Source organism: Argiope bruennichi, chromosome X2, assembly GCF_947563725.1.
Source record: "Argiope bruennichi chromosome X2, qqArgBrue1.1, whole genome shotgun sequence".
In the NCBI taxonomy this organism is placed as follows: Eukaryota; Metazoa; Arthropoda; class Arachnida; order Araneae; family Araneidae; genus Argiope; species Argiope bruennichi.
The window spans coordinates 33,405,142-33,549,320 of record NC_079163.1 but is presented as its reverse complement, the minus strand read 5'-3'; the positions used below and the strand labels follow the sequence as shown (position 1 = coordinate 33,549,320).

General features: G+C 27.7%; 1 protein-coding gene across 3 annotated transcripts; it reads right to left on the bottom strand.

Moving 5' to 3' along the window:
• Nucleotides 1-32,977: 32,977 nt before the first annotated feature.
• Nucleotides 32,978-109,179, bottom strand: LOC129960467 (inhibitory POU protein-like). 3 transcript variants are annotated; one of them, XM_056073924.1, is made up of 4 exons: nucleotides 108,900-109,030; nucleotides 74,615-74,677; nucleotides 51,746-51,872; nucleotides 32,978-34,810 (listed from the first exon to the last, which is right to left on the bottom strand). In XM_056073924.1, exons 2-4 carry the CDS (start codon nucleotides 74,653-74,655, stop codon nucleotides 33,929-33,931), a joined length of 1,050 nt encoding a protein of 349 aa, XP_055929899.1. In that variant the 5' UTR covers nucleotides 74,656-74,677; nucleotides 108,900-109,030; the 3' UTR covers nucleotides 32,978-33,928. The 3 variants fall into 3 exon arrangements, with proteins under 3 accessions (XP_055929899.1, XP_055929898.1, XP_055929900.1); XM_056073923.1 differs by lacking the exon at nucleotides 51,746-51,872 and having other exon boundaries at nucleotides 108,900-109,179; XM_056073925.1 differs by lacking the exons at nucleotides 51,746-51,872; nucleotides 74,615-74,677 and having other exon boundaries at nucleotides 108,900-109,179.
• Nucleotides 109,180-144,179: the final 35,000 nt, after the last annotated feature.

Below are 144,179 nucleotides of genomic sequence, written 5' to 3'. Positions count from 1 at the left end.
TTCTTTAAACGTTATATTAAGTCAAAATCTTAGTTTTGGCAATTATTGATTTATTTGATATCTGATAAATATAATATATAATGATATATGGGTAATGCTCAAGACAAATTTAATTTTGGGACCAACTGAGAGCTTGATAGGAGTAAAAAAGGGAACTGACGACGCGATGTGGTGTAATTCATGCATTTATATCACGATGCTTAGATAGGTAACAATATATTTATAGTATCGTGAGAATTGCTTCCCTCGTAATATTTCAGTTGTTTTTGTTTTTTCTTTGCTATTTTCCGTTTTTTCCTGTCATAATCAAGCAACTGTAGCACTGTTAAGAATTGGATATTTTAGCTTTGTCAGAGGCATAATGTCTCTTCACAAAAAGACATTTCGAAAATGCTCGCTCTGTCTTTCATTTCTCTTATTACTTTATATTCCCAATTTAAAGCTGCATAGTGTTTTGTGCATATCTTGTGTGATGGAATGCAGATTATTATAACCCGTGCAGGAAGCAACAGGACGCATGTTTTCAGGAACATTTCTTTAATAATCACATTCACACTTAACAAACACAAAGACAAGACAAGTCATTCACGCTTGCAGCTTAACAGTACATCATATCATCTCATTCTCATTACAATCGCAATGCACTATGGGGTGGCCTAATCAGGCATCGTGATCTAATATCCAAAAGAGAAGATAAGAGTAATGCAACTGCTACACTTGTAAAATTTAGATCATTAAAACAAAATTAAAAATATACAAAACACTGTGTATTATTTCAATGTTTGTTATTGCCCTATTTGCTTAAAAATTTATGTTATAAAAATTCGCAACAAAGTCCCTGCGTGATTTCTTTCATAAAATATATGAAAATTTTAATTAATGGGTCTTTTATATGCTATGAATATGTTGTTCATATGCGAATATATATTTTTTGAGCAATAAATTAATTGATATGTGAATCAGAAACATTTTTTTTTCATTTTGATAAATTTCTTGTTTTTTAATTAATTTTAAAGATTTGATGAATGAAAATAAAAATATCATTAAATAACTCAATTTTCTTATTTAAAAAACTGTCTTTTAGATATTTTCAAATGAAAGATAAAATGATAGCTTTTTTTCTAAATTGTTGTGAATGATTTATAGCAATTATAATATATATTTATCCTGGTTATAATAATTACAGTACGGGGGTCAAAAACTATCCAGAATAATTTATTTAAAATACATATATATTTTATATATCGTCTGAAAACTTTTATTAAACATTTTTACGACTTTCTATAAACATCTGACAACAGTCAGGGATTTATTTCCTTTTTACACTAGAAAATAAATTTGTTCTTAGTGAAAGATGAATTTTAATTTTGTCGATTTTCCAAAATGGTGAGCGTTTATTGGATAAAGAATATTAACTCAAATTTGTAATTGCAAAGCAATTCTTGTGACTCTTATCAGAACCAAGAGAGTTTGATTAGAATAAAATATGCAAAAAAGGTAGAAGGTCTGGCATAGATGAAACACGCTCAGGGAAACCATACGCTTTCTCTAATCATCAAAACTTCGATCGAATCAGAAAATCTGACAGCCATTTAGCAATTAAAGATATAATTGAAGAAGCTCCTATATAAAAAATGACGAAAATGAACAAAAGTGTGAAGGAATAACTCATAGGCTTTGAATCAACATGTGTTTTTTCGCAGGTGTAGTTATCATTACTGATTTTCTTGCAAAAATCCTCAAATACAGATCGATAAGCTTCGTATTCACCTGATATGGCACACTGTGACTTTTTCTTATTTCCAAAAGTGAAATTGTTCCTTCGTGTCTATTATTTGAGTCTATTAGTTCAATAAAAGAAAATTCCATACGAATTCTGAAGGGGTTTCACAGAAACGAATTTAATTTTGCTGCTTGGCAAAATATTGACAAAAGCACAATGTAATGTGAGGAGATTACTTCAAAGGGAATGTAATAAATTTTGTCAAATAAATTGATGCCTTTTTAAGTTATGATATCCCTCCAGTGATATATTTTTCTTTTATGTTTTACATTACCATTCGACCACAGTAGTATTTATATGGTTTATAGTAACACATAGAAATCTCGCTGAAATCGGCATTTACATTAAATTTGCAATTTATTCAAAAGCTACTTAAGTTTTATTTATTGACGAGTTTATGTTGTTTGATTAAGAAACTTTGGGAAAAAAGTTTCGTTTCTAGTAATGCAGCATTCCATATTTTTGAAAGCTTATTAATTTTGAAATTAATCTCATTCTTAGAGCAGAAATACATTTTTTTTATTAAGTTTTCATGACAAATTCAACAACTTTTACTCTATAAAATATTTTTTGAGACAAATGAAAAAAAGTTATCTATAAGTGATGGAGATATCTATACATTTAACTGTCATAATTGCGACAAAATCATTCATTTAAGAAATTAATTTTAGAAAATTTTTGTGGATATGGTTTAGAGTGAAGTAAATAAAGTAACTAAAATTGTTTTATAGTTCAACCAAATATAGTTGCAATCAAACCGTCTATAAACATGAAGTTTCTCTCAAAATATTTTTAAAATATACTGTTGCAACTAAAACATTTTACAATAATATTTTTTTCAAAAATTGAACATACACTGTACATAAGAAATTGTCTTTCTTCTGAATAAATATTTGTATTACCTTGTTTATTTTTTCTTGAATTGTTATTAAACCTGGTAAGTAAAAAATAACTATACATAAATGTTCTGAAAGCGATTGAGATAAATTTAATTTTTTTTTTGTTTATATTTCCTAGATTTTTTTTGAAAAAAAAACAAAACTGGATGAAAGTTCCTTAAAATCTTTAAAAGAAGTTAAAGAAACCTTAATTAGGAGCAATATTGTTTACTGTTAAGATAACTACACTATTTCAACTGCATAATTGTGTTTTTTCAATTTGCATAATTGTATTTTTTAAGAGCATCTAGGCGACTTTTGCGAGCATTTGGTTCGTCGAGAATATTGATTGCATTTATATTCAGTTAAATCTTTTTGTCACAACTTTTTGATCATGAATTACTTCACAATAATTTGTAAGCATTAAATTGTGACACACATTAAAGCAAAGTCATTTTAATAGATTTACACTTGTTGTGTTTATTGTATACATGAACCTTCTTAATATTCTTCCTTCCGTCTAGTCTCTTGACATCACTGTGCAATTAAAAACTTAATTGCTTGGATAATTTATTTCAAAATTCACATTGTTTTATCATAATGAAATTTCACTTTTTAGTTGCTCATGTAAACTATAATTGGATAATCTTCTTTCACTAGCTTTCGACAGCAAATATCGAGCAATTAAATATGATGTTGAATATTATGTTAAAGTGTTTATTTTTTTAAAAAAATGTGAAATTCAGGAAAAAACTCTAACATAAACTTATTTAGTACATTGGTAAAAAGACAGTTTTGAATTCTTAAATGGTGTAAAATGCACTTTTATGCAGTAATATTTTAACAAGCACTAGTAAAAAAGTGCCAAAATCCCCCTTAATTTTTTATCCGTTTCTCCTCGGTCCTCCCCCAAACCTCCTCATCCGCATCCTCCAAAGTATATTTGCCCAAATCTGGTAGCTATGGGACAAGCGATGGTCCCCTATTGGGAGTCAGCACAGAAACAAGCGCGTGCACATATTTTCCCTTATTATTGGAAGAGAAATGGCGAAAGTTTTATAGGAATTATTGGATAAAAATGTGCTTGTTTGAATTTACATTGCATTTTCAGGACGAAAAAATTATTGTTTACGTGTTGATCTTCAGAATACAAAATAATTTCCTTTACTTCAAAAACAATCTTGTTAGTTATGTGTAATTCAACTCATAAAAACATGACATATAGAAAGTAATTTATTTTCAAACAAAAATATTTGATCTTTCTCAAATTATTTACTTTTTTTCTGGTTTGTTTAATTAATTTAACTTCGATAATTTCGGCATTAGTTAGAATTACGTATGTGGGAGCTACATCTAATATTTTTTTTTATTTGTTTAATTAACGATTTTTTTTCTTTTACTTCAAATTTACTTTTATTTCTGTAGAAAGGCTTCTTTTTAAATCCTGATATTTATTTTATGCATTGTGTGCTATTTTAAATACAATATATTTGTTTCTGTCTTATGCTGTTTACATTGTAAATTTATTTGAGAATAATCTATTTTTAAATAATTAACAAAATCATTAACCACATATTTAGGAATTTAAATAGTTAATTTTTGAATATGAATCATCTTAGATACATTGTTAATATTTTTTATAATATAAAATTATACTAAAAATAATTTAATCTTATATTTTGCCTAGTTTTTAACAAATTTAATTTTAATTTTGCCCAGTTAAATTTACATTTTTTAGTTGTTATAGAATTTTATTATCAATTTAAGTGTTTAAATATTATTAAAATACGTTTTTATTGTTTCTTTTAGATGTCAAATGACATTTTTAACTTTCTATGTATTTTAATTTTTGAAGAATATTTTTACTCTCGTTAAATCTGTCTCTTTTTATCATTTCCTATTATTCTCTCCTTAAACCATTTGTTAGGATTTTTCATCTATCTTATGGATTAACATTAGTTTTATAATAACTTTTTCACTCTTAGGAAATCATTTTCTTTTTTTCGAAATCTAATCTGATTCTATTTTTTATATATTTATTATATTTTTTAGATATTTTAATGTCTGATTTGAAGTTTCATCAATCAATGATTCATTCAGTTTTATCAATCAGTTCTTAGATTGAAACTTTTTTTTCTTTTTTCAAATATTAGAAACCCTAGGCAATACAGCATTTATTTGAATATGATACGAAATATTTTGGTATTAAATGGTATTAGGCATGTTTTTTTCGATGTTTTTTCGCTTGTTTTTGTATAATTTCGATGTTTTTTTCATTTTAGTTTCATAATTTTTTTTTAAGAATTCATCAAACATTTAAATTTTACCCCTAACAGGCTTCAGATAAAAACATTTAATGATACTAGTTTGTTATAAAATTAATTTATAAACATGATTATATTTATTTAAAATTTTAATCAGTTAAGATAAAACAAAGTTAAATATAATGTAAGCGAATAAAATTATAATATTTTTAAAAAAAGCTTTATTACACAAACCAAATTTCCTAAGGGCTAATAGCAATTTAATTAGGGATAATCACCCATTCATGATTGCTTTAAATTTTAATTTATATTTTTTATTTTGATATTTATTATTTTAAATAATAATAAAATACATCAGATGGCAGTTTAGCCAATGAAAAATTGAATGAACACATTTTTAGAAATTTCTTATTTAATAGATTTTTTTTATAAAAATAACATTTTTTAGCATATCAAATCTCTGAAATTTATTTCAGAATATATATTCTCAATGCGCTATTATTTATCAATTCCTATCAACAAACACGCTTTTAACTTTCATCTTTGTTTTTCATTTGATATTAATATTTTATTTTTATATTTGCTTGTAAAAATAAATTTATACTAAGAAACTCAACATGGATTATAAAACAGCACTGAATAGAATTGACCAGAATTACAATCTGGTAGAATGTATATCTGGTAGAATGTATTCAAAGTCAAATCAAAGCAACAGCATAAGAGATGAGTTCACCCTATAATTTATATCTTCACTACAACTACAAAACTAAAAATTTGTAAAATAATTAAGAATTACTCTAAATACTTTATATTATTAACATTCTCAATTCTTCCAGCATTTTACTTTTTCCAAACATCGGTTAAAGTGAACCTATCCTATAACTTAACTTCTGACTATTGCCAGATACAAAGTCAAAATTGCAGTATATATTAAAATATACCAATGTATTTCATTTAAAATATACAAAAAAAAAAACGCCATGCAAAAATGATCTAATATTTTTAAATATCCCCTAGAGTTAAAAAAACAAAAAACAAACAAAAAAAAGCATCAAAAGCAAATGATTAGAATGGCTACATTTCTAGTAAAGAAATGCATTCAACTTTAAAACAAAACAACAATGTAATAAAGGTGTTATCATAATAAGCCTAACCAATTTCTTACAATTCTATCTTCTTTAGAAACTTCTATGTATCTAATACAATCTTTAAGTTATAACACTTTAATGGCTACATTTTCGCTGCTTAGCACGTCATCGATTCTTTCAGCACCGCACTTTTTTTTTTCGCACTCTATTCAAGGTCTCATCGATACCTTTATTTCCGAGCCTACTCTAGATGCTAATCTGCAGTTCATTTCGAGTGTAAAGAAAATAAAAGGCACCGCATCGGGGAGAAGCTTACCTAGGACCGGCGAAGGCACTTTCCGGGACAGCCGACGGCGCGGCGGAGAAATCGGCCAAAGACGTTTCCCGCGAGCCGTACAGCTCCGAAATGAAAGGACCGCCCTACACTTCAGGTGATAGACCACGCCATTCCTCGCTAAATAATTCATAAGGACCTTTAGACAGCTAATGCGAAAGGCATTCTTCTATTATTTAACAATGCGTAATAATTTATAACTGGTTTTAAATATAAGATGCCGGTTCTGCATTATATATAGATGACTAGGAGGAAAACGGCGCGGACAAGAACTGCTATTCTCTTTTCTCCCTCTTTGATGGAAAGGAAGGTTTGGGGGGGGGGAGGCTGAATTTCACTTCGTCGTATAATATTCATTTGGTAAGAGTTTTGGAATTCCTCATTACTTGTTTTCAGTCGGCTGCTGACGGATCTTATCTCGTTTATTTTTATGTTCGCTAATATTATTCAGCTCGCCTTTCTCTCTTTCTCATTGCCCTCTTTTATGCTTTCTTTTTTTCTGCTTTCTTTCTCCCCCCCTTTTTTTTATCTTTCTATAAGAAGAGGAGAATCAAAAGGTCCTCTTTAATAAATAAATCACAGTCATTTCATTTAGCTTGGCCTTCCGTTTTTTTAAATATTTTTTTCGCTTTTATTTGTGTACGTCAATTATTGAGTTCTGGTGCCGTGAAGTAGTCTGCATGGGGATGTCTTTTGAGGAGTTGGATTGCAACCATGATTGTTTACTTAAATATCGTGTAATAAAGCAAATTGAAAATAAATTGGGGGTTTAATCAGCTGAATTACCTGTAAAATCAACTCCATATTTTAATATTTAAATTACCTAGAAAAATCGATGAATAACTTTAATATTTGAATTACCTAGAAAAATCGACGAATAACTTTAGTATTTGAATTACCTAGAAAAATCGACGAATAACTTTAGTATCTGAATTACCTAGAAAAATCGAAGAATAACTTTAGTATTTGAATTACCTAGAAAAATCGACGAATAACTTTAATTATTTGAATTAAGCGGAGAAACAATGCTGAATTTGAATCGGTTGAATTGTCTTGAAAATCAAATGATTCACTTACAGATTGCTTATAAGATAAACTTGCCTGACCTATTCATTCTAATACTATATGTGCCTTTCAAATAAGTCAGTGGAAAATTGTATCGCTTATAAAGAAAATATAAATAAATTTGGCTTTAACTTTCTTTTTTTTTATTAACAGAAAGTGAAACGTAGATATTTTGTTTAATTAATGCATTATTTTTGAGATGGTTTTAAAGTCTAGGATCTTGCACCATAAACATTTACTTATAAAGAAAACTTTATTAAATTTACACAGTGCATTAAAAAATAAATCAGAAAAATTTATATTTCGGATCAAATAGCACTTTGTCAAGGTCAAAAATCTGTGTTCGTTAATTTTGGAAAATATACTGAAAGTTTACTGCATATACTATGAAATTACCTAAAAATAGATAGAGTTCACTCTGTTTTTTTAAGTTACCTAAAAAAATAGATGCAGGTAGCGTTCATTCTGTCTTTTTAAACTAAAAACAGATGCAGATAGCGTTCACTGTATATTCTTAAGTGATGATGAAACTAGAAATTTCAATATACGCAAAGAAATATTAAAGGAAGAGCTAAAGTATTTTCTTAAATGCCTAGCAAATGCTTTTCACAATTTTCACATAAAAATTTCGTTTTTTTTCTTGTGTCGGATATGCTTAAAAGTTAAGAAATAAATGCTTACATTAATTTTTATTCTTTATAAGCCCTAAAACTAATTTATAATGATTGGTCGAAAATGCTATTTTTACTTTTTTTTCCCATTTTTCAACTCATTAAAAATTGGTTCCATACTATCAGTACTTATTCTGATCACTTGTAATGTATGCACTTTAAAAGCAGAATTTTCATAATTTAGCTACTCCTCTTCTCCACCCTCATTCTCAAGAAAAAGCTATGAACTTATTCATAAAGTTAGAAATGATTTTATTTTGTAATTTGATGTAAAATACGATTAATTATTTATTCTATATAATTAATAATTCAAAGTTATATAATAATTATTAACTTTAAGTACATAAAATGTATTTTTTTAGATAAACTAGAAAATTATCTTCCTGCGTAGGGTTATCTCAGTAAAATAAGATGTTTGATTGTAAGTTAATGCATTAAGAATTGACATTTTTAATTATTTAAATTTATTCAATGTGGAAGCTTCTAAAAAGAGATATTAGTTTTTTGGATTATAGAAACTTCAGAATCAACCATTCATATTCATGTACGTATGTACAATGTTGGGTATTCGAAAATAGAATGTGAATGCAGTTTCTTAAAATTTCGTTTTGATTTAATTGAAATGATTAATAAAACTTCTAACCACTTAAATGCTTTGACCGTTGGTTTTATGTGCAATGGATTATCTTAGTTTAAAATTCGCTAAAATTAAGTAACATATTTAAGAAAATTAAGAGAAATCTATATGAATCTCAAGTTAAATTATTCTTAGCTGAATGAAAACGGCTATCCATTTCAAAACCAGAAAATGACGTATAGCAGGGAAAGCAATTGCATAGTTATGATGAGCAAATGTATGTGCCATTTTCATCCGAAAAAATAAGGTCATTAATGTTTCAGAGACCTAATGGACGTTGAAAATTACGAGGAATCTATCAGAATCTAAAGATGAATAAAATAAAAGTTGAATGAAAACGACAGCCCGTTTCCAAAGCAAAAAGAACAATTTAATTAGACAATAAAAAAATAAAACAGTTAAGTGATTAAGATGACCAAAGGTATGTGTAATTCCATATGAAAAGCACATTAAGTATTATGAGATTTGTGGGAATTCAAAAATTCCTCATTAAAAAAATATCAATTCTGCACTTCAGATGTTAAAGAAGACGATATAAGTATTTTAAAAATCTGTCCATGTTCTCCTGACGAAGTAATAGTCGGTACAACAAGCGTATCGCAATCAATATCTTTGCGTCTCAGCAAACGTAATAACATCAAGATTGCAGTAAATATTGCAGTTCTAATACGAAAATTGCAATAAATATTTCCATCAACCAATTGCAGCGAATATTCTTGTCAAGTACGGCAAATATTTGAAAATAAATGCTTGAAAGAAGAAATGTGCCACTTTTTAATAACTAGAATTCAAAGCATCATTTTGTTTTCTGATTCTATATGGTCGAAGATTTATATTACATATTTGAAACAAAAAACACTTAATTATTTTAACTCAAAATTGCAAGGAAAAGATCAGGTAGTTACAAAACATTGAGATCAAGTTAAAGTATTCAAACATAAACATATTCTTTGGCAGTTGAAAAATGGAGACGTAGCTCACATTTCGATATTCAACATGAACAAATCAAATTTAGGAAAATTGCATCGTATCTAAAATGGTCGGAAAAAATATCATACCTTATAACTGAATTTAAAACAAGGTTAAAACTTTTAGAGGCCCGGAAGACATATTTCTGTGTTTTCTTCGATCCAATGATATTTAGATTTGACGATTATATTCAGTGAATTTGGGATGTTTGAATTTTACGAGTATTTGCAATTCAAGTTGGAAAACATTCTCAAATTGACATATGCAATTATTTCTATTTTGAGGAGTATTTATTGGTGTAAGAATAATTATTTGGATTTATGAAAGGAATTAAGTATCGTGTCAGATCTAAAATTAATGATATCCACCTTGGCATAGTTTTGAAAATTATCTCAGCCAATGAGGTGCTTGCCGAAGTAGGAGAGGTGGTCAGTAACAGAATAGAGAAGTCAAATGTCTGGAAAAAAGAATTAACCTTACCGGTTTTTTTTTCCTTTTTTTGTGTGATGTATGGAAATTAATACGTTTACATAAAAAATAATGTTTTCAATTTAAATTTCGTTTCTTTGACACGTGTTAGTCTATCTGCGTCTACTACAATCTCTTTAGTTACTCGAATTTAACACCATATTTTCTTTGGTAGATAAGTAAATTCTAACGAGCAATACATTCTTAAATAACAACGAATCCCCATAAATAAACACTTTAAAATGCATTACCATGAATATTATTAATTCACAATAAAAACTTAGCATAATAATAAAGAGATGTTTTCATACTGAATTCTGTAAATCCTCATTTGAACTGACTGAGATTTAAATTTAAATATAATCTTAAAATCGTGCACCTTTCATTACACTGGAAAATATTACCCTTTTATATGCGTCCTATTAGAAACGAAAATGAGAATTTTCTGTTGAGTCAAGGCTTTGGTTTCTCTGAACTGAGTGTTGGCTCTTTTCCAACTTTTTGTGAACTTGGATGAGATGATTAGCCAATAAGGGACCAGATTGGGGTTTCAATCTTACATTGAGGTGGAGAAAATAATAATTATTTTCATTCTTAGTAGCATCTGCTAATTCTGATTATAGGTGAATAGTTAAAATACATGCAAAAGACTCAAGTTTACTTATTTTTTTGTGAGTGATAACTTTTTGTGAGTATAAACTTTTGTGAGTGATTGAATTCGCATAAAAAAGAATTTCATGGGAAGAATTTTAATACAAATTAACAATTAAAGAATGACTAATATATTAAGTGAAAGGAATGATAGGTTAAGACTCTGCTGTCGATTGCTCTTTTAAACATTAAATCGTATTAAGTTGTTGGTTATCATTTATTACTAAATAAAAATATTAATAAGCAACTTGTAATTACTAGGTAATAATTATTTCCTGCTATGCGTCGATTGTTGCCTAGTTTCCTTTGAATGTGCAACATATTTTACAGAAGTTAGTAGCGAATTGAAAGTAAAAAAGGAAAAAAAGAAAGACATGGTTTATTATACGTCAGATAATTTTCATATAAACTGATTTCTGATTCCTTCATATGTCTTTTTGTTATAAATGGTCTACATTCGTCACCGTTTTTTTTCGTATAAGAATCAATTTGCAAAGTACCGAATAGTAGAATTGCCCTATGTGCAGAACACCAGAATTTCACATATGGAACCTAAAGTATACTCTCATCTTTCGCAAACATTATAGGTACCGTTATTAGTAACTGAGAAAAAAATTATTTATAAAATGTTAAGATAATGAATTCCCTCTGACTATGAAAGAATTCAAGTAATACCTGCTTGCATTATTTTTTATTGTTGCTTGGAAGTTATTTTTCATTTCTAAAGGAAATGGTTCAAATAAAGTTGATCATATTTCATGGCCCATAACCATCATGGATTAGCGGAATCTTTGTCAAAATAAATAAATAAAAGACATCCTTTTCGAAAGAGTTGATTTAGGATCTTGTTGTAAAAGGATAAAGGGTTCGAGACTCAATCCTATAGAAGGCCTGATGAACTGACTTCATATCTTCTCTTTGGGGTGTAATAGAAGCTTTGTGAGTAAGAGGCCGAATCGGGTGTCTTCCTCGTCGTTTGAACAAGGTTCAATATTATGAGGTTCGTCTCACTTTACCTCGCAGACAGTTTCAAACTGGCACGTAATTAAAAGGGTGAATAAATTTTTAAACAGTAACGTAACATCCCCTTTCTGAAAACCATTTGATTCCTAATGATTTCCGATAGAACATCTGATATTGCCTCAAAATTAGGAAATTCTCTCTCAATCTCCCGTGGCATAACGTAAAAAAAAAAGAAAGATTAATTGATTAAAATAATTGAACTTTTCAACCATCATTTGAAATATATGATAACAGTATGCAAAGCAATGATGAATTATAAATAAGAGCTGAACATCTGCAGAACAATCTACAATCATTGCATTATCCCTGTTATGCCCTTCTCTTTATTTAGTTCAAAACTGCGAATTCATTCAAAAATAATCTTAAAACAGAATCAAATATGGAAGTTAATATAGCACATAAAATTGAAAATCAATCATCTGCGTTGTTTGTTGGTTCAGATTTGGTAAATTGTTTAGATCTTTTAAAAAATAGTTTTTAACACATGATAATTCTGGTAATTATTGCAACCTAATTTAATTTCCAATCATGAAACTAAATTAAAAAAATAAATTATTCTCTTTTAGAATCGATATCTCAAAAAACACTTCAATTCGATGCCCGCGACAAACTTGTTCTATCCTTGGCGAATACCTCCCTCTCTAGACCGCTCCACTATCCAAACCTCTTTAATTTCCATCTTCTGAAGGCGCGCTAACAGAGACCTGCAAGCGCAGCTGCTAAGTGCCAAGATTCGATAAACCGCGATTGAGCGCGAAGAGCAAGTAGCTAAGGGGCACTAAATGACGAGATAGAGGTCTGGTTACGTAACAACTTGATGAAGACCATTAGAGTCCCCTCTACATCCGTAGCGTCGTTAGCGAAGGACCTTGATTGAATTAGCCATGTGTTATAATTGCTTTGATTCCAGCCTCCGTCAATACGTTCCCAATGTCTTTTCGGTCTGATTGACAGAATAGTCTGAGAGCTCTTTTCCGATCAGATCTAGACAAGGATTTAAGAAGAAGGAAAAAAAAAAAAAAAAAAAAAGGGAAATGGCAAAATTTAATTTTAGTAAATCGTATTTAAAGAAGATTTGAAAGTAGAAGTGCTTTTTCAAACTTAAAAATAATTAAATAATTTAACAGTATGTTATTATATTTGTGTTTTAAGGAATTTAATTAATAGATTTGGAAGAAACTGATATAGCAGAATATTAAATAAATTGTATTGAAAAAAAATATGAAAGTTGGAATTATTTTTATAAAATTATTGATAAATGATTAATTATCTGATATATTAATTTACTAATGCATTAAGAGATTTAGAAATACTCCGTCTTTCCATTTAAATGACTCCCTGAGTCACTGTAATAAATTTTGGCGAGAAATTTAATAATTAAACGAAGATGTCTTTTAAAACATGAAATATGACATCAACTATAAAGATTATTTGAAAATGTTTGAAATAAAAGTTTCCAAATTGTTAAAATGACTTACTGACACGCATTTTCTCAATTTAAAATCGATGTACATCACTTTAAAAAGTTATATATTTCTCTTTATTGAAGAATGAAGAGAGGAAGTAGGTACTTTTCGTTTCAATAATGGCTAATGTATCAATATTTAAATAAATGAATACTCACAACTATCAAATTCACAAAATCTACACTTGATCCTAGATTGCTGTGACGGTATGATATATCTGCTTCATTTATTTTTGGACATGTCCATCTTAAGCAAGTATAGATGGATTTATAGGATTTATCTTTGGCAAGTATAGATGTAAGCTCAATCATCGGGTAAGGATATCCACAGATTCAAAAGAACGAAATTGTTTTGATCCAGCAATAATATTATTGTTTTGTATGCACAATCTTTAAATAAAACGAAGCTCCGCTCCACATTATAGTTTGTGTTCAAGATTTTCTGAAACGATATTTTATCAAGTAACATGTCCTCAGTTACTGCTTCCATCATATACAGTCTCTGAAACCTCAAACTGTGTTATTTTTGACCTCGGGAGAATCAGAAATGCCTGATAGAACACTATCACAAGAATACTATATGGCCTTAAAGACAACATTTTGTGACACATCTTAAATAAATCCATATACACACTTCTCTCAGTTATGGAAGTTCTACTGTTTCAAACAGCAGCTTTCAATGATTACCATCATGTGGAACATGTTTTATTTTAACCGTAATCGCAAATAAGGTATGCAATTTAGAAGTAAAATTCTCCCTTGTGACCTTCACTAAAATTTTTCCCAGCTTTTTATTAAGTTACGCACACAGTTTCACACTTTTCTGCTGCGATTGTAGGGAGCTCTGAGTAAGGAAATTTTAAAAATTGACACACTGGATATAAAAAGCAATATTTCATTGCTGATCTCTACACATATAAAACTAAATAATAATACTGTAAAATACAAAAGGTAAAAGGTATTCAAACTTATAATTTTCCAAATTTGCAACTTTACAAAATTTGCAAATAATAGAAGTGTCTATGCGAATAAAAAAATGGTGAAATTGCCTTACGTACTTTCATTTATCATCACAGTGTTGCAAATAATCGATAATGAACTGCTTATTAAATATTTATGCTTATAAAGTAATATTAACAACATAAATGTCTCTTAATGTCTTTGACTTTGTGATGTTTTATTTCAGCAATTAGCAAGAATTTCGACAAAATTATCTGCAAAGTACCAATTTTCCTTATAAATTATAATTGCTCTTATAAAACAGCTGGTTGATGAAAATGAAACGGGGCCCCTCTTTCTGTAATATTGGAACAAAACCTCGTGAAAGTATCGAATTTACAACGCTGTAGGTCACAAAATGACCTCATAGCCTTGCACCTGTTGGTATCCACAGTGGATTGGCTTTTTGAGCTGTTACAGGTCTGAGGGCCAATAAACAATCGCATGTCGCACGCAATGGTGACTAGTAACTTCTGTTCATTCCCAAGCCCTTGTATTTATACATAGAAAACATAGAAAAAATCACCGAGAAGCTGAGTAATTATCAATGATTTTTTTCTTGTTTCCTGTGGTACCAACGTATATTTTCGCTCGCTGATTGTTGGTAGCCTTTATTTAAGTATGTATTATTATAGGTTATATCTCGCAATCGTTTCATACCTACAGAATATGTAAGATGTTGAGATTTTAGTCATTGCATTAAGTTGAAGATTTTATATATTTATATATATGTTAACAAAATGTTGCAAGGTTCGGAAAAAGTTTTAGAACGTATTGTATCTGAACATTTTTCAATGCTGATTAGAAATATTTGCTAAGTTTTTTTTTTTTTTTTGCTATTTAGTTGCGTTGTTAAGACAGTTTAATTGTGACATCATGACAATTATAAAGATTTCAAATTTTTTTAACTATAAAGTGCTTGAAAGATACAATTATTTTACATTTAAATATTTTCACTTAAATCAGAAATGAGAAAAAATTACGCTTTAAAATTCTAGAATACCAAATGATGAAAAATAATAATTTTTGCATCTTCGAATTAAAAATTACAGCCTTGAAAGTAATTAATATTATTAATAAAATATTATATTTGCATAAGATTACTTGGCCAGAAAAATACATCTGTATTTTGTAGGAGATGTACTATTATGTATCATTTAGATAAAATGACACTATTTGGCTCATTTGAAACAAGAATTAAATAAGCACTGAGTGTACTTACCTTACAAGAGGGCACTTTTATTTTCTTTCACTTGTAGTTTGTAAGCACTTTTCATATTTATACTGCATTAGTATGTAGCTGTGCGGCTTTATATCAACTAATCGAAAATATTAATGAATATGCATAAAGAAATTAGCATTAGTCAAAACAAGAATTTTATGAAATTTTTTAATTAACAATTTTTTTATTTACTTTCACATTTCGAATCTTAGCTCGCAATATTGCCTGATGACTTCTGTTTCTTTCTAGATACTTATGTTTCTAAACAATGTTTTATATAAAATATTTGATTAATAATTTAGTATCATTGAAAAATAAATTAAAAAATGTTATGAGTTTGCTATTTACTATAGATAAAGAATTGATTCACGATAGCAAGTATTGAAGGGATAAAATCGATAATAGCCATTGATATTCAAGTATCTAAAAGGCATCCAAATTGTTTTTGTATTGGTAAGGTATAAAGATAAGCAATTTCTTTTTATTATATGATTACATAAAAAATCTGAATAATGTCATTTGGTAATGAATTTTTATTTTAATTTTTGAACTTACTCCGTTAGTAATTTCCTAATTTCAAGTTAAGAGATGATGACAGATAACTATTTTGTAAATTGTGAAGAAAGTTTCTGAGAACTTAATTGCACAGATTTTTTTTTGGTTCTTATTCTTATTATCTTATCTAATTTATCAAGTAAGAACTATGAATCTATGATGAATATAATTTTTCTTTTTTAATAACCATTGCTGGAAACATAGAAAAAGATGCTCAAATTTCAATTTTTGGTTGTACATATGTCTTAAAAAATCTTTTTTCAATTGCTTATAAATATTATCTGTTTCATAACGATGGATTAACTGTTCCACCAAGCTCATTTATGTTGTATTTAATGTATTTTTGCTATTACTTTTCGGACTTGCATGTACTACTTCAGATTTGGACCCAAATAAACTGTTACCAAAAAAGATTGGTGGGTGGTAAATGTTACCTACATAAATAGTTATATTTTATGGGAATTTAACAATAATTGACTTTCAGTTTTGGAAATGTCTGAAACATAATTTTAAAAGAAAGAAGAAAACTAAAAAATTAACAGCTAAGTGAGAGTTGCATTGGTTTATTCTTTGCAACCTTGCATTTATTTCTAAACGTTTCATAATTTTTTTTTCATAAATAATTTTTAGGAGAGTTTCAATCTTTGCACTGATAGTTTCTCTAGCTTTTGAGTGAAAAAGTTAAAAAGTATTTGATTGTTTGTATAGTATAAATTTAATGAAAAGTCAAAATTTGTCATTGAATGCCAACTACCCATTTTTACTTTTCATGTTTTTCTTTTTTTCCTTCTCAAGGACTAAGGATTTCAATTAAGGATATCTGGGACTAAGGACTAATAATTTTCGGATATAGTATGTAATCTTTTCATCAATAATCAAATATATGGAAGGAGGAATTTTTAGATATGAAATTAATTATACAGACCTCCAATTTCATTAAAGAAGAATTCGTGAAATATTTAGTTTTTAGGTTATTAGTAATTTAAAAACTTGCTTTAACTCAAATTATTGTGTTTTAAGGGTTAAGATTGTCAGCAATATTCTTAAGCTAAACATTTCTAGATTTTTATTTTATAATTGATTATTTTGTAATTGATTTATTTTATGATTGATTTTATTTTATAATTGATTTTTATTTTATAATTGATTATTTGTTTCGCTACTGATAGGTCTTAATTTAGAGAAATTCTGAGAGAAATGCTTGCATCATCTTATAAGTTCAAAGCTCCTAATCTAAATCTCGATTTAAAAATAATACCGTACAAAAAATGAGAGTTGACTTGAAAAAAAAATCGATATTCGTCACCTGATTTCGTCACCCCAATCAGCCATTACCCTTCCACTCCTTCTATCTCTTGGGAATTGAAAATTTCGGGGATTTATTACTTAAAATCCTAGAACCCTTCTACTAAGTACCTCTTAGAGATTTTCATTTTGTTCCATCCCTTTGTTGCTATTTTATTTCTCGTCCTGCGTTGGTCCGAAAGTGTTAAAATAGGAGAATTATCTCACCATATTTTTCAAAGGGGGATGAAATCTTGTCAACTCGGAGCTTGGCGGAAAGGGTTCCTTTTTTTTCCTGTGGAGAGGGCGCCTTGCTTGCCGATGGGCAAGGCTTATGACAATCGGCTTGGATCCCTAATCTTGTAACCAGCATCGTAGCTAGTTTAATGCAAGGTGCAGGGGAAGAGTCTGCCAGAGTACATAAAGGAGAAAAATCGATTTTCGTTGGTGGAGTGCTGTGCTCGTGCTATTTGCTCATCTGCTCGGAACAAAAAGGGGGAAAGGGTGGTTGCAAATGCATCTCTCTTCTGGAAGTGTCCGAAGGCTTCTGTTAGTACTTACCGAAACGAAGAATAAAAAATTTGCCTGGAATGGGAAAGACAACAGAACGATATGATACTGAAATTGCTATTAGTCAAAGGAATATGCTGTCTATTTATATCATATGTAGGCAATACAACATTTATAAATTGAAGATTTTTATTGTGTTTTGATATGGTAGATTGTGTTTTAGAACAATATTCATTAAGAAAAGCTTATGGTACTTTGATTACTTCCATTGTGTTGCTGTTATATTTTCAATAATGATATAATTTCATTCAAATAACTACATATTTTTCACCAGTTTAAATTTGAGCTATCTTTTAGGGTATTGCATTAATTTTAATGCATAAAGGTTTACTGAAGTATTTTTTGTAATCTTTATTTTAATTAAAAGTTGGTTTAAACAGGAACTATGCATTTGTATATTAGCTTCTTGGTATAATTTGGAAACAATACAGCAAACAATTCTGGCTAAAGGAAAAAAAATTAATTCCAAATATAGTTGATTCATATAACATTTTTTATGATTACATAGTGTTATCAAAAAGCAAATAAGATATAATTTTACAGTGAATAGGAATCATTCATATCGTTTATGCTCTCATATGAATGCCTATCAATTAAAATTATTTTTAACGATACAGTTAATTATATCTGTTAAACTGATTAACAGCTGAAAGAAGGAGAATGCATTTTTTTTAAATATCTATTTACATTATGATACCTGTGCAATTTCAATAACCGTCTGAAATGTTAATTCGATATTTTTACACAGTTAATAAGTAAAGATTATTATTAATAAGCTTAATAAATTTAGAAATATATAACTTAACAAAACAATATTAACTATTTAATGTATTTTTGTAATTTATCTCACTTTAATGAAATTAATTGTTTTAAATGAGTTGCCCTATTTCCTATTTATTTCAATAATTGCTTAATGATTGAATCACTGATATTATTTTGAAATTTCAAAATATTTATGTTCAAGCAATTAAACCTTTGAAAGTTAATTTAATCTCAAATAAGTTTTGGTCCGAGAATATAAAGAATATCATTCTGTGATTATTGTTATAAAGCTTCCGTGATTTTAAATCGGCTTCATAATATTTTCCAAATTTCTACAAATGTGTCCTTGAACAGCGAAATGCACTATAGAAGACCTCCGGTATGTGATTTTTTGCTTTGAACATGTGATTGTTCAAAGCACACATGATCATTAAAAATCTCTTAATTTTTAATAGCCTACCGAAAACGGCCTAATACTATAAATCACACGGTTAATGTTAGTAAGTCAGCGAATTTCCTCACGTTTGATATTCATTTCGAGAAATTTTTGAGCTAAAGAACCAATTTGATAACGTTTTTTTCACTCATGGCTCTTCATTTTCGCCTAAGCATAAACATTGCCTGAGCATTCCCAGAACATTTTGGAAAGAAAAATTGTTTCAACTTACGCAATTGAAATAAATTGTAAAAAGTTTACAGTAAGTATTTTGACTGTTTTCCTTTATATTATGCATTTAAGTTTGCTTTCATTACAATAATGAAAATGTTAAATAAATGCTTGATTGCCAGTTTCAATTTAGCGATTATAGTTAATAGTGTAAATTATTAGTACTAAATTTTTCGAAGATATAATTAAAAGAAATGGAAGAAGAAATAATTATTTAACTTTTGTAACTTTGAACAACAACAGGGCTTTCTAAAACTTGTTATCCCAAACTTTTTTCGCCAGAGAATGATATTTCGAAAAATGGGGGGAAGTAATGGGGGAAATAATTAAAATGAGCCTAAATTAATTGTTAATAACAAATGTAAGAAAAAATTTCACAGATATTCTTGATATATTTAGAGAAATTATTCACGTGATGTTACCATTATGAGATTGAAAATATGATGAAAATTTATCAATTAACTTTCTTTTTTTACTCGATTCTGAAAACTCATTATTTTTTTTTCATAGTACAGGAACCAATTTGTGTTAAGAAAAAAAAAGTTTTTTAAAAAAAATACATGATTTAAAATATAGTAGATTTTGAGCATAGTTTAGGAAACTTTGATCTAAAATTTGGTTTGAGATCATAAGAGTAGTTTTAGTAATCCTAATAAAAGACAAATGTCCAAAGAATGATTTTCAAAATGTTGTATTCCTGCCCTTCGTCTTAAAAATCGAAGTTTACATTTTTCCAAGTCTGCAATTTGTTTCAATCTGAATAATTTCTTATAATTTTGAGAGCTAATTTTATTCGCTAATACAATAATGGAAATATATATACTTTAAAATTTTTATGATTACTCATCAAAAATGAAATTTGGTTCTTCAATGCGCTTTGTTTTTCACTTATTTTGTTTTCACTTAGTTCCATATATGTTCCGCTCTTTAAGACAGAAGACTTTTCATAATATTTAAATGATAATATTAGAAAAAAATATATTTTGTTATATTAGTTGCTTTGAAAATAGTAAAAGCCTTTAGTATAAGCTATTAAATATCAAAAAATATTTAATTCTACGTACTTTTTTTACTGAGTATTTTAAATAAATATTATTTCTGTCACTATAACTTTCTACATAATATGGCAAGCAATCTATTCCATCTATTTTAGGGTTTATTAGTTATGAAAAAAATTGTCTCATAAACTATGTACATACGACTTAGAATAGGATTTTTGAATAATTAATGTGTTGCCTATCTATAAAATTCTATTTTTGATACATACAAAGTATCATATGATTTTGAATAATTCATGTGTTGATTATCTATAAAGTTCTATTTTTGATAGTATCAAAATAGCACGGATTTCTTTTTTCCTTGAAAGTAATAATACTACACCAAAACAGGCAATTAAAATTTGAAAAAAACTTGTCCGTGTACTTGATTCTATATTTTGTAACACTGATAGAAAAAATAATGATTTTGCTGTCTTAATAATTAATTGTTCGCTGAATAAATTGCTTAAATCCGACCTGAAAGAAGAAGCGAGGGGAAAAAATACTCTTTCTGATCATTGAATCTTTTTTTCCCGTTAGATTGAGACTATTTTTGGCTGGATTTTGATATGGTGTTTGACAACTCTTCGCGAAATCTGCTGCAGCTTCTTCTGAGAATCAGATAAAGGTGGTTGTCAGGTAATTTGGCGGTGGTGTAGCGAGGACGAATGACGATATCAATAGCAATGTTATTAGGAGAAGGGGAAATTTCTGATGGATTAACAGAGATTACACTGAGTAAATAGAAGAGTTGATGCACAAATGAACAGGAAAGTACTTATCTAAATAAAGATTAGCGTGTTATATACAGTTTCTATGAAACACAGCTGTTGCAATGAGTTTTTGCCTAATAAATTAAATGGAAAATATTTCTTTCTCAAATATACTGCTAAAGCTAAGAATTCCACTATATAAACGGGAGTATTTAATTTGAAGGCAATTTTTCCTTTAAAAATAATTTAATGAAATTAAATATGGTACAAAAATTATTATTGCCTTTCATTTAAAATTCTCTCTGAAGTTCTTAATTATCAGGATAGGAAATGCAATTTCAAATTCATAATTAGATGTAGAATAATTAAATCACCATTAAATGTCTGATTAATATTTTTATAGAACATTTCAGTGTTTATTCAATTTTTGTGAACATTTCAAATTGATTAATGTTAAAAACGAAATGAATCTTGCTTAGTGAATTAATATAACTCTTAGCTCCCTTTTAATAGTCAAAAGATACACTTCCTATCACATCTCTTGCCTAAACATGCAATAGTTCAAGAAATTTTCTTTCTGATACGTGAAGAAATTATTTTAGCTTAGCTTTATTTTAAAGATGAGTTTTAAAAAAGTTCATCTTTAATCACCTTCCCTAGTTAACTGTTCCGATTAAGTTAACCGATGACGAGTACACTCGTCAAACAGAGAGTATATGTAATATGAAATGATGCTGTAATGAAATGACTTTTATTTTTTTATTTCACTAATCACATTTATTTATTTTCTTAAATGAACATACATTTTTTGCATACGAACAAAAAGAAGCATAAAAAATTAATTTATTATTTTAATTTACTGTTGAGAATGGTATTGAGCAAAGCATGGTACAACACATAATAAACTTTTCTTTGTTCCTTTGATTTCGACTTGGCCTCAAAATAGTTGAAATATCTTGCAATTTACGAATATATTTCAGTTTTTACTAAAATGGTAATTCAAACTGCAAATTGTGGCTTATTATTCCTAACGAATAGACTCGTCAAAACGAAAAATGATGTAATTTTTACTTGACGAGTATACTCGTCAAAAAAAAAAAAAAAAAAAAAAAAAAACCTTGTTAAACGAGTTTTCCTTGAAGAAAAATTTGAATTAGAAAAGGCTATAAACCACAATAATATTCTATCGGCCGTTTCAAAGACTTCTATGTAATCTGTCATTTCAAGTTTTTATCAAACCCCAGTTCATAAAATAATGTTTATATTTATTATACCTCAGGTATAAATAAACTTCACATAAATAATTCTGTAGCGTACATATTTTCTTTATAAAGTGGACTTTACAACAATATATATATATATATATATATAAACAAAGAAGGGTTATAAATATATTCGTGAATAATTTGCTAAACTCGATGTCTTTTCCTTTCGAGATTTAAAAAGAAAAAAGATATAACACTTTCGAGATTTAAAAAGGATTTTACCAATGAGATTTTTATGGCATACGACCTGGCTCTAATCCCATCGGGAAGCGCCTCAGATATGAGGATGAATATCTTCCGGTATGGTAGTCGGTTCACTCTGCCCTGGTGGGTACAGCAATCATGAATGTCGGTTACCTCTTATCGATGACGAAACATACTTCCCACGGAAGAGCTGTACCGTAATCGGTGATGGCTCTTAGGACTCTAACCATAGTTCCAGTAAGTGTTACTGTCGTGGAGGTAAAGTTGTTTAGATTTTCCCATGTGCCTCAAGGTGGGTCGGAGTAGTCAGTTTATGATTACAACTGGTACTGTTCTTGTCCTACAATAAAATCTGTTTTTAATCAATAGTACATATGATTTATGGGTAGATGGTCTTTATTCGAAAAATATCGATAAAAAGATAAAGAAAAATCGTTTCAGAAGACAATGTGAGATTTTTAATCTTAAATACAAGCAATTATGTCCAACAGACAAAGAAGTAACATATCTGTTTTTAACCGATATAGTATATTTCAACTCATAACCATCATCGCAAGATTACTAGATAGGGAATCAGTACTGGCCTCGATTCAGACGATCTATAATATTCAACCCCCAGTCCCCCTGACAGAGGACGAGCACTCTTGTTAACAAAGCTCAATGGAATTAACGCGGCATTTCAAGTAAAGGCGGGGAAGTGTACCTAATCTCTTTTTGCAGGATCATTCAGGTCAATAACTGGTCCCCAACGATGGGATTATCCAAGTCCCATTTGGGTTAGAGTCACGGGAGAAAACGTCAAGAGGGTACAAAAGGGCGGGGGGAGACGTTCGGGGATGGGGTCTCCCAAACCTCTACGATTACAACAGGGCGGTTGCGTAAACATTCCCTACACCCCATCAAACCCCCACCTATGTAGTAGTGGTGATTTTATTAAAGGCCAGGGTCCCAAGAGTCGATCATTATTTAATGGTGGTTCCAGTCTTTTCACTGCTATCTATAGGAGGTAACAATGAATGATCCCTCTTGACGCTTGGGACCAAGCGTTGATCAACAAACCGTGATCAAGTAGATAGGTATCAGTGATTCGACAACATATGCCGACTTTGTAGTGTTACCATTCATTAAGTTCGTGCCGGGCTGGACAATATCACAATGATGCCGCGGTGGTAATATACTCCGCCCTTTCGGTTTGGTATAGCCAAACACATTATGTCAGGTACTTGTAGAGCTCGACATTTGGGTTGGGCTGAATGAAAAAGTAAGTTTTACGAATAAGAATAAGTTACAGCAATTCACTTTTTTTGAGTAAAAATTGTTTCTGAAATGTAAATTATTGTGTTAACTCGAAATTTTTGCTATTAAAAATTATTCTGTGTGGAATTTTTTATGGTAAAATAAATTGTAAAATTTAAAGCATGAATGCTTCTTTACAGTATAAAATTATGAAAGCGCAGTTGTCTTAAGTATAATTTGTCTTTTGATTTTTTTTTCACATACAGTTGAACCAAAGAAGATAATAAATTTCTCTTCCTGCATTCACTTAAAAATCTCTTCGTAAAAATATATTTTTAAATTATAAAGACTTTAATTCAATGTGATAGATGGATTTATTTACTTTAAAAACTGAAAGCCGAAGCTCAGACAACAGAATTAAGCACTTGAAGAGTTAAAAAGTAAAATATTCAATTCTTAAAAAAGATTAAGCTTATTTCTCAATATTTATGAACTTTCTCGACATTCTACTTCTCTTTCTCTTATTTTCTTGGAAATTTATTTCTTTATTTGAATATTTCATTTGCAATTACTTTTCAGTTTGAATATGAAGAAAATTTTTGTTTCTTACTCAATAAAGTCAAATAATTAGGAATTCCATAAAAAGTATTTACTTTGCGAGAAAATAAAAATTCATCTTGCGAGGCTGTTAAGCTTTTATTAGATCAAAGCTCTATCAACATTATATATATATTATAGAGAAAAGGGGGAATAATCGATAGGGGATACATTAAAATAAAAATCTCTGCACCGTAAAATTATTCGTTCCATTTTTCACCGAGTTTGGTGACATCTCATCAATGCCCTCAAATTCTCACTGTCCCATGAGCTCCTAACTTTCAGAAAATCTCTCTTTAATATAGTGAAAACACGTTAAAAACGAATTCGTAGCAATGAAACAAATCCTCCTTCAATGTGACTTGTAGGCAATAATTGCTATACGATTACTAAATGTTTTACTTTTGGTCAAAGTATGAACTATTATGTATGAATTTTGAAAATTTAATTTTTTACAAGATGCAATATTTTTCTGTGATAACTAGGAAAATAGTTATGTTATTTAACAATCTTTTTAAAATGAAGTAAAAGAGAAAAAGCGATAAAAAGTGATACAAACCATTTTTTTTTCCTATTTTTGTGAACAAACTTTTTTTTATGACAACAAAATAAAATATATATCTATAATAAAAATATTAAATGGCGAAAACTTATCATTTAAGAGGATATTCATACTGTTACACCAATATACCGTTTTGAATACATTTTATAAATAAGTATGATTTTTAAGATTCGATAACTCGATTTTTTGTTTTTTCAAAAATTTAGTGATATAGTAATAATACAAAAAGTAGTTTCAGGGAGATCCTATACAAATCACTGTATGTTGTATCAAGATACAACAATGGGACGTTATTATCATGTTACATTCACTCCTTTGAATCGCGTTTGTAAGTAGAGATACTCTATAATATTTGAAAATTATCATGATAAAACAATCCTTTGTAAACTTATAAATATTATAAAAATAATAACATTTTTGTCGAGAAATCTAATATAAAGAATTATTAACATGTAATTAACTACGATATGAAAAATTTGCAGTGCTTTAATATGAAGACTTTTTTTCTTAATATCGCTATGGAACCAGATACTGCTTTCAATAATAAGACATGAAACACAAACAAGACATTTTAAAATCATAATTGCTAGAAGGAAAAAAATCACCATTGTGTACTTGAGAGCAAATTCATTGTAATCTTTGAATTTTTCAGTTCACTATTTTAATAAAAGTTTCTTAATCTTTAAATGAAAGAGTTTACTTTTTTATCGTTTTTTTTTAACTTTTTATTTCATGATAAAACTTATTAAACAACAACTCTAAGTGGCATCTTTTCGATTATTGCAAGGTATAAGGTATTTTTTGATTCATACATCACATTAATATTTAGTTTTTTGCATAAAATATAATTCATTCTTTTTTTCTCGTTAATATAAATATAACGGATAAAATTTCAGAATTTCTTTTTGCAGAAACTCGCTTTCTTTTCATTTCTATTCCAACTTTCTTTCTTTCTTTTTTTTTTATAAAAAGAGAGTTTCAATCTGCTATATTTTTTCCTTGAATAAGAAATCTGTATTTGCATTCTCGATGTACACTGTTACATACTTTCTTTGCGATTTTTGATGAGATCAAGATCTGTTGTAACATTTCCTGGAATTTTATTATCAATGTTCGTAAAAATCCCGGATTTCAATTCTCTGTTTGTTTGTTTTTTTGATGCGCCTGATATAATTTTGATCAACAAACTCTTTCTTTTTTTAGGAAATCTTATGCAAGGAATATGAAGTTGTAGAATGAATACTAAGAATATAGATTTTGATATTTTTTCAAGTAGGCGGATATATAGAAAAATATGTTGCGAATATTTTATACTTCAAGAATATTGTTTAAAAACGTATTCAGACTTTCAATATGCCTTTTTATAAGAATGAATTTAATAAACAATATCAAATCAACTTTCTATTCTGTTTTAAATTAAAAAATAAAAATAAGAGATTAACTATTTTTGTAATTCTTATTAAGGTATGTTTATGTTGTTATTATCATCAATTATATTCTCAATATCATATCAAAATATTTCTCTTTGTTATTAGAAATAATGCAATAAAAACTAAAAATTCCTTTATTTGTAGGTATGAAAAAATAAATAAACAGATAATTTGAATGATTTTTACACTTACGAAGTTAAGAAAGTAATTTCAGCTGGGAACTAAAATTTATTAAAAATTGCATAAGTAGCATTTATACAGATTATGTCAAAGACAATTCTCTTAAAATTCTACGATGCATATATTACCTATGAATCTGATTTCCAACTGTTTTTAAATTTTATGAAGCATTGTGCTATTGTCTTTATCTATTTCTCATCAAGTTATTGATAATATTTCACCAAAACATTTCTTTAACTTCATCGTTCATATTTCAAGTTTTATTTTGGAATATTAAAATTTTCTAATGAGTTCATTTAATTTTTGTGAATTAGGTGAAAAAGGTAAATAAATTTATTTTGCTCAAACTTTCCCCTTTTTTGTTTTTCCGATCATGTAAGGATATTCGAAAATAATTTTAAAATAAAAAATATCGAAATACAATATTATTTATTCGATGCTCCAGAATTTTTTTTCTTGCTTAGGTAAATGGCAAAAGCCCCGCAAATTAATTAAATTTTTATTCAAATTAATTATGTTGCACAAATAAACAAAGAATTTAATAGCTTGGAGGCGAATTCAATCAATGGTTAGAATGTGCATATATATCTATTAAACGGTGCAGCAATATTTCAAGAAAATTAATGATTAGCAACCTCATTGTCTTTCAGTTATTTATTAATTAATTTGGAAATTTTTCAGTATGATACATATTTTAAAATTAGGAAAACATTAAGAATGTAATCATAACGAATGATAAATATAATTATAGCCTGAAAACTTGTTAAATAATTATAATAAATACTTGTCTATGACTTGGAAAGTATGCAGAATTAATTTCATGTTTTTGATACTTCTTACTATTTTTAATATTCATAGCTTGGTATTAAAATAGTTCTAAATATTATTAGTAAGCATATTTCAAAAACAATATTTTGGTCAATTATTAATCATTTAACCAATTATTGAAATTATTTTGTATGTTAAGAGCATTATTCCTTTAAAATAATTAATCAATTTAATCTTTAGCATAATTTAAATAAAAATAAAAGAGTCTAAAAGATATGATTATTTTTTTTTTTTTTTTGAAATTCGTACAATAAATGTTTTAACTACCCAAGAAAGTAAAATTGAGTAAAGATATATGGTAGGATTAGGGTAACTATACTACGGAAGTTTCTTTGTTCTTTATAAATTAAAGTCTTTTAATAAAAAAAAATATGTAAAAAAATAGCTGAATCATAAGAAATACTGATATTATAATATGCAAGTAAATAATGAAAATAATTTCTATATCGCAACTACTTTTACAACAGCAATGTAATACATCAGGATTAATCTCCTTTTTTTATATAAAAAAGATAAACGTGGAAATTATTAGCGATATTAATTTTTAGTTGTGAATGTGTATGAAATGAATTGTGTGTATGCATTTTTTTTTGTTTATAATCAAATTATACTTTTATAGGACTTTTATTGCAAAATAAAGGAATATCTCAGAAATTTTAACAAAAATAATTATTTCAAAAACTAATTTTGGTCTATTCATATTATTAATCGTTATAACTTTATATTCCTGTCTAATGAAGTTATTTTATGGTATTTATTTTTAAAAAATGCAGAATTTCATCTTTGAGAAAATGCTTATTTGAAAATTATTAAAACAAATGGCTGGTGCTTTAACAGGACACATAGTCTTGGGTAAATAATTTTACATTGATTTTACTAAATATAAACAATAAATATTTCAATTAAATTACAGTAAATGAGAATTTTATGGCATTGAAATAAACTAGCGTAATATAATCTCTTTCTCCTTGATGAACATATATAATTATCCATCAAGGATTTTTGGCTTATAGAAACAGTTACAGCTTAAATGTTTCTATAAGCTTATGATTTATATTCGTAAGAAATTGCTGGGAATTAAAGGTGAAAGTAAAATGGTAATTGTAAGTGAAAGTAATTGTTTTCTTGGTTAAAAAACGAATAAAAATAATGTCAGATTCATAAAAATGACGATTTAATGATAATGAAAATGTTTTTTTTTTAAAAATGATTTTTTTAATTGTATTAATTTTTTATTTCGATTAAGCTTGCATTGGTAGTTATTCTAGCGAATTATGTGGTATTTATTTTCCTGTCAGTTTTGAGAACAAAGGTCCTTTTTGAAAGATGTCATCGAATGGAAAAGCAGCGATGGCTTGGTGATAAGGCTTCGTAACCAGAGTGTTTCAGACTCGAACGTTTGGAGAGGATGTACCGGCTCAAGTGTAATTTTAGTCGTCTGACCACGCGTCGCAATCAAAATCGTAATTGCTTTAAACTGATTTTAAAATTTCTTTCTTAGAATTCTAGAACTTAATTCATTTAAAAACATTTTTTTTAAGCCTGTCGTGTTTAAAAGTTACTTTCAATGAGACACACTTGCTTTTTTCATGGAGGAAGACAATTAATTATCTGTTTTAGGTATATTCAACGTGAAAATTTAATTAATTAATGTTACCAAAAAAATTCAATTTCATGAATTTTAAAGCAAAACTATCATTTGTTCGTAGTGCGATAAAAAGAAGGAGAAATAAAAACAATTAGCGTTGGTAAACTATAGCAATTTAATATAACATAATTTTTAAAAGTTTTATGAAGAAATTTATTAACTAATAAAAAATTAAATAAAAAACAAACAAAAAGAAAGTCTTTCTAAATATAAAAAACATTGAAAAGAAAATTTTTATAAATATATTACTTATCAAATATTCAGAGTTTTAGAAATTTTTCTTTAAAAAAACTACTTTTCTAGTTTTTTCCACGAAGGATAATGATATTGAATCCATGGAAATTCTTCATATTAGCGTTGAACCCCGAAAAAATCACCTTGCTGGATCTAACCTGAAGTTGAAAGAGCAAGTAGAAAAATTTTAAAAGAATATTAAAAAAAAATTTGGGGGATTTTTTTTTTTAAATTTTTAAGTCTAAGCTGCAAGTCTAATACTTCTTTATGCTAATAAAAGAAGAAAGAAATGTAGAAAAATAACAATTGGACAAACCAAAAACAAAAACTTAAAAATCTTGTACTCTTCACGAAATTTTGTTTTGATAAAAAAATATATAAAAAAAAGGCCCGAATTTGTTTAAACATAAACCTTAGAATTTCTTTAAATTTTTCTAAGAAGAATGGGGCACTCTAGGAACTGGCTGTCCTCTGCACTCCCCCCTCCTTCCCTGCTTCACAGAGAAGGATAATACCCAGTCTACGGAATCTCCACAGCATCAGAATTCAGCCCCCCAAAAGCAAGCTAGCGAAGGTAGTAGAGCCCGTGTAGTGATTAGCGCAGAAACTGAGGTTGCAGCAGCAATCTGTGGAGGGGGTGGGTGGAGTCCTCATCTCCTCCCCCAAACGAAGGCATGCTGGTTGTAATTAGTCTCGTCTCCTCCAGTGGTGGGGGGAGTCAGAGGAAGATACAAACCAAGCAAAAGGCAGAAACCTTTAAACTGGAAACACCGTGAAAAGGCGCATTTATAATTCAAGGCGCGCATTCATTATTAACGAAGAAGGCTTGTACTAAATACATAATGTAGAGATATCATCCGTTAATGCAGCGTCGCTGGTGTGTGTGTGTGTGGTGGCGGGGAGGGGAGTAACGCTGTAGCGTGTTCAAGAGAGGATCGTTATGCTGGTAAGGAACAACTGATTTAGGAAGTGTCCCCTTATTGGATTTGTAATCGAGTAAAGACGAGATTACCTGGGAATTCGGGCTAATTAGTTCCAAAACCTTCCTCCGGGCGGGAGAGGAAAAAGATACGAAGAAAGACGAGTTTTACATTTGCCGGCGCTTCGAGAAATTCCCCCTCTTTTTTTTATTATTACTATTTCCCCTTCTTTTTTTTAATTGCGTTTGCCGAGCAAATGCCTATCGAGGGGTTGTGAAAAAAAGTATTAATCAGAAAACGCCAACGTGGAAAAATTGTATTTCTTATACGAGTACAAATCCTTCAAGTTGCATAGATTCTGATTAGCGAGTGAAGATCTGTTAATTAAATTATAATACCGCCGAGGAGGAATCGAAACGATGGAGTGGTTTGAAAAAAATTGTGATTCGAGCGTGTTGATGTTTCTTTCGGTGTATAACACTCGGTTTTGGTTAAAGGTTCGCAATGGGACAAGTATCAAGTGTACGCTAACGTGATTTCCATTGTTTTGATTTAGTCGTTGGCTGTTTGATATCACAAACACAAAAAAACAGTCACTATCGAAATAGAGCAGCTATTATTTTACAGTTATAAACAGAAAAAGTATTTCTGGTTTTACAGGAGTCTTAGCGGGTCATAATATATTTATGAGATTGATTGAGAAATAAAACTATTTCTTATACGTCAACTACATTTTTTTTTATTTCAGATGTTGATTAATTTAGTTGCTTTATCGTAGTTTCATTAGTATTTGATTTAACTGTTTTTCCCTTTGAATGTTTTTTATAATACAACAAGAAGTGCTCATCAAGGATGAATATCATAACATTAATTATTTCTGACACTACAAAGATTAATAATTTAAGGAAAAGTAGGAGCAGGTGAAATCAGTAAGTATTTGAGAATTATTTGATTATGATTTAAATCAAGAAGTTTTATTAAATATTTTTACAAAAATTTATTAAATATATTGATAAACATAAGATTAAATACGAATTATTTTAAGGTATTTCGAAGATTTTATTTTTCAAGATTATCAAAGCATTGCCCAAATTACAAAAAAAAAAAAAAAAAAAAAAAAAAAAAAAAAAAAAATGAACAAATTCTTAAAAATTAACTCCCATACTTCACTTTTAATTTGAGAATCAATGAAACAAAACCTCCAATTTGATATAAAAAATTCTATATAGAAAAAAATTGTTTGAGATCAAGCTTTTTTGCTTTTAGAGCAATGTATTAACATAACTGTTATATTTATTGTCACCATTTTTCCTTAATTTTTTTAACTGTACAAAATAATGTAATATTGCAAAATTGTTGAAATATATATTTGAAACTGAATTTTCATGTTCAAAATTTCGAACATTTTTTACTCACATTAAATATTTTTTGTGAAATGTCATTTCATTTTTAATCAAAAGAAAGTTTCAAAACTTGTATATTAACTCAGCTGCAACTGCAAGAAATCGATTTGTGAACTTTTCGTTCATACTAATTATTTATTTCAGTCATTTTTTGTTTAATGTCTTCTTGAATAGATTTTAAAGCCTTTTAGTAATACTTAAAAGGAAGAAATTGTGGAAGATATTTTGTAGAAAAATCTTTATAGATTTTGATTTGATTTTCACAATTTCTTAAAATTTTAGTCCTGAATTTAATATGTTCATGAAAGGAATTGCAACATTCTTTGAAAATCTTGCAAACAGATTCTAAAATTCTGAAAAAAAAAATTGCAAGATTGTTTGTTGAAGTCTAAGATTATGTTTATTCCCCTATTCTCAATAAAATAATTAAACGATTATTAATTTCATGTATTCAATTAATCATTATCAATCATTGAACTGTTGTCTTATAATGTCTCACTTTTATTAATAAAACTGGCATGCAGAATTTTGTTACTAAAATCAAATGTTAGAAACGCGTGAAAAGATTTATAGGGTTACAATTAACTTCAAAAACACAAAATATTTCTCAAATATCATTTTTCCATAACAGAAATTCATAAACAATAGACACCATGAATTTTTCTTGTTATTTTAAAGAATAACTGTTTATCAATATTTGTAGATGAAAATGGTTGATTAAAATAGTTAATTTCTACTAACAGGTACTCGTTATCATTAACTAAACATACAAATAAAAGAAGCAGAAGACAAAATACACAATAGTGAAGTAATATTCATATTATTATTGTATTGGACCCGAGTATGTACAATTCAAATACTATATACATCAAACCTTTAATAAAACAAATCAATTCCGCAAACACAGTTGTACAATATTCCGCGACATTTACATCAAGTTATTAAATGACTTTCTCACAGTTTACATAATTTCCTTTAAAAAACGCACAGCAGTGAACCTTTATGACACTTTTCTTTAAAATCCAGTATCTTATTGAATGTGGAACTGTTTTAATAGCACTGGAATGGATAGAGGCCGAACCTGTTTTTAAGCAGCTTTAAAAGTTCTGAAAATTACGTTAATAATAAAATGGCACGTTAGAATAATAATAAAATTACAGTTAGAATAATAATAAAGTTCATGTTATTGATAAACCAGTAGAGATTAGAGATCCAATTAAACAAATTAGGACTACTTTGCTTAGAAACTTTCACTGTGGAATGAAATAAATAAAATAAAATAAAGTGAAAAGTTTATTTTACATGCTATAGATAATTTTGAAGGGATTAGAAAAATTCTGATAATATTAAAATATTTTTCTCCATTTAATTTTAAATATTAACCTATATTAAAGTTCAAATTATCATGCAAACATATGCGAGAAGGTCAAAGCTAATTATATATCGAAGTTTACATTAATATGTAAATTTGTAGGAGTAGGTCAAATATCACCCTACACTGAAGTTTAAATTAATAATTAAAGTCATAAGAATAGGATACAGCTGCAGAAATGTAATCGATGCTAAATCCATCCCTTTTCAGCTTAGCAATAAACTATTAAATAAGAAAGATATACATTAATGATTTCTTTTTATCCAAAAATGTATATTTTTTTACATTCAGTTAGCTTTGAGAGTGCACCTTGCACATTATTCTCAATGCTGCCTACGCTTCTGTTGTATAAAATAGGAAATCATATCAGCAACTTTCCGCATTTGAATGGAAAAGTGAGCAAGAGATTCATGTTAAACTATAATACAAGATGATATTAGCTATATATATGTATATATATACTCGTCAACTACAAGGATGTAGTCACAATTTGTTGAGATAATCTGAAAACTTAGCAAATTAATTTTAATTTTACATAATCGGGCACGCCTAAAATTGAAGGTCAGATTACTGAAATATTTTCATTTTGTTTGATATCTTACAATTGCATGAGCTTAGCAAGATCTGGATGGCAGAAGGAAAAAAAAATGAGTTAAAAAACAGACATGCCCTAGAAAACTATAAAGATTTTTTCAAGTTGTTCTAAGCTTGTATTTTAATTTACAACGATGTATCTACTTTGGACATGAACTGTGAGAATTGATTATTATATATGATAACATGTGAAAATCACGTGGAAGTTCGCGAAGAGCTCGCAAAATGTGAAACTCAACCCGGCCCGCTCCGTAACTGGATCAGATCCACTCTACGAATCAGCACATTGACTCTTTTCCATTGAAGGTTACAAATCAGTTCACATGCAAAAGTACAAATTTGCTATGATGCTAATGTTGCTGAGCGGAGTACTTCATTCGTTTCTGTTTCTGCCTTTGATTACAGAACCACACTCTCACCACGTTTTTCTTGAGGTCTAATTTTTCGGCTATGGCAGCTATTTTCTCCCCTGAAGGTCTGGGTTGCACAGCGAAATAAGCTTCTAAGGATCGCTTTTCTGGAGCTGCTATGGACGTTCGCTTTCTTTTTTTCTCGCCGCTAGGCAGCACGCTTGGACCGTCAGGTTCTCTTCTCTTGTTCTTGGCCTGTGCCTCAGCTGCTTCAAGCCAGGCTTGTAGGATGGGTTTAAGGGCCACCATGTTATTATGGGACAGGGTAAGGGATTCAAACCTACAGATGGTGCTCTGGGACAGGGAACCGACACCGGGTAGCTTGAGATTTGCGAGAGCCTTGCCGACGTCAGCCTGCGTCACGCCAAGTTTGATGCGTCGCTGTTTGAATCTCTCGGCGAAAGCTTCCAGCTCTCTGGGATCGGTGTCTGCATCGTGCATGCCCATGGAAGGATGTGGTGCCAGAGGGTGATGGTGAGTGGCCATCATGGTGTTCATACCGTGTGAATAGATGGGTCCATGCAGCTGTGGGTGAGAACTGACGGCACTGCTCTCTGTGGGCATGGAAAGTGGAGGAAGAGAGGAAGGACAAATAGGGTCCAACAAGTCCATGGCGTCCATCCCGGAATGGACCATCTGACTGTGGTGGGGTCTTGTGTTGGCCGCCGCATGACCAGGACCCATGCCGGGATGGTGAGCGTACATCATGTCATGCTTTATGTGCAGACTAGGGCCACCGGTAGGACCATGCTTCCCTATGTCCATCGTCAAGCCATCCGGCCGACCGACGAGACCGTCGTCGAAGGCGGGGAAGAGGTTTCCCTATTGAAAAGAAAAAGAAGAATTACTCCGAGTTTTCCTTAAAGATTTTGCTTGACAATCTGTGAAAAATCAATAAAAATACGTAAAATTTTTCTATTAATTTTTATGCAAAATGAAATTACTTTGGTAAATTATAATTATTGCTTCTTTTCCTTCAAATTTCAAGGGAATTACTCAATCAGTTTATGATAGCTGTGAAATTAGATTAACTAAGGATTATTTTTTGGATGAATACTAGTTTTATGAAACCAGTTCAACACATTTTCATTTTAAAAAGTTTATAGTACGCATACAATTGCGAATACATTTATTAATCAATACTTTTGAAGTTGATTTATCTTAAAATTATTCAAGAAATTTTTATTTTATTTACCTTGTTGAGAAATTATTACAGTTTTATTCCTTTTGTAATTATAAAATATAAAAAGGTTCTTACAATATTCCTCAAAATTTATGTTTCGTTATGGAAAAGGAAAAATTATGAAAAATTGACATTTATAGTATTAGGTTTTCCATTCAGAAACTGGTAGTTTGATTATGTTTCTTGTCTTAAACGTTCTTATTTAATATTAAAATGGACAATATAAACTAATATATAGTCATATGGTATTATCTATGGTTATTTCATCCCTAGATATAACATAGCGCTTTCAATTGTGCTTCCTCTAACTATAGTATTTTACCCTATAAATTAATATGGTAGTAAAAAAGAAATATTTTCTGACAACCAATTTAGAACAATATTTAACTTATACATGTTATAATAAACGTATTTATGTATGAGTTAATTTTGATTTTTCTGTACAAATCCTAAATGGAACTGAATTCTATTTCAAATAACCAAACGCTTTCCATGGAGCTATTCTTATTTTTATCAGTCATCGTGTTAAATAACTTCATTTCTGCAAACGAGTATATATTCTTAACTGAATTACTTTGCAATATTTCAAAATTTAAAACAAGATCAGCTATATAATCAAATATATTTTGATCAAAGCTTTCAATTTTAAGCATTATCCTCTCATAATGTGTAAATAACTAATTTTTATGAAGTTCTACAAATTTTTCCAAATATGGATTTTTTTTTTGTTTTTCCCTTTAACATATATGATTAATTATTCCTTAAATTTTACTTTTAAAAAGAGTTATTTCCTTCCAGTAATCTGTCTTTTCAGAGTAACAACAAGTGGCTACTCGAAACAGCCACAAACCACACAGAGAATTTCAATGATTAGAATGCCGCTACATCATAGGTGGAAATTATGGTAGATATCTAAGGGCCGTCACAGAATACGGTACAACCCCTCCCGTAGGAGGTATGTTCCGTCATCTATAGGGAGTATATGATTTCACATTATTTCTACATCCACCATGGTGGTGAGAACCAATTACTATACCAGAAACTTATCATCTTCATATCTGAGATGCCCCCCTGGGAGATGTATTTGCATTGTGATTATTCTATAAAGGCAGTTTTACATACTTCCCAGTGATGGTGCTTAGTAAATAGAATATTATAATTAGAATTTCAATGAAATTCTACATTTTATAAAAAAAATGAAGGATATTGTATATGATACAGTAATGAAATATTATCATCATTATCTTATGGATCAAACATTTATTACTCTATTTAAAACAATTTGTTACAGAAAGATGATATCTTTAAAACACTTTCTTAAATAATCATGTACTTTATGTTATAATAAGTATCATAAAAAGGTAAATTTGAAACTATTGTGTGTAGGTAGTTTTCTTGTTGCAAATTTTTATCAAATTTTTTAACTGATATTCAAACATTTAGTTAAAGTTCAAACATTTACAAATTCAATACAGTATGGCAGTGAAACTTATATATGTTAAGATAAAATCTTATATATGTTAGGATAAAATAAGCCTCTCAAATTTGCTTCATATGAAACTCATCTAAGGTCCTTGTTTAATATAGAACGAACTTATAATTTTTCATAAAATTTATTCTGTAGTATATTGAGCAAATTTTTAGTTTCCGATTTTTTTTTTCTGATGAATATGTATTATTCGAAAGGATAACAATATATAGAATGAAATGAGTTTCCTTATATTTCAATAATTTCGTCACTCTACACCTACCCTTAAGTAGTCAATATATAACTATGAACTTTAAATATAAAATGCATTATTTTGCTTTTGAAATTTAGCTTAATGTAGTTCTAATCAAATCCATTATATCAATCCATTTAAAGATTACCATCTCCAATCAAACCATCAATTCTCGTTTCCCAAAACATGACCTTACACAAATTATGTTTACTATGCAAACGTACAAATAGTGATCAATTCTTCATTCGTGATATGTTGAATAAAACTTGGTCTGTCACACGCTGTACCAAGTACAATGCTAAAATGGAGCGCTGACCTTGTGAATGTTTCGGACTTAACCGCAAACTTTGAGAGTAAACAACAAATCGATTGAGTGCAGTGATACTGATTTTCTAAATCGGTCTAATTTGTAGTCATCAATCAATGTGCAGTTACATCGTATTGTGTATGAGAAGCAAAGCATGAGACGCGCAATCATTACATTTTCAATATGTAATCAACCACTGGACATGATTTTTGTATTAGCAATCGCAGAACAGTGCTAAGGTTTAAAGTAAAGATATATTTAAAAAAGTTTATGATGATAATGCAAAGAGCTAAATTGATAGTTGTCAGCTTACAAATTTTCGGAAGTGATAAGAAAGGAGGAATTATTATTTAACGCTGTTCAAATGTTTAGAAAACAGGATGAGCTGTTACACACATCAGAGTTTGAATTCCAGATGTCGCTTATACTTTGTAATAGCGACAGAAAAAGACGAAGCTTCATTCAAAATGTGTTTCAGTGCTAAAAAAAAGGATGAGCCGTATTTAGTCATATTTACCTGAATTTGAATTCTGGATGTCGATTTTTATAATCAAAAATATATAATTTTTTCACTAATCATTAATTTACAAAGCTGAAATGGATCTAATAAGGTGTTTTATTATTTCCTCTTTTTTACATGAGATTTACAAAGCAAAAAGTAATCGCTAAAAATTAGGAACGTTTCGGATTATCTAGTTCAATTCATATCTTTATTAATTCCAAAAATAAATTGAAATATATTTTATTCTTCCTTTATAAGAGATTCAAAAGTAAGCGATATATTATTAATGTTTCATAACTACAAAGAGAACTTATAATTAATTGTTTCTAAAAAATTACGTATATTAAAAAGTACAAAATTATTATTATTGAAACGTAAACACTAAAAATTTATGCTTTCTATGAATTTTTTTTATTAAATTCAAAAGAAAATCAAATTTTATTACTTTATATAAATATAATACGAAGTTTCAGCTATTCCTCAGTAATCATTATATTTGCAAATTGGTTGTGAATTGCAAATTGTTCTGAATTTACTTTGTTGAAGTGCGGGAGAAAGATGTTTCTTAAATATATTTTCACATTTAATATAATAATGTAAATTTGCTCCTAGAAAAAAAATAATATTGGAAAGTGAAAAATATCTTTTGAATGCGTACTTTTATAAGCTTCGAAACAAGAGAAAAGTCAATAAGCATATTAAAAATTACATAAAATATATACAAAGAAATATTCCCTTCAATAAAGTATTCACATCTTAATAAATCATCACATTGTCTCATTTATTAACTACCTCTTGACGTTATGAGCTATTTTTTTAAAGAAATCTTATAAAATGAAATAAAATAATAATTAATAATAATTTAATAATTCAAATAATAGGAAACTTAGTTGCAAAATAGCACTGCAAATATTTTGACGTTTCACATGATTCTAGATGTCTAAGTGAAAATTTTTATTAAATTTAAAATGCAATGAACTTTTTTATTATTTATTTAAATAAATTGTAAAATTAGAGATGAATACATAAAAACATAGAATAAAAAATATTTACTTAATACAATTTTTTTCAAATTTTAATTTTATATAAAAGCAATCGTTTTTTTAAAAAAATTACAACAAAAATAAACCCTATTTAAATGGTGGCATATTCATTTGGTGCTTCAAAAAGTCCCCTGAAAGATAAATTATGATAAATTTCTTTTTCAATACATCTTTAGAAGCTAATAATTTTTACAGGTTTTTATATGATAGCGTCTAATCACAGTTGTTTAAAATCCGTTCTTAATTTTAACATGAATTATATAAGTAGTTAAATATTTGTATAGCTTTTTTCATAAGATATATAGTACCTAAACAGTTATACCATTTATTTTGGCGTTTTTCACTTTAGTATGATATTTGTTCAGAAATAATGGCAAATTCCGATTTTCCATTAATATATTATATTATGAAAATAATTATTTTTCAAACAATTTTAAAAAGTTACATCAGAAAATATATACCTAGATATATTTTCTATGTCAAATATGTTGAAAATTTCGGAAAGTATTTAAATCTATAAGTTTCAACGCTAATTATTAATTCTATGAATATTGTCAGATTCTCACTGATTTAGCTCAAATAAAGTGCTTAAGCTTCCAAAAGGGATAAACAGAGAACAATAAAAATTGCTAATAACTTCATTTGGTATTCAAACTTCAATACGTCTTTAATTTATTACAAAAAAATTAAGCGATTTAAAAATATAACAAAAAGTAATATAATTTGACATAGAACTTTGAAAACATTCTAAATTTTATGCAACAACTTTGTGGAGACATCAGAATAAGACTCGTTCTATTTGAAAAAGGAAATGTATTTTCTAATATCTCTTAGAGAAAGAAATATTTGTTTTAACTAATCGTTGTTGTAAGCAAAATATTTCATACTTTACTATAGCGGTTAATTTTATACAATACATAGAAAAAGGGATTTACAGCTAAAAAACTTAAAAGCACTGTTTGATATTAGGACAGCATTAAGAACTTTTATTCAAAAGATATATATTTGCTCTTTAACGATGTCCTTTCTACTGAAGACTTGCACCAGATTGACGCAGAGTCTTGAATAGAATCCATCAAATATAATAATGATTACAAAGAGAAGAAAAAGGAAGAATAAGGCGAAAAGTATCAAATGAGTTGAGTTTTTCAGCAAATGAGTTCTCCTCTCAGATTGATTAAAATTACCTTTTCAAGGTTAACCTTATTCGCGATTATCGATTCCCAATTTCAATCTTCCTTTGACTAATCTTTGTATTATTTTTTGAAATATGATCTTGATTTTTCTAAATTGGGATTATTTTAGTACAATATATTAATCCATTATACATTTACGTAGCAATGAATTTTTTTATGATTACATTCACTAAAATGCTAAAGATTTTTATTCATTAATTGTATCTTTCGATACCATTTAATTAAAAAAGTTTCATTATATTTTGATCCTTTATTGTAGATTATATTTTTTTTTTGTAGATTTCGTTATCTTAAACGCTGTATTGTCATATAACATTTCTTCGTTTTGCTCTTGGGAAAAATATCAAATGCATAGATTTGATAACTTTAAAAAAAAAAAAACTTTTTTGTTATGCCGATACTACTTTTAAAAGCATGGCTATTAATTATAATACAATAGGCATTTTTAAAACGCTAGTTTACAATTATTTCGTAAGTTTCGAAAAAAATTAAAGCACTTAATAGTGCATATAAAAGGGAAAAATTGATAGAGTCTTAATGATAGAACTGAAACATAGGGTGTTTATTTCTTTTCTAATTGACTGGCTGGATAGATTTTTAAGTCTCATAACAAATCTGTTACTTATATTTTACAACATTCACTGCTGATACGTCAATATAACAGACATTTCAGCTTACTTTAAATGAACAAGAACCAAAAGTGAAACTATACCATCTTGAGCAAATTATCTTATTATTGTAAATAGAAAAAATAAGCGAATTCAAGTAATCAGATTAATATAAGTAATCAAAACAAATTAAAATTTATATTTTTATTATCAGTTACATTGAATTATTCTGTTTCTCAAACACGCTTCCTACACGAAATTTGTATTTCCATAAACATGAATTTTATTTTGTATAAATTAAATTTTGTGATATTGAAAATAATTTTTCAAGCATTTTATTGCTCTAGATATAAATGAGTGAAATTAAATTATGAATGTTTTCGCTTTGAGAGATAATCACAAAAGAAATACATATTTATAGTAAATATTTGAAACTTAATGTGCATTACTAATTAATAATGCATTTAAACATAATTACTATTTAAAATAGTAAATATTTCCCCTTTATAAGTGAAATTGCAACTAAAGTTAATGAAATTTTCTTTTAAGAGAAATTTTAAACGTAGCATTTATAGATGCTATTAACAGACATAATCTTATTCGAAATTGAAGTCTAATAACTTTATATCTGAAAAGATATCTAATAAGAACTCATTTTATAAGTTCAACTCACGAATTCGTTCAATGGCAGTAAAGTTCTTATTTTTAATTGATTAATTTTCAGGAATAAGTGTAAGTTTTAAAAGATATACTTTAATTGGCGATAAATTTCTTTTATATTCAAGATGAAATATAATTCTTAATTTTAATATTTATAATTTTCAAGAATAAGCCTAAATTTTAAAATATTTAATTTAATTGGTGATAAATTGCTTTTATATTCAAGATAAAATGGAATTAAACTTTATTTGAAGAAACATAAATTTCAAAAAAAGCATCATGCATTAAAATATTGCGTCTTATTTTTTTATTTGCGAAATTTCATACCTTTACCTAAAAAATATACATAGTTTTTTAAGCGAAAGTTGAATTAAAAAATAATTAATCGTGGTTAGCTTTGAAGTTTCACCTTTTAATGTTTTGTAATATTATCTTTTAAAATAATAAAATAATATCCATATTCAGGCTAAATGAATTATTATAATTGGAGTCTCACTTGTCTCTTATCAAAGACGGACAAGTGTAAATTAAAATGCGTGTAAAAAAAATGTAAATAATATATATATATATATATATATATATATATATATATATATATATATATATATATATATATATATATATATAAGTGGATTATATACTTTAAATCGCCTTTATGTTTATTTTCAAATATCGGTTAAAAGCATAAATTGATTTACTTATTTAAAGAACAACAAAAAGAAAAACTTAACAAAATAAGAATAATTGTCTATTTGAAGACATTTATAAATATGAGTGATTGAAATAAATTTACAAATTAAATTAAAATAAATTAAATTTATCCAAATTAGAGAAAATATATATTCATTCATCTATAAAATCTATTCATTTATGCAGAAAAAGCGACATAATAAACATGAAAAGTCATTTATTGCTATAACTTATTTTGAGCAGAATTTCATGAAAGATTTCATAAAATTTCAGCAAATATTGTAAATAAGGGCAAAAGGATTTTCAAACCCTTTTGTTCTTCCTTTCTGTAAAAGAGTTAATTCCTTTCCTAATCATCAAAATCAAACAATGAGAACAGTTTAGAAAATACCGTTCAGCTTTTCTGCATCCTTGGTCTGTTCATTTTACATTTTATTTTCTCATTGGTTAGCATTTCATACTCGGTCATATAGAAAAAATACTTATAAACGGATAACGGAAAAGGCTTGATAAAGCTGTAAAATAAATTAGTGATTTATTAAAAAAATTATTTTATCAAATTAGATTCTTGCGTTTCAGAATGAAGTATAATTCGATGAATCTCTCCATACGAAAAATAATAATATATAAAACTGTAAATTGAAGTATCTAGCTTATTGCTAAGAACGCCTTCATTTAGCAATGTGGATAAATTGGAAAATCATCTGGCACTTTTCAATCAGCCGGGTTCATTTTAAGCTTATTTTAATAAGCTCAAGTAGAAAAGAAACTTAAATTCCCCTTTACAACAATCATTATTTTTGAAAAATGTCAGTTATTGATCATAAGATTTAATTTATTATATTATTATTAAAATCATACTATGAAAGAATTAATGATATGAAATTTAAAACTGAAAATCATCGTAGGTGAAACGTCTTATGGTATTAAGACTTTCGATGTTCTTAAATTCCACCTGCAAGAGGAATATACAAGAAACACAAAATCGTTGAAGTGAGCAAAATAAATATAATGTTTATAATTACTGGAGATAAAGAATGAAAGTAAATAGTTCAGAAAACTGATATTTCGGTTTCAATAAATGAAGTAAAGCGTGGTTATAACAGAAAATAGCAACCAAGTTTTTTGTACGTCAGAAGTGCTAATGAGTCGTAAGATGTAAAAATGTTTAATGAAAAGTGTTAAATATGAATACAATATCTTCCAAAGAAGATTGAATATATAGCTCTCAAATTGTCTACTGGACAGGACGGACTTGTAAAAAAACAGCAATGCAACAAAAAACGTCTGTTTGGCTTAATTTAGTTAACTTGTATTAATGTCGCACTTGAAAGCATTTCGAAGTTCATTTTGGAACAGAACTTGTATTTTTCAAATGTGGTCGAATGTCGGGGAAAATATTTCAGCTGGTGCCACTCAGTGAACTTCTTCCACCATATTTGCAGAAGTACCTTTGATCCTTTGTGTCAGATTAAGCGGACACATGATCTATATACTGAGTAGATCTATGAATGAACCGAGCTTAGAATCCGAAGTAGAGAGCTTACCACCAAGCCACTTTGTCCTTTCAGAATGTCTTGGAACAGGAAACCAAAGTTACAAAAGGGAAAAATTTTAGCAATATATTGTAAAAACAGTAGAGTGCCAAAAAGAACATCACTGCTTAAAATATATCTGACTCGTAATCAACAGTGGCACAATTTTTTTGTGGAGAAGAACAAGGATTTCAATGTGTATGCGCTATTTGATAATTTGAATCAGTACAACAGGTTAATTATTTTCCCTTTTACTTAATTCCAAGCTTCAAATGTTAGCATGATAATAGCAGTTTTTTTCTCTTATTATTTCTATGAGTTCGGGATTTACTCATCGACAGTATTTACAAAGATCGACCTTCTCTATGATATGTTGAACATAGTATATGATGCAGCTTAATATCAAAATGAAAGAAAGTTGCTAGCAATAATTAATTCCGTCTTATCCTATTTACTTAAAGTGCAAAAAAGGCTCATTTGCTTATATGCTTAAGGATGGAAAAACAATTATTTGTATGGAATCAACATAACATTATTTTACCACGTTTATTGCTTCATACAAAATCACAAAACTTAACTAACATACAGAGATAGCCTCTTTGTGTTAGTTGCATTTTAACAGGTAATTTAGTACTTAGTGTAAAGAATTTTCAGAAAATGCACACCAATGCATCAAACATATATGGAAAAATCCTTTCATGAAGGATTTTTCCATATAAGTTTGTAATAAGTTCTTGCTAAACAAACACGTGTACATAAAAAATCAGTATTTTTCATATATTAGTGACAATTAACTTGCATCAGCAGTATTTTCATATAGTTACCGAATTACACGATTTAAAATTATGGTAATATACCATAGTTTCGTAATGAACCATAAGTAATGAACCATAGTTTGGTAATGAACCATAGTTTGGAAATGAACCATAGTTTGGTAATGAACCATAGTTTGGAAATGAACCATAGTTTGGTAATGAACCATAGTTTGGAAATGAACCATAGTTTGGAAATGAACCATAGTTTGGTAATGAACCATAGTTTGGAAATGAACCATAGTTTGGTAATGAACCATAGTTTGGAAATGAACCGTAGTTTGGTAATAAACCATAGTTTGTGAGTATGACAAAGAATTACTTAGTGTGTCATAATTCTATGCCCAATTAATACGAAGCATAGAGACTTCACTTATGAAAAACAATTCTTTAATTATTAAAAGTCAAGCAAATTAAATTAGCAATAATTCCAAAATAAAAATAAATTTCATGTACTTTATACCTTTGACAACAATTTTAGCAAATAGTGTATAGATAATCTATATTTATTTGTGCGTAATGAAATCAATTTGCATCACTTTTTAAAACTCCAAATAGTATTATATATCAATAATTGCGACCCGAAGAATTTAAGGAAAACCTAGAAAATGAAAATAATTTAGAATTAAGAATAATAATAACTTAAAAGAATAATTAAGTAGTTTAATCAGATCGCATTCCTATTAATATAAATATACTGTGCCGCAAAGTTAACCATTAGTTGGAGTGATTTGTAATATTAAGTTATTTGATCAATTATTATTATTATTTTGTCCAAATTTAAGATATGTGACCTCTAAAAATAATCCATAGAGTCAATTAAATTTCATGCTCGTAAAACGTCTGCATAAAATTTAATCGCTTATGAATGATTCATTTAAGATATTTGAAGCATTTTCTTCATCAAATATCTTATATCTGCAGTTTTGGCAGTCTGGATTAAGTCTGGACGACATCACTCAAAAATACTTAAAAAAATATTTATACTCTCATCAAATTTGCAGTTCCAAATATTGGCATTTATATGAAAATAAAATAAATTTATTTTAACTTATTGGATATGGATTGTACACCATTGTGCAAAGAATCCAATGTCTTTAAAAAATCTGGCGTTTTGAATGAGTTCAAACATGTTTTATGCTCAAATGCTTAAATTCACAGACCAAGAAAAAATTATTTAGAGACGGATTAAACTTTTTTTACACTTTTCTTTTAGTTAACGTCAGCCGAAATTGATTTTCCAGTATTCAATGTTCTATGATACCATGGAATTTTCGAAAAATGTTCATATTTGTGATAATGCTGGCTGAGTTATGAGATAAACAAGAAGTTATTTATTAGATCAAAAGTAAGGAAATAACTTGAATGGATATAAAGAATTGATATCTCCTGGTCATGTTAACAGATGAGAAAAGACACATTTTTTCCAAGCACCCAAAGGTGAATAACATCTGAGCATTGAGGCGCCGTAGATGATATCTAAGTGTTCTTGGTTTTATAAAACTACCTTTACTTCTCCTGAGAGAAAAAGTATCAATAATGGCAGCAATTCAAGAAAGAACTTGAATAGATTTGGAGATTTGCTATCTACTTCTGATTATGTAATGGGATGAGAAGATATATCTTTTCTCAGCCGTTTGAAGGTAAAGAAAATCTGAGCATTAAAGTGACTTAAATGATGTTTCAGTGTTCTTGGTTTTATAAAACTACCATTATTTCTCCCGAGAAGAAAAATATCTATAATAATGGCTGCAACTCAAAAAAGAACTTGAATAGATTTTTGAAATTTGCTATCGACTTCTGATTATGTAATGAGATGAGAATAAATACCTTTCCTTAACCGTTCGAAGGTAAATAAAATTTAGCTTTAAAATGACGTAAAAATATTTAAGTGTTCTTGATTTTATAAAACTGCTATTACTACTACAGAGAGGGAGAGCAAAACGACAATGACAATAAAACCAAAAAACTAACAAATAAAAAATAATTTGAATGGATTTATTATATGTGTGTCATTATATTATATAAAAATAAATGTCATTTCCTGATCACATAAAACTGTCAGAATTCTAAGAACGAGTTACATAAAAGCAAAACCTGAATATTTACTTATATTTTAAATCTACCTGGGTAAGTGCTTTAAAGGAAATGTGGATAAAAAGGAAGGGAATAATTGAAATGGATTTAGCCTTGCGTGATCCCCTCTCGATCACATCAGTACATAAAAAAGACGTCACTTCAGAGTTACATAATGCTTACTGAAATCTAAGCATAAAACTACCAGTCGACGAGCTAACTGTTTTCTAAACGCTTTACCACTCAGGAGCAGGTGTCCTGTTTTGCCCGGCGGGAGAGCAGACACATTAAGGCACGTGTAGCACTTAACGTACGCGTGGCCGCGGAGAACCACGTGCTAGAAGCGTGGCACAAACGGACGTCGCATCCCCATAGCGGTGAAATGACCAAATTGCCTAATTGGGAACATACTCCTCCTAAAAAAGTACCCCATCAGCAGATCAGGCCTCGCGTCGGTTAAGTGGTGGGACTTAGTGGGGGTCAGATTGTTATCGTGAGAAACTCTTAACGGTTGTTAAGAAGAAAAAAAATCACAATTTTTTTTTAAAATTACATTTTATGAAACTTTGTGGGTTTATATTTTTTAAAAAGCTTCTCTCATATGCCTATACATTACAAATCTTCTATTCTGAGACAAAATGGAAAGTTGCAAACACATAAATGTCTGGGGCTTTGCCTTTTTATATTATGGCCATTTCAAATCGTTTTGAATTACTTTTGTTTTGATTAAGTGGTAGTTGTTAATTTGGGTCTGATTATTATGTGGGAAATGTAGAGATTCTTATGAGAATGGTAAATAAAAATTGTTTTTTCAAAAACAAAATTTTGTTTTATTGTTTTTGTAGAACAGATGCCTTCCAAAAGTTTTTTAAATCCCCTATGTTTTCAAATTTACGACAAAGCAATATCATTTATTATTTTTAACTATTATTCATTAGAGCAGTATTACTATCAGGGAAGTATTGCCACTTTCTAAATATATGATATACTGCTATCTACAAAATATCATTACTATAAAATAAAAGGAAATTAGAATAGTCAAGCACAAACAAATTACAATCGTAATGTAGATGCTATTATCAAGAAAAGCAAGATATAATTTAATAAATCATTATATAATATAATCTACTATTAGCAATTTTAATAAATATTATTTTTACTCTTAATGATCCAAGAATGAATGAAAAACAATTTCATGTTTATCATGATCAATATTTGATTCTTGATATAATCTCAGAGAAAAGAGATTTTAAAATTGTCTTTGATTCCCTGCTCTTTATCGAATTATTTTATAGATAATTATATAAAGTGCAATTTATAAAGTCGTAAGAAAACATAGATTCATTCGATAAACAATCATGTTTGACTAAAAACCGAATTCGAAATTTTGATTATGATTTATTTCTTTGTTATGTAAAATATATAATAAAACTGTTATCTACTTTTAGAATCATCAGGACAAAATATATTAAAATTTAAAAAGATGAGAATTGAAATATATTTTCTACTATTCTTAATTTTTGAAACAATAAATCACGATATATTTTGTTTTCAAAGTCAATTCCTTAAAGAAACGAAAAATGGTATTTTTATATAAAAATAAATTAATAAGAATTATTAAAAAATAAATTCACTAGAATTATTTTTTTAAAAAAATTCACAAGAGAATATATAAAAAGTTAAGTAAAATATAATAATGAAAAAATATTTTTATGTCTGGAAAATTTTTAATAGCATCGAAATGTTAAGTCGGACTTAATTTTTCTCAATCATAGAAACATTGATGCAAAAGTTTTAAAACGCAAATTTTTTTATAGGAAGCATTAAACCGGTGAGTCACTGTTGCAAACAAATGAGGAATAGCGGTAAATAAATGGAAAATTGTTGTAAACAGACAACTTGCGATTTTGCGATCACTCAATATGACATATACAACAACAACAAAAAGATTTGTTTTCAGTTTTTATGTTGCTTCGAAAAATGAAAAAATGTAGATAACAATCAGCATAATTTGTTTGATATAACGATTATAACATGGTTTTTATAGTCCATTGTTCATAGACCCGGCGTTACTCAGGATTAAAAGGCTTTCATATATAACACTTTTAACGTAGAGCCTACTGTTGTAAAAAAATATCATAATATGCAAAACCGTTTTCCAAAATCTCTGCATTGAAATGAAGGATAAATTTAAAAAATAGGGGTAGAATAATTGAATAGTTCTTTACTTTTCTTTCCTCCGTTTAAACGACAGACATTGACAAATCAGTATACATTAGACATTGATAAATCAGTACTTTGTGACAAATGAAACTCTATAAAAAGATATAGACTAAAATAAAGCTGAAATTTTAAAAAATAATGGTAAAGTAGTTAAAAACTAACATTAATTTCAAAGCGTTTAATTTTTTTAAATTAATGGCAAGAAATGCAATGCTGAAGTGAGATTCATATCACTGAAATGATAAAATTTTGAATTTTAAGATGATTTAAAGACATTTCTTATAGAATAATTTACAACGAAATTAATGGGATTAAGCTGTGAGTGAATTAATTTAAAATTTTGTATCGGCAATTTCCTTTATTATTCTTTTAAATGCAGATCCTAATGCTATATCAAATCATTCAATAACGAGAAAATAACCATTTTATAAATTTCAAATTCTCTAACGGAACGGTATCAAGTAATGGTCTATTTGATTAACTCTCCCTGACATTAGTTTATATATTTTTATTTTCGTTTTAACTCTCATTTCCTTACTTTTTTATGTTTAGAATTCATTAATCAATAAAAATAGAAAAAAAATAATCAGACTAAAGAACGAAGAAATTAAAAAATCAAGTAGGACGGAAATATGATGTAGTTGCTTTTTGAATGGCACTGGAAAGTATCAAAATTTTCTCATTGCGTAATCTTAAAAGATATATCGGAAGACGAAAAGTATTATTTTCTTCGCTTTAAATATGCTAAATCTCAGCTGGAACCTTGGCAGCTCCATTTTGGAACCCAGCCAAATACGACCTTTTTTTTTTTTTTTTTTTTTTTTTTTTTGCCATGATGAAACCTGTCTGGCTAAATATAGCCACTTACTTCTTTGAGACAAAATTAATTGAATCTGGGTAAATTATTGAAATATTCTATCATTATTTTATAAATGACTGAAACAACTTTATATAATTTTAAGTCTAATTCTTAATAATTAATAGATTTATAATAATTCACGAATAACTTATTCATAAACATTCATTTAAGTAAATGAATTTATTAAGTTCTATAATTTTTTCCTATTCTTTTTGACAAAAATCTTTAGAAAACTATTTTAGGAATTTTCTTAATTTTAACAGACTTAAAATATCAGAAAAGTGAAAAAATTATCGTCTGTGAATGTTTTTGGTCGAAATAAACTCAGTTTAAAACCACAGCTTTATTTGATCAAAGGCCAAATGTTTTTTGCTTCAAGAACTAATGCTTTATCCCACAGAAAATGCTTTGACCATTAATGCAATAGGAAAAAAAAATCCGATTTAAATGGAATTCCAGGAACAATTTTTATTCTTTTTTCTGACAGAAAAAGTAACTATTCGATACTAACTTCCTTGAAATGAACACAAATAATTAATGTTCAATTACAGTATCTTTACACCATTTCATTCGAATAATGATGTTTAGTCTACCAAACAACTTAAATATGCAAGAAAAAAAGATACCTAAAAATTTAGGAAAACATCGAGCTTGAATTAATGGATTTATTAATTATGCATAAAAACTACACCCTATTAAAAAGTACTTTTCTGCAAATAGTAAACATAATTTATCTTGTTTACAAGGTGGCTAAAGGCTGTATAGAATTTTCTGTGGATTGAAAGTGCTTTTAAAAATCAATTTATTTAAAATACAATATAATTTCGGAAATTCAAAATACTGATAATTTTCTATTAGACAGTATGTTCTTTTTACTAAGTGTAATAAAATGTATCATTTTATTTTAATGAGATGCTATTTGAGTTTAAAATTGTTTTTATTAAATTTTAAAATATTAAAGAGATTTTTGAACTGATATTTTGCACCTAAATTCATGATATAAAAAAAGATCCCTGAAACTATAGACTAAACGTGATTACCAATTTAAACTATTGCTATTATTTATTTATAGTGCATAGATTTTAAAATATGTAAAATAATTCTTTCCAGATAAAATATATTAGAAAGAAAGAATGGAAGCGAATTTTTTTTTTTAAAATTATTTATCCTTTTGATTTGGTAATGTAAAATAGGTTGGAAAGATTTAAAAAATTTAACGTTTTGTTTTTTTTCGCTTATATCATAATGCTTGAAACTTTTACGGTTCTAATCTCGGATTTTATGTTTTATCTTTTTTTTTCTTTTAATTTATGGTAGAAAATTTAATTAAGTTACAAATTTTTGTACACTGAAACCTTCAATTTCTTAATATAAATTTTTATTTTGAATTTTAAAGGCAGTATTATCATTTCGTACTATCAAACTTAAGAGTAAGGAAAGAAAACAAACCCAAAAATCCCAAAATTCACTCTAGTTGTATTATATATGTGCCAAAACAGGCGTTTCTAAATGAAACTCAAATTTTAAATACCTAGAAATTTTTCTGCATCTGTGTCACATTTAGCCGTAGACTAAAGTTTTTTGGAAAGAATAATGAACAAATGAAATTTAAAATTTGAATTTTGAAAGAAGGGTGAAACCTACCTCAGATAGGATTAACCTACCTTGAAGTTTAAGAATTCACGAGACCTTATCAAAGAAATGCTATCAAAGTCTATCTTTTAAACATTACAAGAAGAAAATAATAATAAAAGAGGAATATTAAGCATACTTTTTATCTTTTCATCGCTCTCGTACTATTTTAATTCAAGTTAAAGCATTTTTAGAAATTCTTAAGAATATAAAATAGTTTTTATATAGTTATTTTTATATTGACCGATTAATTTAAAAAATCTATAATCAATATGTAAAATTTTCTGTGTGATAATGATGGCAAAGTACCTTTTCATAACCAAACATTTCCTGCTATGGTAAAGACATGTTTTTTAATTAAAATAAACGACAAATTCTGATTTATATACAACAAAATGATCGAAAAAATTTGCTGTTTTAAATACAAACAAGAATTTTATTTCATTTATCAAATTGACACATATTTTTAAAATAACATAACAATTGCTTAAGAAATAAATAAATAAAATTTAATCAAACGCTCATGAGATAAAAAGTTTATTCAAGATAAAAATTCTTTCGGCAAACAAATCTTATTAATAATCATGTATTCCTTCATTAATTATTAACATAAAAAGACGTAATATTTTGGTCTTTTCATATTTTTATTAAATAACAAGCTGTCTAAACAGAATCATCGAAACAAAATTCCTTTTTAATGGCATACTAACAGCTTCATTGTCTCCTTTAAGGTCAGCTCTCATCTGGGAATTGAGATTAAGACTGCTTGAAGAGGATAAATACCATTCTCTATGGAAATCCTTTTGGGAGTCTCTTCTTTTTGGAAAGCTCTCAGTCCTGAAATAAAATTATATTTTCAGAACCTAGAAGGAGCTTTAGGACACAAGAAATAACTTTAAGAGTGAATTTTAATTATAATAAATCATAAAAGAGAAGACTTACCTGTCTAATGACTTGGAAGCGGGTCCATCTTGTTTACAATCATTTAATTCTCGCGGTCGAAAGCGCGTCGACTTCCGGAATTAAGCTCTAAGTCCAATCTTGACTTACCTTGATATTTCAAAGTAATCCATTAATAATTAATAAAAAACTTTAAATAAGTAAGCCTTTATATTTCAGCTATGCTCATTTCATGGTCTAGCTGGTTATTAGGAGCAACTTAAAACTGTATTTGATAAATTTTGCTGACTTAGTTTTTTGCCATGATATTGTGGTAAAAAGAAATTTAAAAATCAATTGATTTTATTTATTTTAAAAAAGATTTTGAATGTAAATTGATAATTTTCAATTTACATTCAATGACATTTACAATTTAATAACAATGGGTAACAAAATAACAAAAGGATGAGTACAATAAAAAATAAAATTTTTGAAATTAAGATAACATTAAATAAAAATAATGAAAAAAAATCCAGAAAATTATCTTCATCTATAGAATAAAAGCGATATTTTTATTTTTAAGGAAACCCGTTTTTTTAAAGAATGTAATTCTTTACGCTATTGTTAAGTATTATCATCAATAAATTTCTAAATTTAAATAAGACACATCTTGAAATTTAAATCTGACATATGTCAGTTGCTCACTGGAACTTGATTAGTATCTTAAAAAAAATATATCGGCAAATTTCTCCAGCTGAATTTTTGAAAAAGTGATATAAATTTTGAGTTGTTTTTTATAAAATATTTTATAAGAGTAATTTATACAAGAGTTCCATAAAAGCATCTAATTAGTTCTATAGTTTTTCAAAATTAAATATTAATTCAAAAAATTGTTTTTTTATAAAATTAAACATTAACTTCTCATGCTAAAATTTTTTTATGGCAAATCTTTTGTTTTCAAAAAATATTTAAATAAAAAGGAAGCGGAAATTGAATGTTGTCATTACCGTAGAATTGCAAACCAAGTGGCCCTGATTGCCATATTGAAATTGTGCATTGAAATAATGTTAATTAGACTTCGTTCTTACCTTTTGAAACATTCCAATGGGATTTTAACTGAGACGCGATAAGAAATTCATATAAAATAAAAAAAAAAGAAATTTGCATAAAATATTGTTCGACTTACTATGACAATAAAAATTATTAGCTAATAGCTTAATATATTTTTTATAAAATTGACTGATAAAATTTTATGAAACACATTAAATATAAAAATTCTATATACAAATGTTAATATGTTATTTAGTACAACTTATACATTGGGCTTATTTTTAAATAATCAACAAAAATTTGTTCTACGTTCCCATACAATTATAGACACCAATATGTTTTGAAAGTACTGCAATAAAAATAATATTTCCTTTTCTTTTTACCACAATTTCAAGATACATTTTGTATAAAAAGAAGTATTACCTAAACTCAACAATACTTCTTAACATCGAATACGTTATTTTCATATCAAGAAAACAAAATAAAGTTTGTAATTACAATATTTGAGTAGGAAATTCGGTTCAAAAATGTAATTTTAAAGTGTTTGGGAGTGGCATTTATCGTTTTGAGCGGTTCAGCAATGAAACTTCAAAAATAACCTTAAATGGAAACCATTTCATATTCAGATGTGTTATATATACAAATGAATATTTTAACACTACAATGAAAAATATTGAAATGAGAATGTTTTATAAAATAAACGTTTTTAGTCAGTTATTCCATGTTTAGGAAGATTAATTTTCTATGAAAAGGTTAATTTTGATTGATTATAGATGGATAAATATGTACAGGTGTGCATAAATACGGAGCTCGTTAACAGTTTGTGTTGTTTCTTATTAAATCAATTTTGGCTCAATAAATAAACTAAATGCGATCCGCATCCCACAATGTTTATATGCATTGTGCCCAGAAGATTTTTATTAAAAAAGCAAAATATTCTCTTTTCCATAAATATACACTTTCTTTAGCAAAATTTAGTCTTTTCAGTGAATTTCTTAGGGTTTTATTCTTTTAACAGTAATGCATTATTTGATAAAACTTTCCCTTCTTTAACAAAAATAAAATATAATTTCTACCTTTCCCGCAATATCTATTTCGAAATAGAAAGAGTAAAATTTGGTGAAGTGAAAACCTCAGTTCACAAAACTATGGAAAAGATGCAATAAAAGTGTATGTTTATTATACAAATCCAATCAGTGGCAATGATGATTTTAATTTTCTTTTAAATATATCGCATTTTTATCGCTAGAAGTATCTTTGCATTTATTTTCAATATATATTTTCTTTATATATACATTTTTTATTTAGATATTCATTCTTCGCAATTGTTTGTTGTTACAAAACATACAAATTCAACTGGATACATATGTGTGAAGGGACTTCATAAAATAATAAAGGTGCACTTATGCGTTTAGTTTTTTACACTATTTTAAAAGGAACGCATATAATTAGACATTATTTTGTTGTAATATTTAGTTAATGATAAAATGTGACAAAAGATAGTTTGTTAAACAGTTATCTTCTAAAGATCACTGTTGTCTTATAGACATCCCAATCAATTTTTAAAAAGATTCTTAAAGAGATGTCATCATAAAATGCATTTCACAAAAATGAGAGATTTTTATAAATACCATATTATTTTTTGAGAAATAATGAAAAGAATTAAGATAAAAAATACATAAAATATCTTTAAAAAAGAAGTGTATTGAATGCACGTGAAAGAAATCACTAAGTCTGTCCTTTCATTTTTGAAGAAAATGGCTTTTCTAAAATGTGTCACAAAATAAAAATTATTCAGAATTTTAAATTGAATTTATATAACTTTTTCAGGAACTATATTTTTAATAAATTAAAAAGATATGAATATTTCGATGAAGAAGTTTTCTTTGGTTATTGAAAGCCCTTCTTAATTATTGTGTAAGATACATTTGCATCTGCATAATTTTTCTGAAAACACATTCGATGATATCAACGATTCAAAATCCAGTCTAATCGGACAATTGTTCAATATATTTTTTGAATATATTATTGGTAATGAAATTGTTTTTCTTGCTGGCTTAGAGGGAAAATGGGCAGCGCTTTAGTATTCATCATCTAACTGCTCAAAGTTATGAGCAAGATCTGTTCAAAATTATAATAAATCAGTTTCAAAAAATGAAGTTTATCTAAGAAATCACATCCCATTTTTATGTTCCGCCAGAATACAATACAGTATTATTTTATTGCTTTTATATAACATATGGCAAAATAACCCTCGTAACAATTGATTCGATGCATACAGACATTTCTTAGACATGAAATTTTTCATACAGAAAATATTTCGTTGAATTTTCTTAAATTCTAGTAAATAGGCTTCAGATTCAACACATAAGTTTCCATAATCGAAATATTGGTAATAATGACAGAGTACAACGAAAAATTTTTATTTTTAGATTTTCATTGAACGAAAATAACAACAGAATTTTAGATGCAAGATGGCTTTTTCAATTATCTAAAACATGACCGATGGAAAAGACGATGAATGTCGACTGTTCATGAAAATGGATCAATAGCTCTTTATCTTCATTATCTTTATTAATAAATAACCTTCGATGGGCTTATACAATTTTATACTGATTACAGTCGTTTCAATTTAACTATCGGTTTTGTGAAAAGCTTCAATAGATTAAGTCTGATTGATTTATGCACTTAATGGCTAAATATTATACTTTTACATCAACCTTCATCAGAGTGTATACTTTCACCTCAACCTTCCTTAGAATGGCGTTTTGAATAAAAAGGCAATATAATATTGCCCATCATTCTTTCATAATGGGATAAAAAGATAATTTATTAAATTCTTTAGTCTTATGCGTTAATATAGTAATGAAAAGCATTTTGTAAGATGTTTTCAGTAATTAAAATTAATTAAATTATTCAAAAAAGCAAATTTAATTAGGTTTGGCCAATTAAAGTGATTTAAATCCTGAAAAGAGTATGAATACCTACATGTCTACCAAGTGTGACAAGCAAATCTTATATCTCATTAATTCATCATTATCATTTTGGCTGAAATTAAACTTCTAAAGTAATCCATACAAAATTTTAAAAGTATTTAATGCAATCTGAGGTTTATTTACACTGATGTTTCCAATAATAAATGAACATTTTCATTCTTCTTTAAATATCCTTATTGCATTCTGCTTATATGTAAAATGCTTTATGATAATAATTTTCTTACTGTATTTTTAAATTTGTATGCATTATAATAAATAGTATATTTATGTAGTTTTCCAGTGAATCAATACGAATAATTAAATATTTCATTGTATAGATACCTTAATATACCTTAAGATACCTTTATTCCAGTAATGTGTTAATATCATAAATGAAATGATATGAGAAGTATTTAATAGTTGTAAATCGTCATATAGGGAGAAAAAACTGAAGAATATTTATTGACATGGTTTACGTCGTGTGATGTTGACAGTCTTTCTAATTAGATGAACCTTTCTTGACTATGTCTTAAATAAAGAGTCATCTAAGTAGTAAAGAGTAATCTAATTAGGTAGTAAATATGAATCACAAATGAGTCATGTGGTAGCTAACGTAATAAACTAAAAAAGTTTTAAAGCTGAAAATAAAAAAAAATCGAAAGCTAATCAGGTTGAAGATTTTCTACCATGTAAACATAGAAGTATTCCCCTTACTGAAAAACTTAGAAAATTCACGCATCATTAAGAAGTCCCTATTTTAAAAATATTTATTTATTTTCAATTTAATTATAAAAATATTAAGATTATTAAATTTTATATTCTTTGGTATCACTCAAACTGAACTGTTAACATGACTTACTTGATTAAAAAAAATCCTATTTCTGAGAAATCAATTAGCTTTACGTCATAACATAAGTTTTATTCTCAATGTAAGCAATTATATATAAACTATAACGATCGGTGCTATGACAAACAGAATTAAAATTTATAGTGAAACCGCACCTTATATGTTGCAGCACTACTATATCCTAAGATTCAGAAATAAGCCATTTACAAGCTCTGCAAAAATTCAGAACATTTTATGTTCTCTGCTGAAAGAAGACAAAAGAAAATATTCTTCTCTGTTTATTTATTATGAATATTGACACATAAAACTAAATCTAAATAGATGAGTGACAGATGTTAGTTAAAACAACGATTTAATTTTTGGTGATAGTTTAACTGCTTAAATAGATTGAAATGTGACGGTTAAAGAAAATTGCTAACTTTAAAAATAATTTAGACTGAAAAGCAAACTGCTTTGTAAATAGTTTCAGAAAGTTACTTAAAAATAACCATTGTTCATAGCGTTTTATAAAAAAAAATATTACCCGGCTTTTGGGAAACAATTTCCGGTTCTAATAAGGCATTTTTTACTCTTGCCTTGTTTATTTACCAACTTTATTTCGATTGCAGTTTTTGAAATATATTCAATGTAATTTCTCTTATATTATTACATAATAAAAGTTATAACGTCTTTCTTTTCATTTCAGTCTTAATTATAAAAGCGTCCTTATACATTAGTTAAAAGCGATAAAATTCTCAATCATATGTATTGTTCATTTAGTAAATGCAGTTGTAATAATATCTTACATTAAAGCAGAGAGAATAAAATAAAGTATAGACAATTTATGGCAGTTATTTATTATGCATAGAGACCACTTACTGACATGTTTTTGTTTGTAACAAAGATTTCTTTGATTTGCAATTCTCTTTAAAACAAATTTAACAATAATTTGGCGAGGCGATGGGAAAGTAAAGGCTGGCTGTTTTGGACGTGAAGTCAAGAATTGGAAGCATAATCATTAATATAGCGCCACAATTTTTTTTTTTTCATTGCTGTTGTTTGAAAGATTGCCAATGAAGTTTTCAACTCAAACTTTTTTTTTTCTCTTCAACTGTTAAAAGTGAGTCATTTATGATTACTTTTAGAGGTTAGACCTTTAAACATTTTTTTTTCCTTTCTCCGTTGTTAGGAAAGGGTGGAGTTTCCAGTTAGGTGTGAGGCCGTATGCCAAGGAAGTGAGCAAAGGGGAAATAAAATGAAATTCGGTTTAACCTAGAGTAATAGTTGATAAAGTAATCATTGGATTTATGGTTTTCTGTCATTTTTTTTCTGTGTAATTCAGAAACGGAACGATCGTGAGAGCATGTATAATACTTCATACCTAAATACTCAGAGGTAATAAGAAATATTAAAGCTCATGCAATCTGTCAATAATATACTTTATCCTTCACTTTCAAAATATCAATAAAATCATAATATCTTTTTTTTAAAATTGTTAGATTAAACTATAATCCACCTAATTATTTTTCCTTCCAGAAATAGTCTTGAACGAAATGGAATCAAAGACGCCATGAACTGTAAACAGTTAATTCTTGATGAATATAACAATTTAAAATAAAAATTTTAACCAAGACGGGAGGCATTTAAAGGACAAATTAGTATTTCTTAATAACCATTAATAGGTTTTCATAGAGAATTGGTATATTTTTTAATAATTGTGCTATCCAGTTTTTTCATTCCAATGAATTTTAACATTTAAATTTACATACGACATAAATTATATGATTAAAAATTTTGATAGAAATTAGTTAAATTGAATCCATGGAAATCTTCAGTCATCATAAAATAATTAATAACTGCATTTATAATAAAGTGATAAAAACTTATTTTTATAAGTATATGTATATAACTTAATATTTGCGAGTATACAACTTGAACGATTGCAATTTTATTAAACTATTAATTCCCAGATGCCACCCATCTAGACGCAACTCATTTTTATCACAGGATAGATACACTAATATCCAAAATCAAAAAGTGTATTTTTAAATTGATATATTATGACTTTGGTTAGTTAAAAACTGAGTAGCTAATGCCAAATTTTAGAAGTCAATTAAATCCATATAATTTAATTGATTTACATCATTTTTATCTTACTCTTTAAGATCATCAGAGACATCCAAAGAATCAAAGTTAGTCAAAACAGATTATTAAATGAACCTACCAGACCTGTTTAACAAATATTTGCTTCATTACGCTATTACGCATTTTATAATTTGTAAAATACCATAACTTTCTAAAGAAATATTTCTAAATTATAAATTTATAAACATTTGTGAAAGTGGAATGTGAGAGGAATCTTTACAGCCTACATTAGAATAAATATCTCATATATTTTTCTTCTAATCTTTGCTTTATTTCAAGAACTATCTATAACTTTTTCTGAAAACTTTAGAATAAATAAGCTTTCATTTTAGTTTTTAGCCTATGATTAAGCAGAATATAAAAATACTGAAAACATAAATGGAAATCCTGTAGTAAAAAGCCTCCATGTACTATATAACTTCATTTTGGTTTTTAATATTCAAATTGCCGCAACTTATATAGGAGAGCATCTTATAGCTTGTATTTAATGTCATTAATACTATATTAAATGAGTATTGAAATCATGACTGATTGTATAATCTAACAAAATGATAAATTGCTCTTATCCTCATTACTATAAATGATAAATGACTCTTATCCTCATTACTACAAATGATAAATTACTCTAATTCTCATTCTATGTGGATTGCATAAGAATATTTAAGAAATAGGAAGAATTTTTATGCATTTTTTTTTTGTATGAGTTAGACAATTATAAATCTGTGTGAAGTGTGGGAAATCTTGTTTGAGAGTTTTCAAGTAAATGGTTTAGTAAAAACTCTAATTATGATGATAATTCTGAATAATAACAATTCGATGAAAAACATACTTTTTTCACTCTATAAAATTTCTATATGTTCTTGTTCTATGATTATATAGACAATGTTTAAAATGAAAATAAGGTTATAACTTTTATATTTTGAATTAATTATTGGAAGAATAGAAAGCTACCAATATAGTCATAAAATTACTTGTTCAAATTTGGTTCCATAAATTTAAACCAAGATTCTCAATGTCCATATATGTAATAAGTTTCTATTCTTTTATTAATTCCAAATCCCTATAGCCTAATACCATCTCAAGGGATTAAAATTTATGTATTAACATCATCTTAAAACTCCTCTTTAGTTATTGAACTACTAACTTTTTGCTTTAAGTAAAAAAATAGTGAAGATGTATAAATTCCGGCTCCGGAATCAAGAATTTATATATACTAAGGATAAGAGAAATATATCATTTGAAAACTTCACTTGTTTGATTTCATATCCACGAATATACAAGTATTCAATAAATTCACTTCGAAAGTGAAAACAATCTAATTCCTTAGTATAATTTAAATTTTGTTAATATTATATATAATGTATAGTCTTCAGAGTGTCTCAAATCTCGATGGGCTGCCCATTGTTCTTGATTACTTATTATATAATTAACATTATCAATAAACTGAGTGTTACTTTGTATCTAGACAATTTTCATTTCGGTGACTGAATTTAAATGCGTAATAATACACAACAATTCGGAAATACTATATTATTTTTACTTCAAAACCAAAAATATGAATTATGTTATAATCTCTAATGATGTCCTTAATACTTGCTTTTGTTCTATAATTGATTTTCCTGTCATTAAAATTAGTGATTTGTGGAAACAATCTATTTTCTAAATAAATTTCGTTTTCATTATTTAACAAGAAACAACTCTCAATCTGATTTCTAATCAAAGTGATTTTTGTTTATTTAGACCTAGAAACCAATAATCTAATGCATTTCAATGCTTTGAATCTATAAGGCTCTTAAGACTTATAGACCACGATTATTGAAGTTTGTAATTTAAAAAATAATCCGATTTTTATAATTACGATTGATTCTGGGTATCACACCATACATTATGTGTATTATGAAACTATATCCTTAATTTTTTTTTCAAACACTACTAACTAAGAACTTATATTGTGTTCCCCAATGAATCCTACATTTTCTCAGTGCATTTTGCACATAATTTGTTTCATTTCTGTAAGCAATACTCATTGCTTACAATGGGATAATAGGGAGAGAAGCCTTTAAGAAAAGGAAATAAATATAAAACAAAAAGCATGGTCAAATCTTTCCTGAAAAGTCCGAATAAATATTCAGTACTAACATGTGCTCAAAACAATGAAGCTTAGAAAAATGTTACGCGTTGCCTTGAATTAACTTTTTGGATAAGCTCAATCATTCTTCTTTTTTTATCATGTATAGTTGTCTTTTGGCAGCTAAATTCTAGCTAATGATGCATAGAATTGATATTTCGTAACCAAGAGTATTTTCGATTCAATATATATTCTTGGGTGAGAAGAGAATTTTGTTCCGTAACACAGATTCATTTCAAAATTTCTTTCGAATTTCTTGCTTGGTAAATTTTTATTTGTTATGCTATTAATTTCTATCACAAACTACTCAATAGATTTCAATCTTCTTTGATGCTGCACGTAAAATTGTCATCCAGGTTAAAGAAAGAAATATTTTTTGTCAAGTCCTATGCTTAAATTTTTACGATCAACTTTACCAAATACAATTTCGTTCCATTCTTTACTTGAAAGTTAAGATGCCAATAATAGATTGTTCTTCATTCTGTAGATGAATTAAATGTTGTGAAGAAATGGAAAACGTGCCTAATGTCAAATTTTTGAATTACCACTTTCTTCAAACGTTGAATGAAATCAGTTTTTTTTTTCTCTTTTTCGGAGCCCTTATATATAAATATATTCTATAAGTTCTTCAAGAATTTTTTGAAGAAAATTAACAATAACCCATCTAAGTAATCAATCTAAAAGTATCATAACAACAATAATAATAATAATTAGAATCATAGTAATAATTCATCTATTCAATTTAATAGTCACTTGAATAAAATTAATTTTTAAGACCACATATTGTATTAGTTAGCAAAGTAAGAACGATCGATCTAACCACAGCTTTGCTTCTTTTTTTTTGTTTCGAAAAGAAAAAACAGCCATGTAGAAATATTATTGGAATTTCAAAAGTTGAATATATTTCGAACTTTTAAATTCTAGTCAAATTGTCACGGAAGTTTACTGTCAACAGGAGCAGTTTAAGTACACGAAGGTATGGAGAAAATATCTATATATTGCGCAATTTTTCAACAAGATGATGTCATATCCAGGTAAGAAAAATTCCACTCCAGAATATTTTAAAGCAAGGTTAGATTTTCTTGCCACATTATTTGCATATTTTAGATATTGTACTTAGAAGCTTTTCATCACTTTTTGAAAGGAAAATATTTTTCAACAAATGGCGCTTCTCAAATAGTTTCAGCTAAGATTTTCCTTTTAGTCTTAGTTCTGTGAGTAAGACGATAATTGTTTATTTTGACTATATCTAAAAATTACACAGTAATATTATGATCACTTTAATAATTGCCGCTGTTAATTTGTTGTTAATTCCACCCAAAAACTGATGGGTGGAAATGCCAGGATTTGAAGTTGCATTTTTTAAAAAGTTTAATTGTTTGAGGTATCGTACTATACCCCCTTCTTAAAATTCATTTTACCATATTAATGTGGATTGCTTGAAAATTAATTACTTAATTAAGCATGATTTACATGAAAATTTAGATTATTTTCTTATGATTAATTTTTTTGAGAAATTTTATGGGAAAAAATATGCTTGTTGGTGTTATTAAAATATAAAATCCCCACTTTCTCAAACTTTCTCAATCGAAAATTATTTCTTATTTATTACTTCTGAAAGGCGATTTCTCATCGAATGTCTGAGTTTGTTTTTAATTAAAATCCATTCGTATAAATGAATGGAAAATCACAAATACATGACCATCCTGTTACAAAATATCACACCTCAAATTTTCTGAAAGTCTTCCAAGAAGATCTAGTTCTCGCTTCCACTTCTTTTCCTTCATTCTAGATGAATCACAAAACTTGCTTCTGATTTACCAATGGATAATGAAGAAAGAAGGACAAGTGTTAAAACAATACACTTTTCTCACATAAAACGACTGTGTCTCCTTGTTTCAAAAGATCTTGTTCTTTCAAAACCCGAAATAATATTGGAGGTGTTCCAGCTTTTTCAATTCATCCGCTGCTGGTACATCGATCAGAAATTGAACATTTGGTTTGAAAGCGAGGGTACAGTCTTCGCTGTCATAGTTTCAACCTATAACCAATATATGCACAAAGTGCTGTGCCGACGTCGGTGCAGCGTTCTCTTCAGCTTGTGAAAGCCATTTTCGTATAAGATACGTAATTGCCTTCACGGGTCCGCCTTTACAGGCTTGGGAATGTTAGTATGCCTCTCTCATAAAACTGAAGTCCCTGCGACGTAAGAACGGTGATTTCTACCTGCATCCAGAGTTTCATGTTTTTCTCTTTTTATTTTGTGTCTCTCCCTTTTTTTCCTATTTACGATGCATCCCAGTAAAGGCTTTTAGGATTCCTCTCTTTGAGTATTGGGGGAAATTGAACTCCAAGTGGCATAAAGCAAGACGACGTAAACTTTCTTTTTCCTGATGCGTTGTGTTTTCCAGGGGATTCAAATTTCTATCGTAAGATTGCTAAGTAACTTCCGTCGAGAAAAAGGGAAAAAGGGAAAAAATCTCTTCCTGAAAGAGCTCAATTTCTTGTTCGTCCTGTTTCGGAAAAGATGCAAAATTGCAACATGGAGGGAAAGGATGTTTTATATTTTACGGAGAGAATCCGTCGAACTAATTTTTCTTATCAGCACACACATTCTAGATAGAAAATGGCATCATTTGATGAAAACAAATTTAATTTATTCTGGGAAAGGGATATCATAGGCAAATTAATATTCTAGCCTTTTGAATATTTAGTAATATTTCACATTTTTTCAAGCATTTAATGAAAGACGTTCATTTTTTATTTATACACGAATAGTCTTTAAATGACAAATATGCTGTCAGCATTGATTCAATGGATTACTCTTACACATAATTAATCTATTGTGCTGAATAATTTGAATTATCTATAAATGCTATAGACAAGACAATATCTGTATTTATATTTAGAAAACATATCTGAATATCATACCGACATAATTTGAATATCCTAAAAAAAACCGTCAGTTTAATCCAGAATAGCATTTACAAGACATTTAAAGTTTTAATTTATTAAACGACTAATAATGATTTGACATTCAAAATTTATTTCCAAATAAATTTTTTTCATCAGTTATTTGCCTTTTTTTTGTTTTTGTCAAAGAGTTAAACTAGCCCAGAATAACTAAATTATTATATTTAAAATGCATAAGTAGTATTTACTCACATTAAATATGTCTATATTATTTTTAATAATCATGGTACAATTTTTTAACAAAATGGAAATATATCAAGTATTTTGCTAAAAGAGACATAGAAATGATTGTACATATGATTTTAAAAGAGTTTTGAACCTCAATTAAGACAATAAAAAGAGTAAAGCAAGTAAATGAAAAACTTCACTAAGAACTAATAATCATCCAAATTTTATACAGATGATGATACCCATAAATAAACATTTTGCTAAATTAACCTCACTTATTGCTCTATGAAAAAAATTGAATCAGCAATTTGTTTACATTTATTTCAATTAATTGATTATGTTAGCTTTATCCAATGTTGTCATAGACATTTATCAGATAAATAATTTTATGTGATACATTTTATAATTGAAACAAATATTTCCTGCAAATCTTTCATTGGAAGACTGTTTTTCGAAATTTTCATAATGTTTGTAAGACTATTAAAGTATTTGCTATTATTTTACAAACTATATAAAAAGACTTATTAAAAAAATCTATTTTCGCAGAATTTAAAAATTCTAGTCATACATATCCATGCATTATCCGTATTATATTTCACTTTGCTTTCATATAAATAATTATTAGTTGGATTTTGTTTTAAACTGATTTCAAAATAGAAAATTCCATTTAAAAATTAATTTTAAGTATGGCATTTCGCTTCAGAAGCAATATCTATTTCTTATTGCTTTAATTTGCATTATTTATTAAAGACTTTTTCAGTCCTATTTTAATTCACAAGAGAATTTAACGATTCTAGATCTTAATTATTTGGAAAAGATATATTTAAAATTTAACTAGAAAATAATTTCATGTAATATACTTCCATAAAAGCAATTATTTTCTTAGAAATGAAATGAAAACCATTTCGGTATTTTCTCTAGAACTAAGCACAAATAACTCACTCAAAACTCAAAAATACTTAAATTAAAAATAAAACTACAGATAATTTAAAATATTATTTTGTTATTAATAAAATGAATTAAATGAAGGTAAAAGATTTAAGCATACAAAACGAGAAATATGTTTTACCTAGAATTGATCGATAGAAATTCCTAGTGTACTACATTTGCATTTTTCTTAGCCGAATGGATTAAATATGTAAGCGTGTTTTAAATTGAATAATGCACGTTAATAGTCAGACACTTTTATTCATGAATAATAATTTGATGAATAATGAATCAACTCATAAATATTCAAGTCACAAAAGCGTTTACATTCTCCCTCACAAGGCTACTTGGATTAATGAATCTGTGTTTGATGATTGGCTATTCATTTTAAATAGATCAAACGAAAGAAGATGTGGAAACATTTTCCCACTTTTTTGAATCAGCTATGTTTTCTTTTTCAGCGAATTTTATCCGTCAGCTGTGAAATTAATTGATATTTAAACATGCATGTTTTAATTTTTTTAATTCAATTAATCTATGTTTCATATAATCAGTGTGAAATAGTAATAAAAATGGATTCTTATTTGCTGAAGTAAAAAATTGAAACAGATAAGATTAGTTTTTAAAAGTTCCTTTCGTTTTTTTTAAATATTATTTTGTAGAATAAGGAATTTAAAACACTAATTTTGGGTGATGTAATGCGAAGAGCTGACAGTTTTTTTTAAAGTTAGTTTTGGATTGATTAAGAAAGAATTGAAACAGATAATATTTATTTCAAAAAGCTTTAGAAAAAAGATTCTTTCATTTTTTAAATATTATTTTGTGGAATAAGAAATTTAAACTGCTACTTTTTGGTGCATATTTTTTAATGTGAAGAACTGACAAGAAAAAGTACTTAATGGAATATATTTATATCAACATATATGATATGTAAAAAACTACATTTAAAATTACAACAAATAATCTTTTGTTATTGAAAATACAGAAAGTAGATTTTTAATATCCTTTCCATTTAGACTCGTTTCTGAATCAAAATAATTATTCCTTGAATGACGCTCAAAACTTAGGCTTAAATTTATTGCTCAAATTTTAGGTTTAAATTTTGAATTATCAGGCTTCTTTTAATTTTCAGACCATCTGATATAGTTGAATTTCATTAAACATAATATGGCATTATTAGATCATATAATATATATCTAATTTATTATCTTGAACTTTTATAAGTAGGTTTTTTTATGAGCATAAATATTTATTATAACCTTTTAAATATCGTTATTTATTAAAAAAAATTAATATAAATATATTTTTGTTACAATGGTAATTGCTGGAATAGAGAAAAATAAAATAATATGCATCCTGTGATTTTTATTTCTAAATAAATTTCTCTTTTTACTTCTTCTTCTAGAAACTTAACAAATTTCATGATTAAGGTCAAGTTTACTATTAAGCAAATATGCACTTTTTGCATCTTAAACTATCTTATTATGTTCTTCCAAATTAACAAATACTATGCTCATATTACCCTAAAAATTATCAAAAGATGACAATTATTTGCATTATAAATATAACATTTTTCAGAAATGAATTTAATTATAATAAAATTTAATATGAAAATATGAAACTAATTCTATTTTATACATGTTTATGCAAAATTAGAATTAAAATAAACTACTGCGGAAGAACTTTGTATTCAATTGCATTCGTATTTCTTTTAAAAAAATATTTCGCTTGTTATTATAAAAAACTATAAGACAATTCAGAATGACTTTTCTGAGATAGATAAATATGTCTAATTTTTATCAACTATTTATACGTTTAATGAATGTTTACTTGTTTAATTGATTCTATTTTATATAGTTATAGAGAGCACTGGGTTTTATTTAATTTTAGAACTATTCATAAAATCATAAATTTATATACAATATTTTTGTTAACCAAAAAAGTGAAAAAATTATTAGTTTATTGCAATCAGTTAAAAATATAATCACTTTACATATCCTTTTCTTTTGTTAAATAAAATCGTTTCATTTTAATGGAACTGCGTTTCCGTAAATATATCTATTGTAGTCAAAACAACAACACAGGTTGAGCAAAAGAGTCTACCACGATTATTCATTTCCTATACCGATTTTCACTAAGAAATTTTTCTCTCAGAACTGAAATCAAAGAATAATTTTTGTTGCACTTAATTTAGTTCAATTCTAAATCACCACCATTAATTAGTATATTTAATTGGATTTATAAGAATTTATTAAAATTCTTGAATCATGTATTAAGCAAAAAAAAGTTTATATATATATTTATTTAGCCAATTCAACAGAAGTAACTACTACAATTTCTTTAAATTTAAAAACAAAATATTTAAAATAACAATTATTATTTCAGGAAGATATCAGAAATTATTTATTATATCTATAAGAAATCGTATGGAGAAGATGGTAATTCGTCTTTATAAAAAATTATTCGCTCTACTAGAAAGCAGGTGATTTGCTAAGAACAAATTTAATGACCAATGTGTGATGCTGTTAAATTACCTTATTCAATGTTGGAAACATTGTGCTATCTAAACCAGCTAAATGAAAACCTTCCGGTAATATCCGCATTCATTATTGCAAAGTGTCTCGAAGACAAAACAGGTCTCATTTGTAAAACATAGTATACTCAATCAATTTTGTTTCTCATTGCACGTACGGCGAGATCGAAGTAATTTGTTACTCGAAACGTTGATTGGATGTCTGATACTTCTTAAACATTTATAGATTGAAGTAGATGTAAAAAAAGGCTTTCTTTTAGATATTCTTAAAATGGAGTTTTAAATTCGATTAATATTTAAAAGATATCTAATTTAGAATGTGAATTATTACAATCATTATCTTTCAGAGTTAATTATACCAAATAGCCATATTAAAAATTTTCTGACAAAGTAGCAATTATAAAACTGCTAAGAATATTGAATTCTTTTTCATGCGATGTTATAGATGTTAATTAACTTTTTATTGTGTGTCGAATGCTTTACATACGACTTAGATAACTTATAAATCATAAATCGACTCTTAAATTTTATATAAAATTAGTGCTAAGTTTTTTTCATAAACGCTTACTATGCCGATTATGTAAGTTTAAATTCAAAATATGTAAGCTTTGTAAAAATCTGCTCAGATTTTTTGCTAGTATTCCAAATCTAATACGCATATTTATTTTATAGAACAGAAGCAATGATTGTAGATTTTTGTAATTCGAACACCTGCTTAAAATTGTCGAAATGTAATTTGTATTTTTTGTCTTGAATTCAGATTGATATATTGAGTACGAAAACTAGCTTCAATATTTTTGATAGGACCCAATATTTACATAAATCTCAGATTTTATAAGTTTTATAGGTCTTTAAATGGAATTTGTATCGATATTACCTACAAATGTTCCTATATATTAAATAAAATTCGCTTGAATCCTTTCTTGATATTGCATATGAGGCATAAGGATTAGTTATAATTATTGCTTCTAAAATTTATATATAATACTAAACCATATGCTTGTCTTACTTAAGCTTGTATAAGAATCCTATTAATGCATTTTTCTAAATGTACTTTAGCAGATGTAATAAATATTATTAAATAGAATTTTCAGTTATTCGAAAATAATCAAAATTTATGCATATGAAAAAAAATCAATAAAATGTCAGAAAATGATGGGCTACAAGATAAGCGTATTATTAGAATAGACAGAGATAGAACATGTTTAAAATTGAAACAACTTAAATAGGAAATTCAAACAAAAATAAATTCAGAACTATTTACAAAATCTAGTTGACAAAATATTATTTGCTACAGAATACACACAAATTTACATTTTATATAAAAACAAGTTCTTTAAGAAATATTGAATCATAGATATAATCATCTATTTTAAAACCCAGCATGTTCTGATGACCCCCGCATTTAAAACCCCGCAAAAGCAAGTTTTCACAAATCTAATAACTTCTTAATATCTATTTTCATTCTATAATAGCTTCATAATTATAGATCTTTAATGAGTATGAGTTATAAATAATTTTAATAATAATAACTTTTTTCATTAAAAATATACAAATTTTTGATAATAAATAATTGAATATCTGATGTTTTCCATGATCTTTGAGAGTTTCACATTCATGGATATAAATGTAAAAAAATGTAAAAATAAATCTAGACTAAATTTGATTTCATCTATAATTGCCAATTTATCGTCTCCAATCGTTCTTGCTAAAGAAGTGAAAATTTATTTTATTACTGTCTGGAAGTTTACATTGAAGATAGAAAAAGAAATATTTTAAAAACTTAATCGTTACTTTAACAGGAAAGTAAATTAGTAACATTTATTTTCGTTCTTTGAATTTAAAAGTCACTGAAGGATAAATATAAGACGAGAGATTTGCTGTTTCTCCTAGAATAGAACAACTTTCAAGTGCAATTATTATTTAATAAATTATTCATTTTTATTTATCGTCTTTTTTATTTATACTTTAAATACATATATTTCACATTTTCAGATAGAAACTGAACAAATACTAAAACCAGATTAAAAATTTAAAATATGACTTTCTTTTTTTTGCAGTTATTGATTTAGAACTCGGTAGCTTACAGTGTTGCAGGACCTAAATGCTGGATGGCATTCATGATAGCCAAAAGTGAAATATTCATTTTATATATTTGTATATATGGCGACATCTTAACACGATTAGTTCAAACTTTGATATTCGTTTATAATCGCACCGAAATTGTTATGGATAGTTCGTTTTCTTTCGTAGCTTTTTTTTAAAGTGTAATGTGCACAGGATTTACAAGATGATATTGTATTAAATTTTACATTGCTTTTTACTAAGTGATAAATAACCTTTGCTGAATCTTATACTCGTCTTTAAATAAACAGGAATGGTAGAATTTTTTTAAAAGTGATAACATTCAGCTTTAATGCCATATCTGAAAAAGCACATTTGTCACTTAAAATAACAAAAATATTGGATTATATGTGTGTGTGTGTGTGGTCTAGCCCTATAATATTTAACTTTACAACTATACAGTATTGGGATATGTATGTAAAATTTAAGTTGATTCAAATTTAAAACGAAGCTTCATGTTTTAAGTTCAGATAAATATTTTTAAATATAAATAGCATCGCTTGACGACCAGCTATTTGTCCAACAGCTTTATATTTAAAATAATTAGAAAAACTAAAGAACCATTCCTTCATCAAATCACTGCACCGATGTTGCCAATTTTTATTTTTTATGAAATTATAAAGAGTTACCAGTAATCATATGAATTACATGTCAAATCAATGCTTTTCTCGCACCCACCGCCTTTTCAGAGATCTATTTCAAAAGCATTATTTCATTGTGTTTCTGTGTGGAGAAATGTTCCGATAGAGTTCGAGAGTTACAAACTCTAAATAAAAAATTTAATGCATCGATTTTACCAATTTTATACAGTAGGAAAGCTAACGGCATTTTGATATGCTTACAATACAATGTAATTCAGCTTAATGAAATCGACTCGGTGGTTTCAACTGCTGAATTCTGTTGCAAGTTTTCTCTGTAAAGAATGTACGATAGAGCAATTCGTTCAATTTCTCTTTAAATTTAAGGATGACGGGAGGAAGAAGAAATCGTAGGCTTTCATATGAAACAAAAAAGTGAGGAAATCAGTCCAAATATTGGGGCTGGGCACTTTTGGTTTATTGGTTTTCCTTATTATTTTAAATACGTAGATTATTATTTTTATTTTGACTTAAAGTGATACGATGTCACTTTATCTTATTGTGTATTTGGTTAAAGGGGTTTTACTTAGCTTTTCGGGTTTATTGCTGCTGTCAGTTTTAGATATAACCATATTCATCGGCATCTACATCTACAACAAAGCGGACCGGAAACGCGTAAGCATCAGAGATGGAGATGCGGTATAATCTTAAGGTGTTAAGATTTTTGTCTGCATTTATTTTTATTATAGATTTAGTACATTCTGACTGGCCCTGTTTATCTTTGTGCAGGAATTTCTCTGCACCTAGAAAGCATATAGTCTTAAATTGTTGTAAATTTTAACTAAATATTGGAGACAAAAGTAATCGACAGACTTAAATAAACGTTTTTCATTTTGCGACTTAGGATCACACTAATCTCTAGAAAGGGAGATTATACCATGGGGAATGCTATCCAATGAGGAATTAAGTCAGAGTGGATAACAACGTGGTCGAGTTAGTTTGAAATCTGAGAATTGCTAATTTAAAATAGATCAGGAATTTTTACCTTTATAAGTTTAATGATTTTATATGTTGAATACGGATCGTCCGATGTTTGTAAAATGTACTTAATAATAGTAAATAAATGTAAATAAAATAATAATAAAATGTAAAAATATAGATAATATTAGTTAAATTTGGAGTACGCAAAAACAGAATTGGGCATTTGACTAATTTTTCACTTCAATTTAATAGGAAGTTACGTGCTTGGTATCAAATATTATTATTAATAAGTTTTCAACATAGAAAGATTTCCTGATTATAGAGTTCGCAAAAGGAAATGTACATATATTTCTAATTCTGTTTATATTGTGAGGTTAGTACATAATAAAAATAAATAATCCAGAATTAAATATTGTTATTATTCCATTTCCAGCAAACGTAATAAAATCATTAAAACACTTTCAACAAAAAAAAGATAAAAAAGATTAGATTAAAAATCCAATTTAAAAATTAGAGACATTTTACCAATAAATTTAGTTTTTGCTGAAAAATAATTTTGATAAATAATAAAATAATAAGAATAAAATAATTTTGGATAGCCCTAGATTACATATCTTATAATTTCTGTCGTCACACTAGTGCTATAAGAGATTTATTTTGACAGATCTGATCAGTAATAAGTTACTTTCGAGATTGCATTATTTAAATTCCAGATCCATGAAAAAAACATTTACTCAATTTACAGCCATTTCACTGTGTTTATTAAAATCGGTTGCACATTCTTTTTATTATATTTAATAATGCATGAAAATATAAATGGATATCCCAGAATTCAAGAAATCTTTTGACTATCCTTATGATTTTTAAAATGCTGCTCATTTTAAAGACAATGCTGCATCACGTTGTTAAGATTTAATATAAAATGGCCTAGAGCGTCATGCGAAACAACGATAGCAGCTTTAATTCCCCTTTGTTTATTTACTTTTGCCTTATTGATTACAATTTAACTTCCTCGCATGCTACTCATCTCAGAAATTTTGTTACTTTATTTAAAAGTAATTGGTCATAACATTTTAAAACCTCTCGTCAGACGCGATGGATATGTAGCCATAACGGCACATATATAATTCATGGATGAAAAGAGATCGAATTGGAATCGTTAGCATGTTTATTGATGAGCATTTCAGCTCGAAATTCTCCAGCATAGGATTAATTGGTTAGGGTCAAATTTATGTAAGGGAAATATTTCAGTTTCAAAGTTCAATGTTCTATGTTTCGTATAGAAACTGCAAAGTTTTCTATACTATTTAGAATGTTTTATGCTGATTTATAAGCATTGTTTTAAATTGATTGATAGATATATAATAGCTTTTACAAAATAATTATTATTGCTTTATGGTAACATGCAAACAAAAAAATTTGAAATTTGATGTTTAAAAAATTCCTTTTCTTTTAAACATCAGGTTTTTGCAGACTTACTGAGGTAAATCTTGGTTCCATGGTTTCTATATATTTTTATCTTTTAATAAAAATTATTTTTGCAATGAAAGCGAAGTTAAAATATTAAAAGGAATGTATTTGAAATTAATCCTTTAAAATCGATTTGAAAAGTCTGTTTTGTTCTTAATGCACGATATTTTCATTTAGAACTTCTACAAGTTAATTTCTTTTCGAAAAGCGCTGACGTTAGTTCTGTTATTTTCAAAATGAAAAAAAAAAATTAAATTTTGTGAATCTTATATATTTTATCGAGTAAAATATAGTATTTCGTTATAAAAGGGCCTCAATTAAATGGCTGAATATAAGCATCTATGATTATTTTGTATACATTTTCTCATAGCTAAGAATAAGTCCATTTTTATTTGCAATTATATTAATTTGGTTAGAAGAAAAAGTTTATACTTGTAATGTAGGAAAACAGGACCATTCTGATATAAAACGCTTTTTAAAAATATTTTTCGAGTGCAAAATAAAGGCAATAAATAAATATATAAAAAAATTCATTATTAATTTCATATTTTTCTTTATTTATTATGTGCTAAATAAATCCTTTTTGACAAATATAACTCCTTGTTGATAAAGTGAGCAAATAAAAATCCCTATATAAATGAGCATAAGCAAGCTTTAAAATACAAATATTAATTACTTAAAAATTTTGATGGTAAAGAAAATTTCCCGAAAGATTGATTTTATTGGCTGGAGCATATTTGTACGAATTGAAATCTATCGTAAACAGAAATTAAAAGAATTAAATGCTTAAATTATTTAATTCAAAATTACTTAAAGTGCTTTTTATAAAAGCTTTGAATTATTTCATATTTTAGCTTAAGTCAATTCAATAATAACAGAAAATAAATATAAATACACAATAAAATTTCATTGTACAACTCAATGGACAGTTTTAATTTTACGGTGTAAATTTTTTTATAATCTTTTATAATATGTCAAGTAAAATACCTTGTTGTTATTATTTGAGTATTCATTTAAAACTGTGAATTCAAGAAAAATTTCGATACCATTCTATTAGAGCGTCCCAGACGAAAACCTACTATATATTAATAGCAACATTCAAAAATCAAATTCTTTCAAATTCTTCATTGAAATTACAAAATAAATAACAACATTTAGGCTTGGCGATAATAAAGAACCCACTAACAGAAGAACCTATTTTCTAAACCTATTCTATAATAGTTGCATAACATTATTAAAACTGCTCAATTTAGCTATAAACTAAACCTTTTAATTACTTCAGTCATGTATTTTAAATTTATTTGTGTTACAAAATATAACATTTACTTTTGACATGTTTGGATACTGACTGAAGTATCGAGGATCGAATAAAGAATGCGAACTCTATAATAAATTTGTATACAGAATGTATTAACATATTTAGAAAATTGAAATGCAAAGTATATATTCACTTTTCGCATGAATATTGCGAACTTCAAAATATTTGCAGAATTCACCATTAATCGATTCATTTCAGTGGTATAAATTATTTTATCGTAGAAAACATTTTGAAAATTCACTTGACTTACAAAATTAACAAACCAACAGTTTTATGCATAAACAATTAAAATAAGATATGGGCATATTTTCCGAAAAAGAGGACGATATATTCTAGTAAATTATTGCATTAAAGAAGTTAACATTCACTTAAGAAATTTCAATCAATAATTCAAAATACAATAGAAATAGATTCATACACTAAATCCAATACTTAAAAAAAGTTCACTATTAGAAAGCATTGTTATATCCTTTATGTTAAATGATAATGTAAATTTTTCCTTACACATTCAAAACGAGTTCCACTACTGAACCTGGTATGGTCATATAATTCTTCTACGTGTAATTTCTGAAAAGAAGCTGAAATTAATACACACCAGGCAAAATTTTGAAAACAACATTAAATGTAATTCTACTATAAATAAAAACGTATTTAGATTTTAAATTATATAAATATCATCAAAGCTTAACTATATGTGCATGTAAAAGTTTAAGCAAACAGAAACATTAATCAAAAATCTCTCCGTATTCAAATTATATAAATATTAAATTGAAATTAATTTTTCCTAAGAAGGGTAAATTGATGTACTTGAAGAAATTTCTTCAGAAATAAGTATTAACCGTCATTAATCAACAGAATACAACAAATATTGCGTCTTTTTTTAAAATAAATTAATCACATTTTGTTACATATTCAAAAGAATGAAATTTTTTAGCTTAATAATAAATGCTTCCATTTTATTTCCAATTGTAATGAAATCTCATTATTTGCTCTCATATAACCTAAATTCGTATAATGAGACGGAAAAATAGTGATTAGTACTCATAAAATATTTTCTTGCTTTTGTTAGTATTCAATGCTTGCATGTTCGAATGCCGTATTTACCAGCAGTTTAGAAACATGTTTGAACTAGCCTAAATTCATCAAATAATGCAAGTCCCACATGGCGCCATTTCCTATTAAACGAAGTGTATTTTCCGTGCTGTGTGAGAGTTCATTGCACTATAGTATATCAGGAAAGGTTATTAATATTTTAATTATCTGAAAATGACTATACATTTATATTTTTACGTCATATTTTTCATCCTCATCTTTAAAGCTATATACGTAGTAAAGTGTTACTTATGTTATTTATATGCATTTATATCTCTGCAAGTTAGTTAGTTATTATTACGCATCTTATATCTCTGCAAGTAAGTAAATTATTATTACGCATCTTATATCTCTGCAAGTTAGCAATTATTACGCATCTTATATCTTGGCAAGTTAGTAAGTTATTATTACGCATCTTATATCTCTGCAAGTTAGTTAGTTATTATTACGCATCTTATATCTCTGCAAGTTAGTTAGTTATTATTACGCTTCTTATATCTCTACAAATTAGTTAGTTATTATTACGCTTCTTATATCTCTACAAATTAGTTAGTTATTATTACTCATCTTATATATCTGCAAGTTAAGTGAAAGCTCAAATTTCCAATACCACAAAACAATTATATTATTTTTATTAGTACAAGAAAGTATTTTTCGAAATTCAACAAATTTAAATTAATTAATAATGATTTTATCTCTCAAGTGGATAAAATTTCTGTATAACGGCTAATGACTTTTAAACATGGGAACTCTTTTAAGTTAGAAAAATAAAAAGTTAAATTTTCATGAACTTGTACACTTTTAATATAAATTAATTATAAATAATATTAGATTTTCAGTTATATCCCGTAGTTAGTGCGAAGGTAAAGGATGTAATATACAACGGTAATGATGTTCAGCTGTTTTGATTGCTATTTGTAAAGATAGAATATGTTGTCAAACTTAATTTACTGTATATGTTAGGATTAATTATTAAATGACAGCTATTTTGCATAACGTTTTTAAAAAATCTTATTGCAGAAATATCATTGTCGGAATCTGAATAAAAATTATAAGCCAGAATAGCTTATAAATTCAGTTTTTTTTAAGGTTGTTCTAGTGATTTCAAATTTAGATGCTTTCTTTTACAGATTCCATCAATATTTTGTTCTTCGAATTATGAATAGAGTGAAATAGTGAATTATTGGGCAAAATGAAATACAGTAAAGTAATATATGCAGTATGCAGACTTATTATCTTTTTATTATGTGTGAGTATTTATATCTGCCTGGGAGCCTTTAAAACAATTGTTCATTTTTTTCATCACAACTTAATTATTATATTTAAATATTCATATTTATTATAAATAATTTAATACTTTTGCGTTAATAGAAAAAATATATAACAAATAATTTATTTAAAAAAACATTATTATGATAAAATCACTCCGAATGAAATACATTTAAATGGAATAAAAGAGTTTTTTTATATTTATTTCTTTATTTAAAAAAAATAAGAAACTTTAAAGAAACATTTGGAAATAAATTGAATAAAAATATCGGATAATTCAATGTTTCGTATCCACGATTTTCTTTGTAAAATTGTTTTATTTTAGGATGACTGCAACAAATTCATTTCTAGATCCAACGGCACCATGGCATTTCTAACCAAGGTACAGTTATTATCTGAATGATATATACTTGCTACAAATTTTGAGAAACAATTTAGAAGAACACAGGTATTTTTATGTAAAAATTGTCATGCTTACAAGCGAAATAATCTGACAGGCAAAAAGGAGAAATTCTTTTTTGTTAAATTTGTGCAGCGGATGATAGAACAGTGTGACACTTACAAGATGTCGAGCTCAGAGAAATCAATACATCTGATTGACAATCTAGACTAGGCTTATCATTGTCTGATAAATTCCCTTGGATTTCGTTTACACGCGAATTTTCCCCTTCAATCAACTGCTCAGAAAAATCGATAAAGTAAACTTGAATGAAAAGAGTTTACTGGAAGTAACCTCTCGAAACTATTGTTTTCATCTTCAAATGCTTTGACTTTAGAATTAGAAGAAAGTAAAAACATGCATTGTTGGTTAAATTCAATATGACAACTACAACTAGCTATCGGTGTTGCATTTTAAAATATCGAATTTAAATTGTTGTGCTTCAAATTTTTCAACAAAGACTACAAAAGCTTTGAGTCATAATTACAGTGTTTACTTTTTAATTCTCAAAGCAATAATTTTGCAATTTAGATAGATAAAATTTGGATATTCAATTTTGTTTGGGTTTTAAAAAACTTAAGAAATAAAAGCATTTGGAAATTTTCTCGTCACCAGATTAAAAGCTTTCAAATTAATTATCAGAAAAGGCGACTTGCTTTTACTTAATTTCGTGGAAATTATTAGTTGCCTTTATTTTTTTCGAATCTCTATTCGAAATATCTCAATATGATAATATTTTATGCTCAAAATGTCTTTCTTTATATCATTTTTAAGAATTTTAACTTCATTATGGCAAAGTTAACGTGCTTGCGTTTGTACAAAAATTGCATTTAATAATGTCGAAACGCGTGTATGCATGAAGGCAATAAATTAAAGAATTAGCAAATCGTACTTTAAAGTATTTTGAAAGATATATTAAAATTAAAAAGAAAAGTCGATAGGAAATAATTGGTATGAATGAAAAGCATTAATATTTTGAATCTTAAAATAATGCAAAATTACCTTTTTTCTTTGCTATTTGCTATCATATACTCGGAAGGTTAATGAAAGTTACACCCCCCCCCATTTTAATCAATTTTTAAAACTTTACTAAAATTTTGAAAATTATTTCTGATAGAGCACCTGTTACTGAAGAAGTAGTTTTGTGTCAGATCTGCTTCTTTACTTTCAACCGTCTGCTCTGTGGAACATTTTAAACAATTTTTTCATGATGCATGTCGCAAGATCCATAAAGAAATTTGCAGATAGGTCCAACGTGTAAGCATTATCGTGGTAAAAAAATACTTGACTATTTTATTTGTTGACTAGTTGCAAATGTGAAGAGTACTTTACTTCAAAATTTCGTAAAAAATCAATTTATTCATATCAAAGGATATATTTCTTCAAGCACAATATTTATTTTTCAGAGAAAAAGCCAAAATACATATAAAATTAACCAAAATATCTGACATATTTGACATGGTTAAATTTTTTATTTTGTGTCAAGATTTTTACTTTCTTATGTAATTTTATTTAAGTTTGTAATACATATTTTATTTAGCACTCTCTAGAAAACTTTATAAGTTTCTTCGTCAAATTTATTGAGATATAAGACGATAAAGGATACCTGAAGTAAACCTGATTTTTCTTTGACTACGTGAATCAACAAATTGCTTTGAAAGAAGTCAAATAATCCTTAATCATATAAAAAGCATTTATTTCCGTAAGAATTATAATAAACATAACAGTGATAGGCAATAGTGAAAAGGGGGTTCGGAATTTTCTGTTTGCAACAAAATCAGGAGAAATAGACAAACTTTTATGTTTATATACGGAAAAAGAAAAGCTGAACGTTTATTTAAGGGAATATGTAAAAAGCATTTCACGGTATAAATGTTGAACATTACCAGAAAAATATCATTCTCCGAAACCTCGATTTTATATTATTCACTACTTTTTTTAACAGTTATTAAATATTTGATTCGAATTATTCTTTTGAAACAGAGAAATAAAAAAAATTATTATTTAATCTTTAGACTTTTTTTACATCATTTATTTTACCCATAATATTATACATCATAATTTATTAACCAAATATTTAGCTTACTAATCAAAAAACTTAAACATATTTTATCGATTTATTTGATGAACTGTAAGCGTTGTAATTTCTGTAATTACAGAATGAACTGTAATTTCGTCAATGGAATAATCAAATTTTTATTGAATCAAAATTTTAGAAAAGTACATAATAGAACTTGCAAAATTTCTTTAAAATTTGCATCAAAAACTGCATTTTAGAATCGCTCATTGCTCTTTATTGTAAGAGACAATAATGTTTTAGAAACCTGAAATTATGAATGTGAGTGGTAAGTGAATATTATGTAATCATATATTCGCGTGAAATTGCTGCAATCATTTTAATTTTCTTACACGTATTTAGTTTCGCGAAATATATTAAAGTAATTGAATATTCCAAATTTATTTATCCGAAAATCTTTTAAAGTTATCTTAAAGTTCAAATAATTCATTTTAAAAATAATCTGAAGGATTTATTTAAAATATAGAATGCTGATATATGCTAAATCAATGACATCACATTTGCACAGACAAACAGCAGCGAAGAGTAATTTAATGATATTAAAATAGAGATGACATCATCAAATTCTATATTAAGTAATAAAACTTGCATCTCATAATTTCATATATTATATTAGGACTGCTAAATGCATTAAAAATAATTTTTATGAAACATCTATTTGTCAAAAATAGCAATATGAAATTACTAAAAACAGAGTGAGTCTTGGTTTACTACCTTAAAATAAATACATATGTAATTAAAACTTTAGCCTTATTGAAGAAAATGCATCTAATTTTTATGGTGATCAGAATTTTGTGAAAAAAAATGTGAACCCAGCCCATATTACAGGCTTATGAATTCAGAACTTGCTAATAATAACTCATGATCAGTAATTTTATTACAAAATTTAAAAATCAATAACTATTATTATGAATTTTATGATAAATATATTTATATTTATTTATTTAGAATATATAGAAAGATATGTTGATTTATTTCAATTCGAATCTTCTATATTTAATTTCCTTTTCAATCTTCTATTCTATGCAATATATTATTTCATTTCGAATCTTCTATTCTATGAAATATTCTAAAGGATTCATATATCAAAGATATTTCAAAAATTTTATCGAAATTATAATTTATCGTTAAAAGGTTGTAAATTATAAATAGCCCCCTTCAGCCTGAAATAAATTTAAATTTTATTTGCTTTTGAAATAATTCCTAGGAATTAAGATTTTCGTAATATTTCCAATTTCTAGGAAACTATTCACAAAAAATTCATCATAATGAATCAACGAATTTGTCTTAAAATGTTTATAATGAATTAATAAATTTGTATAGTAAATCTGTTTATATGAAATTTTTCGTAAGCTTTTAAAAAATGGTTTTAAAGGTGTTTCTGAACACATTGAAAGAACTTCTCATACGTTTCAAAACTGCCTTTAAACTCTTTAAATTAGAACTAACCGTTGATATTTAGAATAAATTATTACTTGAATGCGCTAAATAATAGTTTATATATTTTCACTAAATTCTCTAAGTTTTGACTTTCGTAACAAAACAAAATCAGAAAATACAAGGTAAATAAAATAATTATTAAAATTTCAAAATAATCTTATATTTTTGAGACAGCCAATATATGAAATATAACTTAGCATTATGAATCATAGTGTGATATGAATAAAAGCGCCATAAACTGTCCACTCTTTCAAATGGTCTTCTGAAATATATTGCCTTTCATGTTGACAAAATTCCAATGCTTAGAAATCATATCTATGACAAAAGTTGGTCGTAAGCATGTTATTGGCCTACGCGTACCATTCTGTCTCTGAGCTGGGATTTGCGCTGAATAATCTCTTCTCCCAAAGCGAATCTAGATTCCCAAGGAATGACAAAAGTATATTTTCGAATCTTCGTCCCAAAGCGAACAGTGTATGATTTACGAATACTGACCAACATCTATTTTATTTTATGCTTAACATTGTGCATTTGGAACCCAACGCATATTGAAATGGAAAGACAGTAAATCTCGAAATATGCGGAATAAGTCTATGTGTTTCGCATAACATCGGATAAAATTGTACCTTCCTAAGTCCCATAGTGAGGATAGGTGATGTTTCAAAATATTTGAATACAAAAATATATTTGAAAGGAAAGCATCAAAAGTAAAGATAAGGAGATATTTATATAGGAGCATTTCTCAAAATATGCAATGGATATCCGTTAACATAGATGCGATGCCCGTCATGGCAACAAAGCTTTTCCTTTCAGTTTTTCATCTTATAATCATAAGATGAATATTTGTTGGATATTTACTTATTACCAGCCCTTTTTAAATGATTCTTATCAAATTAGTAATTTAGCAAGAATAAATCCTGTCATAATATTTTAAGTTACTTCGAAGAAATTCATGGCATGTTCACCTTTATGCGCTTAAAACTTTATTACGTTTTTTTTTTTTTTTTTTGAAGCAAATTGACGTTAATTCGTAAAAAAAAAATGGTACGAATTTTATAAAGGAGAAAAAGGGAAAAGATCATTTTATTTGCTGACATTTTAATAGAACTGATATTTATTACTTTTTTCCAAATTGCCCTATAGTGCTGCTTCGTTGTAAAAAATACAAAAGAATGAGAACTTTCAGGGAAGCCAAATTTTCTATCATTTGGAAAATATACTTTCTTCAAACACAAAAAGTATTCAACCTATTCAAAGTCTGATTGCTTTGCACTTTGAATTTGTTCTAGGATAAAATTTCAAATATTACATTTTACCAATCATTTAGGCTTAATTTATTCGAATATTTGTTTGTTATTGTACTAATGTTATGCGCTAACAAATTACGAATGCTAATTATAACAGTATTTGTATTTGATTATTATTAATAGAAATTATTTTTATTGCTTGAAAGTTAAATGAAATATACATTTCAGAGCTTTTACTTGTGTTATGGTGGGAGGGAAAAATATTTTATTCATCCATTATTCTCAAGTTAATATATATTCAAAGCTTGTTACTGAAGTTTTTATATGGCCAAACTAAACATTCAGATTGTTTTAAAACTAGAATTTAATGTTAAACCAGGCAATTACAAATTCAGATAAAGAGTGGAAATCAGGAATTTTTATTTTGATGCGAAAAATGTAAGTTACTGGCTACTTTACTCAAAAATATTTTTAGTTTGAAACTTTAAAAAAATATACCTCTCTCTGTAAAAGATTAAAATGATGCAATCGTTTGATTTAAAAGCTATTTTTGCGTAACAAATTCTGGTTTATTCAAAAGCTCTTAATTTCTTAATTCTAATTATTCATATTCTTCAGTGAAAATCGAAGTTAAGTTCATATTCAGTATTAAATAATGAACAAGACCCGGCATTTCTTTAATTATTGAATAGATAAGAATGGAAAAAAACACACAGTTAGCTGCACCTTACAAATGATAAAGCAGTATGCTACTGTCTACTCCGAAAATATTAAAATGCATACATATAATTACATTTTTCTACTTCTGGCGAAATTAAAATGTTGACATGACTTTATTTGATACAAGTATGTATGCTCATTTTATATATACGTGCAAACATGGTTTATAATTTTTATGCAAATTCCAGAACAAATTTATAGTAACTGATCTCACTTTAGAAAAGGTATATAAAAAAATTCCGAAGGTATTTATGTCCAACATATTTTCGTATGTAAATAAAATTCTAGAGCGCAATGAACATTTCAGAAAGACGAAATATTTCATTTTGTAGCGGGGAAAGTGTAAAAAATAAAAAGAGACTTTGTGAAAATCTTACCTCATTTCAATGAAAAAACCCATAAAATTATTGAAAACGCAGTAAGAAGTAAAATCGACAAAAGCAAATCAAATCTTTTGTGTGTTAAATGAGTCTAAGAGAATTGAGTTTACATGACATTTATCAAAATAAAACTTTTTCTTTCTCCAATAACGATCTTTTTGTCATAAAATATTTGCTGGAAAATATCCATAATAGGAAACCATGCATGCGAGAAATGATTACTTCTCAGTTCTACTTTTCAATTTAATGTTTATGTTTCAAATAATATTTTAAGATATTAATTTAAAGTCTGTTAAAATGTGAAATAAATAAAAAAATGAAAGAAAAAGATTTTACGAATAAAATGCTGCATTTCAGAAAAGAAATCTGATGTTTAAATTGCATAAATGTTGTATTTGTAATGCCTTGTAATATTCTAGTTTCTCAATTCATTCTCGAATTTGCATTGAAAATTTACGATACAATTATTACTTATAGTTTCAAAAAAAGTGGATTGGGAATACATATATATTGGTTGAAGAAATGTTACTTTTACCAACACCCAAATGTTATAATCGTATAGTCGAGAATAAGTCTGGACCATTTTAAATTCAGAAAATTCAAATTCAAGAATTTTTTTATTCATTAATTTATTGTAAAATTACCATTAGTTAAACAACAATGCAATAATTCAATACTTTCAGAAAGTACGTGACTTTTTAATTTCAGAAGACATTTGTGTAATTTGAATTCATTTTAATGTTAATCGTTTTATGAAAACTAAGTACATCCAATCTTGACCTTAACCAGGAAGTACCAGAAAAAATGAGATGATAAAATATCTTAGGCTTTGCATGAGAAAATGTAATGTCGAAATGTATGTCGAAATTCGTAAAGAATACGTGTTATTTAATAATGCAATAAATAATTTATTAATACAAAATAAATCATTTAAACCATAGAAGTATATTTTTCTACATACATATGCTACGAAAGAAAGAAATATAAATTTTCATTTACTGGCGTAGAATTTGGACATTATATGGATAGAAGACTAACTTAATTTCAGGATACTTCATGTATTCAATATTTTGATTTGCCTGTACTGATGGTTAATAAAATACCATGCTAAAAGATACTGAACAATAGGATTGATAATTCACAAATAAAAAATAATTTTAAACCTGTTACATCAAAATTCTTCTTATTTAGATGAAAGAAAAAAGATGAAGAAATTGTATTTTTTTCAATGTCTGATCTCACTAATCCAACTCCTAATCGGATTAAATCGGATTTAAAATATTACGACCAGGATTTAAAAAAAAAGAAAATTTTCATTTAGGGTCATGAAATAAGGGATTCATGAGAATAGAAACCTGGCTTTTTTATAGAAAGAAAGGAAAAGAAAATTCTTGGAAGCCATTTTATAAAAAATTGTCTCATATATATGCCACTAAAAAAGAGAATTAAATATGCTAAATATACCATTAACTGAGACCGTTTATTTTGCAGTAAAATATATGGATGCACATTCAAACTACCGTAATTTTGCATGATGCAAACTATAAATTCAATATGATAATGCTATTTTCATCCCATTCAACCGTTTAGTAACCACAATGGTTGCAGACAATAGAGTATGAGACTGTGTTTTTATGATGCAAAATAATTATTTATTGAATTCAAGGCTGAGATTGATTTCATTCAGTTCAGTACAAATGCTCATAAAACAATTGCATTTTATTTTGCTTTATTTAATAAAGAATATTAATATCCCTGAATATTAGAATTTTATCATTTACATGAACATTCATATTTCATTCATGTTTTTCTAGTTTGTTTAAATTGGCAAGCTATCACACTAATGATATTTTCAGTAGTGCACATTAAAATGTGCGATGTTGCATTTTACTTTTGTCCAGGTGATAACTTTTTACCTACTGGGATATCTCGGAACGTTTTTCAGCAATATTTCGAAATACACTTATGAAAATATATTGAAACAAAAAAACTCTGTCTCAAATTACGATATGTTTTGATATTTATAATTTACGAGTAGGATTAATCAATCAACAATTCAGGAGACGCTATTACTCAGACGCAGACAGCCAAGAGTGAATTACAAATCAGATCATTTTAATGAGTTTGAGCGGAAATTAAATACTATTTACTCACTTTGACTTATATCATTGATTATTTAACATTAAAGTTAATTAAACTGCATTTAATCGACAATTTTATTTTAAAACGAAAGCATCATTATATTCAAGTATAAATTCATTTCAACATTTAATTTTCTTTTGCACAGTTATCATTTTCGGGCTATTTAATTGCCGCTTCCCTATTCGGGGCATCTAAATCTCCCAGACAATTACATGAATACACATATCAATGTCTGAATCATCATTCAATGGAATAGTTGAATCAGACGGATTTGAAGGAATAATTGATAAATGTAAGCCACATAACCTCCACGCGAGTAGCTGGAAGTTAATCATAAATCTAATACACTTTGCATCATCGGCCGATTGAATCCTAAATATCATATCAAGATGCAACATAATGACTGCTTTATCTGAAATGAACATATCAATTGATATGTTCGTCTGTGACCGTAAATTTACTTTTTGCTCTCATTTGAATTATAGATTTTCTTTTTTTCTTTGTTTATTACTGAGTTTTAGATTTCTTGAATTGCCAAAGAAGTTAATAGTCGGCTATATTTTCTAGTTATATATTTGCGGGAAGTGTAGTTACTCACTTATTGTTCAGTTACAGTACAGGGTGTTCATTAATTATTGTCGGGGTTTCCGTACCTCATAACTTTCGAATAAAAAATATTACGCAAAAACCGATTGCGTATTCTTAAATTACAACTCAAAGAATTTTATTAATGATATTAAAGTGTAAAGCTTGCACAATTTGCACTTTGTAGGCATTCAGCTGAAGGCGATTATGTATTCGTAAATTATAACTCAAAGAATTTTACTTGGCAACAATGCGATCTTAGCGCATTTGCTTTACACTTTAATATCATTAATAAAATTCTTTGAGTTGTAATTTATGAATACATAATCGGTTTTTGATTAATATTTTTTATTCGAAAGTTATGAGGTACGGAAACCGCAACAATAAATTAATGAACATCCTGTTTTTAACGTAATTTAAAAGCTTTATACAATTATTAATAAAAGAATCGATTGTTGAATGGGTTATTGAAAAAAGATTCCTTGTGGCGGAAATAAATAAATCCCAAACATGATGAAACGTTCATTATTGCAGGAATCATAAAAATAATTTAAATATGGTGAAATAAACCGTCAATAAAGTATTTTCGCTCTGTTGTTAAGTATGAAATAAGACTATTGAATCCTTCAAGGAAAATGATATAACAATTATCATAAAATAAAAAAAAGTACTATTAAATATCAGAATTTCAGGTTTAAAATTATTTAAAACTTTGAAAATGAATGATTATTTCCGGAAACTGGTATTTCAGTTCCCTTTTCCTAATCTGAATATTAAATAAAATACAGATTTAATTAATTCTCTTCACGTTTCGTAATAGAGAAAGTCTTGAAATTAGCTCATTTAATGTTGCAATTTCTTAAAAATGGTTTGTACAAAATTTGTAGAGTAATTTTGCAACAATCTAACATTCAGAAATCCAAAATGAGGTAACCTGTCTTTTTTCCCTTATTATGCAAAACTAAGTGTAGTAACCTCTTAATGTATATTATTGAATTTCACAAATAATGTGTTCACTTGTTATCATTCTAAAAAAATAACGGGCTATCCTGCTTTTTATATAATAAGAAGCACATTCTAATATTTGAACAGAGATCGCATGTTCTAATAATTGCAATAAGATTGTACATAATAATTACAATTGTAACATTTCAATGCTTAATGTAAATGTCCTGTAAGTATATCGCAAAAATTTTCGAAAACTTCAAAAGCATGCTTGTCAACTCCATAAAATGAATAAATCGATTAAAATAATTTAAGAATTTTTGTGAATTTACTAATATTTGTTTCTCTAAATATTATTTAATCAAAATACAAAATTCTACGTCAAAAAATTTGAAAAGCTACTGATTTATGAAAATTTAGGTTACATCATAGTAAGTGACTTTATTTATGTAAATTTGCATTTCTTTATTCAACGAAAATAAAAAAAAAACAAGAATAGATTATAATTATGCATTTTATTACTACTTGTAAGAACATTTACTAAAGTAACATATATATATATATATATATATATATATATATATATATATATATATATATATATATATATATATATATATATATATATATATATATATATATATATATATATATATTGTCTAAATCTTTCAAGTATCAACTTTTTAAATGCAATCCGTAAGCATCAGCGTGCAACCATATTCCTTGCTTTACGTTACTCGATATTTTGAAATTGCGAAAAAATAGAAAGAAATAAATAAAAAAAATCTTAAATATTTAAAGATGTATTTTGAATATAATAATATAATAATGAATAATATGACTGAATTAATAAAATAATAGAATGCACACGAGAAAAAGAAATTTCCCTAGGAATCAACAAATAGTTAAATTATGGGAAAAGACTGATGTGATTGATGTGACTTGGAAATCCCCAAATTTTATTCAAGTAAATATAACATTGTATAAACTAATTTAAAAATAGAAGTAACAAGTAATCTTAATATAAATAAAAGTAAATGTGGCTATGCATGCATATATGTATTTGCCACATCTCCTAAATAAATGGACCGAATTGAACCAAATTTTGCACAGTTATCATATAATGCGTAAGAAAGTATACTGTTAGTTTTTCAAAGCACAATATTTAATTAAATATTCAGCTGATTGGAAATTAAGAATTTTTTTTAGCATTTTGAACTACCCTTTTGCTACTATTTTAAACTTCTCTTTTATTTTAATGCATCATTTCACAATGCTTTTATTGGACCTAAAGTATTGATTTAACCAGGCCTAAAACTAAGCTCAAGTCAAAAATTATAATCAACTGTCGGTGGCTTTTAAACTATCGGTAGATTCTAAACATTCTTTTAAAATTCTTAGAAAAGATTCTTAACATAATCTGCTTAACATTATTTTGTCATTTCTCATGAAATATAATTAAACACCGACTAAATTTTAATTAGAAATGCTTAGTTTGCTAAGTTAAGTATGAATATTATTGTAGGAAATCTTGTTAATAAATAGTTAATTAATACAGAATTGAAGCAAAGCATTACAATGACTCTGAATTCATAATAATTTTTTCTAGGCACTGCCTTTATGTGCTATTTTTTAATTGCATTTATAAGAAAGGACACAAGATAAATTTTAGCAAATTTTGTATACGTGCATTAACAATTACTAACCATTCTTTTTTGAAAATATGTAGCACTATATTCTTTACTTTTTTTACTTCTTTCTAGTTTTAGTTAATGCAAGTGCATATTAAATTCTGCTTTTATTTTAATCAAAATAAAACCTTTTCTTTAATAAAACGAAACATAACAATTTCTTTCTTTTTATATTCAATTCAATATAATCATATTCAATAATCACTGAATGGAAATGACAAAAGTAATATTTGGTTTTATTTTTTCACCCTTAATTGATTGCCTTGATCGATTTTATTAAATTTAAATCATAAAATAATAAAAAAAGAGTGATTTTATTTGCCTTTCCTCAAATTTATTAGTTAGGAAATCAATATGAAATTCAGAGTTGCTATTTTCTAGTTAATGTAAGTCATGATTCTTCGATGGCAGTACAAAAATAATCATTGAGTAGAAAAGACAAAAATAATATTTGGTTTAGATTTTCTGTCATTAATTGATTGCCTCAATCGAATCTACTTAATTCAAATCTTAAAGAAATTTGATTTGCAATTCAGAAAAATTCAATAGTTGTGAAATCAATCAATAGCTGGGGAATAAATCTGAAATTCACATACACTACTTCTTGTTAATGTGAATTTATCTTTTATCGGCCACATTGGCTTCAAAATCAAGTAGAGGGCTTGGGAATACATGTACTCCGCTCCTCCTCCAAATGATTTTTCGATTTCAGATCGGCGGAGAATTCTAGGAAAAAGTAAGGTCAATAAAAGTGTATTTTCCTAACTCTTCTTACCTAACATTTACTTTAAAAACACTGGAAAACCTTTTTTTTTGTTTCTTTACATATACTTATAAAAGGTGAAGGAAAATAAATTTTTTAAATCATCCTTATTCATGTCCCTTCTCACCTTGAAAGCAAAAATTTAATATAAAATACACGATTTTACTGAATTTATTCCAAAAAATAAGTTGGTTGCTTTTACAGACTGTGTCGAGTTTTACATAAAAACATCTACTCAATTTTATTAAGCTTAAAGATGGTTTAAATTCACTAATAGAACAGTATATGAAAATAGAGAATTTAGAAGTTGCATGCATAAAACTAAAAAATTTTTTCCAGTAAACCGAAAGAGTAGATCGCATTTCTAAATTATATTGTACAGAAACTATTGCATTCTAAAATCGTTGTGCTAAATTTTATATATATATATATATATATATATATATATATATATATATATATATATATATATATATATATATATATATATATATATATATATATATATATATATATATATATATATATATATATATATATATATATATTATCAATATATTGCCAGTATCTTTAAGCAAAACATTTTACCATCAAGGTCGAATGTGTAGCATTTCAAATCAACAACGATTTGGATTACATATAAATATCTGTTATTGAATTCAAACTGATTCTTTAAATTTAGGAATAGTGAAAAAATAATGATGTTTCCTGATGGTTGGATTGAATGGAATTGTTTGATATACGAACGTAACACTTTGGTGCACACTAAATTCTTATATATATATATATATATATATATATATATATATATATATATATATATATATATATATATATATATATATATATATATATATATATATATATATATATATATATATATATATATATATATATATATATATATATATATTTAATCCAACCATCAGGAAACATCATTATTTTTTCACTATTCGTAAATTTAAAAAATCAGTTTGAATTCAATAACAGATATTTATATGGAATCCAAATCGTTGTTGATTTGAAATGCTACACATTCGACCTTGATGGTAAAATGTTTTCCTTAAAGATACTGGTTATATATTGATAAGATATATATTTTCTTACATTAAAGTTGGTTGTTTTACTTCTTAGTCTACTGTATTTTGAATAACATAATATGGCGGCTTATATCGAAAAGAAGTTTTTAAATTTTGATAAACAGTGGATTTTATACTGTTGAATTAAATAATCAAACAATCAAAGATAATTAATCTAATATATCAAAACTGTTATCTTATCTGAATGATAAAGTCACTTAAATGCCTTTAGATCTTAATGTAGTTGATACTCTCGGCACTTACAGGTTTCTTAATTACGCTTTCTAGTTTAAATTTTAGTGTTTTTTTTTTTTTTTGCTTTGAATAAAAGATTTTAATGGATTAATGAATGTCTGGACTTTAATATTCTATAAACTGTTCTCTATTAATGAATTTATAGATTTGTCGCTATTCAGAATGCTACCTAATGATAATTTTTATTATCAACCTTCAAAATATCTGATGGATAATAGCTTGGAGGATAATGGTATTAATACTGCCTTTTGTAACAGAAAACAATTAGAACTTTTAACATGAATCAAATGAGAATAGATATTTTGCCGTTTTTATGCTAATAATGCTGAACATTGGCAATGATTACATGCTATGACAGTAATTCTTTATTACTAAATTCCGATTTAAAAGAATTGCGAACATTTTGATAAATGCAGTTTTTTGAAACTCATTCTTGAAGTTATTTGCAATGAGTGCTTTAAGTCAAACTTCTTCAATAAGAAAAAATGCATTGGAGCTTGAGTTATTGCTATAACTAATAACGGATTTATTGCTATGCTTGTTTAATTGCGGATACACTTTAAACGTTACTGATAACATTTTCTATAATATTTAATAGATTCAAATAAATATAAAATATGCAACAGTTACGAAGAAAACAATCAAATATGTTGATGCATTGAAAATAAAAGAAGAAAAATTGTTGTTACGAACGAAAATGTGTGGATTAAAAATGCTCTACATATTCCGTAGAATTAAAAACCTCAATTTTTTTAAATCATAAAAATCTAAAAATTTAAAAGTAGTCGTTTTGACCACAGTTCTTCTTGATACCATTTTTGTCTAATTTTTCTTCACATTTTTAAGCACTATTTTCTTCATATTTCCTAGTACCATTTTCTTTCATTTATTTCCAGTTAATATTTTTATTCATATTTCCAATTTCTATTTTCTTCACATTTCCAAAAACTATTTTTCTGCACATTTCCATAAACTAATTTCATCACGTTTCTAATTTCTATTTTCTTCACATTTCCAATTTCTATTTTCTTCACATTTCCGATTTCTATTTTTTTCACATTTCGAATTTCTATTTTCTGCACATTTCCAGTTTCTATTTTGCTTACGGAAATCTACACGAAAAAAGCAGTATTTAAAAATTAATTTAAAGTTTCTGTTAACCAATTTTCAACTGAATTTATAGAGTAAGAAGATTAGCAAACACACGTTGTTTTAAAGGGAATATAATTAAAATAAAAATTTAACTATAATGTAGAAGTGAAATGCGAATTAATTATGAAAATATAGCAAAATTCAAATGTGATGCAATTGAAATATAAGTAGAATGTATGAAAGTGGAAGAATAAAAAGTGAGGGAAATAAAAGGCATTTGAACTGAAAATAAGAAAAATATATCGTGTGTTGTTATAAAAAGATGCAAGAAACTTAAAATGGAAACAATAGAAAAAAAAAGTATTTTCCAGAGTGGTCACTTTTGATGCATGTATTTACTGGGGATTCATATCTTTTTACATCTTGCAAAGAAACTACTACATTCAAAAGAATACTGTCCATTTCAAAGTTATTTAAGTTTATTTCAATTCCCAGGTTATTCAAGTTATAAACTTTACATATTTAATAATTTCAAAGAAAAAGTTATGCAATTTGTCTTTTTTTGTATCCCAAAAAGCAATGAGTGAATAGAATATCTTCACATGAAAAAGCAAATTCTTGTTTGTGTCATATTCCGTCCTTTCTACAATGACCTCAGAGCAATTTTCTTCATTTTGTTTAGATATTCTATTCTATGTCGTGCAGTTTGTCCCGGTTACCAAGCGTTGCTTTCTTGCTGTTATGTATACATAATTTATGCTTGACATCCAGGCTGTTCTGTTTGATGGACGTTTGACCGCAGAATTTTCTGTTGATCCTATGCAGATCATAAATCAATATGCTTAAAGAGGGATCAGAAAAGATTTAGAAAGTGAAAGAAGAAACGTAGTATTTTCGATTTTTTTCCATCATGGTATTTACAGTTGCAGTTCTAAAGATTTAAAAAAAAATAGCTAAAATTCTGAAACATGTTATCAGTTTTTGCAGTCAAAACATATATGTTATTTTATTTCAAAGAATGTTATTTAATAAATTTAATCATATGAAACTTCATTGATATTTATGTTTTGAAAGAAGAAAGTTCATGAATAAATGCGTATTAAAACCTTCTGCAATAATACTTAGATGCATGTATATATTAATTTGCATGCAAACGCCATAATCTGTTTTCTTGTCGAGCTAACTGGCATGGCAAAATGAAATATAAATACTAATTAAGGTAACATATTAATTAATCATTTCTTTCAAAGTCTCCTGTCACAAAATATTTTCTCGGAAAATTTAAGATGGCAGGGATTAAAGGCAATTTTTTTTAAAATTAAAAACTATCTATGATAATGACATGGATAATGTACATTGCAACCATTTTGTTTTTAAAAATTTGCTTACGAAATCCAATTTTTTCATTTTTTTTTTTTTTTTTTTTTGTAATTTTCAATGAATATAATTTTCAATGATAAAATTATATTTGTTAGTTTAAGGTTTATTAACGAATTAAATAATTAATTATTTAAAGGTATATACATTTAATTAAAATAACAGTGAATTGTATAGATGACCTATTGTGCACTGCTTTTTGTAAAATTTTATGCGATTACAATGTAACTAAAAATGCCCAAAGTGCTAAAAAGCAATCTCCAAAAGTCACAAAGGCTTTAAGATAAATTTATAAATTCTGTAACTGCTTGAATGGGAATAAGGTGCTTCCATAATCTTCTAAAATAAAAATAGAAATGAACTTAGAACTTTCTATTATTTTGGCATTCAATTTTAATAATACTAACTATTGATAAGAATATCAGTTTGAATTACTTTTTAGTAAGATTACTTGCACAAGTAATATAATTACAAAATGGTAAATAGAGTTGTGAAAGTACCCAGATTCACAACGTGTTAATTGTAAGATACATTCAATCATCGCAGTATTTTACGTACTTTTAAATAATGAATAAAAATTCACATGTAATACCCGCCAAATCATTTGCCGATATATTTATTTCAGTATATGATTTATCTTGCACCAGGAAATTTTTAACATATGAGCAGATTAAGAAAATAAATTTCATATCCGAAAAAAATTGTTTCATTTTTTTTTTTTTTTTTTTTTTTTGTACAGAACATTTTTACAGTAGTTCAAAACAACCATGGTGGGAAACTAGGGAGTTACGTATAATTCCCATTTAATCTATAGGAAGTAATAAATGCAAATTATTTTGCTTTTATTTTTAAAAAAATATCTTTTAAATCCTATCAAATAACTATTTGTAGTGTAATCGCCGTCTCTTAACAGAAACTCTCGTTAAATTATTAAATGCTACTTAACTCAACATGTCAACAGGAAAATATTAATATTCAAAGTTGGAAACATTTGTTTATAGAAGATCAAAATTCTCTTGTTGAGCAACAAAGAAGAAAATGAAACTGTACTAAAATATAAATATGTACACCAAAATGTACAATATAAATTTCGAAATTCTCTTGGTGTATGTACAAAAATGAACTATATAAATCTCCAGATTTTATGAAGATTAGGAGAAATTGTAAACATTTTCATATTTTAATAAAAGTCTAATTTTGTAATATAGAAGAATAAAGAATAAAAAACAAAAAATAAACATACATTCGAATTCCTTTAGTCATCTCCCAGTCATAAAACATTAAACATATCCATGTTATTCAATTTCACAAAATATATTTAATTTGAAAACAAAGCTTAACAATTCAGTTCACTCTTAAATAAAACCATCAAAAAACGGAGCATTCATACTTCTGAGAATACAAACTCAATTCTTTATGACTACGGTTAACCAACGTATTTTATGCACTCAAAACTATAATTTTAGTTTACAAACAAATCTCTTTTTTTTCCCCAGAAGTTTCTATCTTTTTTAATGAAACCAATCCTTTAATCGTGGAATTTCACTTTCTCCTTTTATGAGTTTGTTCAATCTGGCATAAATTATAACTTTAATATTTTAACTAAATTTTCTTTAAAGCACCACAGCGACTCAAAACACTTATGCTCCCTTTCGTCGGAGACTTTTCTTTAATATTAACCACCTGTTACTACGCTGATTTTTCTGAAAAAGAACAAGAGAGAGTTTTCTCTAAGTTCTCCCATTCTTCATTTAACCACTAAAAACTTAATTTTACTTCTGGAAATGCTGATGATACTCACAACTTCTGATGTATTAAAAAGAAAGGGGAGCCCTGAATATTGCGACCCACCTTTTGGCCCTGTTAAAGGATTCTCGCGTTTATTTTGATTCATTAAAAATTAAGAAGTTCAAAATTGGCTTTTTCTCCGTTCTTCTTTGGATTTAAAAGTATGATAAATTTATTTTCGACGCTGTGCTTACGTATTCCTCCGAGAGCTTTAACGCGATGAAATATTCAAAATGGCGTTTATGTCTCAGCCGCGTCACGTGAGCAGTTGAAATCAAACGCTCTTTCACTAAAGTCCGATACATTATTCGATTCTTTTGAATCTCAGATTTAAGCTCAAGGACATTTCTTTTCATCTGAGAAGGACAATTTATTAGGCATAAATAAAGAAGAGAATCCAAAATCGCTTCTTCTTATACAAAAATTCCAAAAAGACGGGAGTCATATTGCTCATTAAATATAACAATTTGTCTTTCACTGCTTTGAGCTTTTTCATATCATACTCCCTTATTATATATTATTTATATTTGAGCAATTTTGCTTTTAGGGAAACTTTATACATAATTGAATTGCTGTTTTTAACAATGTCTTTAGACATTTATTGCTCGTAATTGGATGTTTTCTGTATATCTATGTAATAGTATAATATATACTGAAAAACGAATCCCGTTTTATTTTTATTGGCATATCAAGTGGTTATTTGAAAATTGGGATTGCGGTTTTTCTGGGTTTTAAAAAATAGCGCTGCAGGCATTAGGTTATTGTATTTTATTTTTGTACGTTTGAAAGGTAAGTAAATCGATAAATAGCTGAAAATACGACTCCTTTCTAATTTTCATTTGTGTATCAATTAGGGTATGAAGAAAGAGACTTTGTGATTTTTCTGAGTTGAAAAAATTCAGTAGACAATTGGCTTTTTTCGTATTGCAGCTGATATTCCATTTTTATACACTTAAAATGTGTGGCTATATTTGAGTTTTTTAAACCAAAACCGTTTTTATAAATTGATTCTTATTGAATTTTTTTCATTTAGAGAAACTTTTGATATTTTTGCTATAAATTTAAATTTGATGTGGGTTTTAACTCTTATGAGTACTGCATATATCATCAAAAATTATGGCATGCTAATAATTTTATAAATGTGATTAAATATATATAAAAAAGCGAATATTTGCTTAAAGTGATTGCAATTATTTAGGTAACTCAAACTTTGATTATAAATTTTAAAGAATTCCTTGAACATGAAAAAACCATTTTTTTTTTCTTTTACTAAAACTTGAACATAATTTTTTTTTCAAATTTAATTCTTTCGCTCATTGCACTGTGATTAGTTCAAAACTGCGATATTTGAACTATTGTTGACTTTCTTTGAAATTTCTCATACAAAATAAATTTTTTCTTTGTTCAACACTTTCAGCAAAGTAACTAATGCTTTAATCCAAATTTTAAGAGTACTCGTTAAAATAAAGTATAGAAGACCTAACGACAACAAAAAAATTCGAAGATTACTATTTACAACCGCAACTTTAAAACAAAATTCTCTAAAGGTTATGAGTTGAAGGCTCAGTTTTAATTTTATTTAGACTTCTCTAAAATATATGTTTACCGTGCAGTTTGAAACTATTTAAAACTGCAATACAATTCTTAAAGTTTCTGATTTAGTTTGAATAAAAAATTCCAGCTGTTACTTTTCCTTTATCTCATTATTTAAATGAAAAACTGTAAATTTTAGTAGCTAATTTTAATACGTGGATATTTATAAAGGTTTTAAGTGTTACTAATTCATAATTAAGTGTAATAATTCATATCTTTAAAGTGTTACTCATTCATAAGAAACAAATAAAAATATTTTAAGTTAAAGATATGCTCGGATTTAAAAACCTGTCTAGCAATGATTATTTGATGTTTAGATTTTAGTTTCATGATCAAAGGATATTGAATTCAAAAACTAATTTCAACGAAAGTCTACGGCATAAATGGATTTTATTTGCATGCCTAAAGACAAATTATCAAGTTTTCAACAATAGTATGGCGTAAATATTATACTGTATGAGATAATTATTTTATGAAGTAAAACAAAAATTCAGGAGATCTCTTTTTCTAAAAACCTTCACATAGTATCATGGAGGATGTTTTTATTTATCATTGCCATTTTAATTCTTTTGACGAAAAACTAATTTATTAGTTAGTTATTATTTTGTTCATGACTGCCTTGAGTAATTTTTAAGGTCTCAGTCTATAAGTATTTATATAACTTACTTTTTATAATTATGTGGCACAAAAAAACTATTTTTATGAAATTTCAATAAAGGAACATTTCATTTTATTTTGAAATGTTAAAATTCTAAATTTTAAAACTCTCGAAAGCAAGTTTATTAATTGCAAAATTTGAAGAATATAAATGTCTTAATTAAAACACTTCTTATCTTAAGATGATATATTGGAGGTTTGCTGCAATTTAGGTTCTGTTTGATAGAAATCTATCGAAAGAAAAGGTCACAGTTGCCATATTCATTTTGCATTCGGGATGCTTTCTTAAAAGAAAGAGTCTAATCTCAAAAGTCTTGTTATTACAATGCTTTAAAAATTTCCTAAGAACCATAATTAATTTTCCTCCTTTTAAATAAGAAAATGTCTGCCATTTTTAAAAATAATTTTAAATGTTGAAAAACATGAATATGGATAAATAATTTTGAGAATAAATAACTTAATAATAATAAACACCATAATAAATAACTTTGAGAAAAATTAAGTCAAACAAAGAATTATCGACTTGAGTTCCAACTTTTATAATACAATGTATGCAATACATAAACTTTGTCTAAAAGAAAACCTTGTGATAACATCTAAGAAAGGATCATGGTGTTCGTTTCATTAGTGCATTAATAAATTTCTTTTTTTGACTTGGAAATCAATTTTTTTCGGAGAGCACTTAATTTTAAAATAAAGAAAGATTTCAAATACCTTTTACGTTTTTTATAGAAACTTTTGCAACTGCGATAGCATGTAGGAGTAAAACAGAAAATTTTACAACTTTATTACAAAAGTACTTCTTTCTTTAGAATTTGTAAGTTTTCTCCTTGAAGAACTAAGAGAACATTTAGGATAACACCTACATTCTAGACCAAATATACTCCCATGGATATGGAACGAAAGTGTGGAAAGGGAGGTGCCGACTCATGTATTGACTCGTTCTCTGATTACAGTTAAGAAAGCGAAGTGTGTTACAAAATAGCCTTCGTGTTCCTTCAAAATGAGTTGTAAATGTAATTGAACTAAGCTTAACTGCAAATATTTAAAAACTGATAGATTTTTATATTCTTTCATAATACAGATAAGATTTGGAACTTGAATATAGTTACAAAATGTCAGATGAAATATATTTAAAAAGCTGTAGTAGAAAGTTTCTCGATCACGAAATGAGTTGTTAGACAGATTTAGAGCACATGTCTTTCTTTGTATATAAAGATAATAAATACTAAATAGATGTGTAAATATTCGTTATCAGATTCCGTATTCAAATGGATTTGAATAATATCGTTTATAATCCATCGTAATATTTTTTGGTCTCTTCTTCAATGGTCTTAAACGCAAATTATTATACGTAAGTGAAATGAAATGTGTAAGTATTTATTGATTGTAAATACAAATATAATATATATCGTTTTTTAAAAGATTTGTTAATTAACATTTGTTAAGTTTTTTTTTCTTGTGTCAAGACAATGAAAATCTTATTAACTGTAAATATATATTGAAAATTATTAATTATAAATAATTGAAAAGAAAACTCAACAGCCTTTCTGAAATTAGTTGGAGAATTTGTGCATTAAATAAAATTTGTTAAGAAATTATGCACAACCAATAGTTTTCATTTGAAACTATGCTTTAGTAACAAGTCGCAAATATTTGCATGTGTCCAGAATATTTTTTCATTATGGAATTTATAAAACCTCAATTTCTTATATCAAAGTGATAAAATTTTATTATTTACTGAACACTCGTAAAGGCAAATCAATCTGACCCTCTGATAAAAATCACAGACATAAGTTACAATATCAACCAACAAAGAAAGAAATAACTCAAAAGCGAATTTCAATATTTCGCTCACCTTAACAAATTACAAATCTGTAACTATATTAGCCTGTTAATAATGATTGAAGTTCTTCAGAGTCAAAAGTAAACATGAAACTATGCCAGTGCTCATCACTGAGCATTGTATGAGCGTCTCTTTTGATAGAGGGTTTTTAATATTCATTTCCAATAAATGAGCATTTTATTCATTACTCCTGTTTCAAGTTTCTATTTCTTTTTTATGCACTATTTAGTAAGTCTGAAAAATGACTTATGCGAAGACATCACGCGATTGTCATGTCATAACACGTAACTGATGATACACGCAGCCTTAGCTACAAAGGAAGTGGTCAAAGTGATTGAATTCTTGCTTTGAATCGAAAAACGAACATTTCCTTTTTAATAAAACTTTTTATCAAAATATTTCATCTTCGATTCATCATTTGTATAAGCTCTTTTCTAGTATTCGTGTTTAGATATGCATAGCTAAACTTATTTTTTATATGCATTGCACTTAATTTCTTTATCTACACTGTAAAAGTAAAATGTTTTATTTAAAGCAATGAACAATATTTGCTTCAAAAATAATGAAAACATTTATAAACCTTATAGAACGTTTTCTGTTTCGAAAATATCTCATTTAGTATTATAGCAGAAGGAGGTTATTTATAAATTGTCAAATAAAACAGTTATTAAAAAAATTCTGTACTAATAAAAGAAGAGACCAAAAATTTTATCATCAATTATTATTATGAAATTTGCCAAAAAAATATTTTTAATCTTTTCTAAGATGTACAAATATTTGTGTATATACTTTCAGCGGTAATATTAATGAGATTAAATTTAATCACATTTTAAAGGCCAAGCAGTCTGATTCAGTTAGAAAAACTAAATAAATGTTTTCTAAACTAATATCAAACATAAGTAATCAGATGGTGCCGAAAAATAATTTTTTCATGTTATAATATGAAAACATTTATAAAGCTTACACAATGTTTTCTGTTATGAAAATATCTCAATTAATATGGTCGCTGAAAGAAGTTATTTATAAATTGTCAAATAAGATAGTTATTAAAGGAGTTCTGTTGTAAAATGAAGCTATTAACAATTTAATAATCAACTATTATTAAATTTGGAAATAAAATAATTTTAATTATTTCTTACATTATTTGAATATTTGTATGATTCTTTCAGCGATAATATAAATGAGATTAAATTTAATCGCATTTTAAGGGCAACGCAGTCTGATTCAGTTAGAAAAAATAAATAAGCGTTTTCTAAACCAATATCAAAGATAAACTATTCGGACGGTGCCAAGATATTTTTCATATTTAATAATTACTATTTATAAAAAGTGTCAAATGTTCAATTACTTTTATATACTTTTACTATCTATTAAATTTTAAAATAAAGATAAAACTGGCAAATAATTATAGTTGTAGTCACAATAAAATATTTAAAAAACGATTAATTCTCTTACAAATGACTCAATCGCGCAACTTGGATTAGATGATCTTTCTAAATGCATTATTTTTCCAAAAAAAAAATTCACTTTATAAGTTTACTCAAGTTTATATATTATCAGTAAATACAAGATTTTAAGATGAAGGCAACCATATACCCTCCGGCGGCATTTGCCGAAAAAAGTTTGAAATGAATTTACGCAAGCGAATGGTAGCCGAAAGCATACGGGCTTGTTGCCGTCTCGCCCTGCGGGAGGGTAAGCGGACGAGTGCAGCGCACGTCCGGCGGCACCTTACTGTAGGCATGTCGGACGAGTCGCAAAATGTGGCGGCAAAAGCTGTCGTTATTTATTAATACGCCACGTTCAAGAGCTCAATCTAAAATTTAAGCGCAGTTTCAGCTGTCGAATTTTGCTTCTTCGGAAGCTAAAAGAAAGGAGAATTTTTCCAAAAGTTTATGAAAATTAAAAAAAAAATATTTAGCACATTTAAATATAATTTTTATTGAATATATACGGTTCTAAGCAATATTTGTCATTAAACAGATTCGCTATAAAAATGTTTCTTTGAATTTTAGTAAGAAATTTGTTGCAAGGAAGTTATTTTCATATAGAAACACTTAGAAATGATCAGAACTCAGAATTCTAATTAATTAACATTTTACAACCTCGACGATGCCGTTAGTTAATACAAACAAAGACATCGTATTAAAAATGTTTTCAAATGGAACCCGATTCAGCATTAAGTTGTTATTTTTCTTATTATAATCATTAAAGAAAACATTCTGAATAAAATCATGGTAAACTTTTTCATGCCTGGAATATTCCCATTAACAAAATAACAAAACCATTAACAAAATTGAATAAAAACGTTTACATTGAGTAAGAGAACTTTTAATTTCCATTTTCATCATTCATAAATTGAGTTATAAAAGGTCGTTTTCTTGCAGACCAAAAAATTAAAATTTTAGAGCAGAAAACCAATTAGAAATCAATTTTTTAATTATCTGAGACTTGATATACATACAATTTTTTAAACATCAAATGTATTAAGATTCAAAGGCATTCTAAATATATCCAAAATGCTGCTTTTATTGCAATATTCTTATGCAAAAATATTTTTGTTTAATTTTTAAAGGAAATTTAATGAAGCAGATAAAAGATGGGAATCTTTTTTATCTGTAAATATTTTGAATGCTCTTTTGAAACTCAGTTTGAGAATCAAATTTTTTAAAGCATATATTACGCTATTCAAATCCATGAAATACCATCAACCACTAACATTTTTTCATGGTTTATTATTTAACTCTACGCTCTATTTTTTTAAAACTTTTATGCAGCAAAAATGTGAGATATCATGGATAAAAGTTTTCACAATCGCTTCAATCTTTTGCAAAGAAATGACGTAAAAGAATTAACGTTCCTTAGAATATGCTTTCGTTTGAGAACCAAATCAGTAAAAATACCAATTCAATATTAGCGAAAAGAATAAATATAGAATCAAAAAGAAAGAAATTAAGAATCCGGCCTGAGACTTTCTCAAGGGTCACCCTCAGGCAGGGATTCAAACAAGGGATTTTTTCTGTGAGGGTTCTGACTTTGTCCATCAACATTGACCCCTCGTAACCCGAAAATCCCCTGAAATTGAAGCCTTTGAGATAAACATTTTTTTTACAGAAATGAAACAACAAATTATAATCTCCAATTTAAGTGAAAATTATAATAACATAATATAAACTATAAGAGGAACTCACAACCAATTGTAGAAATAAAGAAGAAAGCACATACCAGTAGCGAGTAAATTCTCTACAAAAAGGCTGTTATCATGTTTCCCGCGTCCTTACTGCATGAAAACGCCACGTCATTCAAAGCAATAAACAATTGGAGTATGTTTTCAAAAATGAATTGAAATTGAAATTTCATAATGCATATTTTTGATTTTCTTTTGTTTCATAAGTTATTTAGGTATCTCAATAACCTCTGGCTTCAGATTTTACATTAAAATCAAAGTAATTTTAATATCTCTGTTTGTTCATGAAAGACAAAATATGTATTAATTGAAATATGCAAAAATAATGAGAAATTTTTTTGTCACATATTAATAATTTATTATTCATCATTTTTCAGAATTTTGATGCTGTAATCTGTAAGAAGTATTCATATAGCTACGCACATTTAAAAGTAAAATCTCAGATATAATAAGTGTTCGTACTTAACCAAGCATCTGATATTTTCAGCCTTATTAGCTCAACTCATCGATAAAGATTTTTATATACAGGCGGTACCCCTATGAATATTGTGATGGTTCCCAACCAATATTCAAATTTAAGCTAAATTGAATGAATGAAGTTAATTACAGTTGCACAGAAAATTCACTGAAGTAATTTTAAAGAGAAATTATAAGTTATTTCAGCATTTGAACCAATTAAATATATTTCGGCGATGTTATTCAGATATTTCATCGTTTTTCCACTGAAAAGTTAGTATTTACCGTGGTTTTTTTCTTCTAGATTCTATAAACGAATCTTACTTTCTCTCATGACTTCTTAAATTTTTTTCTATATTCACAAATAAAAGCGATCAAGTAAGCAATTTCGATTTAATATTCAGTTAAAATTATCTTTCACGGAAACTGCATTCACTCGGAAAATATTTAGAGTTCTTAATAATATTACGCTTCCTATTTATTACTTTTAAAGATAAATTTAAAATCTTATAAGAGCTTTGCATTATTACAATTTTTCCTAATTTTATCACTACACTTTCAGTATAATATATTTCTAAAAAAAAAGCTCATTTACTTTTGAAAAAACTCATATATTTTCATAATTTCCTTAATTTTATAAGTACTAAATGATTGTTATTATTGTTATCTACTGCTATTTTATTGTTATCTACTGCTATTTTATTGTTATCTACTGTTATTTACTGATTGTTATCTACTGTTATTACTGATTGTTATCTACTGTTATTACTGATGATTGTTATTACTGATTGTTATTACTGATTGTTATCTACTGTTATTACTGATGATTATTATTACTGATTGTTATCTACTGTTATTACTGATTGTTATCTACTGTTATTACTGATGATTATTATTACTGATTGTTATTACTGATGATTATTATTACTGACTGTTTTCTACTGTTATTTTATTTGATGATCTACTGGTAACCCAGGAATATTCATTGGATTTAATTTCAATCAAATCTCTAAGGCATAACTTGATGTACAACATTCCCTTAACGAAGTATTTTTAAGTATCAAATTAATAAGACCTTAATTCGTGTAATTTTAACAGCAATATATTTTTCAGTTTATTATGTAAAAGAGCCTTTCTAATGTGTTTAATATCATGACATCATGGTGTCATTAAAAGCGTAATTCTTTGTGCAATCCATCTATTAATTTTGTGAAACAATGCAAATGATTTGAATTTCATGCCAGGAATGGAATGGTTGAAAATTATGCAAAAAAATGCATTTGAAAAAATGACAAAATTAAGAAAAATTGAATTACAGTTCAGTTAATATCATTAAAAGGATTATTTTTTTGTATTTTTAAAATGGTGTAAAGATCAGTTTTTTGGAATGATATTTTCAAAAGTTATTAAGGAAAAAAGTCAAAATATCATTTAGTTTTTAATTAATTAAAATTTTTAATAATTTCTTTGAGATGTACATTTTTACTCACTTAAGTGTATTTCGACCAACCTTTGTTAGCTCTATGTCAAGCGGTCCTTCCCATAGAGCATGAACATACATATATATTTTTTATATAGTTATAAAAGATTTTATATTTTTCAATCATTTTTCACGAATTTACATGATAGAAATAAAAAAATGTGTACGTATGATAAAATATTAGCTCATAAATTTTAGTTATTTTAGAACAATAAATCTAAAATGCATTTCCTTTTCATCATTCCTAAATTATATCGTATCATTCACTATCATATCTAAAATACGTTAGCATTCACACCACTAATAGTAAGGATAATTAAAAAAGATACCTAAAATTATTATTTTATTATAAAGCATATTATGTCTAAAACTTCGTCCTCTAAATATAGTAGATTCGTTTGCGTATAATAGAATTTAGATGGTGAGACAAATATTTTATACATAAAATCATTCTAAAACATGAGGGAATTAACTATTAGAGGATTTTTTTATATAAAGCGAAATAATAACTGGATTTCTTTATATACATTGAACAGTTATAAATTGCTTTATACGCAAAATATCCCAGTCTCTACAGAGGAGGAATAAAAGAAAAAGCTAAACTAAGGCAAAGTAAATCCAATTATATATAATCTTTTAAGCCCTCTACGCTTTCCCTGAATTAGCTGCCTTAAATCTAAAGATACCAATAATCTCCTTTGGGGGAAAAGAAAACAGCACTTAAATGCCATGAACGATATAAGAATGGAAAGAAGACATAATAAAGTTAATAATTATTTAATATCTGTTGAGATAAGTAAAAAATATTAAGAATTTATAGAAGAAACCAAATCATTGCTTATAAATATTCATAATTATAATACGATTATAAATTCATTACACTTTTCTTAACCCAATTTATTATGCATTATAAATTTTAAATTACTTTGATCGCTTTTTTGTATCAATAATTAAATGTGTAATTCCAATTGTGTTTAAAAATATTTTCAACCTTATTCAATTCATAAAACAAAGACATCCGAAACACATTATACACATTTTGATTTTTTTTTATCGAAGGAGTGAGTTTATGTAAATCTTATTTCGTCAATTATACATTGTGATTAAGTATATTGTTAAAAAAGTGGAATAATTATTAAATTAATTAAACCATCTGATAAGCATTCAAGAATTAGTTAATTATCTGCATAATTTGCCAGCAGAAAATTTTAAATGAAATTATTGATAGTCGCTTTTTTACAATAATCAACAAATTATCATTTATTTGGGTCGAAAGAAAATGATTGTACTGTATCAAGTGTTTTGATATAGTTTGTTCTTATATAAATAGGATATCTCCTACAGGAAAAAAAAAACGTATAAATTATGAATTTGATATCAAATGTATTACGCAGATATTTACTGTCATTGCTAAATATTAAAATATCGCCGGTTATAAAAAAATTAGTTTTACTTTGCAATCAAGGATAAATTTGTTTTATAATTTAGATGAATTTTCAATATTCATAGTAATTATAATTTATCATAAATTAACTTATTTTTAAACCGTTACGCTTTTCGCGATCTGAAAAATTAATTGCAAATGTCTGAAAATGAATTGATATGCAAATTTTATGGTGCCCAAAAGTTTTCCGTGGGAGTTAAGAATACAACTACTCGATTACTGAAATTATACACAAATAGCAAATAACTAAATGTTCAAAAGACAGCTTACTTAAAATTCTTTCATGTATGCTTTGTTGAAACAGTGTATAAAAATTATTTCGCAACTAGAAATCTTTTTAATAAAATGTTATTTTCGATAAATAATATAATAAATTTTCAAAAAACTTCATTGATTTGAATATTTTGAAAACAATGTATTCTGGTAATGTTTTGCTGTAAATGCATCCAGCTGCAATGATTGTCTTTTTACAGAGTAAAGGCAGATTCACATTACATTATTAAAACAGTTAGTTTCTTTAAAGAAATCTCTTTAAAGTACTATATTCCTTTGCGATGTCCAACAACATTTCAATAGTTAAACTCTTAAAATATAGACATTTTGGCTTTCTATGAAGTAAGCAACAGAAATATCATAACTAATTAATAAAAATTTAGAAGTTCAATTCGTTATTAGAATTGAAATTTGTTAAATTATAAATTCGTTTTGAAATTAGATTTTGTTTCAATTATGAGAAGTAAACGTTCTTTGCTCTTAGTTTTTTTTTTTTTAATGTTTTGCTATTCATTTTATTCAGGCTCTAAGATAAAGAATTGATATAAACTTAAAGCTTAAGATTATTACAAGTAAATTTCATTTCAAAATTATATTTATTTGCAGAGTACAAATATTAAAATCGGCAGTTTTGTCTTGCAATTCAAAATAAGGAAGTGAAATTTGTTTCTGTTCGCTTTTCATTCATAGTTTTTAGCTAGAGCCGTGCATTATATATAGCTGAACAAAGCAGCTTATGCATTATCAAATTATATAGCCTAAAAAATAAAATGGTAATTTGAATCATATTGATATAATTAAACTAATAGATTTCAAAATTAAACTTCTCAAAAGTAAATAAAGACTCTAAATCTGTCTTATACGATAGGGTGTGACATTTTTCTTGATTAATTTTTGTAAAAATTCAAAAAAAAAAATTGTTATTACGGCTTTTAAATAAAAACTATTTCTATTTAAAAATATTAAATATATTTAGAAAAGAGAATATATTCAAAATATTTCTAATTATATATGTATTTAGAAATATGTATTTATAAAGGAATCTTCTATTTTAGAAAAAAAATATATATTTATCAAACTAGTAATAATTTATTAATTTCTAAAAAAAATTGAGTTTTTTTAAAATAAACTATTGCATGAAAAAATTACACAATTGTATGATACTCAATAAATTTTCGTACAAATCTTGCTTATTTTTCATAAATGCTGTAATAAACTATCGGAATTCAATTTTTACAATTACTGAATTATTTTATTAAGCATAAAATTAAATCGAACAGTTATCAACCATTATTACATATTTCCTTATGAATAATTATTTTTAGATTCTTCTGCAACTTAAGGAAAACAGCGTTATTGATTTGAATGTATTTTAAGTAACTCTTAGCTACAACATAATGAAACATGTTATGAAGGACAATCGACATCGTTGAATGACAATCCAATTTTTTTAAAAAAAATTAGTAATAAAATTTAAAAGCATTTATATAAGATTCCGCTACTCTTTTAATAAATCTAAGGATATTTCTAAATAAAAGTACGTAATCATAAAGTCTCTTCCTCAAATAGGCATATTTTTTTTCAAAATTCTATTTCAAATATATCCAAATTAAAAATAATTTAACTCAAACTTCAATCACCACCAAAACAAACATTATTTATTTCATATTTAATTTCGATTAAACTTCTTTTAAAATTGGGAATATTTTTATAGCTTTGTTAAATCGCATAAAATTTAACGAGATTTATGATAGGAAACTAAAAAAAATTATTGAAAAATATTAAACATATTATCATATATATTTAAAGATTTATTTGGATCATAATTTTCATTAAAAACGTTACTGCCAAAATATAGCAGAGAAGACTTTAAAAAAACGTATAATGAGCGGATGATTTTTTTTTTCAGAATCTACATACGTCAAAAATCCAAATAAACAACATTATGACAATATGAGAAAACACATGATGATACAAAAGAAACAAAACCCGATCTTTCTCTCTCACGCTTTTGCCCCTACTAAAAATAATCTTCCGGCAATGTAAATACTTAATGCTCCTTATCAATATTTAACACTATTTCGAAGCAGCTGCTTGGGAATGTCTAAATATTAATTTCTTTGTTGGAGCCACTTAACTGGATTCTCTGATAAATAATTCAAATCATTTTTGTTCTAGTTCTGGCAGTTACGCACTACCGTACACGATGTGTTTGTCTTTGCACATGTGTTACTCAACATGGAATGTTTTGTGCGAATGTTTGATTAGAGCGTGAATTTTAAAAAATTAATTCCCTTTCTATTCTTTAGAAAATAATTTTTTGATTATAGGTAAATTAATTTTTTTCTTTCAAAGAATATTACAGAAAACTTCTGGTTGAATAGTTTATATCGTTACATGATAAAAATAAACTCACGTTTTTCGCACACGTGTTATTTATCCGCTTATTATCTTTTAAAGCTTTAGGACATTACAATACACAAATTATCTTAAAAGATTAAAAGCAAAATTATTTGAAATATCTACAATTTTTCATATTACGTTAAGTAACTCTGTAAGTATATTAAAAATTTGAACTTGTAAGTTGTAAGTGAACTTGTTTGAGTTGTAAGAACACGTGATTATTATTTTAATCGGATTTCACTATATGCAAAATTCTCTACGAACATTTTATTTAATTTACGGGATAAATTTTCTGAACAGAAATCTATTTTTGTAAAAACTGAAGTATAAGCAATCGAAGTTTACACTTTGCACATGATAATAAGAGAATTGTATTCGGTGTGGAAGTGCTCTAGATTAATTTAACTCCAGTTCCTTTTTTGCATAGGCATAATTTCATTCTGTATTTGGAGACTTCCGAATTTTTATTTTTAATTCTGCTTTATAGTTAAAATGCGCAAATGACTTTAAGTATCAATTTTCGTTTATTTATGTAAATTGAAGTTATTTTCAAATCACTCGAGATATTTTCACAGGATCAAGAAAAGTTTCATTTATCAAATTTCATATCTTGCATTTTAGAAAAAGGAATTCATTGGAATTTTGTAAAAAAATGAAGCTCAAGAAATTCATAAATAAGTGCACTGGATACTTTGATGTTCAAGGGATAGTATTCGAATATTCAGTTTCTTTTTCTTAAATTACTTGCATGCGTTTTTACAGTTGCAAAAGAATTTCTAATTCCGGTATCAAAGATTCCTTTTCCCATTCTCTGCACAAAACCTACTATATTGCTGTATTGCGTTATTTAATTATTGTGTTTGTTCCCTCATTAATATAACAAGTTTTCCTAGAGTAATGTAAAATATATTTGTCTAGCTTTTTTTGGTATTTATCACGTGGATTTCTGTGAAGTGTTTTTGCTTATTTTAAATAAACATTCAAGCCCCGTTTGAGGATAAACTTAGGGAGATATTTTACGTTTGGTGTCCTGTTTAAGGAAAGGTGGACAGAAAGGTTGTCGACTTACCCCTGGGTTGCCCATACAGTGCCGTCTCATCGGGTCCGCACTTCTGTAGGTGGGGGAATAGCGCCCCGGAAAGCACGTTCCTGTCCCCGTATTAATTGGCGGTGGTAACGGGACATGCTGCTTCACGTTCATGGCCGATGAAACACTCAGCCAATCTTCCTCACAGCACACTTCCCGCTTAGGGAATGCCAGGTTCGCGCCAGCCACTGCTAAGCCTAAAACGGAGAATACCAAAAATGAGGGGAGGTTTTTGTGGGCGGATTCCGAAGACTGATTTGGTTCGGCCACGGCCTCTCAACTAGAGTTCGGTATTCCTCTGTGACGTCAGCTTATTTATATCCGCGCCTGCGCGGTTCCCGCCTCTCCTGATGCTCCTTTTGGCTCTCTCTCTCTCTCCCTCACTCACTCCATACCTCTCTCTCTCTCTGTCTCTCTCTTTCTCTGTCTTTATCTGCATGTGCTGCGACCAGTGGATTACATATTTATGGTCTGAGCTGGGTATTGTTAAAAGTGCAGCTTTTATTTTGTTTCGTTTTGGGATGAAAATTAATAAGCGTTTGGATTTTTGACGATTAGATGAAAAAACGTTTTCTTTTCGTTGGGTTTTTACTTTTCTTTTATATTTTTTAAATAAGAGGGCGTTTTCTTAAATGGGAGAGATTCAGCTGGGGGGTTTCCAGGGTGGGAGAGGAGGATGAAATGGGATTATTCAGAAAATTACCGGAAACAATTTCGAGCCTTCTTGCTGTTTAAATTTTCAGTACTGTCTTTTTAGGGTTCAATTCATGTTTTGGAGCCCACAAGCTTATTAATAATCCCGAATCTCAGCGTACTTTGTATATTTTTGTAAATTCTCTACTAAGCACTCGTGATGACTTGTATTTTAATGCTTTTATGATTCATAATATCCTATTAATTTTAAGTGGGTACTTTAAGCATTAGAAAAAATTCATTTGGTTATGGTATCAGTACAAATTTTATGCATGCGGAAGAAGTATTTAGTTATATTTTCCGAGTATAGGGAAATCAATTACACTTAAAAACAAATAAACGAAACTCTTAAGAAACCGAACTGCTCTTCAGAATCATATTTCAATTGTGAAATTTTGTATTCCCTAAGAATTTTGAATATTAGAGTATTTTGTATCTTGGACTCCATGTGGAAGAGTTTCAAGATCACAAGAATTTTATATATATATATCATTCAATAGATAATCTCCATGTAGTATTTTTTTTAATTTTTGATTTCTAAAATTAAATTTTTAAGGATTTAAAAGGACATTTTTAAAAATGAAGTGAAATTATTTAAAAAAATTATCAAATTCAATAGATGGAAAAAAAGTTTAAAGGAAATACTACGTAAGATAGTAAAAAATTAAAATTATTTTTTAAAGTTATTTTTTTATATTTATGTTATTATTATTATTATTATTTATTATTATTATTATTATTATTTTTTTATTTTTATATTTTATATATAAAGTTATTTATATTTAAAGGAAAGTTATTTTTTATATTATTAATATATTGATTGAAATAGTTTTAAACAATAAATATCTAAAAGTCAAAAATAAAATAAAAATTTGTGAACACAAAATTCCACGTGTGTGAAATGTTTTCATTTTTTATATAAAAAGATACGCATTTTATTTTTTGCAGTTTCTGTAAAATAATAACATTTTTGTTGTGTTATAGCTACATCTCCTAGGCTACACGAGAATATTTTTTATCCATAATTTCATACCAACAGAAACAACATAGTATAATTGTTGAAAATCATATAGGATATGAATGTATTTTTTACTGGTTAAGAATATTAACGAGATATCCCTAAATACTTCGTTAAGAAAAAAGATGAACAAATAGTTTATCCAATAATTAAGAGACTTCATAATAAAAAAAATGGCATATATTTAAAAAGGACATAATGGTGCTGAAAATTTGAAGAACATTGCCAAGCAAACCCACTTATCTCTAATGCCCCTGTAAAACTTACTTTTGTACGCGTATACTCTTAGCGCAATAAAAGCAACCATTCACAAGCCAAAACGCTCTTTCTTCGTTTCATATTCTCGAGGCTACACGAGATTGATGATGATTCCTTTTAAAGAAATGTGAGCTTAGAGCAATGTAGAGATATTCAAGAAATCTTATCAATCATAAGTCTTCTTGACTTCCAACTTTTCTTATTTTGTGAGAAGTTAGTTTGTGTTATTGGTCTTTAATGTTACTGATAATTTCATTGGTATAAAAATTCCTTTTTTTTTTTTTTTTCTTTCCTTCTTTCATTACAGAAAGAAAGTAGGTCGTTTCTCAAGGATTTTGATCTTCACAATTCGAAAATGACAAAAAAAAAAAACTCGGATTAGCTTTGTCTTACCACGTCTGTTAACTATTTTAAAAATAATACTACAAATACCCATATGATGTAATACAAGTTACTTGCAATTTAGGGATTGTTGATATGTTCTAATTTTGTAAAACGCCATGTATCCGTTAAAAACGGAATAGAACGATGTAATCTCAATCTTACATCTTTCTTTGTTGTCCTCTTTTTCTTTGTAAATTTACAGGTGTTTCATTTCAGGAGTAGCTTGCAAACTTTAAAGAGATCTATTTTTTAAGGTAGCATTTCTCCATGCCATAGATACCATACCCTGATAAAAGTGTTCTTTAAACTCATCACTTGCACATCCGCTACTGACACAGGAAAATTAATTTAGAACATGCAAAAAAAAAAGCAATTTTGCGAGAAATTCTTATTTTCCTACCACTGACGAAGGGTTATTGCATATTACTGGATATTTATAGAATTCATGCTTTATTTCAATTGGCAAGCTTAAAAAGAAAATGTACTTTGTAGGTGTTTCTTATTAGTGAAACGATATTTCGCTTTTGAGAAGCAAATGGGATTTTTTTAACAAATTTAACAAAATTTTTAAACGTTACTCACATACTATCTTAAATACACTCACTTACTATAAAACATTACTATATGAAATATACTAAATAAATAAATATTACTATTTATTATAAAAAACAATACATATTTCCCTTGCTTGCAGAGAATGATTTCCCGAAGAGAATTGAGTTTCTAGTGCATAATGATTAAATTTTGATTGTTATTGGAATATACTGCTCATGTCCGAACTATTACATTCTGGCAAAAAAAAATTTTTGACCGAAATAATATCTTATAACAAAGAGCGGTATGAAAAGAAAATTTAGTATCTTATATATCATTAATATCTAAATAGTAAGTAAAATTTAAGCGTAGAATTGTTTATAGATAGAAAGCATTCATTTTTTTAAATTTTGTAAACCGGAGCCAATTAGCAATTTTTATTGCAAGATACATGTGCCAAACCCCGAATCAGCTTTATTCAGTTGCTTTGATTTCTAAAGCCTTTTTATCTATCTAGACTAGTGCTGCCTTTTATCTTTTTATATAGACTAGTGCTATCTTTTAAGTATTAATAGTGGTAATAAACCAAAAAAATTAACCATGAAACATTTTATATAAAAATTATTTTATAAAGCAATAATTTTGCATTTGTATTTTCTGGGCTGTCAAAATATCTATCTATGAAGATGTATTTCGTTCATTTTCAATAATTTTTTAAAGTAAACATAAAATTTAAATGTTAAATGCTGTCTTTTTACGGATAATATTCAAATAATTTGTATTAATATTTGAATAAGAAAGGCTAGATACCTTTCAAAACTTTTCATACCCACACAGCTGCTTGCAAGAAAAAAAAATCCATATATTGTCTTGAAAATAAAAATCTGTATATTTCTTCTTACCAAAAAATTAAAATTCTAAAGAAAACTGCTACAAACGTTTTATCCAAATTAAAACTGATACAACTAGTGTTCAAATAAATAAATATTCTAACCTATAGAGTTTTAAAAAGAATTCTTATATTCTGGATATTGAGCTGATTATTAATTGAAAAAGAATCAATTGTACCCCAGGCAGTTATTAAAAGAAAATTTTCATTAATTACGAAGTATTTAAAAATTAACTATAGACCTAACACAAACTTTTGATCATATACATATATATTTCATTAATTCATTTCTCCTTTATTCAATTGATTTTAATTGCGGATATAGGAGTTGTAGAATTATATAGCTATTTAATTTTTCTCTGAAAAAAAAAGATATTAACTGCTATATATAGAGCAATTTTTGATCCGTATTTACCAAATATCATTAATTTGATCAGTATCTACCAGTTAAAATTTACTTTCAAAATTTTAAAACTTTAATTGAGAAAATAAATTATTAATTTTCATTCAACAACAACAAAAAAAATTATTGAGACTAAAGATTTTCATAAAAGATGCAAAACAAAATCGTGAAAGTATTTTCTTAAGATGAACATTAATATTACAAATGAATCTTTTACAATTCTTTTTCCCAATTTCAATATGCATACAGTTTTATTTTGCGTTTCTCCTTCTTAAATATTTATTTAGGGTGATTTAAATTAATAATGCTATGTAGAACAGAATTTTAAATGCTTTTTAAAAATTTTGTCGAATAATGTAATTGCTTTCTATTTTAATGCATGGGACATAGCTTTTTCGGGGGGTTTCATCTGTGGTCCCACACAATATAAGATGTCAATAAAATGAAATTTCAGACCGTTGGTAGCATCTCCGTTCAAAAGAATGATTAGGAAAAGTTATAATAGTCTTTAATATTATGTTCTGAATTTTCTTTTACATAGTTAAATATCCTCTTGTGTTTCTTTTTTCTTAAAATTAATAATACTATATAGAAAAGAAATTTTGAATGCTTTTTAAAAATTTTGTCAAATAATGTTATTGGTTTCGATTTTAATACATGGGACACAGCGTTTCCGCTGGTTTTCATACTATTATAATATCGAAACAAATTATTACAAAACAATTAATTAATTAATTAATTACAAAACAATTATTTAATAATTATTAACTATAATTACAAAACGGTTAGTTAATAATTATTAATTATAATTACAAAACAATTAGTTAAGAATTATTAATTATAATTACAAAACAATTATTAATATAACACTTATTAATTACAAAACTATTAGAATATCGAAATATACCTGAATGACGGAATAATCAGATTTCAGAAGAAAAATTTGAAATATGAAATACCTGAAAATCCCTATTTTTTAGAATCATCGAATTGTATTCACTTAAGAATTTATACAGTTTAACGAATTATGTTGCGCACTCCAATGAAATTATTATAATGTTATTTCACTAAAAAATTTTAGGTTTAAGTCATTTTTAATAATTTGTAAAAATTGGCAGCCTATATAAAGGTTCTATATAGCCATACACATTATATTTTATTTAAAAAAAATGTCAGTATGGCATTTAAGTGATAGCATGTCGGGTTTAAGAAAAGATAACCCACAGGTTGGATTCCAACTTCCACGATGAATCTACTATATTTATCTTCTAATTGAACGAGGGGCCGCGGTGGCCTGGTGGTAAGGTCTCGGCTTCGGAACCGGAGGGTTTCAGGTTCGAGACCCGATTCCACCGAAGAGCCGTCGTGTAAGGGGGTCTGTTGCACGTTAAAACCGTCATGACCAAACGTCTTCCCCCTGGTGTGGTGTGGAGAGGGGGGTGCCAGCTCAGGTGTCTTCCTCGTCATCTGACCGTGGTTCAAAATTACGAGGTCCGTCCCAAAACAGCCCTAGTGTTGCTTCAAACGGGACGTGAATATAACTAAACCAAAATATAACTCTAGTTAAATGAAGTCCCCTTAGTATCATATAACGTTTGAAACTTTTTTGTTATCTTCCATGCCAAATGAATAGGTTGAAGGTACGTCTGTACCTAAAAATACAGTATAACTACAAAACGTTGCATTGACGTTAATATGATCAAGGGAGCTAGCAATAGTAAATTCGTAAATATAACTCAAATGATTGCGTTAAAAAGGTCCAAGCCTGATTCAGATTTCCTTCAAATGAAATTCAAAATGTTATAATTTTTATTATAACATTTCTAACATTTAAACATTTAATATTAAATGGCGGGCTTCAAATTTCCACATCGTATTATCGGAAATTGATTCTCGATTCCAAATTCAACGACATCGGGATAATTTACACCTTGAATCTACCTTAAAATCTGATATCAAATCTATGATTCCCCAATCAGGAAGCTGAGATTTAACTCACGGACATTGTTGTTTTAACATCATCAGCTTTCAGAAATAAATAATTAATAACTTATAAAACTTTAAAAAATATTCATTCGAACTCAAGTGGAAGAGTATTTTTTCTTTGTTAGGCAAAAAAAAAAAAAAAAATACTCTTACATATTAGGCTGTTACTACTGTTACAGATTAGGCGAAGCATGTAGCCTGATATGAAAAATATAAATTGTTAATAACATCGAAAGTCATTATATTTATGACAAACCTTCTTTTTTCTTTAAGGAAAAATGATCTGGATAATGTTTACATCAATGCTCTCCAATTATCCAAACGTATTGTGCATGATGTTTTGATATGATGAGAATTGATCTCTTAGCTAGTTAATGATGTCATTGCATCTAGATCATTACTGATAAATGACATTGTTATTTTGATAATACGAATAAAAGAAAAAACTTGAAAAAAGTAGTTATTGAATAAAATAAGTATTAGTAAATGTTTTTATCTTTGTAAATTGGCTCTATCTGTTTTTCAGCTTTGCTTTTTATTCTGATTTAATCGCATCTCTGGAAAAGTTTCCGTTTATTTTTGGAAGTTAATTGCCTCTTTTCTTTATTTTTAAGGAGTTTTTGAAGCAGTCTCTACAATTATCTTTATCATTCTGAACATGACATTTATAAAGGAGTTTGTTATTTTACGCAGAAGACGCATCACTTACTTATGCATTCTTGGTGTAGGTAATATTTTACTTGAAAATATGCTTTTTGGAAGTGGAAGTTGCTATTGAAAGACATTTATAAGTTTATTTTATATTTTTATGTATCATAATAAGTTCGAACTTTTCTTATATTTTAACATTATATCCAATTTACTTAATTTTATATTGTCTGATATAAATTTTAAGCCGATATAAATTTTTGATACGTGTTATGATAAGTAAAACAATGAAGACTTTATACAAGATATCAAGCCACTGCTTGTAAATATTTTTAATGGGAATAATATTATACCCTCATTACACAACTCTTAACCAGATTTATTGTGCATTATAAATTTTATATTATTTTGATTGCACTTTTATATCAATAATTAAATAATAGTCTGCATAAATCTATTTTTGCCTGAAAATATTTTCCGCCGTTTTCATCACATGAAATATAGATTTCCTAAATTAATTAAATACTTTTTTTTAATTTTGTTTACCAAACAAACCAGTTTCTGTAAATCTTACTTTATTGTTTGTAGAGTGTGATAAGTATATTGTTAAAAAATATAGCGTATTTTAAGATATTATTGTTATTTTAACATATAAGGAATTTTATATGCTTCTTTTTAGATATTTAATTTATGTATGAATTAAAGTTACCTCGAGCAAATTGAAATTAAGACATCTATCTAGTATCTGCGTACTAGCTAACAGTAGATTTCAATTTCGGCGAATTTTCTACATATTTATTAATAAGCATTCTTTTACAATCATCAATAAGTTATTATTTATTTTGGACGAAAGAAAATATTCGTTCAAGTGTTTCGAATTAAAAACTGAAAATTTTGTTTTTATTTAAAGGGAAAATCCTTCTGTGGAAGAAAATTCTGGTTAAACATGAATTTGATATTACCTGTTCTATTAGGGGAATTATATATTGCCAATGCCCTGTTTTAAATTGCCGCTGAATTAAACGAGACCTTTTTTTTTTCAATTAGAGTTAAATTTGTCCATAATTGCATGTATTTTCAGCATCCTCTGCAATTAAATGACAGCATAACTTATTTTGTATTTGTATTTGTGTATTATTTTTTTTATACTATCTTGTTTTACCACTGAATGTAAAACAAGATAGTATATGATATAAACACGAATCATGCAAATTTACAATTTTATTATATATCTGCCTAAGGCATAATAAATTATCTTTTAAAAACGAGTTTTTCATATATTTACGCATTGTATCCGTTGTATTTCATTTGAATTCTGAATAAATGATTTTAGTTTTCGGCTAGAATTTCTCGACACTTTAATAGTATTCAGCCGAAATACAAAGGTGTGAAGATGTATTTGCATTCTACCTAAGAGGATGAAAGTGACATATTTTCATTCTACCTAAAAGGATTAAAGTGACATATTTGCATTCTACCTAAGAGGATGAAAGTGACATATTTGCATTCTACCTAAGCGGATGAAAGTGGCATATTTGCATTCGACACAGAAGGTGAAAATTTTATATTTCTATTTAGAATAATAGAATGGATATGTCTTATTTTCATTTAGCATAGGAGGGCAAAAATGTTATATTTGCATTTGTTGCAAAAGAGTGAAATTTCTGTTTTTCATTTTAATATTGCTCACAAATGGAGAAAGGGGCAAATGAGCTGTTGTAAGGCTTCGAAGTGACCCGATGGTCGATTCTTGGATTTGAGGTTAAAAGATTTTTCGAGGTCCGAATTATGGTATATGTAAGCTTGTCTCAACCCCGAACCAGGCAACAAGTGTAAATTACTCACCAGATGACTGCCCTTTCTCTCCACAGGAGGTAGCTAGAACGATTAACGGCCTCCCAAAAGGTAAAGCCCCAGGGTTGGATGGCAATGACAACATAGTCATCCAGCAAATCAACCAAAAATTTCCACGGCTCTTCACGGATTTCTTCAATAAATGACTAACATTAAAGAAATTCCCAGATTCACTAAAAATAGGAAACATCATCTTATTCCGTAAGCCAGGAAAACCTATTAATGAAGCAACCTCTTACCGTCCAATATCACTCCTCCCAACAATAGGCAAAGTCTTGGAGAAGCTCCTAACCCAAAGACTCACCTACCACCTAGAAAAGAACAACCATATATGCAATAGACAATATGGATTCCGGGAAGGGAAATCAGTGGACATGTCCATTCACAACTTAATGAGGGAAATCAAACTGGCAAAACAAAACAAGAACCACGTCCTCCTGCTCTCAATTGATAACAAGGGTGCGTTCGACAACATTCAACATGCTGCAATCGAAGATTACCTAAATAATAGCAATAGCCCTGCCAACTTGATAGAAATTTTCAAAGACATACTTAAAAATAGAAAAGTCGTCCTCAACACAGCAGAAGGACCAGCAGAAAGAGAACAGAAACAAGGCTGCCCACAGGGATCCTGCAGTGGCCCTGCTCTCTGGAACCTGGTAGCAAATGAAATCCTTCAGCAGGATTGGCCACGCAACACCACCATCCAGGCTTTTGCGGACGACTTTGCTATAATAACTCACGCCCCAACCAGGAAAGAAATTGAGAACCAAACACACGCAGCAATAGAAAAATTCTCCAAATGGGCAAATAAAAACAAGTTGGAAATAGCCATTAATAAAACCAATTATATCTTCCTCAGTAAAATAGTAAGAGGCCCATCAATAAAATGGAACGGCACAGCGATCAAAAGAAAAAAATCAATAAAATACCTAGGAATTCAAATAGACGACAAACTCAATTGGAACGCACACCTTCGATATCAAGCAACAAGAGCAGCTATCCTCCACCAAAATCTCCTAAAAATAGCAGGGAAATCCTGGGGAATTAAGCAGGCACAAAGAAAAACCCTCTACTCAACTGTAATAGAAAGAGTACTTGCACACGGCGCAGCCATCTGGTGCCAAGATCCCACCGAGAGGATGAAACGGAAACTTGCAGCCATCCAACGACCGTTTCTACTAGCCATATCGAGAGCCTATAGAACTACCTCAACAGCAGCCCTACAAATAATTTTGGGAATCCCCCCCTCTCCACCTCCAACTACAAAGAGAGGCAAAGGGCATCTCGTTATATAGGCTCAAAAACCCGACCAACAACTGCGATCTTCAAATTAGCCAACTAGAAATAGACTGTAAGATTTCAGGCTGGACTTCTCATCTCTCGGTACACCTAGAAGATCACCAGATTTCACTTGACGACGGAGGCTTGAGATCGGACCCGAATGGAATTTACACAGATGGATCGAAGACGGACAAGGGAGTAGGAGCAGCGTACTGTGTCTTCAACAATGGAGTAACTACAACAACTTGGGCAACAAAACTGGCCCACCACAATACAGTATTTCAAGCTGAGATCCTGGCCATATACATGGCCGCAGAATTCCTGAAGTCCGCATCAACAACATCTACCATCTACGTCGACAATATGGCCAGCATCTTAGCAGCAAAAAATCCAAAATCCAATAACAAATGTGTCAGAAAAATCTTTGCAATACTCTCTACAAATGCAAACATAAAGATATCCTGGATTAAAGCCCACGCCGGATATGCAGGTAATGAGAAAGCGGATAGATTTGCCAAACAAGCTGCTGATTCAGACAGCCCTATCCAGCCCGAACCATACCCAATTTCTTTCATAAAGTCCAGTCTAAGGCGAACCATGTTGGAAAAGTGGCAAACGGAATGGGACAATGGCGAAACTGGAAGACTCATCTACCAGCTTCTTCCAAAAGCCACTCAACAACTTACGCCCTGGAGAAGGGAAGAAATTCTCTTCTTCACAGGCCATGGCCCATTTCCCATCTACTTAAAAAAGTTCAATTTAGCAGACGAAACTTACTGAACCTGCGGCGAAGTGGGGTCACCACTCCACTACGCAACAGAATGCATTTTAACTACATCTTATCACCTAACGAAACCATCAGCTAACCTTCAACAGGCCTGGTTCTCCAGGGTAGCAGATAACTCTCTCAGCAGGGCCAAGATCAGAAAAATGGTTCAATTCCTGCATGAAGAGTCACAGCTGTTCAGATACTGACCACCACTCCTATAACATCGGAAAACCCATCTCACCACCTGCACGACAAGACTTCCACCCAGGCCTGGAAACTCCAACCACCAACGCAGCGCATCCTCAAGCTCAGACAACTCCATTCAGTCCTGCATAGCCCATGACATCCCTGCTCCAACCCAACCTAAAACCAACCATTCCTGCTCTAACCCAGCCAAGTCAGCTCCTCACCAGTCTAACCGAATTCAGCTCACCTACTCCAATGCAACCCACTGCAGCCTAAAAATCTTTAACCCCGCCAACTACAACTCAGCCAACATCAGCTCCACATCATCAGCCCAATCACCATTACCTCCACATCATTAGCTTAGCCATCTGCAACTCTCACTCTCCATGTCCACCCAACTGTTTAAATAATCGTTAAGATTATAGTCGCAGGGGCATAGAGAGGTGTTAAGGTGTTGAGGTATATGTAAGCGTGAAACATGTTACATATTTGTTAAAAGTTTTTGGCTTGAGACCAGGTCTATAGTCTATATGTAATTTCAAAATGTTATAGTAATGTGACTAAAATTAGCGATGTAAGAAGTGTGATTTTTTAATACAAACTAATCTACGTGCAGGGAAATCTACGTGCAGGGTTTTAGCGTGCACTAGACAGCTTACACGACGGCTCTTTGGTGGAATCGGACCTTAAACCTGAAGATCTATAGTTCCGAAGCCGAGAACTTACCACCAGGCCCTCTCGGCCTCTATGAAAGCATATGGAAAGAGTTAACGGGGATTCATTTGGTACATATAAGTTGTAAGGAAATAAGTTGAGAATACTGGCCTTCAGCCGGGTTGATAGCAGTTATTATGACATAGCTCGTTAAAAATAGACTACTGGATTAAAAGTAGAGGAGTTTCTTATACTCGTTGTTAAATCAGCCCGAGTTGAGACAGTTTTTATTTCAGTATTTCTTTTATGTATTGCTTTATAGATGCATATCAGTGCTACGTTGTGCTGAAATGTTCATCGTGCTTAAATGTGTTTCTTGTGAAGGAATTAATTCCTTCGATAAAAATGTATCATAGTTTCCACACGACATGATATACATGTTCAAGAATCAAGATCAATACAAACCCTCGGGAATTGAAGTAGGCGTCTCAAAAGATCTTATAAATACAAAATAAAACATTTAGATACGATGCTATGTAGGCCAATACTCTGCTGCTACACCGATTAAGGGGGACTTCAATATAGTATCGTAAGTTTCGTTCTTTACATCAAAGGTAGATAGCTAGTTTTGTTTCTACTAATTAAGACCTTGTATTAATTCTAAAATACCATTTCGCATGTTTCTTTTTTAGGAAAGGATAAACATTAGTTATGTTTCTTATTCGTAATTTTTATTTTTTCATAATTGTTTAACGAAAAGTTTTAGGAAAATTTAAAAAAAAAACTTTTTTTGGATTATTCGGAATTAAAGATTCCTGAGGTTCAGTTGTATTATTGTAAATAATTTATTACACATATTAATGATATAATAATTAACATATAAGAAAAATCAAATGTTATAGACTTTATTTATTATGTAGAGAAAATTTTTATAATTTAAACTGCAGTGAAATAACTTCCTTCCTTTTTTTCCACTTTTACTACCTGAAGTAATAATACTAAACAGTTCCATACTACGGATATTGAGATCTATCAATTCATCATCAATAATTCACAGAGCTCTGCAAAAGAGCATTTAATCGTTTTTCGTGATTATTACCATAATGATTGCTTTCTTTAATCGTTTATAGAGACATGTTGTTGTGGTAGAAACTAGAATCTGTTATTTGCGTGACTGCTGCATTTTGTATATAATCAAAGTATACTAACATTTCAGTAAGCCTCAGTTCTTTAGATATGCTTCTCAATAACACATTTCGTTTTTCCGAAAAATGCTAATTTATAAGAGCAGAATTCAGATTTCCTATTGATCTTTATTCATCACTTGGTGGTATTTTATTTCTTTCCTTATGTGCAGAGATGCATACGAAAAAATTTGATGAAATGTAGGTTTCTTTCACCTCGGTTATTGACGGAATCTAAATCTAAAGTTAATAAAACTGGAATTTTTTTACAAAAATTCGCCTAAATTTTCTTGAAATCAAATTTCATATTTCATACTTTTCTTATGATATGTAAAAATTTGAGAACGATTTCAGCAAAATAGATTATATACAGCCACCTTTGTAGTTTTTCCCTTCACCTAACTACTTTGAAACTAGAACCATGGAGAGGATATAGAGAAATTTGATTTCCTTAATTCTTCTTTATCATCTGCAAAATTCACGCAAAAATTCATTTTAAAAGAAAGAAAGCAATCTTTATATCATTTTATTGCAATTCATTACGAATGCTGCAGAATATCGATTACATCAACTCTGGCTACATCACTACGTCATTCTGGGCTATTTACACTTCCTATTTCACAATGACAAGAGCATCTAAAAATTGAGAATTTTCCGAATTATAAGTACCTTTCAGCTATACTGCCTTAATCACCTTAATCTTGAAATGTTTAGAAAATCTGTCAGCAGCAACAGCAAACATTCGATTTAAGAATATTCGTTGATTCTCCAGTTTAGTTTAGTTACATTATGCCTTTTTTTTTAGCAATGCTAGCGTAATTTTGAAGCGAATCCTGAAAGTTAGAATCTCATTCAGATGGCAAAGGCAACATCAGAACTGTCACCTTCATCTCCAAGCCTCTGAAGCATGCCTTCAAAAGGTATTTGACCATGGCTGGTTTGTCGTGTGTTTGGTTCGTTTGCACCGCGGCTCTGTGGTAAGGTGAAATTTCGAAACTGAAGCATTTCAGCCTCAAAGCCAAAGTAATAAGGTAGAAGGGGATTTGAAGTAACATAGCAACCCAGTTGTACGATTAACAACATATGAAGCTAGTACACTCCATACACAAGGGCTTTGGACATTTACTTTAAGTATTTCAAAGGTTTGTTACATAACATGTATTTTATATGCCGCTGACTTATTTTTGATTCTATGTGCGATCTGCAAAATAAAAAGCCCCTTGTATTGGCTCCCTTTGCATTTTCAACTTTAATACATAGTAAAAATGGTTTATGTCTGTTTGCCTTATTTAACCTGTAAATGTGTAAATGACCTTCGAGACATCCAGTATATTATTAGCCACTTTCCATCTGCTTTCTACCACTAACTGATTCCAACATTAATAACTTCAAAAATCCCAATTTTGACAAATCATTATCTATTTAATTCTTCATCCATTGTTATTATTTTTATAAGCCAAGTATGCTTATTTTTGAAATAAAATCCTTAAAACTAGCAGAATTAAAAGCAACTGACCTAGAACTTGTACCAAATAGGAAAGTTACGTTTCCAAGTATTCATTATCCTTTCCGTCAAAAACGAATACGACCAATCATTCTTATTTTGGCAAAGACTCTAGAAACTACACCTTGTATAAGAAACATCTACTTCAACTAAATCTATTGAATTTTACAATAACGTTCAGTTCACATTTAATGCAATTAATTATGATCACGTCTATGTCGAAAATCCCGTCCATACGAAACAGCAAAAATTGGAGAATGTTTGATAATCAACTTTCAGCAAAAATCCAATTATGCACATTAAATTAGGCTAAGTCTCATTCGGATAATTCGGATTTTCGAAATACAGGTAATTGGATAAAAGTAAGAAATTAAGCAAGAAAACCAGCAAAATTTATCTTTAGTTCATAAAATTAAGTTTAACAAATCTAAGATACAGAAGAAAGTAAATAAAAAAAGAAAAAAACATAAAAAAGAAACTATGCAAACGTGAAATAGATTTTTTCCACCATATAGCAACACACCGAGTGGGCATTTCATCAGATCTTTTTAGATTTTTTCCCTTAAGCTTTCACCACACGGAAAACCTTAATTAATGACTAACTCGAACGTCATGTTTTTGTAATGATTTAATTAGCTGATTCTAAAGGGCAGCCCCCCTCCCAACGAAATTTTAGTCTCTCTTATATTTGTAAATGTGTCGCTCAAAATGCTTAAGTGTTTGTCTAAAGTCTGTCTTCTGAATGTAAAATCAACATTTTAAAAGGACAAACTCTCGTGTTCTTATTTCTACTATACTCTAAACCCTACATATAAATTATGCGTGAAAGCATCCCTGCACTACTACTATTATTTTCCGTTTTTGCCATTCGTTTCCTTTCCAAAAGTCGATTAGAATAATTGGAATTCTCCTGTACCTTCAATTCAAGACTGTATTTCCTAAACTAGTATACAGATCCTTAAAACTATGCAAGAAAATTCTTGAGCATTAGGGTCTTACATTAAACATACTTAGAAAGATATTAAAACAAAACTTAGTAAATCTTATTATTTACACTGACTTCAGCCATTTCAGACTCACGCGACGCAGATCAAATGGGCTTCTTATATTTTATTTTAGAATCCCCTGCTTATCTGAAGAAAAGACATTCCATGACATGCTTTTTAAAGATTATTGTATGAATTTGACTTCAATGCATTGATTCCATAGAAATTTCTCATTATTTTAGATTCAATATAACAGTTTTCGACCTTTTAATACGAAGAATCCAGCTATTTTATTTAGTATGAGGAATCTAGCTATTTTATTTAATATGAAGAATCTAACTATTTTATTTAGTATGAGGAATCTAGCTATTTTATTTAATATGAAGAATCTAGCTATTTTATTCAACGTGAAGAATCTAACTATTTTATTTAATATGAAGAATCTAGCTATTTTATTCACTATGAAGATACTAGCTATTTTATTCAACGTGAAGAATCTAACTATTTTATTTAATATGAAGAATCTAGCTATTTTATTCACTATGAAGAATCTAGCTATTTCATTCAATATGAAAAATCTAGCTATTATTATTATTTACTAGCTATTTCTTCTCGTCTACTAATAAATATTTCCAATTTAAGTAATCAAAATAAAAATACATTTATACATATATATTTGCCTGTTGTTGTTTTAAGTTTTTTAATTTTAAGATGCTTTTCCGATATACTGAATTTTCCATTGCAAAACTTTTATTTAAGTAGTTGCAATAGGTTTAGTGTTATAAACAACTCCTTTTTTTTAAATCTTTGCAATAGCTTTGCAGCATTTATTTATTTTTGTCATTTTGATGTCTATAATTTGTTCCCCGAAATTTTTAAACCTTTTTCTCCCCTTCCCTCGTGTTATTTATGACACGCTTCACTGGTTAAAAATTATAGATTTCATTTCAGATTATTCCTATTCTTCATTGAGAAAATGAAGATTGAGAGTTAAATATAAGTGTTCATATTTATTCATAAGATTAAAAAGAATAACGATTCAACAACCACTTGATTCAGGAAGGGATAAATCTGGAAATATATTTGATAATTTTTTTCCAAAATTTCATGATTTTTATTTCAAAATATGAAGTAAAAATGGCATAAATAAATAATTTTGGTAAGCTGCTAGTTCTTTAATTTTAAAATGCTTGCATGGAACGAATCTTCACTGATGAAATCCAAACAAGTAATAAATCAGTCATCAAGAGTCCGAAATAGTCAAGTTTTAACGAAATTCATTTCAAATAAACTCCTTTATGAAAAGTCAAGTGTTAAAACATCATGTTAAGCTCCTACAACCTTGACAAATGGTCGCTCCATTAACTACTTTCAGAACTCCTCATGCTTTAATCCATAACTTTCGGCTTTTCCGTCGTATGTGCTATTTATTCAGAAGTCGCTTGCTTAAAGAGCAGCCAGTTTCATGAAAGTGCAGCGGATTTTGAGACTTAATGAATATTGAAACGGGACTTTTTCTCTTCCTGGGATGAAGATTAAAGAAAGTTTTACCGCTCTTTCTCATCAAACGTCAGCCATATATCAGCGTTCTCAACCATTAGTGGGGGAGGTAGTTGCCAAGACAGACTCTGTTTACATGTAATAAGTACCGCCACACTGCTCTCTTGGGCTCGATTAATGAATACGTGGTTTTGTTGGTGAGCATACATTCTCTTCAGCAGTGAACGCCCTGCGTTCAAATTTCGGGTTTTAAAGGCCAAATATTCATAGTTTGAAAAGTGATTTCGCAGGTAAAATTAGAAGTCGATGGGATTCAGTCTTGCTGGAGAGGGTTAGACAGATTAGCCTTCAAATGAGTTAGTAGGAAATAATTAACAGAGACACGAAAAATTCCAACAAAATATTAATTTTTTTGACAAAAAATTCGTATAGGGTGTTAGCATTTTAAAGTATGTCTTGCAGAAATTTCTTTATTCAAAAAACTTTCAAGTAATAAATTACTTTGCGATAAATCATATTCAATAAAGTTCAATACATATTTTTCTCTTTTCTATCAATCTAAAATCATTATAAAAGCTCATACTTATGGAATTGCAGAATTTAGTACAAGTAATTGAATAATAAAATGGAAATTAATATATTCTCAAAATAATTTTACTTTGCTTGATTTATGTTCCAGTACCTGGGAGACCTAGATTCACTCGGAATTTTTGTTTGTAATATCGTTAATAAAATCCTATCTTATGGCTCTTTTAAAGTTACAAACGAAATCTAATTAAATTACAAACGCGAGATCGAAATGAGAAAAATGCACAGAGTTCGAAACCCTAACCACTACTCCATCTCTGATACGCTTTTGCAGGTCATGTGTAGCAACATGTCACTATTTAGCTGTAAAAGATGTTTTTTTGTGTGAAATCGCGTTTTTTCAGGAAAGACAACTATATAATGGATAAACTTAAAAAGGAAAATCCTATTTAAATATAAAATTTGATCCAAATTGTTATTGTTAGAGCCGTTTCCGAGATGCACGAAATAAGTATATATATATATATATATATATATATATATATATATATATATATATATATATATATATATATATATATATATATATATATATACAAGAATTACCCGTTTAAAGTTATAAGATGGTGTTTTCTTGATGTTTCGAATCAACAAATGAGTAAACTTAAAATCGATATTTTGCCAATAAGCATCTAGGTAGTCGTCTCAGCAAGGTATTCTGGTCGTCTCATAAATTAAAAAGTCTGTGCCAACTCGAAAAGTTTCATAATGAAAAAGGGAAATCGATATTTTGAAAATAAGCATCCGTATACTCAGGTATTCTGGTCGTCTCATAAATTAAAAAGTCTGTGCAAACTCGAGAAGTTTCATAATGAAAAAGGGAATTAATTGCAAAAATAAACAAATATTTTCTGCCTAGAAATTATTAATTATCATTGTTTTAAAACACTTAAACATTTTAGTACAAAAGATAAAGATGAGATAAACTTTAAGACTCAATATTCAGCACACTTTGAGATAATTTTATAACTACCTTGAATTAGGTAATCAGGAAGACGTTATCTAAAAAAAATTTAAGTGTAAACTTTATTTGTGAACTTAAAATACGTTTTCAAGTAATTTTCACAAAAGTTAGATGAAAATACAAAAAAAAATCTTCCTTTCTTTATTCCGAAAATTCCTTAATTTTAGAATTTTAGAAATCTCATTTCTGAAGCGAGATTTTAGATTTGGAAATTTCAGTAATTAATGCAGCTATAACAACATCTCAATTTCAGATTTAATCTGTACAAGATTTTTATAAACATAAATCTTCTGAGCGAAAATGTCCGAAATATTTTTAAATATTGCTGTAAGAGTGGTATTGATAAATACATTTTTAATTCATAATAAATGGAGAAGTAAATATCCTTTCATAGGCAATCTGTTATATTTTGTACTCGGAATTTATTAGATAGTACGAGTTTTTTCTTGAAGAATTCTTTTGATGTGTGATATGAAGAATCTACCTTTAATCTACGTTTCTTTTCTACATCGGCATAAGAATCTACCTTATTTTGTATAAACTCGTTTGCACTCGTGTTTATTTTGTTTAGTGATAAAGTTTATAAAGAATATTTTATCTATAATTTGAGTCTCTTTTCGAAATGCACGTTAGTTTATTTGAGTAATAAAAGGACATGTTAACATCACTTTATGATTTTTAATAAAAGCAGTCAATTAATTTCTCGCGTCAGAAAAAAAAAAATCTTTTCCAGAGTTTAACTTAAAAATGATTTTCGAGAATCGAATTATCATATAATATTCTGCTTTAAATTTTGTCTCACCCTTTTGTAACTTAACCGATCCTTTCATTTCACTGAATTCCTTATTAATTATTTCAACGTAATACTGTGAAAATTTTCCTTTTTATCGTTTAATATCGATTACTCTCATGGAAGTTTTAAATATCTTAAATTTAAATTCAAATGAATTTTTTACCAGGTTATATTTGCCCATATATCAAACTGTATCATTTATTATGATTCTGTTTTAACAACATTTCATTGCATAATCAGTTCAAAAGGGAATCGAATAATTTTTCATATCTTGAATTAAGTCTTTTTATTATGCAGAGAAATATCGTAGCTCAACTTTTAGTAATTGCTACCATTTAACGCTGCAGTGCATCATTTAGCTATTTGGCTACACATTAGCTTCACTTTATTATTCCAAAGGGCAACATTGAGTATTTGGAAATTCTTTTTTAAATGTTTTCTGATAAGCATTCGTAGATATGCATAAATAGAAGTACTGGAATTAGGTTTAAATGGGAACCTTAGAAAAATACCAAAATGGCTTCTGTATGAATAGTTCTATCATCAAAAATATATATATATTTTTTTTGCATTGTAAAAAATATATTGATAAAAAGGTACTTTTATTTTTATTACAAAAATATTTTAATATGATTTGTGTCAGTGGGATATTGTTTAATTCATACTGTTAACATTCGGCATATTTTTAATTTCTTATAAATTTCACGAAAAAAATAACTTTTTTCTTAAATTATATGCAGCTATTCACATACATATATTTCTTTTGTAAAAAAATAAAAAGTTATGCATTTTAGGCTTAACCACGCATTTAGCACATTTCCGAAAATAATCTAAAAACCCGAAACATCCAAATTTAAATATTGAAACTATGTCTTTTACATTTTTCATATTATGAAAAATGCTAAAACTTTACCTTAAAATTTAGTTACCTCAGCTATGGAAAGGCGAGTTTGCAGTAATTCACTGCTTTCTTAATCCACTATGAAATTAGGGAACAAAGTTACTTATTGTTCTGCTATAATTTTATTCTTAATCTTTCTCATTATACAAAACGTATAAGTTTAATTACTGTATAATTATTAGTATCGTCGAAGCATCTGCTTGCATGTGGTTTATTGAGAATCAAAGACGAAAAGGAGAAACCCATCGCTTAGCTCCTTTTGATACTTAATCCACTTACAACTCATTAACTCCCTAAAAGTTTCTCATCTTACGACCCGACCTTTGAGCAATTCGTCGCATTTCTGGAAGACATTCGAGATAATTGTGAAAGGTTAAGAAATTACGCAATAAGTTTGAGCCCTTTTCTCCCGAGTCTGCTGCGAGCGCTGTATAAATTCTAAATCAACTAATCGACTATTTAGTCGACTTGTCTGTTTAGAGATAAAGCTCCCCCTTCGCTCTCTTGGGAGAGATATGTGGAGAAGGATTCACACAAATATATCTCCCATTCCGATACGAATTAGAAAACGATGCACTTTCCGACGTGTTAATGTAATTAATAAGGGAAACTTGCCGCGAAATCTTGCACCAGTGGACCTGCCACAAACCAAAGGGTAGCTTCATAACAACTTTATAGTCAATTACTGCAAGGTACTTCAAACAGCGAAATGTAGCTTCCTATCATCTATCCCTTGACAACAGTTTGCGAAGCGAATCTCACAGCTTGTCCAAGTTAACCTGACCTGCCATCCAAATGAGCGCCAAACATCAACTATTGTAATATTCAGAAAGCAGTTTACCGAAGGCACATAATGCATTGTTAACGCGGCCTCTGTCTGGACTCTCCTGGGCAAAGCTTTGGACGACGCCGGTTGCGACTCCACTGCCTCTGGGCTTTCTTTGCAGTTATGGCACAACTTCCTGTAGTGACACGCTCATTTAGTAAATATTTAATTACGACAACTCAAAAGTAGATACGCTGCGGTTCATTTCAGTTAAGTTACCTGAACTCAAACCTTACTGAACTATTAAGTAGAATTGAGTTGGTGGTGAGGTTAAGGTTGATATATCTGCCTTTATTAACCATAGGAGGAATACGCCTACTTTGTTATTTCTAATTTAGTTGGGTAGTTTGTTGGGCATGTATTAAACCTTACATAACTTTTGCCTGAACTGTAAATGAAACAGGATGAAAAACTCTCAGAGGTACAATGGACAGAATCACAAATTATTCATATAATCAAGGGAAATGGTGAGTTGAAATTCGTCCGATATTTATTCAAATTGTTTAAAAGATCTTAAGCATTTTCTAGTTAGCAGAATAAAAGTGTGACTATTTACACAAACTAAATGCAATTTATCCTGTTTTTTGTAATTGTTTATAGCTTATCCTTGATAAATTTATTCTGAACAAACCATTTCTTTTTGGGATAAATGTAAGATTAGGATATAAAATTTCTGTTTATTATCATCTGATGAAGTATGGATGGCTCTTGAAGCAGCTCAACAACCATTGCAATAATTATAAAAAATTATAATTCAAAAAACAAACTGCAGCTGATCAGATTTTCAGGATCATATGAGTTCGATAAAAAAGTGGAAATATTTATTTGATCAAACTGTAATTCAAAAAATAAATTGTAGCTGATGAGCTTTTTATAACCACATGAGTTCTATAAATAAGTGTAAATATTTATTTGAAATGATTTTAAATTGACTGAAAGCCATATTTCTGGATACAATGGCTATTGGAAAAAAATACGGTAAATTCAGTCTTGCTCCTGTTAAAGTTCACTTATAAATGCACTTGAGAATTATCATATATTTCATTTGCATTTCATCTCGATAAATATATTTCGTTGAAAATAATCGATAATTTCCAAGCGCATTAGAATACCTGAATTTGTATTTCAAGCTATTACATCAACTTATCCTTTGTAAATTAAAAAAATCAACGCAAACTTTGTTGACGTTTAATAAAAACTATTTGTTTAATACATTTTTGAAACTATTTGAAAATAGAGAAAATTCATGCTTTTTATAATTTCCAATATAATGCAGTAATACCAGCGTGGATGCATTTAATTAAAGTTAAATGAAAGTTAAATGCATTTAAATTCTTTAAATATATACATTCAACTTTCATTTTTTACTTATTAAATTATTGAAACTAGGCATGTTATAAGAACATGACATACAAGTAGTTTCTGATTATTTTATAGTAAGATATTTTATTTAATGCCTTTTGTATTTTGTAAAATTAGATTTGTCAATTTTTTCTAACGTTTGAGACTATTGAAATTCCTTAACCAATAAAATTCATTTTTAAATACCAACAGTTAATTCAGTGGTTATAATACTTAAATTTTCTTATATAATTTATAATATTTAAATATTACAATATTTTTTAAAAAATAAAGTTTCTTAATCATAAGCGATAAGAAAATTCTTGTATGCCATTTTTTTATAACAGGCCTAACTACAATAATTTAATATGTGTGAAAATGAAAGTTCAATTCATATATTTAATGAAGCAATTGAAAGGAAAAATAGTAGTTTCTGAACTGAAAAACAAGTTTGTGAACGTAAATTGTTTAAGAATTCCACGATTATTTATAAATAGGAAGGGTATTATAAATGAAGGTCATGTATGGAGTTGAAAACCGAACAAGGAAATATTAACTCCAAAGTTATGGATAAAATCTTTTAAAAACGCAAGCTAAAAAATGCCAATACAACCGTACTAGAAAACTCAAAAGATTAAAATGACTAAAATTTCGAAATGTAACGCATATTTTAAGTATAATAAAAGTAACATACGCATATTGCATTGCTTTAAATTTATATTTCTTTATAAATGATATTTAAAAATTTATTACCTAATAATTTCATAAATTACTTTTAAATGATTAATAATATCAATGATAATAATTAATAAGAAAATACTTCATAAAATTTAAATAAAAATAAGATAATAATGCCAAACAATTGTTTTTTATATTGACAGTATTTCATTTGCCATTTTTATGAAAGCATTTATCATGTAAAATGCAGCGTAAACAACAAGGTTCAAAAACTGATATATGAATTAAAATGGGAATCATGGAAAGGGAAGTAGGGACAAAAAAATTGGTAATATTTTTCATATACATTATTGAAGGTTAGCAGAGATAAGTACATTTAATAAACTGAAACAAAAATTATGAAAAGATCAGTTTAATATCTTTATTCATTTAATGAGGATTATTTTTAAAATTGCTGACAGCTCGAAAAAAAGAATAATAAGCTCCGAAGAATAACAAACACAATAAAAACGCAGTTGATTGGGTAACGAAAGTGAAAGAAAACATGCTGACATTAATAAAGGCTGACATATGAGAATCAACTTACTAAGGAGTTTGTTTTCGTTGATTTTCCTATTTTCACCTTTCAGCTTCATTTTCGGTGTTCCTAAATTACTTCTCGGTAATAGGATTGCTGATCCTCGGTAATATTTTTGATGGAAGATCAACACGAAGTGTGCAAATGAAAATGGAAGGTCTGAGAATTTTACAGAATATATAATTACACTTGTTACAGAAGATTTCCTTTAAATTCACAAGTCTAACTTATTTATTTTCAGAAATATGTACTTTGAAAAGGTACGAATGCGAATACCTAGATTTTTACGATATTGGATTATTTGAATCTTTAGTTCATAACAAATAAAATTATGATGAAAAGTCAAGGCTTCAAACATAATTGCCATTAAAAATCACGGCTTTTATATTTGAGGTTAGAATAGTTGCATTTCATATTTATTTTTGTGCCCAGCATTTTATTTAATTACCCTCTTTCAAGAAAGATCTACATTCATACTTCTCATTCTATTATTAAACTTTAATCTTATAATATCGTATATTAAACTTCAAAAACAAACCTTATAAATATCATCCTCTCTCCTGTAGCTGTCATACCAGTTGCAGTCGGAAAGGATGGAGGAATATTTCAAAGTTTCAGAAAGTTATCGAAATGTACTGGCATTTTTAACAGAAGTGTATGTTTCTAGTTTATAATGGTAATCAATATCTCGAGGGAGGTTATTAAATCCTACATTCAGACTTCATCGTTAGAAAAAATGATAAAAACGAGAGACGTCAAATTGATCTGAAGGTGAGAAACTGGTTTCATAGATACAATTTAATAATGTAGCAATACATAACAATCCTCTCTCGTTACAGAATCAATTAGAAATACTCTTATATCCCAAAATAGCTTAAAATTTCAATCATTTACAATGATTTTCTCATGTTTCAGGCCCATATATTTCCGGCAAATGTTTATTAATACGATAAATCAGTGACTTGCGTTATTTGGTTTTAGTTTGGAAACAACACGAAAATTATCTTCCACTACCTTATAATTAACAGGAGACTTCGTTATACCCCAATCCAATAACAATGACGACAATTGAGCTGGCATTCCCCCTTCCAAATTTCTGCACCGCACCAACCAGTGGATAATTGCGGGACGGCACAAGATTTAACGTGCACCAGGCATGCACATATGATGAAATTTTAATGAAATCTGGTTTCGAACCTACATCTTTCTAGCCCCGAGGCCTATCCTTATGACTAGATCACCGCAGTTCATCATGGTATTTGGACTTAACTTTAAACTCAAATCTCTTTGTAAACAAATCTTCTCATTATATGAACAAATTATTATTTTTTTTTTGATTAATGAAATCAATTACCCATTTTTATGAACATAAATATCTTGTTATCTGAATATAACAAAATGGCTGATATATGAGAACGAAACTGTTAAATGGCTATTTCATTTAAAGTAATATTGCATTTGGTTGAAAGGAAAGAAAAGCTCATCATTAGGGAATTTTTTTTGAATCCTCTAACTGTTTTCATTAATTTTGCTTGAAGAGTTTTTCAAAAAAAATGTTTATGGCTTTTTTTGAATTTTTTACTATTTGTGTATAAATACGTGTGCAAGTAATTTATTTGAGATAAAAAAAAAGAGATGCGAGTGATTCCGAAGTGATTTCGACGAAAATGTGATAAGTATTACTCAAAGCAAATATTTATAGATGCATGTATTTTTTGTGACTTCGCTTATTATCAATTTTATCATACCATCAAGTGTATATTGAGAATTATTAATTAAAATTAACATAATAACCTCATACATTAAATGATGAGAATAGATAGTATTTATTGATTTACAAGACTATTTATTACATATTACAAGATTATTTATTTAATCATCAGAGGATTCATTTCTTGGAGAAAATTTTGTCTGCCCTAGTAGAAATAGTTCATCTATTGAGATAAGTATAACTGCAGAACCGTTGTTCAATATAACTTTTTATTTGAAAGAACCGGGCTTATGATTTCTAGGCATTAACTCATTAGCATTTCCTTTTTCTCAAAGACAAGGGCTTTCTGTTCTTTCTAAAGACAGTCACAGTGCATCAAAATTGCAGATTATATATTATTCAAATATGTCAATATATATGTAGAGTTCCCAAAACTTAAGCGCCCACTTCATATATCATTCATGAAATCAATTATACATCTCTTAAATATGGCAATCTTAATTTTTTCAGCTGAAACTCTGTATGCTAAAAGTGGATGGAAACTAAAAGATACTTCTACAATATTTTGAATTCTTGCTCGAAATATTTTTTTATATTTTATAATTCTTGTTAGAACATCTATGAATCATTTTTGAATTTTTAGTAAATTTGGAACATGTGATTAAGTAAAAACATATACCATTAACAATTTTCTTCCTCTTAACACATTAAAATATTCATAATAATTTTTAAAGTGATACTTTGTATTATTAATTTACAATATTTATGTACAATATCGGATTACAATATGTGCTGTTCATTTACAATAATTAGAATTCGTATTTCAAAAAAATAATATATCTTATAGAATTAAGACATGTATGAACACTAAAAATATGTTAATAGATTTAAATTAATAAATGTTTCACTATTGCGGTATTGAAAAGCAGAAAAGAAATATTGCATTCTGCGGAGCTGCTTGGTTGTAATTCACTTAAGGGAATTTCAAGACGCAATTTTTTTTTAATATCTTGATTTTAAATGAAGTCATAGCATGTGTTTTTAAGTGATCTTACGTATTTTCATACGCTAAGAATTTTTTTTATCATAAATGCTTTAAAAAATCTTTTCTGGAAATGTAAAAAAGTAATAAAAAAAATGTATAAATAAATTAAATTTTAAATAATTTTTTTTTAAATTTTATTAATTATTTAAAATGTTTTAATTATTAAATTACTTAAATTTATTTAAAATTTAAAACATTAAAATAATTAATAAAAATTAATTAAGAAAATATTTAAAAATTTCTGGCATTTTTTTTGACAAATCAGATAAATAGAAAGTTTGCTGATTTTCTAGCAATTTTAAAATCTATTCAAAATATATTATGATTGAATATATTTTGCACTTTTTATTCCTTCGGATAGAAACAGATAACTATTTAGACTTCTGGTAGTTTTCTACGAAAACTTAGGAGGGATTCTATTCTAAATAGAGGAAACGTAAATTCTTATATATTTTTTTTTATACTTAAGAGAGTAATGTTAAAAAAATTGAAAAAAATATTACTAAAAATTAAAACCTTTTAAATAATTTATAAAAATTATTTCTGGCATTTTCTTTTAACATGTCAGATAAATATCAAATTTTGCTAATTTGGCTAACAAATTTCAAATTTCAACTCCATTTATAAATGGATCTATTATGATTGAACGCGGGTGAAGCCCTTTTTCTTCCTTCGGAAGCCATGGACAACAATTTAGAATCTTCTCATAGTTTTCCACGAAAACCGTTGATAGACTTTTTTCTTGAAGTAGGAAATAACACTTTCCGAGTTTTTACAAAAAAGTCTTTAATGAATAATTTACAGAAAATTTGAAAAATCTTCTTCCCAAAAACAGCTATAATTACATATGAAAAATATGCTATGTTTTAATACTGAATATCTAATTTTATATGAAATAAGTTGCATTCATATCATAGAAATACAAAATTTTAAAAAAAATTCACAAAATGCATTTTTAATAACCTTTATAATTACAAATGATGGGGCTATTTTTACAACTAACTCTTTTACTTCAAAAATAAAATATCGAGAATTAATATATCGTTTGTTACACTTTTAAAAGGTTATTTGTGGCATAACAGCCAATTGTGATTATTCTCTATCGACATCTACATTATACTCAATTTTGTAAAAAATACATTATACGAAAACTTTTCAGAGATTCTTTTCTAAAATTAGGAAATAACAGTTTCCGAGTTTTTAGAAAAAATGCTTTACAGAGTAATGTAAAGAAAATTGGAAAATTCTTCTTCATGAAAACTGATTTAATGAAGAGGACTTAAGAAAAAAAATGCTTCATTTTAATACTGAATATCTAATTTTATCTGAAATGAGTTGCATTTGTATCATAGAAATACAAGGTTTTTCAAATGTTTTTTTTTCAAAAAAAAATCATTAGTAAAAAGACTTTTTAGGTAAATATCTAGAAAACTCCAAACCAAATTTGCTATTTAGCTTAAGAGGTTCTTTCCAGTCCACTTTTAAGCTAACGTAATATATTAAGAATTCCATAATATAGCCTTGGTACTGTCCTTTTTTTACACTTAGGCCGTGGCAGCTTCAGTTGTCTCGTGTTGTAACTTATGGCACTTTACACGCCTGTCAGCAATTTAAGCGAACAACTTTTGTTGTTTCATTTTGATTTTAATTGTTCCCGCATTTGTTTTTGAGCAAAAATTCGGCAGAAAGCCAGAGCGAAATTTTTGTATTTTATTTGCAGAGATGCAGATATCGACTTAAATCTGATACATGAAAGAGGGGAAAAAATACAATTTGACTCAAAACAGAATCACATTTATTGTGTTTGTTCAGTAATTACTCCTTGTATTTTAAACCAGAGGGAGTGGTCTCTCCGAAATTTCAAACTCCGACAGTAAATATAGAACTGTATGCATATGAACATATGAACTTTGGCGATATTTTTGGCGATAAATCGCTGGAATGCGATTAATACACAAATTCCAGAAAACCGGATTTGTATTTTGAACTCTTTTTTCCCGACCTAAAACTAAAATTTGGCAAAGAATAACAATTATAATCAAAAAGTTCCATGCCAATTTTCATGTATTTAAGTCCTTGTGTATTTCAGTTATCGTGTTTACATGCTTAAGATAGTCAGACCAAAAAACTGTGAATTCCTTGAGGTAATTGATTTCAAATTTGATACATATCTGTAAAACCGATGTCAAATCTAAGTACCAAATTTTATCTGTCTAGTTTTCTTTGTTTCGTAATTAATATGTTAGCTTATATTCGGTGAGTCGAACTTCCTCTGAATGGATTTCGTTCAAAACTTGATAATAATCTACGAATTTAAAGAACAGCCAATGTACTCAGCTTCATACATTTGGCTCAAAGTATTTTAAATTACCTTCTTCATAGACAGGCTGACAGAGAGCCTAACATAATTTCAAAAATGCGTTTTTCGGACTTAGGGAGAGGTGAAACGTGGAGATTCGTCAAAATCTTGAGTTAGAATTTTTTTTGACGATTATATTCTTTAAAAATTTTATATACAAGCAAGTAAGAATATGCCTTCATTTGAGAAAATTCATATATATTGAAAATCTTCGGTTAATCAGATTTCTGCTGATGAAATTTAATTTTAGGATGTTTTTTTCTACGGATATAATCGTTTTTGTGTTAACAATTTAGTGACTTAGAATTTTGATTCTCCCAGATTTCAATCACATCATTTGAATAAAAAATTCTAAGCATCTGACTCATCAATTTTCCTAACTTTGATGCAATATTTAGAGAACATGGCAGCCGGCCAATTCTCATCAACTTCCCTTCTAATCACAGTTCTTAACTTGGAAGTTTGTCCTCATTAAACTATAGTATAGCTTAAAAATGGACATTACTACAATCAGTTCGGTAAATTTAAGACCACAATGTTCTTGAAATCACAGCAAAATGAAAACAGCGACTTTATAAAAAGTAGATTCTATTTGGAAGGGTTGCCATATTTAGACCACCGTCTGGTTTGGACAGATATTATTATCTCAACTCTATTGAATAATTTATCCACAAGATAAAGATCTCTCATTGCAATGACGTAAATGTGCTAACGTAAAAAAGTGACGTAAAAAAAAGGATGACAGCAGCAGACATTTGGTTGCAATTAGCAAACAAAGTTTTGTATTTAAATATTTCCAATTTTAGATTTATGTTCCTGTCATTATTTAAAGTAAGTAGCAAAATATATTATTATTGCTTTAAAACGAAAACATTTGGGTACAGCTTAGAACAATAATCTTATTTAAACAATTAAAAGATTAGAATATTTTTTTTCTTCGTGATCCAAAAGTTGTTCATAAACTTTACTGGAATTGGAGGGATCAAATCCAAGCCTGGAAAGAATTAGGAATGGTCTAATAAAAAGTTACAAGAGTTGGTAGTTTTCATAACAAGTTTGGTGGAACCAATAAAGCACAAAAAAAAATGATGATTTAAATTTATCAAATATTCTATCAAAATGAACAAAAACAAAAGGTATACGGTTTTGTATCATAGGTGACATGGTAGGAGAAAGAGAAAAACTGGTGTGCAAGCCAAGTAGTGCACACTTGGGTCCATATATTGCCCGCGGATAAGAATTTCTGAATCAAAACTTGCTTTTGCTTTAATTTTCCATAAAAAAATTGGTGTTTCATTTTAGGAGTTTATTATTTCAAATTAGACAGATAAAAAAAATTTAATAAGCTACTTTTCACACTTTAAACACGTTTTCTTATATTATTTTGTGGATATATAAAAGTCAAAATACTACTACTTTTAATATGTTTTGTTTTAATTACTTATTTCACTGGATATTAAAATTTTTAAATGGTTCGAATACAACTCCCTTTTTTTGCATATCTTCAATTACTGGATCTGTTAATTTATCACTTTAATTATTAATTTACAAATTTTTCAGATAATTTGAAAAACAATATTAATTTAAACAACGTTTAAGGGAAACTAGTATAATTTCGGAAATACAATTTATTGCCGGTAAATTTTCAAATTCAGTTTTAAGTCAGTTCGCGATTTTTGAAACATAAAAAAATCAAACAGGCATATGGAATTTTAATTTCCATACTAAGTTGCTTCATCTGACAAAAAAAACTTTTATTAAAACGTCTTTTTTAATTCCATTGTCTTAGTTTATATAAAATACTAAATTTAAAAATCGGTGAGCTGATATTTAAGAAAGATTACAAATCCTCATTTTTACGAAAGACTTTGTTTTAATAGATTACAATTATTTATTGATAATGTCGTTAAACTGGACAAAAAAAACTTTAGGAATTTTTCATTTACATTTATTTTCCTGCAAAAAAAAAAAAAGAGCTAAGTTTGCTATATCCTGACAAAACAAAAAGTAAAATAAAAACTAGTTAGAACGATACGAATGCAGAAGTGGTCAGTATGTGAATTGAAAAATTATTGTATTTTCATGAGCATGGTAAAATTAATTGTAACTGAATGTTAAGGGATAAAATTTCATATTTATGATTAAATTCCTTGATTAATGAGATAAAACTGTGATTTTTTTCGGTACGTTAAAAATATATTTAATATCACAAAATTGTGAAATATTATCTATTACACAATTTATATTATATAAAAATTGTGTAATAATAAAATGTAAAATAAAATCTCAACTTAATTTTTTTCAGAATATTTCATATTCGTAAGATATGTTTAAAATGCCAATGCATCTTTTATGTATATCATTTTTGCAACGAATATGATGTTATCATTCTTTTTTTATAGATTCGAAAATAATAAAATAATTGAAAAATATGCTACTTTAGATTTGTATTTTAAAAAAAATAGGTATAACTGCTTATAAATGATTTTTTCGCTTAACAATATTTTTGAAAACCGTTTTCCTAAACCTAGTTCTATCAACTTAAGAAATTCCTGAAGACCGCATTTTTTCCTCACTAAATGCAAGAGCACTTTTATATTGTAGTTGTTTTGCCATTCAATTGGAAAGAAACCGACAACCGAACGATTCCAAATAAAGAAAATTATGATATGAAACTTATTAAAAATAATAAATGAATAAATTTCTTAACTCTCAAATAATGTAAAGCACAAGCAAGTTTATGTTTCTAGTATCAAGTATCATGTGTAACAAGTTACTGTTGGGGGCATTGCATCGATTTGGGGTGACATGGTACCCCCCGGGTGAGACCTTTCTCGGTGAAACAAGAGTTGAAAGGGGGAAAAAACACATTCACCTTCTCGAACAACACATGATTATAGTTATCACAAAGTTATTAGTCAGACATTGGGTTGCAATAACAGGTGGCGCTGTATATGGAGATGGCTGTGGCCGAACACAATGAATCTTCACACACACTATGAGTTTCTATGGCAACGCATGTGACCAGCTGCGTCTACCTGTCGTGCAGCCAAGTGGAACTACCAAGAGCAGATTGCGCAGGTGAGACGATGCGTGACATCAAGTAGGGCCACTCTCGCTTCCATCGTCTCTATAAATATAATCGGACAACACCAATGAAAACGCATGTAAATGAAACACAAAACTCATTACGATTTCTACCAATTCAGCGTTGAGTCCAATAAAAAGAGTTGATTGGAATGCATAGACCAATTGCTTTGCGGTTAGACAAAGAATGGTTTTTGCTTACTTAACTCTCACAAGCAATTTTCAAAAACTTTTAATTTGTGCTGATGGAAGAAATAATAAGTTGTAGATTCATCATTTATTTTTGATAACTACAAGTCGCAAAATATTTGTAAATGAAACACTTAACATTACCCGGCTTCTTGCAATTCAACAATGAATCGAGACCAATATAAAGTGGAAAACGTACATAGCGATAAACCGTAGGTTACTTGCTTCCTTATTTTATTCGAAAAAATAATTTTTATGAAATTTGAAAAAAAAAATTATTTCTATTAAATTGGAAAAATCATTGAAAAAAATAATTTTTATGAAATTTGAAAAAAAAAATTATTTCTATTAAATTGGAAAAATCATTGAAAAAAATAATTTTTATGAAAATAGAAGAATTATTATTTATATTAAATTGGAAAAAACCATTAAATATCATTTTATTAAATTGGAAAAAATATTATTTTTATTAAAATAAAAAAAACCATTGAGAAAATAATTTTCATGAATTTTAAATGTAAGATGATGATGAATTATTGACATAATAATAAAGGTAAATTTAAGAGTTATTATTAAATTATTATTGATTATATAACAATTAAAATCCGAACAATGTTTATAAATAGAACACAAAACTCATTATAATTTTTTCAACTTTACAATAAAATTATTTTAATAAAGAAAGTTGATTGGAGTCTTTGATACAAAGTAGGGGACGAAATAAGTGGTAAAAAAGGAGTTTCATTATTTATTGCTTTTCCACTGTAAAGATGAGTTATTTACAATGATGTCAAAATATATTAAATTCCTTGTTGCTTTTATACTATTCAGTTGTTAATTTTATGGCGAAATCTCATAAAAAGAACGAAATGAAACATCAAATTTATTGTTAATTTTTTCCCCAATTTCAGCCTTAAATAATATCTAATAAAACGAACTCATTTTCAAGCAGAATTAAAAAAAGTGCGAATAGATCAAGAAGTTAGCAAAATAACCAAATACTTCAAGAATTTAAAAAAAAATGATTAAGTCTTTTCTGATTAAGTCTTTGATATTTTCAATTTTTATATTATTTTATTTTAAAAGAGAGTTTGATTTCCTCCTCATAATTAACGCAGTGAAAATATCCCTTTTTTTAGGTTTTTTTATACTAGTTATTTATAAGTTAGAGATTGGGGATAAAATAAATGAAATGCAACAATCTGATATTCAAAGAGCATGAAACATTTTAAATATTTTATCAGATTTATAGATATGGTTTACAAACTAAAATTGGAGAACTGGTTACCCCTTAAAAACAAAAATAAATTTGAATTTTCTCAATGTAGAAACCATCCATTTAATATTTAGAAAAAGTATATGTTGCCCCAAAAGATAGTTTACAAATTTTAAAAGTAAGTCAATCATAAGAAAACATGTCAATTTTACAACAAAACAAAGCGTCGAAAAAAAAAAAACGTACGAGGGATCTTCGTCAATAAATGTAGCAAAATGGATGGATCCATCAGACAGAATGTGCAACAGAGGTTTAAAGGAATATGAATTTACAATAGTATAATAAAATAATTGTATAAATAACAAATGAAAAATTTTGAGTCAAATTGTTTTTAAATGAAACTGCGATGTGAGAATAGATTCATACAGCAAGTCTTGAATATATAATTCAAGTGTTCTAAAGATTTATTGTTGATTACTGCTTCTACCTGGCATTTTATTTGCCTTGCCTGCTTATGCTTTGTTATGTGGTTATTCCTACAGCTGTGTTATTTTGCTGTTACAAATTTGTATTCCATTATACTAGAGCTGTACACTTTATCTTGAGAATATTTTTCAATAATTAATTCACCAGCAAACAGAAATCTGGAGCTATTTTTGCATGTTACCTCAAATTCTGTTTTAAAAAGTGTCTTTTTCTACATGACGGAATTTTCCTTACAATTCGCAAGCATTCACTTGAAACACTTTGTATAAATTATCTTACTTTATTATCCATAATCTTTTTACTTTCCGTATACGAAATATTTGAGAAAGCAATGTAATCGTCAAAAATTCGAAGTCGAGATTTTAACAAATGTCCACGTTTTAGACCAAAAACATATTTTTAAAAAGTATCTGTCTGTCTGTGACAAATATAATTCAAAAATGATTTGAGCTGGATGGATGAAATTTCGTATATGCTCTTTTCACCAAATTTGTAGATTTCTCTCAAATTTTGAGCAAAATCTATCTAGAATAAATATGCCTGCCCGGCTGTTCGGTTATGAAACACAATAAAGACAAAAAAAGGGAATTATATAAGTAAAATTAAGAACACAGATATAACAACTACATTATAGATACCGACTAAATTTTGTACAAAATCCACCAAGAGGTCCAACGTCTGTTTGATCTGTACTTTCAGAAGCGTATAAAGAAGATGAATCAAAAATGAATTGACTTAAATACATCAAAGTTGACGTGTAAATTTTTTTATTGTGATAATAGTTCTATAAGAAGTTTTGGTTTCTATTGGTTGGAAGGAAACGCGTCTAAAACACAAGTTAAGTTTTATTTGTTATATTAACATCCCGTTGTAAAGCAACATTAGGATTATTTTGGAACGGGCCTCGTAATTTTGAACCGCGGTCAGATGACTAGGACGACACCTGAGCTGCTGGAATTTTTTTAATATTCAATAATATTGCTTACTTTGTAAAACTACTACCACGAAAGTAGCCACATAAATTGTTTAAAAAATGCCTCAAAATATTAATATTTGGTGAAAGTTTCGCAGTTTCAGAATATAGCACCAGTACCTACTTCGAGAGTCATCGTACACTGGTTGACGAAAGCTTTTTGTTTTAACTAGGCAACATGGATTTCATAAAGTCTTAAAGCAAATTCTGCGACAACTTCATTCTGAACTATATTGCAAATGTGAAAGATCTTAGAGGAATATAACTGTTACTACTGACAGAATAAATTACTTCATGTAGGATAAGAATGTAGGATGATTTCGTGAATGTTGAAGTACAAGTGACTAGATTGAAGTTAGTTGAAGAAGAAGTTAGTTGACTAGATTGAAGTTAGTGACAAGTTGTTAGATTTCTTTAAAAAAATCCGTGCTATTCGAATATGCGTTACACGAAACAAAGTTGTTCAAAGAGGGAAACATGATCCTAAAATTAAAAATGCATAATTTTTCGTAATAATGTGAAATTATGTTATTATTCATTACATAAAACTTAAATAAAAGATTAATAATTCATAAAGAATGATAAATAAAGAATTAAAATCAATAAGGACTTGATCATTAGGAAAGTTCTAAAGCTTATCGCATGCTCTTTGTGTATACAAAATATTTATTATATAGGATTTCTTTCATATTTATATTTCATTGTCATACAACCAAAACCATCTATCACCATTTTTCAAATTTTACAATAGGAAGAAAATGCGACTTTCTCACAACTGAAGAAAAATAGTTATC

Excerpts from the sequence above, each read along its gene's own strand:
- LOC129960467 (XM_056073923.1), bottom strand. The coding sequence starts at position 109,031 with ATGAACGTGAAGCAGCATGTCCCGTTACCACCGCCAATTAATACGGGG. Across the intron at positions 74,678-108,899 it reads ACTGTATGGGCAACCCAGGG|AAATTACACGTAGAAGAATT; the intron begins GTAAGTCGACAA and ends GCTTCTTTTCAG. Across the intron at positions 34,811-74,614 it reads GTGGAACTCGTTTTGAATGT|GGAAACCTCTTCCCCGCCTT; the intron begins GTAAGGAAAAAT and ends TCTTTTCAATAG.